Source organism: Zonotrichia leucophrys, chromosome 2, assembly GCF_028769735.1.
Source record: "Zonotrichia leucophrys gambelii isolate GWCS_2022_RI chromosome 2, RI_Zleu_2.0, whole genome shotgun sequence".
Taxonomy (NCBI): domain Eukaryota; kingdom Metazoa; phylum Chordata; class Aves; order Passeriformes; family Passerellidae; genus Zonotrichia; species Zonotrichia leucophrys.
In genome coordinates, this window is record NC_088171.1 from 103,015,570 (window position 1) to 103,159,748 (window position 144,179).

The 144,179-nt window shown below is 39.4% G+C and overlaps 1 protein-coding gene across 1 annotated transcript; it reads right to left on the reverse strand.

The window, feature by feature from the left end:
- Positions 1-2,408: 2,408 nt before the first annotated feature.
- On the reverse strand, positions 2,409-76,162 carry ARHGAP28 (Rho GTPase activating protein 28). Its single transcript, XM_064705882.1, has 15 exons — positions 75,880-76,162; positions 33,624-33,823; positions 28,879-29,096; positions 23,258-23,345; positions 21,174-21,331; positions 17,523-17,688; positions 17,319-17,410; positions 15,971-16,048; positions 12,584-12,746; positions 11,347-11,429; positions 8,257-8,454; positions 7,435-7,578; positions 5,176-5,330; positions 4,449-4,513; positions 2,409-2,593 (listed from the first exon to the last, which is right to left on the reverse strand). The coding sequence occupies exons 1-15, from the start codon at positions 76,008-76,010 to the stop codon at positions 2,502-2,504; spliced, it is 2,031 nt and encodes a 676-aa protein (XP_064561952.1). The 5' UTR covers positions 76,011-76,162; the 3' UTR covers positions 2,409-2,501.
- Positions 76,163-144,179: the final 68,017 nt, after the last annotated feature.

A 144,179-nucleotide genomic window follows, 5' to 3' on the forward strand; every position in this document is an offset into this window, starting at 1 on the left:
ATTTGTCTGAAAGTATTGTAGGAAGTTAGCTCATTTGCTATGACACTTCAAATTACTTTCTTAAAGTTTAGGCTTTCTGTATAATTGCAGAATACCTTTTAGTTGGCTATACATACAACAATGCTTAGCATTTATCAGATTCTCTTTATATTCGAAGCACTTTCCACATACAAAGTCTTTGCTGAGTTTGTTCTTTCCAGATGGATGTTCATTACTCCTGATCTGCTCAGGGAATTGTTTGGCTACATCTGAGAGTAGAATTTAACTCAACTAATTCTCATGTTGCCTTTATATGGTAAGTACAAGTCCTGCTTTACAGCTGACGTTCAAGGGCAGCATAAGCACAAAGAGCTGTCCATTGCCACAGTGGGAACTAAAGGGTATCAGGAGCAAAGCACAAGACAAAACTTTTATGCTTAGGCCTATAAACAAGCCACAGACAGACTATCTCTTGTATACGTAAAATAAATAGTTTTCAAAATAAGGAGTGTATTTTATAATACAATTATCCTGGGTTTTTTTCCTGGTTGCAACTGCATCTCCTTTAGTGTTAAGAAGAAAAAGGAAAAACAAAACAAAAAACCCAAACAAACAAGAACAACAAAAACCTACAAAAAACCCAAAAAAACCCCGACCCCAAACAAAAAAACAAAAAAAAAACAAAAAAAAAATGTGCCAAAACAACCAGAAAGTTTAAAAAGTCACTGTTCTAAAGAAAATGTTGCTAATTTTTCATCAATTTTATCAAGAAGATAAGAAAGAAGACAGGATCTGCCCTCTGTAGACATTATTGTTGGTGGTGAAGTTACTGATTCAATGTTGATTTCTTTCACTGACCACTAGCAATGAAAGTTAACTACTGGAGAACACGATAAACTTGACACATTTTAGAGGGTCTGCTTCTGGTTCAGATACTCATTGCACAGCTTCAGCAGAGCATCACAAGTTACAGGCTTTCTCTGCAGGACAGCAGACTTTATTCACCTCCAGTTCACCTGGAGGACTTGGTTCAGAGTGCTTTTAAGTTGCTATGTAATAAACAGAGCTTCTGCCTCATCCCTGTGTCCAGATCAGGAACAAAAATCATTGCTCAGGCTGGGGGTGGTTTCACTGTGCAACAATGATGGGGACATTGCAGTGCAGTTGAAGGCATTGGTTCCCACTTGGTTCCCGCTTTTTGCATATGACACAAATAAAAAATACTTTCTCTTTTCCAGAGATTTGTGATTTCCTTACTCAACAAACCTCTTTAGTTCAGCACAGCCCTAAGTGGGATGACTGAACACTGCTTGTTCTTGTGACTAGCTCCAAACAAGACAGCCCATCTGACATTCCCAATTCAGTGGCAGCCCACTATTCTCTTGTCAGCCTGTGTGTTTGCTTAGACTGCATGCCAGCTGCAATTTGCTATGCATTTGTAAAACCCCCAGCACAACTGGGCCTAGACTGGCTACAGTTTTAAAGACCTAATGTGTAAATTATTAAATCCCTTTTCTCATTGGAAGCCCTGTTTGTTCTCCATGCTGTATTATACAAGACCTGAACAAAGATCTCTCTTGTTGATGCAGCTGAAGAGTATAAAAATTGCTTACATATTAAAGCTAAAATAAACAAAATAAAATTAGGTTACAAATTGGAAATGATAATGTTTAACAAAAAAAGGTGATGACTGTAAGTGGCACCATTAACACATCTCATACTGTGGCATTACACAGATTTAATTCTGAGAGTATCAAGTAAAAGGCAGGGCTAGGGGCAAGCAAGGGCCCCTCCTCACCCAGCCTTTTTCTCCTGAAACTTGTGTGACAGGGGAAGGGAGGGGAGCGTGGTTTGGGCCATTACAAGTGCACACAGCTGAGGGATTCAGACAGATGATTTTGGAAGACTGGTAGTGAGATACACAGTGGTATGTACACTGAGCAGTACAGCTGTCTGTAGTTCCTCCTCCTGCCTCCCTCTCCCAGCATCAGGTACTCACGAGGAGTGACTGGGAGACACAAGCACCGCAGTAATACACACTGTATGGGTTCACTTCCAGGAGAAAGGTTTGGTTTCCACACAGCTGTCTTGGCATTGCTGCATGCTGAACTCCCACTTTCCATGCCTGACAGACACCTTCCCAGCTCCAAGGTCTGTCATGCTCCTGTGTCATGCTGTGGTCAGTAGTGTTTCATTCATCTGATGCCACTGCATTATTTCCAAAAATTGTTCTAACACCAGGTCAGGAAACGAACACCGTACCTTGGTCTGCCCTCCTCACCTCCTGGGCCAGCTGGCACAAGTGTAATCCATATGGAAGCATAACTAATGTGATATTTTTCCAATGGTTTGGAAGCTGGAATACCAAAAGTCCTATGTGCTGACCATCAGCTGGACAGTACAGTAGGAAGGAATGATGTCCTGTGGATACCATTTTGTTATGTCTCTGCAAGAGCTGCTTAAAATGACAGGCATCACTCTTGTCCATGTGGCTTTTGTCCAGTATACTGCTGCCTTCTGCTTCAGCTGGCTTTTGGTTTTATCACCCATTCTGCCTGAGGATTTGCACGGTAGACATCTAGCATGAACGCATCTGGATCCAAACAGTGCTGACCTGGAAAGGAAATTGTCAGCCATGAATCATAAGACGTTCTGAGCACACAGGGACAGAGCTGTGTTAAAAAGTCCTTGAATGTTTCTCTGACCTGCACACAGCAAGCCCAGTTTGGTGTGTCCATCCAGCTAACATCTTGCCTGGATACAGAGAGGGCCTTTGGTAAATTTGCCAGTGATTTTACTCTCTGACAGTCACGAATTTACTGCCACTTCCAGGCAGGATCTCCTGCATTACACTGAGTAATGGATAAGACATTTAGTCAAACAGTGAATATGGCTCTTCAGAAGCATCAACAACACTGTTAGTGCTGCAGTATGGGGGGTTTTATTTCTTTGGATTTACTGAGCTGCAATTACAACTCTCTGACTTCTACACTATTTTTAAATGATGAAAAAGTAGCTCTGTAAACAATGTGTTTCCATACAGTAGGATCTTGGAGAGAAATACAGGGACTCTTAACAAGGTTTTTGGGAGTTGCCAATTTGCTAGTTAAAAAAAAATCCATTGCACTCTGGCTGTTTCATTAGCTGGTGATTGGGAAGTTGTGGCTGCCTTTGCCTGAATGAGGATTTTGTGCCTCTTAGTTGAGTAATAAGGCAATAAATTCTAGAGTTAGGTTGATTTGTTGGACTATATTGCATTTACATGGGGTAATGAAGTAATTTCACTGGTAAGGTTACTTTGCTGTGACACAGGATTATGGTAAAATTTTTGTACGGTTACTTATGAGGTCACTGGGGTCCCAATGATTTTATTCAAGTGAAAGCAATATAAATGAATTAATGCATAATCAGCGGACTAAGGTACCCTGAAGGATCTAGAACTATAAAAATGATTTTAAATGAAGATGCAAATTAAATGTCCCAATTTTTTGGAAGATCATGGTAGAAATATTTAGGATTGTTTCACAAAGTCTTTAGGATCATTTCTCTGTTTTGGCATCAGTTGGTCATCGTGTTTGGACAGGCAAAACAAATCACTAATCCAATTTAGTTTTTTGTTATCATGAGTAATAAAGGCTGATTCCTGATTGCTGCTGAAGTAAGTCTGTGATGTTTTGTAGTAACTTTACAGTAAGTCTTCAGAACTGAATCTAGAAGAAATAAGGAATGATCTAATCAGGTAATTCACAACTGACTCCAACACAGCATCCAGAACTTTGGCATGAACAGAGAAAGGAGAGAATAAGAAGAGAAAGGATTGTGTAATAATTAAGCAAAATTAATTTGTTTAATTTTAAACAAATTAAAATATGTTTTTTAACCCTTAGGCCAGAAACTTGTAGGCCACTGTTGTTATTGTAAGAGGTGTCACTGCATGGAAGTGAGGACAAAAACTCTATTGCAAGGAATTTGCAATCTAAATAAAGCACACAGATTAATGCGAGTACAGAACACCTATACGTGCAGGGGCTGAATTCACATTTCTGTGAGTCTTTATTTGAGGGAGGTTAACACTTACATACAGTAAGAAAGAAAGAGATCTTGGAAAAATGCTTGACAGCAAGGTGGAATGTGCTTGCAAGAGGAAGACTAAGGATCTCTTAACCATGGAAAAATGCTCAGTTAGGAGAGTGAGAGAGGTAAAAGCAAGAGGTCAGATGAATGTGGCAAGACTGTAAGAAGTGCTGCTGGGATCCAGCCGTCATGTTTGTTCTCTCCTGGGGTACCCCTCCTGTCACTCTGGAGCTGGAGTAAATGATGACATGGATTCTAACCGCTTCTGGGTCAGGCTCCTTTGCTCCAAATGGACTGGAGGGTAGGAGAGACCCAGCTGTGTCAAAACATTGCTGGCCTGAGGTATTTTAGGAGGTTAAGGACATTAAGAATTAGTTTTCAAAATTGAGACCTACCTATATTTCCTCCAATTTCATGTAAACTTTGGATCTGGCCTCTCACATTCTGTGATGATCCACGGCTAGGATAGAAAAAAAACCTTTCAGTTTGTCCTTCTGTTATAACCACTGCCTCATCATCTACCATATATGGTAAACTAAAGTTTGATATTTTTTCCCCTCTGAACTGCCTTATTAAAACCAACAACTTCTACCAAATGGACCACTACAGAATAATGAATCTGCCACAGAGGTAGATTACTGCATCACAATCAACCAAACCTTCTGCATTATTAATTTTATATTATTTATTCAAACAACAGAATTATGTGGTAACATGGGAAGACTTTTCAGAAAAGACTTTCAGACACAATTTACCATTTCCCATAGCTGTTAATAATTATTACCTTACAGAAATAAAAACATTCTAGACTTATGGAGAGATGTAAAACAATCCCTTTGGGTTCTCTATGTGGCAAGTCTATAAAATATACGTTTAATGTACATTTTTATTAGTGGTATAAGGGAGGGCAGATTGACTCTGTATAGGAGCCAGTTATTAAGTAGAATAAAAAGAGTAAGATAAGTGGTTAAAATTTCTTTGATTGACATAACCATAAATTAGCAATTTTAGATTAGAAAAAGAGTTATTGTAACACAATGAATCTTTGAAGAGGGAGGAATCTATTCATTTATAGTTCTGACATTGTTATTCAGGAAAAACAGAATGTTCTGCTTTACCCACCTGTTTTCACAGTGGAATCGAGCCAGGATGTCTTTGGCTTTTGTTTGGCTGTTGAGTTGAATTGCCATAGAGACTTTTGAATGCAGTGGAGCATAAACTCTTATCACCCCCTCGGGTATGTCAGACTGCAAGTATGGAGGGAAAGTGACAGCTCCCTAAAATCAATATTCAATAGAGTAAGTATAAGGCAAATATTGCTCTAGCTCAATTTGGAAGCTGTTCTGCAACCTCATTTGAGGTTGCCTGCAAAATTCACTGTCATGCATTCTCTTGGCTATTCAAAAGACATTTACAGTCATACAAATGCAAATTCGTGGACACAAATCAGATACAACACAAAGCCACAAACTCTTTGGTAAGTAGCACATAAATGCACACAGGGTAAAGCCCTTGAATTGTAACTTTAACTTATTTCTGTTAACAGTGGTCAGTGAACCAGATGCTTATTTAAAAACATAAAAATTATTAAGAATATCTGGTTTTCCTTCTAAAGATGAAATTCTCCTGAGGCATAAAAATTCAGTTCTCTGTTTCTGCTTCCTATAACTTCAATCAGATTGAAGTGTGTGTACAGTAAAACATCAAGTACCATATGGTTTCTGTTAATTTGAAATTTGACCTTGTGTAGGGTTCAAATGATCATCTATGAAGTTTATGCACTCTTCCATGATTAATGGTGGATAAATCAATTAGCAAGGTTTGCATTCCAGTCCTAATCCAGTTAATACCATGCTGACCAGAACACAATAGTCTCTCCAGTCTCTGTCTCTGTGTAATTTAGAACATCTGAGACCTGGGGATTGCGTTAAGTGCTCTCAACATTAAACTCAGTTATCCAAACAGAGTCTGCCTCCAATTTACCCTTCATATTTCAGCTCCTTGCCATGGCTACCCTCATTTTTATTAGATGTAAAGCCAATTACTCTGATCAATGGACTTGTCTTCCCAAAGGTGCAATGACTTCAGTAATGGACTCTCCTCAGAGAAGGAGTCTATCTGTGTTCATCCCACGCTGAAATTAACTTTGCAGCGCAGTAGCCTACACTGCCATTTTAAACAAACATCTCTGTCTCCATCTGGAGCACCAATGTATGTCCTACCCTACCTAAAATACTTCAGTCAGTGCTGGCAAATTCTTGAGAAAGGTGAATTAGAATGTATTCACCATTCATACTTACATTTATCTTTCTACATTTTCCCCCATACATTACCTTCTGCATTTTCTCTCTTGCCTGTAATAGTGGCTCATTCTCTATTTCTCATAACCTTGTGATATCATTCCTTCCTAATTAGTCTTTTCTTTCGTTCTTCAAGACTATTCTTCAACAACTACAGAGTTCTTCACCATTTCCTTGATTACTTCTCTCATAATTCACCAGCCTTCCTTCTGTTAAGGAGTCTTCATGGAAAACTCTAAATACTTCCTCTCCAGGTTATTAGTTACTACATGGAAATACATGTAAGTTGCTATAGGGACTGTGTAGGTTGTGCACAGAGACATGATATGTCTTGTTGCCCAAATTTATGTTGCACTTTATATGTAAGATAGTTTTAGTTGCGTATCAAAGCAGGATACTCCACTTAAGTTTCTAGGCAGTAGATTAAAATTGGTGGCTTTAAGACCTTTAAAGAAAGGTTTTTCTATCAGATTTTCTTTAAGTCCAAACTGCTACTGGAGCCCTGGAAATCCTCAAAAGTGTCCACCTCTCTCCTCTGACTATACAGGGAATAACAATACAATCTACTTCACAGAGCACATTCAGGCACAGTTTAGGTGTCTATGATAGACAGACTGAACTTTCTCTCTGCTGACAAAGTTAGTGCAAGCTGTAAGACTAAATCTTGCAAGAAGAGTATCAAGTGGCCTGTACCAGGACATGGATAAATGCAATTAATCCTAATATGGATCACTCTACTCTATTCATCACTCTATTCATCAACAGATCCATGCATTTGTTGAATATCTACAAATCACTGCTGCCAGGGACAGTCCACATATAACCATTTCTTACGGAACAGGTTGAAAACCAGCTTAGCAGCTTTGGCTGCTGGAAATCATTCTGCCTTCCTTACCTCTTCTCAATCAAGTCCCAAAACTTTGTCTTATTGGAGTGTTAGACTGGGAAGCACACCTTTCAAGACAATTCTCAAATCAGCTTATTTTGTATGGCAAAATTTCCTCCCCACACCTAGAATCTTTCATGAGATAAAGGAAGTAGGCTGTTTAAGCTGCTCTGAAACCTGATCTTTTTATCACACCTCTGGTCTTTCAGGTCTCTCCCGTTCCATGGTCTTTCTCCTCAAAAGTTTTCTCACTCCTTTGTCAAACATCAGCTGTCTCTTGCTGTTGTTCATGGCTGCCTCATTCATTTTTCTCACTTGGGAAATCAGGAAGGATGGGACCTAGGAGGAGGAAACCAGATCTGAGAATATACAGTAATTTTTCCCAATTGTGTTGCATTTTTAGAAGGGCACCGAATTTTAGGCAGCAGAAACTCTGTTTATTCCTAGAAGATACATGCAATCAGTAACTTCCTCTAACAACCTACAGTTATCCTTTGGTGAAACTGCAGATTGTCTTTCATGCCATATGAAACTTTAAAGTGATGTTTGTAGCTGCAGGAGCTTTATTAGGAGGTAGTCTTTGCAACCCCCATTATACTCTCCCTCTGTTATGAGCAAATAAGCTGAGACTGTCAATATCTTTGGGTCAACCTTCAGAAGCCCAAAAAGTTGTACACACTTTTGTCCCATTTTATTGTGGGGTAGACTTTAAACAGACATCTAATCATATTCAAGATTAGATGTATCACCTACACATCCTGATTAAATCATTCTTCTATGCATCACTGTATAAACAATTCCAGAAGGCAACTGATGCTAAAATAGATGTCTTAGATAAGTAAGGTAGTAAGTAATTTTTCAATCCAGAAAAATCTGCCAGGGTGCCTCATTCTAGATATGGAAGACTCCAGTCAGTTTCCAAAGAAACTGCTTCCCCTTGGAAGGTGGGTTTATTCTGATTTCTGCACATGTCCTGCACTGAGATGGGACCATCAAGGGGGAACCAGCAGTACTCACAGTCCACAGGATGTCCTGGTACCGGATCAGAAGCCGCACAATGTGCGCGGTGGTGGCGGCTGCTTGCATTTCCTGTTGGTTTGCGCGTTTCCCTTTGTAGATGAAGAGGTTTGGTGCAACAATCATAGACACGTTCCACAAGCTCATCTTGTTTTTCCCTTCATTAGCAACCACCTTCTTCAGGAACTGAAGAAAGGCCTGGAAGAAAACAGTACTTGTTTAATCTCAGGAAATAATTTACTTTTGAAATGCAGCATTTCAAATGCACATGTCTGGCTGTCATATTTGCACTTGGAAGTGAAATTTAGTGGTTTTTTCACAGTATTTGGATTACTCTGATATTTTTTACAACAACCTGTGTCAAACACAGAGGAATAGTTTATGTTATCAAAACACACATTAATAAATTATCTATCACTTAGACCATAATCCCAAATTTATAAGGCAAATACAGTGTCCACAGTAAGGCTCTGAATCCTATACTAGAGGTAAGATGTACATGTATTGCAAGGGAATAGTTACTTTCTTCATAGATTCTTCATAGACCAAGTGTCCATTTTGATGCATCTAACCAATGCTTTTTATGTCACAGTCACTTGGGGTGATTAGTCTCTCCAAATCTGCACCAGTCCCACATGCAATACAACCTGAAATTTCTGCCAGCAACCCTCAAACTTTTATTCTGGGATAACAAAAGCAAGAAGAGCTAAGTGGTTGTCCACTGATGTTACTTCTGCACATGCCTGGCAGAGTCCAAGGAAATTAATTTCCCCTTTTGGGTCGTTTATTCAGAATTTTGCTTGAATGATTAAATTGCACAGACTGCAGCTGTGGTTAGAGTTGGGGTCTACCAATGAGTCCTTCTGCAATATTGTTCTGGTTTCAGGCTGGGATAGAGTTAATTTTCTTCCTTGTATCTGGTACAGGGCTGTGTTTTGGATTTAGGATAAGAATAATGTTGATAACACACTGATGTTTTAGCTGTTGCTAAGCAGTGTTTACACTTAGTCAAGTGTAATCTTCAGCTTCTCATGCTGTACTGCCAGAAAGGAGGCTGGGGCTGCACAAGGACTTGGGAGGGGACACAGTCTGGCCAGCTGACTCCCAAGGGATATTCCATACTGCATGGCATTGTGCTCAGTATCTAAACTGTGGGGAAAACTGGTCTTGGCCCACTACTCAAGAACTGGCTGGGCATCAGTCAGTGAGTGGTGAAAAATTGCTTTGTGCACCACTTGTTCTGTGTGTTCTAATTAATTAATCATTATTATTTTCCCATTCATTTCTGTCCTATTAAACTGTTATTGTCTCAACCCATTAATTTCACTTTTTTTTCAGATTTTCTCACCCATCCCACTGGGAGGGGGGAGGAAAGAAGGAATGGCTGTGTGTGCTGGCTTTAGATGGAGTAGAGTTAATTTTCACACTGACTGGTATGGGGTTATGTTTGGGACTTTTGCTGAACACAGTGTTTATAATATACATTTTTCTTGTTACTGCTGGTTAGGGCTTCCTTAGAGCCAAGGCTTCTTCTGATTTTCATACTGCCACATTGCTGACATGCACCAGAAATCAGGAGGAAACATGTCCAGGACAGGTGACCATATTCCAAACCATGGGACATCATGCTCGTTGTAAAAAGGTGGGAGGAAGATGACAGAAGGGGAGGACTTTTGGGGTGATGGCCTTTGTCTTCCCAACTGTTACATGAATGAGATCAAGCCCTGCTCCCCTGGTGACAGCTGAACACCTGCCTGCCTATGGGAAGTGGTGAGTTCCTTTGTTTGCTCTGCTTTCATGAACAGCCTTTGTTTTCCTATTAAATTACACTTACCTCAAGTCATTAATTTTCCAGCTTTTACACTTATTCTCTCCTTCATCTTACTGATGAGGGAGGGAGAGAGAAGCTGCATGTGCTTGGTTGCTGGCTAGGGTTAAACCATGACAGATATTAGCTGCCTCTTGGTTAAACCATGAAAAGCATACCATTAAAACACTGTCTTTGTATCCTGACACAGCAATTAAGACATTTTTACAAACCCAAGAATTACAAAACAGAAACTCTGCTGGAGAAGTTTCTAAAACCTCATTAGAGAGTGGAGATTTGCAGAGTTTCATCATCACATATATTTTTGTACAGAAGCATAATTAATAATAGAGTAATAATTAAGGGTACTCCTCTAGCATGTGTTTTACATATGCAGCTCTATACTCAAATGAATTTTGGTAACAGAAACAGCCCCCATTCTTTACAGAGCACTAGCAGACCTCCAGGTACTTTGAAGACATTTGTTGGTCTTGTCCCTTGTTACTGTATAAATAAATTCAGGTAAAGAAGGCAGCTGAACTCACAAGGTTGTATCTAAACTGACTAGTGAAAGGCTTTCAGAGGTGGGAGACCTGCATGGTCCTGATGAGCAGGGGACCTGGTGAAATGTCTGGAGGTTCCCAGGAAGCTTGTTCACTCAGGTTTCCTTGATCTGGAAACGGGCCCAAAGATGCAATCAGTGTCTCTTAGGGTCAGGATACAGCTGCAGTCAGACCTGGGAGCTCCCAAGCATCCAAAATGCTTGTAGCCACTGTGTTTGTATCAGGAAGCAGGACATGGTGGTGGCATGGGTTTGTAAGGCAAGCCAGCTGAGGGTGAGCTCCTGACATCTGTGCTGCAGATGAATGCTTTTACTTTGCACTACATGCTGCAGTCTGGCCCAGTAAGCCCTTCCAGTACCAGGAGTGCACTAGGCAAGCTCCTACAGGGCAGCTTCTCTTTTAAATTCATCCTGGAGAATTTCAGTTATACAGAAAATCCAGAAACTAGACCTCCTCTGTCCAAACTACGTGAGGAATATGCCTCTTTGAAATGAGTGCTCCATAATAATGATGCCTGAGATCCAGCAGGTGGATACCTCCAGCAACTATTTCTTAATTGCTTGTAAAAGAAATGACAGCCAGGAAATTTGAACATCTTTTCAGGGAAATAATCAAAAACACAGATGAATATTTCCTAGTGTAGCATCTGAAAAAAATGAGTCTTTCACTTAAAGGTCAAAAGCACCACAGATGGCAGGTGATTACAAACGAAGAACTTACCTTGGCTGTGTCTCTGTTGGCTTCAGGCATCAGCATGATCAACAGATGCAAAGCTTGTAGCTGTAACTTGATCTTGGAGATTTCTAAGGACATGAATAATTAATGCTTTTGAAAACCCAACTGCAATTGGTTTGTTCTAAAAACCTTGTGTGTCAGCAGTTCTAGACATACCAGCTAGTGCCTGGTCAAGACTAGCATGCTTAGGTGTTGATTAACCATAAAATAAAATATCACCTTAATAAGTGGCTTTTTTCTCATCATCTTGGATCTTTGTTACACGGGGACACAAAGGCGCTATAAAATTCTATCTACGTAGTAACAATCCAGTATTTTTTAGTACTAGCTAGTTTCTTTTGGGTATCTGTGTATTTGTTGTAGGGAATAAGGTCACTTTATTCTGCACAGACATCTCCTGCTCAGTCTTGTCCAAACTGCTGAGCCACTGTAACTGCATGCAGCCTGGGACTCATAAAGAGTCCACACACACTCAGGTATGTGAAGTTTATGGAGAGAGGTCACCTCCTTCTGCCCTTTAAGCTACTCATGGAGACACTGAAAGGGTGACTGTAACCTTATGTAAAGTTTTCTGTACCAATTTGCTAATAAACTCATCATCCTGAGACTTTCAGTCTGTCCTAGCTTGAGTGACTTTACAGGGAAGTCATAGGTATGGCAAGGTACAATTGCATTCTTCCTGGAAGAGAAATGAACAAAATGTACTGAGATTGAGAGGGTGTATGTACACTGGAAACAAAGCCCAGCTGCCTGAACCTTTCTGTGCTCACACATATCTCTGTACCACTGTTCTGACCTCAACATAAACTTTAACAGAAATAAAATAGGTCCAGTAAGTCCAGTAGATAAAGGACAGTGATTTGAGTTTGCCTTGCAGAAATTTTCATTTGTGAAACCTACAGTTAATGTGAATCAGAGTCTATACATGAAAGTCATTACTCAGTTTACTCACAGGTTCCAAATTTTACATTAAACAGTTGTTTTGTTCACATAACAAGCCTGTGCTATTAGCTGAATGCAGACACCTTTCTCATTTGAAAACAAAACTTGGCAGAAAATGAAAACGTTTAGGCAAAGCACTGGGTCTGTTTTTCTCTATTCTTCAGAGGGAGAAAAAAATTACATGACTTTTCGCTATATACTTCAGAGAGAGAAAAAAAAGTAATGTCTACACTTGCATTTTATCATATTATCAGTCCATAATAAATCCATTTCCACATACTTTCCACGAGTGTGATGAATGCAGGCAGATATTCTACTGTGAAGAGTGGGCTGGGGAGTTCTCTTATAAACATTTTTAGCAGTCCTGCTGCATCATTATTTCGCACTTGGTCCCAGTCAAAAGTGTCTTCATAAAACTTTGCCTCAAGTTCTTGATGGAGATTCTGAAAAATAAAAGAAACATTTGGCCTTCAATCATTGCTGCTGATCCAGCAATTTGTGATCACTTCAGAAAGCCCATTACAAGCAGAAGACAGGTTTGTGCAGCACTTGAACTAAAGCAGCCCTAACCCAGTGACAGCCATGTGGAGCTCAGAGCAGGTTAACAAGTCAAGTTCCTGAAGATATTTGGCAACCCAGGCTACATTTAGTTTGCTATAGCTAGACTTCTGCAAATTTGAACCACCTTAAGCAAGGCATTTTGTGCAATGTCTTAGAACTAGAAGCAGTAAACTCAGTTAGCACAGCTAACTGAGTTATTTTGTTTAAAACACTCTCCAGAGGTTTTGACCCTTAAGTCACAAAGGAGTGGTGTTTCTTCCTCAAAGCCAGTGAACTTGCTAGATACTCTGAATACGAGCCTTGAGCAAATGGCTTAAAATTCAGGTCTTCCCATCTTAGAAAGGAAGTTTTATGTTAGGATAATTATAGTTAGATTTGGTCAGACTGTAGAAAAATAAAGATTCAAAACCATTTCTTACTTTCAGAAAAAACCTTAATGCATAAACCCCCTCCCCCCAAACCTCTAAAAACACAGGAGAGGTTTAAGATAGAATTGATGATGATACCATTTTGGGTTCCCATTTAATCCCCTTGTTCCACAATGGCAGCATCCTGCTCCATAACAGAGGTCAGTTAAATTCTGGAGGGTCACTAGCCAGTGTTCAAAACACGTATGTGAAAGGGAAATACTCAGCAAGGCTCCTAGCAGGAACAAGATTTGGCTTCAAACCCAGATCATCATTCAAAAAATTGCAAGCTCCTCAAAAAATTGTTGAGTTAAAAAGATTGAAGGACAGTATTTTAACATAAGGATGTCCATAAATAATGCCGCTTTCACAATTATTACTGGCCAAACACTGTCCTATCCATAGGAAATTTGTTGCTGCTTTTTATGAGACCATTTATGACAAAATATATCTCTAGCAAATATTTGGTTTTGGATCATGATTTTGTCAGTTGTACTTTAATATTATGCAAAAAGTTCAGCCCATTCAGGCAGAAAAGCTTTTAGAAATGAATTCTGCTTGCCACGTCTCACATGAATGGAAGGAAATTACATATCAAGTACAGTCACACATAATGAAGTAGAATGGCTGCACAAACGGAAGTAGGAAGTCGTTCAGGATTTGGCATAAAATGCTACAGTCTCATTTTGACTAGCACATTTTACTGGTTTTAATCTGGGCTATCTCAGCTTCCTCTGTATTCACATCCTTTGCACATAATCAATACAAACACCTAGACTGAATTCTCTCCTGTAGCTGACTGGAAATGTGGAACAGAAATCCTCACCTCATCAAAAGCACAAGAGGACAGAATTCTACTCCACATTTTTCTGCTGAGAACTGGGAAAAAGTCACAAATACAGAATGCAAGATTTTGGAAACATAAACATTTTATATATATATACATATAGTTATATATATATATATATATATATATATATATATATATCTCCACACGGGTAAGGATGTATTTTATACACTCAATTCCCTCCCTCCCCGGCCTTGTATACATGTATCTCTGTTGCATCTAATATTTTTAAAATATGTGCTACAATTTTTTTTTAACATGACTGATCCTTCACTAGACTATCATACAGTTTCGGTTCACTGCAGCTTTTGTTACAGAGGAAAACTTGTATTCACTTCTAGTCTTTGTTTCATAGAAGAGCAACCTTTAATCATTTCCATGTGCCTTTTGTTACTCCAAACAAGACTGAAATAAAGTTGGAATGCCCTTAGGTCCTAATGTCATAATAATGTATGAAGGCTTTTGAAGGATGAAATCTGGATCTCCTTTGAAAAAATCTCTCTCTTGCTCACCGGTTTGTTGGGCATACTCAAATGAAACCAAAACTCAAATAATTTAAAAACTTTTATATGGGCAGTTTAACTTACCACCTAGTATGGAGGAGTTGCATATGAAGTTATAGCTCATAGCAGCTCCCAGGACACAGGTTGTGAAAAAGAAGTGAACCAGACACAGTGCAGTGTATGCAAAGAATATGAAAATAATTGAATTAGAGCACAGCCCTGCTGTGTAATCTCCATGGAAAGACTGGAAAAATTTGAGATTGTGTGAAATAACATTCAATCATTTGTATGAAAAAGTGAGGAAGCTGAAAAGTACAGGGCAAAGTTAGGAGCTCCCTTCTGCAAGATGTGGCACTTTTCAAGGCTTCGGTGACTTTTATCAGTGCATGGAGTCGAAGGAGCTGGGATGCTGCTGCCTAACTTTGGTGTGTTTCATGTAATGCTGCTTCTTCTTATTCAGCCATTTTTTATGATCCTCAGCCCACCCAATTGTTTAGCAATCCCCATCATTTGTGTGGCTGCCACAATCTTGAGACTTCTTGCCTCAAAACACAAAATTAGCTGAAAAAGTGGGAGTAGGATGCACTGTAAAGTGTTGCTTAAACCAGATAAAAAAGAAGCCTAAGGGAAAAGGAAAAAAAAAGAAAAAAAGAAAAAATCTGGGAAAGAGATAGACCCTACTAAGGCCAGAAAAAAGCTCAACCAACCAAAAAAGTTTCTTGTTTTTCTAATTTGCCTCCTCCAGCTCCTGGAATGAAGTTGGTCTGGAGAAACAATTGCAAATATTACTGGCCCAGAGTGTCAGGTTATTGGGTGCCAATTATACTGTGTTCATAGCCCACAAATAGCCTGTGAAAATGCAGTACTTCAGGCTTCCAGCAGTGAACAGAGGCCAAATTTCTCTCACTTGGATCATGAAATTGCGAGATCACAGACGATAAATGGAAAATAAAATGACACAGAGGTTAAAATGACAGAGAATAAGATCTTTATCTGATGTTCACTCAGTTTAGGGACTCTGCATTTCTGAAATAAATTAAAACAGAGATAAGATCACAGCAATTTTGGATGACAGAGATAAACTGAAAGGATGTCTCCAAGTTTTGTGGAGAAAAATCACATTCAACATCCTCTATGCTTTATATAGAACATTAACTAAATCAAAGTAATAGACCAAATGGTCTGTGATTTATTGGTTCCCAGGAACTAACCTGACCTTTCACTGGCAGGAGTAGGAATGCTGAGCTACACAGATCAGTATTTATGTGCAGTCTGAATTTGTGTGTATGCTGTATTATTTTACATAGAGTCTGTGGTCCAGAAGACAGAAAACTGGCTTGAATGTGTACCTTGACTCTGGAGGCAGATCCAGGAACCCGTAGAATTCCTTCAGTTTCCAAACCTGTTTCCTCAAGCTTGAGCAGCAGCTGAAAGAAGAGACAAAAAAATCCAGGAAACTACTCAGAAGTGCTTAAGAATACTCCTGACTTTCTTTTCAACCTAGGTGTCCTTGAAACGAATCTGAAAAATATACATTTCTATGGAACCAGCTAATGAGATCCAGCCAGTTCATATAAATAAATCTGCCTAATTTGTCTCCATAGCCTCGATCCTGAAGTAAGGAGTATGCAGAGTATAGAAAACTGCTAATGCAATAGGCCCCTCTGTCCTTGAGAGTTGGCACTGCTATAGAACAATTAACACATAAATATATTAATAAAACAGCAGATATGCTTAAGCACAATGGTGTTTTGAAGGAAAAATAACCTCTGAGGAATGTTTAAGTGTGGCCCAAGGGGCACAAGGGAAAGGTCTATAGATAACATAGGTTTTTGGAACTGAGAACTCTGATTAGAAAATGATCCCAGGATATTTTATTTTCAAATTTCTGTGAATAGAGGACTAAACTTTCCACTCCAATTGGTTATTAAAAAAAAAAAACAAAAAAACTTTGATTTTATTTAATTTTGAACACTGAGGAAAATAATAAAAATTCCAGCATTTAATCATACAGCTCTGGACTTTCACCACCAGATCTGCTTCCTGCCCTAACCTTGATTCTTCTGATTTCCATAGTTATCTTGACAGGGCAGCAGTGGACCTAATCACAAAGTCATGTAAATGTTCAAGTTGTGTCAGTCTGACACTCCTCAACACTTCTTTTGTCAGTATTTATAATGAAATCTGTTGCCATTTTGAGTCTATGTAAATCTGTGCAACTGCACAGGTAATTGTGTCGGTGTTCCTGCCTCCAAGACATCCCCAGGGTATCCTTGTGCGGCCAAATGTCTCTTTTAAATACCACTGTCTTGTCATAAAAACCTCAATCAGAAGATATCACTTCCATTCTGGAAACAGTAGCTAAGTAATACCTATGGTTTCAATTAATGTGAAATGAAAACTCCTGAAACAACAACTGCCTCTTCTGCACACACATAATTTTGCTTGGCTCTCTATTTTGATGAAAAAGGGAAACAGAAAGACATTTTTTTCCTGTGTGGTATCACATAATTACAAAAATCAAAAAAGAGCAGATTTTCTCTCCTTGTCACAAAGTTTTCAAACCTTAATATTCAGTCAGACAGTCTCTAGACACCTGAAAGTCTAAAACTTCTCTGATCTGATGACTCCTTCGAGTGTCAATGCAAATGGTGGAAAAGCAAATCCTAGTGACCAAGCAGGCCAAGTGATACTCACTTTTTGGAAGATAAGGGGCACTTTTATTCCAGGAACCTTCTTTTGGTCATTCTCCAGCAGCACGGTGAGAGGGACTCCGAAAAGACCATTCTCTTAAAAATAACAACAACAAATGTGAAAAGCAGGAAACAGAGCCTCGGAAGCACCTTCTTCCACAGCTGGTGGACACGAAGGCGGCTGCAGAGGGGATGCCACACACGGTACCTCGTCCCCGCACCCTCTCCACGCGGTTCCTCTTCAGCTCCACACCCAGCGCGTCGTAGAAGGCCGTGAGCTCGATCAGGGAGAGGTAGCGGATCTTCTTCATGTCCTCAGGAGACAGGTCCCCGACCTCCGTCAGCCCAAAGCGGCTCTTCCGAACAATGAATTTCTACAGCAGAGATGGGTCGCATCTTTATTTGCACCAAAGTTACAGGGAGTGAATTTTTGTTTATAAAGAGATGCACGGATGTGACTGGAGGTCATGTTCCGGTAGGTGGGTAACAATAAAGAGATAACTACAGCCCTGTAGATTGGCCTGGCATGGTGACACAGCTGGCATCCACCTGAACATAAAACTCAGCTTCTTGTTCACCATGCACCCTTGCAGCTTGAGTGGGAAGTGCCTGCACTTCAGCTAGGACAGATAAGTTATGTGATCCTTTAAAAGTTTTGCCCAGTTTCTGCAGGATGTAGCATTTTGCTCTGCTCCTGCCTTCCCCAAAACATCTTTGAATGCTGTTGAAGTGGCTGGCATGGTTAATCATGGATATGGTTCTGTATCAGCTGTGTGTGTGCAATGAATCCATGCCTGCTTTGCATAATGCTATTAGCTTATGAGGTCTTACAGGGGAGTTCAAACTGAAGATCTGAGGAAAAGCCCAGAAGCAAAACTGCTTAGTTCAGAAGCCAACCTGCCAACTTAGGGGTATTTTTTATTACTCAAGAAAGCTTAGAAGCAGGACTCCCAGCAGCCAACAAATAATTTATTCAAGTAGACTTAAACTAAATGATACTGAGTAATTTGGGGGCATGTGAAGATGTCTACATATTTTAGAAACTGCAGTGTCAGGGACCAGAGCCAGGAATGTTGGGTCATAACAGATGCATTTGTACAAATGTCAAGAAGAACAAACACCCATCAGTTTCTGACATAACTGTTAGACATAATAAAAAAATTCATAGTAAAAAAACATGGTAAAAAACATGCTTTTCAAAGAACTGTGGATCTTTGGTATTGTACTTTTTTTAAAATTTAAACCAGGCATTGTTAATAAGAGGCATAAATAAACAGTATTACAAAATCATCTTATTCCTTTAGGGAACTGAGTGGAAACCCAGTCTCTAGTAATGTTTTGTTTCTGGAGATTTCAGCTCAGTCCTTCATTTTTTTAAACAAATTTAGACTCAAAAGATTTAACCCATCTTTAATTTAAGCCAGTCAAACTGATTAAGAAAAAGGTAAACAAAAAACCCTAAACTTACGCCAGATTTCAAAAAGAAGAGAGTACAAAGGACACCTAGATCATGTAGCTTAGGACTTCATAAACTACACTGCATATGGTCTTTCAATAGGGGTTAACAATAATTGGGGGAGAAAGAGTGTAGGGAATGGAATAACTTTTTTACTTGCTGCCTGGGGCATTTTTAGCCCAGAATATTCCTCCTTAGAATGCACTGTTAGCTTTTTTTCTGAGACTTAATGTAACAAAAGCTGCATGGGAGTTAGCCTTCTGAAGAAACACAAAATACTAAAGAACATCTACACATTTTGATTCCAGTGATGCAAAAAGCAGTTGAAATGCAATAAATCACCTTGAAAAAAAAGGAAAAAATCCCAGACTGTATACATATATTTTCTGGGGGGAAAGAGAAAAAATTCTAAGCACTGCAAAACTGATTAAAAAGGGTACTACAAAGATTTTCCACAGTGGCTGTTTGACGCCTCGGGTTCACTATGATGTGATGCTGTGGTTAATACAAACTTTGGAGCTGGCTCTCTTTCTCTGTTTTGTGTCACAATTTTCCAGTGGTTTTTCTTACAGTGGTGTAATATGCAGGTTTGAAGGAGGCTGTGCTATCCTGAAATTAGATTACCAATGTTTTGGCTAAGGATTGCGTCTGATGTTTTGCAATGTTGTTTCTGTGCAGTGTACTCAGACTTGTACTTCTGTGGTATCTTCAACTCAGTCACATGGACCATGGTCCCACATTGGAGAAATCACATGCACTCTGGGGAAATCCCTAGGCTCCTGGGGATATTGAGTTGACTCTTGTAGGAGTCAGGGGACTCCCTGCTGCAGGGGACAAGCTATTTTATGATATCCAATATCTGTGCAGCTCTGTACACACCATCAATGAAGCTGGCTATGTTGTCAGGCCCACCCTGGAGAAAGTGTGATGTTCCACTGCCTCCAGTGTAGCCCCACTGTCCTTCTGAGTGTAGGTGACTGGCTGCTCAGGGTAGCAGAGTGAGAGGAGATTTTTCTGCTGAGGCCCATTACAGTCTGAGTCACCATGGGAAAGAACCAAACACCACGAGCAGCAGCAGATGAAGCAGGGGAAAGGCCAACATCAACAGCCATGATTGCCCACTTTTTTCAGAAATGCTCTGCAATGACCTGGCATGTTTCTTGTGTGGCCTTCTGAGCTCATAAAATTATGTCCTGCATGCAGAGCAGTTCAACTCCAGCACAATACTGGCATTTTCTAAGGCTTATCAATTATGAATCCACAGATACATAATTCAATATGGCATCTTCTCTTCCCTTTTTGTCATCAGTTTCCCTGCTCCGTCAACTGGGAATTGTCTGTGCTGTTGCAGAGAATGTATCGTGAGTGTGCATGTTGGTAGTAAAGACCAAAATCATGATGAGTGTAGAGATGCCCTTAGTCACCACCAAGTTATCCCCACCAAAAAAACCCCAAAAATCCAAAAAACCAAAGACAGAAAAAACCACACAGGGATTTCACATAAATTATGTAATCTACAGGGTGTCTTATCATTCAACATAGAAGCTTACTTCTGCATCTCAGCTTCTTCCTTGATGAAATCTGAGATGGACAACAGACTAATTCTCAGATAATTCAATGTCTGTGTGGATTGTAACAATTTCAGATTAGTTTGGGACCTCAGGACATCATAATATCCAGGAAATTTTTCCAAATACTTTACAGCCATTTCATAAATGTCACTGAAAAGGTGGTACTGGAAGCACTAAATTAATGCTCCAGTTTTCAGTGATGGAAGTTGTGAAGGTTGATATGAGTAGAAAATTTACTTCCATGACTTCATGACATAATTCCAGATAATGACACAACTGCTCAGTGCATGTCTGGTTGGATGATACGGCAAACTTTTCTTGAACAATTTGTGTAGATTCTCCTATAGTGTGATTTGCACTCAATACTGACTGGAAACAGCCAGTACTGCTGCAGGAACAAGGTTTGCTTTCCTCCCTTCATCTGCAAAGCAATTTTAAATCCACATGTTAACAAAGGCAGATAATCTGTGGGGAAAAAAAGTAGAAAAGCAGACAGATAACAAAAATGGTTGTTAGTTTTAATGCCAATAAGCAGTTTTTATTTCTGGGTGAAAAAATTGTGGATGATGCAATATTTGAGGACTGAGTTACAAATACTCCTCTGGGTGCACATGTTCATGATGGGTACAAATGAAAACCTGGATTGGATATCTGTATTAACTTTGGGAATCAGTCACAGGCAGCAGGCAGGCACACAGTGAAGTCTCTACAAAGCACACACTGCAAGGGCCAGATCATGTATCTCAACAGACTCCACTGTGCTGGGGATATGAAACAGGAAATTGCTGCGTTAAAGAAAACAATCGAGGAAATATATGGAGAAGAAACTTACTGGCAAAGCCGAGTCTTCCTTTTTGAACCTCTGGTTTTTTGGCCACTCTTGGGTTTTCGGAAGGACTGTAATGGATTCTGAGAAAGAAACATCATAGGAGAGCTCTTCTGTTATGGATGGGCTGCCTTTATCTGTTCCACAGTCTAGACAGCTCTTAGCTGAAAATAAGGGAAATAATATATGAATAATAAATTGCATTTAGTATGGAGACATTAAAAATTTGAACCAAGAGGACAAAATTCTCGAGAAAGTAATAAAGGAAGTGCTTCAAAGAGGAATTTCAGTGCAAACCACAGCATGTTCCTGTTTTGTCTTGAGGAAATAACCCCTTAGAAATAAAATCCCTATTTTCGTTTTAGATTATTTAACTTGTTGCTTTCTGTGAGAAAGACAGTCAAGCTGGAACTTCCTGTTTATCAGGAATTACCAAGTTTTTTTACTCCATCCTTGTCTTCCCAGGCCAGCAAACTGTGGTGGCACTTGTCAAATGAACAATTAAAAATAAAAGGTCTTGACAGAAAAATGCTGTTGACACAGTTTCTCAAGTTACTGATGACTTATATACAATCACAAGATATTGTGCATATATTTTATGTAGTGACATACACATATTTCTCATTTTTGATAGTTTAGGTGTATAGCACCATAAAAGGACAAAACATGCAATTTTCCAGTTTGAAAAACACTGTATCTACTGGCATTTATAGTAGATATTGTGAAATGACTTAATGTTCTTCTCTAAAATTTAGTCACCTCCTTAAATTGCTGGATGTCAGAGGAAAATTTTTGAAATCAGTACAATCAAGTCCAGAAATATGCTATTGTCATGGAGGCCAAAGTGTGAAAACATAAATGAGTTAAAGGGTTGCCAATTTTCCTGATGGATCTCTAGTATCTCAGGAAAATTTTTAGTTTTCCTGTAACGTTCAGCTCCTAAATCCATTTGGGATGGAATAATAAATTTAATTGAAAGTGAAGTAAAATTTCAGCCCCCAGAACTACAGAGAAGAATTTACTAATAGGACACAAGTGTATTCAAAAGTCATGGCAATCAGGAAGTGAATTTAAAAAAATTACATGTCTTATAAACATGTAATTTTTTAAAATTCACTGCCCCATGTTCTCTGAATCATTCCATTTACAGTTACAGGGACTTTTCTGCAACACCACATATTTTACAAGTCTGATATGAGAAAAGTTAAGTGTGTTATTAGGTGGCTTCTGGTTTCTGAACTGTGGCTTTAGTTGTTGTCTAATGTCCAAGCCATTTAAGGTGTTTTCCATCTCTCTTCCCATCTCTCTTGGACATGCCACCACAGGCTGCTCATGGTACCTCTGGGCATTTGGTTCCCATTTGTTTCAGTAAAACTGCTTGCAGAGCAGAAGTATCAGCTCAGCAGCTTTTGCCACCAAGGAAAATGTCTGTGCCCCTGAATCCAGAGGTAAACATCCAAGGGATTAGTTTAGAAATTTGGGCATTAATATCCCTTTAGTTAAGCCCTGAACAATGGTGATGGGAAGAGCTTTCAAACTGAGAGATGAACATTCTCATGGAAGATTGCTGACAATTATCTAGACACTGTGTAGACGGGAGCTATTACTTTCATTAGCACTGCCAATCACTGTCAGGGCAAAGAATTTAAGGGATAACACCATTCCTAGATGAGAATAACAGGGCAGAACTAGGAAAATTATAAATTTCTAATACTACAATTTCTGCAGTACTAGAGAAGAAATGTGGAGGAAATATACTTTGATTTGCAACACGAAAATACACTAATGACATATTTTGGACAAATTCTGCAGGATATTGCTTAGAGATTATTTTTACATTCCCAGCCTTGCAATGATCAGCGTTTTTAGATGCTGATGCCTCAAGGGCAGCAGTCTGTGTCTGTACAACATTGATCTTTAATGGCAAACTTTGGTTCCTGCATGACAATAAGCCGACAATGATTTTGAAGAAATATACATAGCATTGCCCCAACATGAAAGAGGGGACTAACCTCTGAACCAGAAAAGGATCTTTCTGTCTGTCATTTACTAAGAGGAAGTGAACACTAGTTACATGTTGTCATACTCACAGCTAACTGATTTCCAAACTGGCTTCTGCCCAGGAAGCTGGATACCATTAGAAGACACTGGTGACACTGGAACTGTCTCAAATGTGGGCTGATAGGCAAGGAAAAATGATCAGACTGCAGTGAAGGCAAACGTCTACGGACAGAAACTGCTACAGTTCAAGCAAAGTTGTATCATTCTCAGCTTACACTCTCTTGACAAGATTAAACAATCTGTTGTGATTCTTCAGAGTATATTTTTCAAAGCCAAGCCTGAGAATCAATCTTCCCCAGACTGCACAGATTTGGATCGTGTGGAGGTCAGTAATACTGCAGCTTGCTGCACCTAATGAGTCCTGTCCTATAAAATGACTGAAATTAGCTAAGTAAATTGCTGTACAGAATTAGGCTAACTGAAAGGTCCTCCTCAAATTGTAATTCATCCTGGCTTTAATAATTTTGGTCACAAATCTTTTTGAAGACTCTTTGGCACATGTTGAATACCTGCTATTCCCAGGGACCTGGCAGAAATCAGTCAGTCTGCTACCTCTTGTGATTTGGGCACCAGAAAGCTTCTAAAGGATGGATGTCCTCCCACAGGTTATACACTAATACTTTTATCAGTGAATTGCAACAAACAACTTGGGGGAACAAAGAAACATTTTCTATATTCAAATTCATTTCTTTCCACTCCAGAAACCATTCTGCACTGCTGAGAGGTGGCTTGGCAGCCCAGAGGGTGACTTTCAAGCAGCGTCACCTCTTCTTAGCAGCGGAGTTTTGGCCTTGTCCTCAGCAGTTTTGTGGCTCATAAAGACAAATCTGAGTGTTTGTGTTCCATGGGTAATAACAGCTCAACTATTCATTCTTGAGTAAAAAAAAAAACCATACAAAAACAAGATCAGGAATAATAAAACTGCTCTGAAGGTTACTCAGTGAAAGGAACTACAATGTATACATTTTTTCTGCTGTTATTTGTACCCTTGTGGGAAGCACCCAGCCCTTCTCAAACCTGCTGTCTCACACACCCTGAGCCTGATGGAACAGATCCAGTTTTCCAGCTGAACCTGTAGCTGCAGGCCCCCATGAGCCCTTAATAGCAGCTCTTTTAATTGGTCTTTAAATTGCTAAGTCAGCTGTTTATCAACAAGTAGCAATGCTTCAGGGCAAAAATTTTATTTTCCCTAGTTGTAGTCAATGTGTGGGAAAAGTGTTCAGGCTGTCAAAAAATGTCAGATATTTAAATGACAGGCAGCTCTTCTAATTGGAAGCCTTAAATAACGTTTCAGTTGTTTTATCCAGTCTTATCCTTTAGCTATTTGGGTAACAAAGTCAAATGTAACAAGAATAAAATCTCTCCTGAGAAATTCCATTCAATGGCTTGTGAACTTGATAGCAAACAGGATCTGAGTCACATGGGCTTCCTTTGCCAGAAGACTGTAAGGACCATAGATTTTTTAAAAAAGAGTACTGGATACTCAAGATAAAATCCCACAACATTTACACAAAAAGCTTCAGGACATAAAAAAGCCCTATAAATTTCAGATGGGAGTATAGAATTGGAGAGGATTGCTAAACTTGTCTCAGCAATTTGGGAAAATCAACCATAAAAGCAGATATGCTTCTGCTTAAGATCCAGATGGAGAAATTAATGGCAAATATTAGCAACTGGCTCATCTACTTTCAGTGCTCAAAATCTCTGACCCTGTGAACAATACTCAGAATAGATTTATGGTAAATCAAATTTATTAAGAAAAAACCTCTTCCAGCCTTGTTACATGGGTGAAACGAGTCGTGAAGCACCTGCAGTACCCTGGTTCTGATAAGCAGGGCAGAGCTGGCAGACACAGATATGGAAGATGGAGTGGACTGCACACTCTGCCTGGCACCAGCAGGGCTGGCAGCAGGCAGCCCTAGCCTGGGGAACTGCATAATGTGAACTGTGCACAATAACTGGGGTACCTGAAAATCTCATATTCTCAGTCCCATTTCTCAGCCTCCACAGTGAGAGTCTATAATGAAACCAAATCGATGTCTCTTTTGTTAAAATGTCTTCCTTCCTCCCCGCCCTTACTTTTTTTTAATGTTAGAAAGACTGGGAATAAAACCTTTTTAATGCATGAATTTAAAGATCCAGATTATTTCTGCAGGGTAAAAGAAAATTAAAGAACTTTTGAAGACCTTTTCCCAATGAATGTGAAAGACCAAGAGTCAAACTGTGTCCTTAAATAAACTGGGACAGCTTTATTCATTTGCCTGAGGCTTCAGCAAAGGTGAGGCTTCCCATATCCTGATTTTGACTGAAAGTGATTCATTAGACACACTAAAAATGAGCCCACTGTTTACTGCTACAACATACACAGGAATTTCCAATGGGAAGATGAAATCAGAAGAGCAAAGGAGAGGATGGAGATGAGGAAGACAAACAGTTCTTTAGTAGCTACACTCATTGTAGAGATGTAAAACCAAACAACTGAAGCACCAAAGAGACCAAATTTTATTTTCAGCCCTGAAGCTAAAGGAAATAAAGGCAAAGGAGGATAACCTTATAGCTCTGGCCAGGATACAATTTGCCCATGTTTTGAATATATTCACATTTCCAAGCACTGCCACCACAAACACCTTTTCATGCAAATAGCTCTGGGTTAGTAAGGGATTTTTCTTTAACTAGGACATGATTTTGTCATGCATTGATGAAGTAAAATGCTTGTAGAAAGTCTTCAGGAGTTTTAGTTAATTACAATGTACAGGGTTGGGCTGTTAATGAGCACAGTGCTTCATCTCCCCTGTCCAATAACACAATGAATGTATGTGTGTCCCCCATTTGTATGCTGCTGTTGATTTTTCTAAGCTCTGAGCACTAGCAGAGCTGATAGCTTCTGATGGAAGCCGCAGGGTAGCAGCAGAAAGGAAAATCAGGCCACTGTGATTAATAAACTATCCAATTTAAAATTCAGTAGTTTGGCTGTCAGTCGAGTCTGCTGGCTGTGGACCTGTCCGAAGCAGAGCAAAAGCACCTCAGCTGGGACAGGCTGCTCTGCTTGCCAAGGTGTGGCGTTTGTAACCACAGGGGTAGTGTTTTTTGTAACAAGGGGCAACATTTTGCCCCAAGGGATGAATGGCTTCTTTCCAGGACAGGCAACAGAAGAAAATAAACCCCCACACCAAAGCTACCAAAACAAGAAAAGGAATACCTGCATTTCCTTTTATTTCAGTCCATTCTCTGTTGAGGGGACACTCCTGCCATGAGGGCATGGACCTCAAGGCAGGATGGCTGGAAAAGCACCTTTTGTTTCTGTGCTGACCCATGCAGAGCCTGGCCACTAGGCAGTAGTACCAAAACATCTAGTAGGCAGGGTTTTTTCAGAATAGAGAGGAAAAAACTAGGGCAAATCTATCTTCTTCTTCCCCCACTCCAGATGACAACTAATTTATTCCTCTTTAGTGGTCCCCTAAATCTCATCTCAGGTGACCCTAGTGAGCTAATCCCCTTTTCTCTCATCATTAGCCAAGGAAGAGAGTAATCCATCCTGTGACCCATCCCTCTGGGCTCTTGTGATTCTTAGGTTGTTGGGAAGAGGTGTAAATCCATTCTCCTAATGGGGAGGATTATAGAGTTAAGTGAAACAATTAGACCTGATTTGCTATTTGCAGCATGTTCTGTTTACTTCTGCCCTTCCCAACTAAAAGGCAGGATGGGAAAGCAGAACTGCATGTCATTTCAAGCAGCCTCTCTTCCCCAGCTGTGCTGAAAAGATTTGCTTGTACCCATCTCCAGCCACTCTTTTCTTTTGGCTGAGTTGTTTTTAATGTCCTTCTCTTCCCCAAACTGATAAATCTCAGAGATTCTCTGGCAGCTGTAGAGCCATACCCAAAGAGGCAGCAAAGATCCAGGGACTGCTGATACCCCCTTAAAAACCTGGGAAACCTGACCTGGGAAACCCTTAGGTCAGGAACACAAGCCCTCCTGAAGTGTGTTTATCCCTGAAGGGCTGATAATTAGGACAAAGTTTCTAAATCCCATAACAAGCAGCAGAGATAGGAGCACTGGTGAATAGGAAAATTAGAGTGCTGGGGCCTTGTAGGCTTTTAGAACTAAAACGTTTCACAGGCTGCTGGAGGGAGGTGATGGTGTGCTCTGCACTTGTGTTTGGGCATCTGGGTTTAACATCTAGGTCAGCACCTGCAGAACTGCATATTTTTTGTGGGAAGAAGAATTAGAAGACCTAATTACTGATTTGATCTTATCTTTTAGACTTTCACAATGCAGAACTAGTAAGTGAACTGACTTTTGGAGGAGGTAAAACACTGATTTGAAGTGCAGCTGCTCTGAGCATCCAAATTCCTTTCGCAAGTGAGAAACTTTATCAAGTTAGAAGGAGAAAATAAGCAGGCCAAAAATAAATCAATAATATGCCCATCTGAGAGGAAACATACAACTCTTATTTGTCTGACTTAAATTAATTAGGAAACTCAAGCTTTTGTAAAAAAAATTATACACTTTATGGTTTACAGATACTTGAATCAGGAGAAGTGAGCTAATCTAACTAGAAGTACCACAAGCTTTTTAATGTTCATGCAAACGTGCCTGATATCTCTCATTAAAGAATGTCTGCCCACAGGAAAGTACTGGATACTTCTGGATGTACTAGTGGGATATGTGCAAGCGGTTCAAAAGAATCCAGATATTACATTTGGAAACAAAAAGTTTAAATATCTGGACATTGTATCTTTGTAATTTTAACATAACTATGCAGCTACAATTTTTGTTCCCAATTTTTTTTTTAATAATCCAGGATATCAAGCCTTGAAGAGATGGCAGAACACACAGGAAAGGAAAAAGCAATGCCGTAATGAAAAACAGTTTGTGGGAGTTTTATATTGGCAACAATTTTAATAATAATTTCAAAGGTGAGCTTGTGATCTTATTGCTGACTCCCATTTAAGACATCATGAGTGATAAACATAAAATCATGAGTGTTGCTTTGAGCAGTGGACTAAACTCACGCAGCTGACTACATTCACCAGAATCAAAACGTACTGACGGGAACTGGTGCGTTCAGAGCTATCCTCAGGGAAAAGTGGATGAAACCTCCAGAGGTACTGCTGATTTCTGAAGCCATGAAGCAAATGAACAGTAATAGGTTTTTGTTTGCTATGTAAGAGAAATGTAACTGCTAGTGTACAAGTTACAATCGTGCTGGCAGGTGTTTAATTGCTTATGCATATTTGAACCCCAGTTGCTTCATTAGACAAGTTTTACTTCACCGCTGAGACTGCTGAGTAAATAGCAAGTGTCCCCTGAAGCCATCAAAAATTTGAATAGCTGCCAAGAGTAACTCACCAGTTTCCAAAAAATAAAGGAGCAAATGTTAGTCTTGACATGAGGCTGCAGGAGGATGGCTTGCAACAGATACAACTTTATGTTACAGGTTAGTTACAAAACTGTACCACTGCATTTGGTTTTTTCCTTTCCTCTCAAATGTACTGTATACAACATTAAAAGTCTGGTGTTACGGTCAGAAACTGCTAATGACTGTCTGTGCATTGTCAGCAGGTAAGGGTTCCTGTCTGGCACAAACTTTGATGAGCTACTTGCAAATTGCATAAAAGTTAAGATCAAAGGCATGCATGGGGACACTTACAGAAGAGTCACTGGTGCCAAAGATGTCTCGCACATCCCGGACTGTGTGCTTGTTCTTCTTCCTCAGGGTCTGAGTGTAGGTGTTGTACCTCTTCTGTACAGCAGCAGCTTGAGTTCTGGTCAGAGTGGACAGCAGGGCTTGGCCATCCTCCTCTTCAGCTCCTGAGATCAATGTGGATAAACCTACGTCTTGCAGCCATTCCGCCTCCAGCTCCCCTTCTGTGGAGGAAGACAGCATGTTAATAACCCTGACAAGAAGGAAGAGGGGGCTGAGGAAAAGAGTTGGCATGTTGGACTGCTATCACGGTCTTTACCTTGAGAATACTCTAATTCCAACCTTTCTTAGGCCACAAGGGCAAGTTAAGTTAGGTTTGTAAACATATTGTCTTCAAAAAACTTTCAGTTTATCAGTATCTGCACAAGAGAGGCTTATGAGGAAAACAGAAGAGGCATTTTATCAGCATATGCACGTGAAGAAGGCAGCAGAGTAACCAGCCTGACAAAGCAAGGTCCCTGAAAATTAACTTGCAATTCAAAAGCATAAATCTCCTCAGTTCCCATTTATGCCACGCTCGCCATTTGTAGCATGGTGTACTGGAGAATTTATTTCCATTTGGCTGATGGAAATAAAATTGGCATTCCAATCCAAATAAACAGAAATAGTGGAGGTGTGTATGCAACAGAATAATGGATTTGCACTCTAGTGGTGCAATTCCAGAGGGTCTGCTGGTAGCTGGTGAAGAAGCCACACTGAGAGAAGGGTGATGTCCACCTAGTCCAACTGTTTGTTTTGAACAAGATTATTAAGAACCAGAACTGCTCACTAAAGAACAAGGGTCAGGAAGGGCTAAGTGTCTAAGAGGTCGTGTAATGGAGGAAGATGCAGAAATAGCCATCCTGGCAAGCCAGGTATCACTCTAACTTCTAATTATTAAAGACTCATTAGCACTGTACACCCCAGTGTTTTTTGGGATCTCAATGTTAATACTTTCTTTAATCTGTTCAATACCTGCTTCCCAACTGGTTCAATACTGGAATTGGTTCCATAGTGAGGGTATGCATTGTGGGAAGAATTGTTTTCTATCCTGGCTCTGTTGGACATGGCAGATGCTTCTGGCATCTTTTCACAGAGCCATACCTGCAGTCCTCTCACTACCAAAACCTGTCCATGTGAAGACAATAAAGACAATATAGGTTTTCAGCTTGCTACCTGTTACCTGAAATGAATGTGCCTTGTCACTATCTGGCTGTGGAAAGGTCCAAGTCTACCTTCTCTGAATCATTCAGTAATTTTAAACTTTGCTCTTACTGCTTTTTGATTTGTGTTCTTTTAAAAATAAACAGTCATAGTATTTTAAAATCTCTATTCACGTAGGAGATTTTGAGGACCTTCATTTCAGTTTTGTGAGCAATCCTAGCTCAGCAGTAAGCTGCTTGACACAAGACAGTAATTTCATTCCAGCCCTGACTGAAGAAGAGGTACTACAAATAAACATGTCAAACAGGAAATGGATTAATTTGCAGCATGTTCTATAAAACAACTCGTCAATGCACTTATTGTTCTTGTCCCAGCACCAGTCTTAATGGCAGGTTGGTATTTCCACTCTCCCTTTATTGCCTCTTCTTGACATCAGAATGCAGGCTGATTGATGGACACCAGTTTGCTGCACTTTGGCAGTTACATACACAAAAGAGAAAATTACAGGACTGGGCTGTAGGGACAAGCAAAAGCATCTTATGCATGTACCATCACTGACTTCATTGTTAACTGCCCTGCCCCTTTACAAAGCACTACAAAAATAGCTGCTTCTAAACCCCTGCTCTGTGTTAGCCAGGGGTGTGACCAGCCCTGTATCCCATGAAAGAGCTTGTCTCTACTCTTATCCTTTCTGTATCCACAGACAGGATGAAGACTCCCTTTTCCTTCTCTGTAAGCTTTGAACCAGTGATTCTTCTGCCATTTTCACTCTTCTTTCTAAGAAGGTCTCTTCTCTTTCTTGTGCGCTGCTGTTGGAGCCACATGTGTCCATATTTCAGCTTTTAAATAACATTAATTCTGGCTTTTGTCCTGACATATTCTTTCCAAGAATTTACCTTGTAATCAAACTTGCTATGAAAAACATCAGGGCAGACATTAATTTCTGTGTGCTTACGAGTCACCCTGTGATGTGTTTTCTCTGGCTTTTCCCTTTTCCTGTTCCAACTACACACAAACAATAGACTAACACATAATGACAGCAATCAGAAGAGTAAAAGTATTAAAGAGAAGAAATTATTGCATTAAAAAATGCTCAATTTTTTAAGACACATTGGTATCAAATTAAGGTTAACCCCTTCCCCCCACCACCACGTAGTTTAAGAAAGCATTACTTTTATAGTTTTAGCTACTAATAAAGCACGGTCTTGATACTGTGTTTGATTCTGCAGCACCAGAAGACAGATAATTGAGAGAGTAGGTCTCTTTTTCTCATAGAGTTTGCTAGGAAAGACATGTGTCTTGCTTTGAATCTCAGATATAACCTGAAACAGCCCAGAGATATAACCTTAAATAACTCCCAGCATTCAAGCCTTGTAACAGAAGTTGTAAAGCAATTCTGCACAGCTTGGGCATCTTAAATACAGCACGACTTTCGCCTCCCCTACATTTTCATCCCTTGTGTCACTTGTTATGATCTTCTTTCTGTTCCTTTTTGACTGTATTTGCTAACATCAACAGAATAAGTATGCTGTTGTCTGCCCTTTGCACATGATGTCTGGCAAAGCACACTGAGGTTTTGACAGTCATGCCTGCCTGGCTTCTATCACCCTTTGGCCTCCTTCTTAAGGATCTTCATCTCCTCCTCTCAAAGACATCTGAAATTAATATTTGCTTTTATTTCGCCCTGAGGGTTTCCACATTGGTTTTTAGTGTTTTGATCACTGGCAAGGAGTATTATCCTATTAGGACCCTAATAGAACTCACTATTATTTCCAAGATTTATGATCCCAGACTGAATATATTCCTGATGTTAATAACTAGGACAAGCACTGCCTGATTGTGTGTGGGTGTATGCAATACATATATATGCATTTAATATGAAGGTAAATGAAGTGTGGAGATGTATTGCATTTTGACTTGCAGTCTCATTTTTAATTCAGGGCAAAGGGGAAAAAATCAATGTGATTTCATGAGGTGTACTCAGACAAAGGGTAACACGGGACTGCAGCAGGGTTCAGGCAGTTGAGAAGATTTAGTTCAGCCCTGATGAAACTGATGGAGAAGTTTCTGGAAAGTAAGATCTTGTATTGCCTTGTCCTATTAAGTTATCCAACTTGGCAGCTCACAGATTTGTGTCATTCCCCTGACTGTGCAGACGAGTCAGGGACACCTGTTAGTTTGTGCTGACAATTGCATGGAGGTGGCACCAAGAGGCTCATGATCTCCTTAGGGAGTCTCCATGCTGAAGAGTATGACCAGACAGGAGTTTTCCCAATAAGAAACAGAGGAGTGCAGAACAGTGGATTTAGGCTGACTGATCATAACTCTCACAGCAGACCAAGATTTCTGGTGGTCTTCTTTAGCTTCCAGGAGAGCCCAGCTGGAAACTAGTGAATGGGAGGTGTTTCCCATGGAAACAGCACATGGTTGGAGCTAGACACCTCTGCATGGGTTACTTACCATGACTGGTTGCATTTTGATTGCTTAATAAAGCAGTACTTTCCACCATTCTTCCTGGTAGCAGAATTAATGACATCCCATTGCACGTCAAGGTAGGAAAAATACATTATCATTCATGTTAATAATTGTATGGAAAGAGCATGCCATCGTTTCAAAATCGATCCCTACATCAGTAGTTACCAGACCAGGGGCCAGGAGCCACAGAAGGGTAGCAGCAGTTATCAGCAGGTCACGACCTCAGAAGAAATTTGGTTTCATTGTATAGCAACACCTGGTATTTTGTGTTACACAATCTAATACATTCGTGACGGGGGTCCTAACTGGAAAAAAAAAAAATGGGAACCACTGTTCTAGGTGTTATCAAATCATCTAACACAAAGGTGCATTGCAACAAGCTATCACATACTGAATGTTTTTCCGAACACAGTGCCTAACGAGAGGGGAAAACATGGTAACACAATGAGGCAGTAATACCTTCAGGACATGTTGTATAAGTGATGAATTAATTTGGTCAAGTGGAGAGCCTGAACAATGTAGGCATCCCTACACTCAGACTTATCTCTAAACTTTCCTTGAATGATATCTTAATTGGGCAATTTCAGAGAAACAGGCAGATATCAAATTCCTGATAGGAGAATACTACATCTAACCAAAAACTGCTTCAACACTTTAATTATTTCTGAATCATATCCTATGAAAAGCCAGAAAGTTTAAAATTATAGCATACTAAATTAACATTTTGCTACTTTAAATGTTTTGGTTTAATCTATTTAATGCTGTAAATTTAGTTTTCATTGAGTGCCTCTCTTTTCTGAATTACACTGTATCTGTCTTCCCAAAGCACAAATAAAATCAATGCAACAAAACTCACTTCAGAAGTTCATTAGTGGCTCCAGTGCATAAACCAGACAATTCTTGTTTCTTACCAGTGGCTAACTGTGATGTTCATAAGAGGAGCTACAATGATCATAGACCCAGACTAGTACTTCTGCTCAGACTGAGCGATGCGAGGAAGGAGATCAGGACATGGCTCTTTAGGGAGGAGGCAAAGCCAGGGAATGAGGAGTAAGTGGTGTTCATGCGCTCACCATCAGCAGGTTTGAACTCCAAGAGCATTGCTTCTTCAGGTCCATCTTCTCTGCTCTCCTTGATGCTCTCCACCTCACACCAGAAGTCCTCCATGGAAGTGCTGTCCATGGAAGCCTGAGAATTGGAGCGACTGAAGGCAGGAGGCACTGACTCGTTGGAAAGCATCCTGTTAATTCTTCGACAACGAGAGAAGGACTTTCTGAAAAGAGAAAGCCATACAAAGAAAATCATCTTTCTATCACGCTAACTTGTGCCATGCAAATGGAGCAGGCAACCAGTGCTTGACCTGTGGCTGTACCAGGAAGTAGGAACAAGATTTCAGAGGCCAAGTACACAGTCCTGGTAATTGTCATGATCTCCGTTGCTCACAACAATAAAGGCTGGACATGTATTTTGCATCTGATAACTTATCTCTTTAATGTCCTTCAGTATTTCCCAATCTAGAGGGAACTCAGGAAACACAATTTCTATTTCTAATACTGGTATCCATCTAAAGAGACACTGGAAAACTATTTTCACTTCTTTTTGCCTCAGTTTCTCTTTCTATCCCTTCCTGTTTTGCTTACTGGATGAAATGCCTCAGTGAAAACTTCTCTGGGGAAAAATAATGAGAACTGGGAACACTGAAATATGTTACAAACTCGTCTTCACTCCAAAAAGAAAAAAACTTGAAATATTTTAATTTGGAAAAAGAATTACTTTTAATTTGAAAACGCTTAAAAAAAGATTTGGGTTTTTTTCTTAAGTTAAAATAATTTTAAACAAAATTTGACTTTGAATTAAAGTAGTATATTCTAGGTCAAACAGAGGTATTGATCAAGGTTCAAAAAATTATGATTCACCAAAAAACAAGTTTCAAGTTAAGATTCAATACAGGTATTGAATTAAAACTAGGTTTGCTCCTTGCTCTTTTGTTCTTGTCTTTTCCCCACTGTAGGTACATGCTGAAGAGAGTTATACAAATTCATTCGAAATCTCATATAACACCCACCATGAAAATCGCCTGACTTTGTTCTTTCGCATTATTATGGCTGCAATACTGTAAACAGCTTTTGTATGTGTAATTGCAGTAGATACAGCAATCAGTAGTAATAACCACAACAATATTTGTACAAAGGAGTTAGGAGGTAACAATTTTGGCAGAGAGCTAGACCATAGGAATTAATGGAAAATTCTGACCTAAGGTCTTCTGACCTTCACTTATCTGAATTAATTCAAATACAGTTTCCCTTTCTCTTCCTCTTCTGTATGAAATGATCCTGCCAAAACGCCTTTGTTTAAAACCACAGGCATCACTTTTACTCCACTAGAAAAAAAGATATTTCCTTTTCAGTGTTTCCCTCCTTATCAAAGTTTTCCTAATGGATGTATAAACAATGTATTATTTCATAAAGCTGACTGAGCATGCTTCTCCCTCACTGCGCTGCTGCCTCTGCTTCATCCTTCTGTGCCAGTGAAGGGCTGGATGCTTCCCTGGAGCTAGCAGGGCCTCCTCACTTTATCTGGGCAGGTCCTTCTGGGCTAGATCTGAGCTCCAGGCTGGGAAGCTGTAGTGGGAACAACAGAGCACAACAAACCCAGCTTTGGACATGATCAGGCTTTATAAAAGGCAAAGCTCAGGCCTTCGCCTCTTTCTGAACACTCATAGGTGTAATATGGATGATTCATCTGCCAAATCAGAGCCTGTGCTCTTGGAAGCAAAGCTGGGAAGCAAAGCTTTCTGATGGGTGATGACATTGCAGCAGGAGAGAACACGCTATGTGGTGGTGGAGACGTTCTCTGGAAAGAGAATTGCTGTCTTCAGTGTTTCTCTGCATTTCTCCCCTCATAAACAGTTTGTTTGCTTTAGAACACAGTGCTGAAACTGTTATTGTTTTAATTAGAACAAGCCACGGTCACCAAATGCGAGAGGAATTTGTGGCACAAATGTGGTTAAAACGCTTTTGTTGTAGCTCTCCCTCTGGGGAGATGTGAGTTTCAGTCGGCTTTTATTCCCAAAGCCTCACATGGCTGGGGTACCTGATAAATTATAATCACCGGAATTATGCATCTGGACATGTCGGCCTCTAGGGCTTTTGTATGGATTTCTCTTTCTTTTGTGGATTCATCTATGTCTCATCCTCACATTAGCAAGTAAGAAAAATGCAAGGATCACTGGATTTAAATATGATGAGTTAATAGTGTACCAAGCATCCTTGAGCAGAGTTTTAACCAGCAGAAGCAGAACTCCTGAGAAGCAGCCAGAAAACCCCATCTCTTCAGCTGGGAGCTAGGTGGGACGGGGCAAACAGCACCCACCAACCCATTGCTTGTTGCTGTGAAAACCTGAGCTCTTTTGTTGAAAAGGTGATAGTGAACATGAGTAAGGAAAAAGGCAAAGCTGCCTGGAACTCCAGTGGTGTTTGGGGCCTCCATTCACTGGACATTGTGCAAGCAGAGGAGACACCAGGGGCTGTCTGTCCTTCTGCCACAGCTTGTCTCTCACCAGCTCCTCTTCAGCTTGGGGCCTGAGATCCCAACATTTCTGCTCACTGAGAAATTCATGTCCCTGCTTAATATAAACCTTTGTGGAAATCAAGTCCCTATACATGCTATATAGCACAGCCCACAGCTCTCGAGCCAGCAATTACAGGAGGGAACGCTCTCACCATTCTGGAATCAAACACGAGCTGGGATGAGAAGAGGGCACCCCTGATAGCATCACTGGCTCCCATCATTTAGTCATGGTCAGGGAATTTAAACATTTCCTGCCCTCCCAGTGTGAATCTTGACCATGACCTTTGTGCTCTTCAGGCGCCACACCACACTGATCCTTGGGCTTTGGCTCCATCAGCACTTCAGCTGGCTGGGACCAAGGCTTTTTATTTCACCATATTAGGAAGAAAGAGGCTTAGTGGGTTGTTGCTTTTCTCCCCACAGTGAGTGTGCTTATTTTGTAATATTACCATACCAGAAAGCTAACTGCTTAAATAGACCATGTAAAACAGCAACAACTGCTGTGGCAACCAGCTTTGCCAAATACGTCTAAGGTTCCTGTGTAATTAATGTACATTTACAACAATATTACAAGTATGGAGCTTATTTGGAAAATCAGCTGAACAAAGTTCCTGAGAACTTCATATTTGAGGCTTGTTATCCCAACCCAGATTAAATCAAGCTGTGTAAAATCCCGGTAACAAGAAAGGTTAGGCAGAGGTGCTTTATCCTTATTGGTAAACATCTGAAGCTTGCTTCCAGGTGGTCTGGTACAAACCTTCTCCAATTATTCTGAGTCTGCCTAATTAAAGCTCATGTGTTTGAAAGACTTCCAGCTTTTTTCCAGCTGCTGTTTTGACCCATATACCTGTGACTTTTGTCCTGGAGGAAGTGGTCTTGCCTTTATGTGATAATGGCAGTTGTCTCCCATTTCCTCCAGCCAAAACTGCTCAAAACAGTTTCAGGAAAAAAAATCCTACTGAGGAAGCAAAGCATATTCTTCACTGCTTTAATTAATTCTTGAAGGACACTGTAAGAGCACTGACTCAGCAATCTGTCTGTCTCAGAAACAGCTAAAGAAGCCCAGGCTGCCTGTTACCTGGGAACCCTTGCAGCAGACAACCTCTGTTCCTGACACCTTTTTCACCTTCAAGCCGTCCTTTGTTTCAGTCTTTTTTTCTCAGTGTCTCAAGAGAAGTTCAGAACAACAAAAAGTTTTCACTAAGCTGATTCTGCTGCTCCTACAGGAAAGTGGTAAACCAGTCCTGTTAAGCAAGCAGCAGTCACAAAGTTCATGCTAAGTTTCTTTTGTTCCCTCACACACATGGGTAGTAGTGAGCTAATCTGAAATGCTGATTAAATTAAACACAGGAGGGATCTCAGATCCTGGCTTCCTCGATGGAAAAAGCTGGGAGAGGAGTATGAAACTAAAAGCACTGAGCAAAAATTATAGCAACTCCACTGAATGAACTGAAATGTTTTTCAGGATGGAATAAAATAAAAAAGAAAAGCCACACTGAGAAAAAAAAAAGTATATAAAAACTAATGTTATCAAAGAACTTGTCTATTACTGGATACTTGCAGAAGAAAGAGTTAAAGAGTGTCAGGAAGGAGAAATATGACATAATTTAGAAAGCTTTCCATGGAAAAACTATTGCAGGGAAGGAGGGTATTTCCATGGGGCACTAGAGAAAGCTAATTCAACCGTGTTTGACTTTGGTTTTGGCCTGGTGTATATTTATAACACTGATGAAATGCATCAGCTAAACAGGCCTCCTGACCCTGTATTTTATCTCGCCTACGTACTGCAGTAGTGTGTTCAGGATCTGATACAACCTATCGATTTCAGGATAACCAAGCCAGATCAAATAAGCTGTTCCCACCCTATCCTCAAAATAAAGGTTTGTAAAACCACTCAAAGAGCTGGCTCAGTGACACTTAATGATTGCTCACAGGCTCAGTAATGATAAAGCCAAGCTTGTATTTTGAGTTTAATTAAGTAATGGATGGTGAAGAATCCATAAAACAAATTGAAGCAATAAAGCCATCTTGTAGTTAAAAACAGCACTTGATTGTTGTTTACACAGAGGGAGAGGACATCTTATTCTTGTGGGCTGTTATCCTTCATTTCATTCAGTGGGTCCTGAACCTGCTTCAGCACAATTAGTCACTTTTATAAGAATGGGAAAGGTGAAGGAATCAAATTGTCCAGGTCATTGTAGGATGAAGATCCACCTTTTCACACTGCAATAATTCTATCAGGATAACTACCTGTTCAGCTTCTCCCATAGTTAAAAAGGGGGATAGTAGCTTGCACTGACAGGGAAAAAACATTTATTCCTTGTTATTAAGAACTGTTCTGAATTTTTACCAGTCATGTACCAATATATCTCTTTCTTCTAAATAAAATGTAAACAAATTCCAGGCAAAGGAAGAGACCAGCAATGAGAAGTAGTATGTTTGTGCACAGTTCACTCTTGACCCAAATCTCTCATCTTCTGGTTCCTTCCTGGTGACCTTGTTCCTGCACTGTTTGTGGTCTGCTTATTTCCTTCTCCCCATGCTTCATGGCTTCTGATCACAGAAAAGGGAATACATCACAATATCCCCCCAACTCCATCTACACACTTCTGTTTCTGATTATTTTGCAGATGTTAGGCAAATTGTAGACAGTGGATGCTAAAGCTCCCTTGTCCTTTCTCTAGCATGTGGTATAGCAAATATTTAAATAGCATGCTCACTCTTGCTGTCACACTGCCCTGCTTTGTAAAAGAGTATTTGAGTGAGAGGCAGAGGAAGGTTTTATTTCATTACTAATTTTCTCATCCTGTGGCCCAGCAAAACTTCAAAAACATGTGAATCTCATCACTCCTTGTTAACAAAGATGGGTTTGAAAATAAGCTATCACCTTACAGTATTGGTTAGATTTCAAAACACAGGAATTCTGAATTTTGCCTTTGTATTCTGCAAAAGATTCTTCAAAATATGTTTCTGTCAACTTGAATTTTACTCCAGATTCTGCACCTGGGGTGGGTCAACCCTGGAAATATGCACAGATTGAGGAACTAAATACTGGAGAGCAGCACCACAAAAAAGGGTCCTGGGGGTCCTGTTGATGGCAAGCTGAACATGAGTCAGCAGTGTCCTGGCAGCCAGAAGGGCCACTCCTGTCCTGAGGGCATCAGGGACAGCATCACCAGCCCAGCAAGGAGGCGACTGTCCCGCTCTGCTCTGCACTGGGGCAGTTTTGGGAGCCACAGTATAAGATATAAAGCTATTAGAGATCATACAGAGGAAGTCTACAGAGATGGTGAGCTGTCTACAGGAAAAGCTGTATGAGAAGTCACTGAGATCACTTGGTTTTTTCAGCCTGGAAAAGAGAAGACTGAAGGGAAACTTCACAGCAGTCCACAGCTTCCTCATGAGGGAAAGAGCCCAGGCAGGGACTGATCTCCTCTCTGGTGACCAGCAATGGGACACGAGGGAATGGCATGAAGCTGTGTCAGGTGAGGTTTGAGCTGGATATCAGGTAAAGATTTTTTCAACCACAGGGTGGTTGGGCACTGGAAGAGGCTCCCCAGGGAAGTGGTGATAGCACCACCCTGACAGAGTTCAAGAAGAATTTGGACAATGTCCTCAGGCACATGGTATGACTCTTGGGGCTGTCATGCACAGGGCTAGAAGCTGGATTTGATGATCTTTATGGTCCCTTCCAACTCAGGATGTTCAATGCTTCTATGGTTTTTAGGACCAAAAGGGGTTGTCTACTGAATCTTTAGATTTAAAGACTTAAAAAAGATCTGTAATATTTACAGGAATTTAAAGCTTTTTTAATTTAATTATATTTTGTCTGCAATTCATCAAGGTAGTAACAGAAGTTAGGAGATTGAGTTGCAGAATTTGCATGCCAGTGTGTCATGGTTTGACCAGGAAGGAGTGGGAATTCTGGGAAGCTGTGGTCAAACCAATGAAGGTTTTGGGTTTCATACTGACACCTGGTGTAGCCAGGGGGGTTTGGACACACCTCCGAGAATACACAGGGGTTAAAAGCAAGGCACTGCCCTGGCACTTCCTCTTTGGACATCGTCGGGCGAAGAGGTCAGATCTCTTCCCCCGCCCGGCCCGCTGCTGCTGGGCGGGGGAGGGGCCAGCCATGCGGTAGGCCTGGGGCCTGGACAGAGGTGGGGGTTGAGGGGGCTTTCAAGGATGGAAGGGTGGGGGAGCCCCAAGAGACATCGAGACATCGGGCAGCCCCCCCCCCCCTCCCCCCAGGAGAGCAGCCAGCCAGGAGGAGAAGGAGGGAGACTGCCCGGCCGCAGCGGCAGCGTGTGGGCAGCGTGCGTGGGAGTCGCTCCGGGACCGACAGCAGAGACTGAAAACTTTTAACCCTTTCTTGCATGATTGGGGCCTTACAAAAATGCTAATCCTCCTCGAAGCTGAATAAGAAGGGAGATGAGAGATGAGATGACTTGGCCCGGAGATTGTGGAGATGATTGGATGGGGAGAGATGATTTGGAGTGGCCTTTTGGCTGGACTTTTTCTTGTAGCCATGGACTCAGTTGTTCCTGTGACACAGACTGCATTTAGGGGGAGGCAGTGCCTCAAAACCAGGAGGTTCATTTGTGAGGACCCCCCGGCCCCAGGGGGTTGGAAAAATATGGGGGGACAGTTGTCCCAAAAGCAGAGACTGTGCCTTTTTGGAGTGAGACAAGGCATCCTTGAAAGACCACCCTAAAAGCAGCTCTGGCCATGTCTCGGTGGTGAGAGCACTGAGCATGGAAGGAACATGTCACAAGCGGCAAAAGGACTTTTTTTTTTTCCCCGGCGGTGCCGAAGTGACAGGGAAGCACACGAGGTTCTCAGTGTGTCTCCACGAGAAGCCTATGGAACGAGAAGGACTCCTTTCCTCTTCATGAACTGCAGTTTGAGTATACTAAAGTGTCGTGCCGGGCTGGGCAGTTGGTGTTTTTTGAGAGAATGTATTTGATTGGGAAAGTCAGGAGTGGGGAGGAGGAAAAGTGGTTTTTGTAAGGTTTTCAATTTTTTTTTCCTTTTCCTTATAGTCTTTCCCTATTTTTTCCTGTAGTTTTAGGTAATAAAGTGTTCTTTATGTTTAAGTTGGAGCCTGTTTTGCTTATTCCTGGTCACATCTCACAGCAGACACCAGGGTGAGGCATTTTCATGGGGCACTGGCTCTGTGCCAGGCTCAAACCATGACACAGTGTTACCTGCCAACATTTAAAAATGCATTTTACCTTGGATTCTTCAGCTGTCTCTTACGAAACGTCCCTGTAAGTGGCAGGGAAGTTCCCTGCCGTAACAAAGGCCACATTGTGGCCCCTCTTCAGCCAAGCATGGAGATTGCAGAAGAATCTCTCTCTGTTTGTGGGTTCCAGTGTGAGGGCTCTCACAATCAAACCCTTTGAGCTTGGGGAGTTCAGGGAATATACTCTCTAGGTATTGCCTGCTGGCAAGAGTGACCTTTGGGGACATAACCCAGACCTCTCCTCCACTCTGGCAATCACATCACTTCAGTGCTGGCCCAATGCAACAGAGACAGTGCACTACATGGCTGCAACGTGTCTGTCAAAAGCTGAAAGGGACTCTATTTCATCTTCTTTCTCCTAACAAAGCTGTTGCTAAAGGCCAGAAGGGGTTCCCAAATGATTAACAAGAGTATGTTCTGTTAAACATTTTTTTTCAAGTTAATTGGAAGGAATTCTTTTCATATACATTAAGAGGAAGCAGTATGAGCCAGTTTTCAATGCTGATGACTTAAGAACATGAACAGATCATGGCAGAATATGTCACATGTAATTTTCAGTGGGTAAGGGCAAGATAAGAAACATCTGGACATGACCCACAGGAGGCAAAAGCTGGACATGAGCAGCTGGTTCAAACATCTTAAACATTTCCAACATATATTTATTGTTAGAACTGCCAAATTCTTTTGTTGCGTTGATGCTTGCCTAAGACCTGTTTATTTTCTATGAGAAACAAATCCATGTACCCAGGGTAGGACGAAGAAACATAGGAATGTTGGCCACGTACTGTAGGCTTAGAAAACCCTGTGTTTCCAGAAAATGTTTGCTCTATTGTGCCTTTACAGTACAAATGACTTGTGTCTGGGCACTGAACCCACTGAATGTCACACTTTATCATGAAAGGCTCTGAGAGCACCAGGCTCACTGCACATGCACTGTACAATTTATCCACTTCAGTTGAGTAGATGTCTCCATAAATTCCATCTGGCACTCACCTAGAGAGATCCTAGTTAGCTGAGCACTCCGAAATCCAAGGCAAACCCTTCAGATTCCACGTGGACTGACCCTGAAAATAGGTTGTGTGGCAGCCCTGCATTTACTACTAGTCCTTGGCATGAATTACTGAGCGAAGGCACACAAATAGCATGAGGCAGAACTGTTTTGTTCTGCAGTTCAGGGCAAGCAGTGTGTTAACTAAAGTAGAAAGCAAAGATGGTTAAGAGTCACATGAAGGAAAACGAGAGCAGGGGGCACAAACAGATTCTGTCTAAACATTGGTACTGCAGGAAGTGCGATGGTGTTCACCGCACGCACTCAGTCCCTCTTCAGAGAGCTATCTGTAGCAGTGAGGAAAATCTCACAAAAGGCAGAGGAAAAGCTGTCATGCTCTTCTGCTTCCCACTGCTCTGATGGTGTCACCTCTAAGGTAACCAAGAGCCCTGTAAACACTCCCTGGGTACAGCATGGTCTCATGTCAGCTGGAGTACATCAGGACACTGAGCATCCTTTTCCGTGCAACTACAAGTACCAAGGAGTTAGAAGGAGGAGGAAAGTAACATGACTGATCCAGAATATTTTTTCACAATAAAATTGATTAGCCTCTGCCAGCAACTCACATTTAGCCAGATTCATTATTTATAACACAAGAGGATAGTTAAAACTGCAGGAAATGCACAGGTTCAAGAGCTCCAATGGGGCCCAAATCATTCACCGAGCAAAGAAGCAAACTAAGTAAAATCCATGTGAGATGTAAACGTGACAATATTAGGAGAGTTTTGACTCTATAACCACAAAATAGGGTTTTTAAAAAAGATATTAAAATACTGAGCAGACACAATGAAGCACTGAAACATAGGGATCAAACTTTCTACAGCTTTCAATACATCTTCTAACATTGCCTGCATTTATGACAAAAATGTGAAAAGAGGAGTTATCCTTTCAACCAGAATGATTATTATCATTAAGAAACTCAGAGTATTTGTATGATTTTCTGAAACACTTCAAAAGACAAAGTCTGTCATTTTGGTTGACTTAAGGTGACAGCATAAGGAACTGGACTATACTGTCTACTGGAAGGTATCTCATGAAACTGCATATATTGCAAATGTAAGCACTGTAAGGTCCTGATATAAGCAATGAAGGGAGGCAGATACATCTAGAGAGTGAACATGTAAACAGGAGCCTAAAGTCATGCAATATGTGTTTGAAGTTTTCTTTGTGCTTAGTTTTAAGTGAAGTCCAGCCGTTACTTTCTTCCTTCCTATAATTAATGAATGCTTTTAAGTAAATGTCACCACTCCACCCATTACACTTTTTTCAAAGACTTCAGGACCTAAGCAAACAAGCATTACTTGAGTTATTGGTTTTTCCTTTAGATGCTTTTAATGTATATTGAAGGCCATGGCTGAGCTACAATATATGAATAAGTAAACTAATGTATTCATTTACATTTTCATAATGAATGGTATTCATGACAAAATGTTTTGAACATGGAGCTTAATAGTATTCACAGGACCAGGCTGAAGAAATGTAAAGTAACACACTGAATTTTTAAAGCTAAGCAAAACACTACCTTTAAAGTTATTTTATTGAAAAAAATGCATATTCACTGAAGATATTCTTGAATCTTCTGACAGAGTGATGGACAACTTCACATTTTCATGAAAATCCTGGATCAGATTCTCAGATTGCAACAAACTGTTACAACCCCATTGGCTTAATTTATCCCTTATGTTTAAATTCAGAACATCCTTCTTGTGGTACTGCTAATGTTGAAGTTATTACAAAACACAAAAACTTCCTGAGCAAATGCACACCACCTAAATTTTACTTGGCAGTTCTGGGTTGGCTGTCTGGCAATTCTGGACTCTCAGCTTGTATTTTCTGTGCTGTATTGTACTTTGTGCTATACAGAACCAGTCAGAAGGAACGAAAAATTTGCTGGAAATTTCTGTAGCCAAACAAAAATCAAAATATGGGCCTAATTTTATTTTCTGCCACTCAAGTACATTGGGAAAGATTTTATGAGCTACTTTGGAAAGTGTTCCACACTTGTTGAATAGTCTGTTTTTTTGTTAATGAGACTGCTTAAAAAGCAGTGTAGATAAAGAATGTGCAATGAATAAAGAAACACAGGTAGAGAATATCTCAGAGCACTGGCTTTCTATTTTTACCTGAACAAAAATGATTATACATCAGCTGAAAACTGATGGAAAATACCTCAATGTGGAAACTCCTGTCAATGACCTGAATGGTCTGTGACTTCATTGTTGATGACCTGAGGCAATGTGAGGCCTCATCACTAATTTTGTCCCCCTTTCTGTCTGCAGACGTCCCAGAACCCTGCTTCTTTCCTTTCCATTTTCCAGAAACAAGTGCTGCTGGGTGGGTGAGAGGCTCTCTAGGAGTGCAGCAAGCAGAGAAACTGAGAAGGGCTCTCTGTGCAGGGGGAGGTGACACCAACACCAAAACACACAGGGAGGGCATGGGATGGGCATTGCAGCTGGTGGATGTATTCCCACGTCTCTCCAACAGCAATTGACTGTCATATTTCCTTATCAGCAGAAGTCACACACCAGCCCCTCTTTCCACTCAGTTCCAAATATTTGTAAAAAGCTCAGTCAAAGCAATGAGGGCACTTTACATTCTGCAAAAATTAATGAATAAAAAAATCCCAAAGAGCCAGGCAATATTAACAGAAGTAAATCCTCTTGTCTCTGTTGAACCAATAGATGTTTTGCTAATGTGGTGCACATTTCACCTTCAAGAGTTAAGAAGAAAACTGTATCAGAATAGGCTTTTGACCCACATTTTGTGGGGATCACTGAAGGTTGCATTTCTTGCTAATTCACTTGTCTTCTTTTGGTTAAAATTTTAGGCTGTTTTACTCACTTTAAAATTAAATTTCAGTTATTATTTGATAATCTCTCCTATTCAGGACATCAGTAACTATACAAACATAACTGTGTAAGCATAAATCTGATTTTAAATCGAAAACTGGTAAAAGTCTCCTACTGAAGATTGGTCTAGAGAGTTTTCATTTAAAATGTAGGTACAAAATTGTGCTGGCAAGAACCTCCTGAGCTGCCAGATTAGTAGCATTGCCAATACTATGAAAGGTCATGGTGAGATGATGGTAAATGACATCTTAAGAAATGACAGAAAGGAGCTGAAAATGAACGGAGGCTAAATTTCATGGAGACAAACACAACAGACAGTGAACACCAAATAGGTTCTCACAGGCCTCTAAAAAGCAGAAATTCACAGTTTAGGAGGAAACAACGGACCACAAAATCAAATTTAGTTTGTTGTATTCTCAGGTCTTCAATGGAGGAATGAAGAAGTCAAGAGAAAAAAACCAATGCATTTTCTTATACTTGGCCATGCAGTTCCTCTCAGTGGAGTATAAAAGGTTTTCTGTGACCTTAAAGTGATTTTTAGGCTTATAGTAAAGAGATGGAAAGAACATCTTATGAGAGCTGTCAAGTTAACACCCTCTAGGTCTTAAGTGGTAGTTTTCTAATTGTGTCCAAATTTTTGTACTACATGCCTGTGAAAAACATGACCTTTCTATGTAAGCACTCGAATCAGAGGTGCTTCCAAACCACTAGGACTCCAGTGAGAGCAAGAAATACTAGACTAAGACACACTTCTTCACAATACCCATAAAAAAGGCAAATTCCAGAACAAGAAAAATCACCTTTTAAATGGGAAAACTAATGCATGATGCACAACAGCTTTCCAGTTTTCTTTGACTACCACTTTCTCCTGCTTATATGATTTTTGAGGTTTGTCTCAAATATTTCATCCGTGAAGACTCTGAGGAAAGCTATAGCATGCCAAGTATTTCAAACTAGGTTTTCAAATATACTGCAGCTCCTGAAGCTCTTAGAGCTACAGAGGCTATTAATATTACAAAATATGGTGCCTCAGTGATGAGAGTAATTCTGAATCCAACAAGCAGCCCTGTTGAAGTCAGCCAAGAGACTCCTGTGTGTAAGGTTTGGCTTTGTTAACTTTTTTAGTATTGATGCTGGGGGAGTAAGATGTAGCTCTTGGAAATCTCACAGAAAAAAAAGCTTTTGTTGAGAGGAAGAGAAGACATAGAGGCATGGTACCTTAGTTTGAAGTATCTTAACAAAGGCACAAAATGCCCATTCACCTTCTCCTGGGAAGCAGAAACCTTAGATGGCTCAGAACTGCACTAGAAATTTCCTCAGCACCTTTGGTAGACATCACGTATTACAAGAAGGGATAACTCTTGGTTATTTTGACATTTACTGTTTTGTACTGGCTTTTTGTAAGCTCTCTGGGGTTTGCACCAGGTTGTGCTGAGACAACGGAACAGAGGACTTTAGAGAATTGCCTCTTTAAGCTGAGTACTTCCCTGCCAGTCACAGCCCAGAGTGTGAACCCAGATATCAAACCAGCATGCAGTAGATAACAGCAGAATTTGGTGATTATCAAAACACCTCAACCACTCCCTGTAGCACTTCATTAATTATACAGGCAAGAGCTAATTCATCATATCCCAACTCCAAAGACATCAATTAAAAATTATGGAGGCAGGTGAAATGAAATCTCCAAAATGACACAGATGTTCTGTTACAGAAGAGGGCTAAAAATACAAGTGCTATTTTGTGACTTAAAGCTGTGGCATACTGTGAGTAAAAGCACTGCTCCTGTAAGTCCTACAGAGCTTGGCTGAAGTTTCCATCCGAGCTTTGCAATCCTGTACATATTCTTGTATAGATAACCACTAAAAAGTAATTAATATTGCTATGCAAACATAGTATATCATGTCTGGAAGCTCACATACTCCTGTCAAAGGAGTACGACTAAGCTGTTGTTGTGCCCTCTGTCATTGTGGGTTCATGCTCCTCTTCCCACACCTGCCTAGATAAGAGAGCCTTGATCCATGATAGGAGGTGAAGATTCATCGGGCATTCATCCATCTTTTAATGACTGTGTTACATCTTTCACTGTGCAGGCACTTTATGAATGTTGTGAAACTGTAATGCTATCCTTCCCATAAGGACCCCAAATTACTTATCCATGCTTTTGATATAATGCATCTTGGCTGAACTGCTGCAGCTCTCTCTCTCTCTGGATGATCTCCAGTCCAGGGCTATATTTACGTCAGTTACAATTGATTCAAAAGGCTTCCACAGGATCTTGAACAGGCTAACACATCTTTGCAAATTTAATCCAAACCAGATGACACACGGCTTTCCAGTATAACAGGGAATAATGGTGCTCGTACCTTTAGTTCTCTGGTTTGAGTCAGTAGCCTGGGTTGATATTCAGCCTCTGCTTGGACCAGAACAGGTTTTGGACTTTCAGGTGACTACAGATTATCCTTCCAAAAAGGGACTAAGGCAGGCCATCACCTAATTTCTCTTTTCAAGAAAGACTAAGGATTCCAGAGCACAAACCCTATGAACTTAAAGGAAAGTAAATGCTCCTGCTCTCAAAGTCAGTTTTGACTTAGGCCTTAAGTCACAGGAGAGCTTTTGAAAATTTGCCTTCAACTTAACTGTATGTTATTACACTCTTTGTCCTTGCAGTTCTTTTTTATGTGGGCTTAATCTTGCCCAGTTTTCTGGGACTTTGACCATCTAAATTCAAGCCTTATCTTTAAATTTGTCTTTGATTAACACAACTGTTATTTATTCTTTTGCTTGGCAGGATTTTCTGCAAGACTGCCATAAAGTCAGCCTGTTTGTATTGTATTCTATTGTTAATCTCCTTTCCTTTATGACATACATTCACAGTATCCTAAGGGGAAGATTACTATACATTTATATGGATTTGTACTCACATATTAATAAATGTATGAATATACAACAAAGATAGCAACAAAGGGAGGGAACATTTTAGTAATCTCCTAAAAGCCATTAAGCCATTGTGAAAAAAGTCTAGATAATACGTAAAATGGAATGTTTTATGCAACATGAAGCAGAGGATCAACATTAATCAGTTGCTTAATGAAAGCATAAATCAAAATAAGAAAACTTCTTCTTCAAAGAAGTTGGAATCATTTGGGTGGGAGAAAGCTCTGTCAAATTAGGAGGCTGCTGTATCATTATGATAACTTACACACTGCTCACCACCTAAGGTTTTCCAAAATAATGTATTTGAAGAGACTTTCTAGAAGTAATTAAAAAAGTTGAAGAAAAATACAATTTTTGCTTAGAGTTGCTGGGTTAATTTTCATCAGAATCTGATCGTCATCTTAAAACCTCAACAGTGGAGAATTTTTAGCTGTCTAGAAACATCTACATTCTGGTGCTTCACAGAGACTTTTTGAATTAGGAATCACTTTGCAATTTTCCTGTAAAGCCCTGCCTTAAAAAGCCCTAATATCTAAGAGTGAGCTGTCTTTTCGTGGTATATACATGATCACTGGGAGCAAACAAAGGAAAACCCAGTGATGGGAGATCCTTCAGATTTCTTCAACTCATTTAAGAAATGGGTCACAAAATCAGAAAAAGAAGCTTGGATAATAATTTATGCCAGTGAACTCTATCTCCCATACTGACAGAACACTGCTGGGACTTGGAAACTCTACTGGTGCTAGGAGTATAAGTCTCCAGCAGAAATTTCTCAATAATTCCACTGATTAGACTTAACTTTTCCAAACAAATCAATCTAGAATCTAAGGATCAAAAGTAAAACCTCCAGAGATATTAGCTGCCTGGATTTCCTTCCAGTGAGACTTCATATTTGACAAGGGAAGAAGAAAATACTTGCTCTTTCATCCTGATCAAAGTCAATTAAAGTCAATTATGTACTCATCATCTTGACCATGGTCATAATTTTGCACTGCTCTACAGCATCTGATGCAATTTCAGACTTCCCTTTGACCCCCAGTACAGGCCTCATGCTGCCCCTATGGAGGAAATAACAGGGTAAGAAATCCTTGAAAAATTTTCCCCGAGGCAAGGAGTATTATTTCTGCTGATGGTCATGACCCCAGCTCATGATATTTTGCTGCAGGGGGACTTTGGAACCAGAAAGGTTGTGCTGGCCATTTCAGTATGCGAGAAAACTGTCCCAGTGCAAAACCAGCTAAAAGAAACTCTTCAAGCACTCCTGATGTTTACTCTGGAGGTGCAGAGCTGAAAGTGTTATGCCAGGCAGTCAGTAGGAGTGAAATCCCCTGGAATCCTTATGGAACAGAGGAGACAGCCTGTTTGTGAGTGTTGGGTTGATGGTCTATTGTTCCCATTTATTTAGACTACATTAACAAGATCCCAGTTTCCTTAAAACTATGTGGACAAGTCCTAGTTTCCAAGTCTCTTGAATTTCTCCTGTTTTCATTATTAGGTAAACACTGCCACACTGGATTTTTACCTGGTTATCAGATAAAAGCACTTTCAAACTGAAAGTAGCCATTAGAAAGAGACTGTACTATCTGCAAATCCTTGTCTGCCAAATGTACAGAATCAAGCCAAATTTGAGCACAATTTGAAAAATGAGGATTAGGATAATGTATTTGTCAATGTAGAAGCCTTTTAGCTCATTTACCCATGTAATCTCTATGAATGCATCACTTCAATTGTCAGACCTGGCTTTCCTCCCATGGAAGAAATGATAAGTTTCTTCTTTCCTTATGGCTAAGCTTGCACAAAGCTAAGTTAGAGTCTGGCCATGACACTGAGCTGAAATCCACGTAATTGCCATAAACAACCATTTGACCTCAGAAGGCAAAAGTTGAAAAAGGCAAATTTCTGACCTCAAATCAAATGAGAACAAAAATAGGAAAAATTGTGAACAATCCAATTTGAAGTGAAGGTTCTTCTCTCTCTGGAATATTATTCCAGAGGAACATGTTTTATTACAGAGAAAAATAAAATATTATACCAGAGTATAACTTCCTAGATGAACACCATACTAATAAAACCTTGAAAGGGTTTATATTAATAGATTTTGAGACATATTTTCATACAGTTTGAGTTGATCAAACCATGCGTATGCACTTTCTGAAGTTGCTTACACTTGCACTGTGCCCAGTTGTTTTTCTACAGTGGAACATTTTTTTTTGTCCCCCCTTTCCTGCCTGGTAAAGCTGGAAAATTCCACTGGTGATAATTCTGACAGCTCACTCCCCCTCCTGTCGCTCCTTGTTTAAGAAAGCGAGAGGGAGGGAACATGGTCTGAGACGCTGAGAAATCACTGATTTAGTAAATTCTGCAAAGTCTTACCTCAGAGGAGAATAGAGCCTTGCTGTTATCCTTAAAGGAGCAGAGCAGAGTCTTTCTTAAACCCATCTTCTTCATGCTCCTAGTGTCAGTGAATCCCTCCTCAGCCTACAATCACCAAGTTGCATATTCTGGGAGTTATCTGAAAGCCTGTGACAGGATATTCTGCCTCTAGTCACACAAGGGCTGCGGGAACAAAGAGTGGTGGAGCTTCTGGCCCTTCTGGGAAATGGACTGACACTGCTCCATCACTATTTAAAGAGCAGATGCCTTCAGGATAAATCCTCTTAGTATGTTTTCCTGTTTGTGTCAGAACTTAAACCTTTTATCCGTTTCCTAAGAGGAGAAATAAAAAAGTAATCAGCACTAAGCTGCTCTGTAATTCAGGAGAGTCCCTGTGGGGTGGCTCAGAAAAAGACAGAGCCAGCCTATGTGTTTTCTTCTAAAGGGATATGAGACACTGTCATTAGCATAATGCAGAAGCTCCTAAATGGCCAGATGCAAATTAATGAGGAGCTCTTTCTGCATGGAGATGGCTGCTGCACCCAGAGGAGAAGCCTAGTGTGCAAAGCCAGAGAGGAAGGAGAAGGGAGCCAGAGTACAGCTGTTAAGAAATGAAATATTTATGGGGAAGCCTTTCTTCCTTTCCTTACAGTGGGATGATCAGTGGGGGGCCCAGATGAATACTGAAAAAAGCACTCACCAGGTTTATAGGAACAGTGGCCCAGAATTGGGTTGTGGCCACAAGATCAGTAAAGTCGTGAGATTCAGGGGATGGTTTTGAGCTGCAGCTGGGGGATGAGAAAACACTCTGTGCAAAACGCTCCCTGCCACAGGCAGCTGTCAAAGGAGCCTTAAGAAATAACTCCTGAACATGAAAAACATATGAGCTGGTCAAACTTTACTCCCCACCAAACCTTTGTTTATGCACTGAAATGCTTAAAAGGGTCTGTCAAATTTACGGCATTCCTGTCATCATTCCTCCAGCCTGAAATACAGGAGGAAAAGCTAACTTTCTGTTTATAAGCTTTTTGATATCCTACACTTCCTCCAAAGACATGGCTAAAACCTTACAGCAGAATAAAGGGAAAAGAAATCCTGTTATTTAATCAGAGAAAAAAAAAGACTGAAACAAAGGAGAGAGAAGGGAAAGGACTTCCTGCATCAGACACAGATTTCCTAAGAGGCAGAAAAGAGCAAAATCAGAAGTCATTTGGTTTTACTGTTCATCTTGAAGTTAAATTTGCTCTATGTTTTATTTAAACTTAATGTCACTCTTCTTTCTTCTGGGAAAATTTTATGATTGTATAAATCCTTGAAAATTTTGAAAACTTCTAGTCGTTTACCATTGTCTGTAGATCTGTCTGGGGACTACTAGGTCATGCTTTAAAGGACAAACTACAAGGAAGAGAGAACATAGCTCAGGAATTTGGTAGTGGACTGTGGGGTTGTTCATGCTACGAATCCAGCTGATGGTGATCAGAAACTGCATGGAAGCTCCTACTGCATTATAAAATTATGCTAGTCCATATCATCCCAACTAAATACCTCTACAGTGTTACTTTTCTACAGGCATTCAAAGGCTACCTCTAGGCTGAACAGTCATGAGACTGCCCTCTCTGCTTTCTTCAAGGATGTCATCATCTCAGTGAAGTGATATACTGTCCCCACTATTGCTCCCCTTGTGTCATATAAATACAGATTTAGGATTGCCTTTTCCCAAGGTTGCTCTCTGATGAAATTTGTACAATCATCGGTAACACTGACTTAGGTTTTCCCAGGAAAAACCTAGGAAATTTGAAATATGCAATTTTCAACCCCTGTTCCTTGTAGCTACCTGCCCATGGGGTAGAGGAAAATGTTTTTGGGTAGGGAGATGAGGAAATGGAGGTCAGCTTGGAGCAGCAATTTACAATGACTGTATCTTCCCTCTAGCTGCTCTTGGCAATTAAACACTCCCCAGACTCCAAGAAGTCCTGCATCCTGTCGTTTCAGGTTATGTTGAACCAGGATGTGTGAGTTAGGATGCTGCTTGCCACAACCAGCAGAAAGTCACCTCCAAAAAGCAATGCAGCTCACCCTTGGCTGGGAGGTCTCTCTTGCTGCCCATAAAGGGAGAAACAGTGAGGGACTCACCAGAGACCTAATACATGATGCAAAAACTGCTCACTGGGCATTTAAAATTCAGAGAAGTGTGACCCTCTAGCTACACTGTCCTACTTAACATATTTTACCTCCAAAACTACAGTATCTTCTTTAGCTAAATTTTAAACAAACCTTTAGGTTTAAAGTCTTGCCATAGAAGTGTGTAAATATCCCTAAACATAATTTTCTGGCCTCACTCTTTCAGGCCCAGCATAGTGGTGAGCCCTAATCATATCTGTCCTATGAAAAACAAAAAGTGGTGAACACATATACACAGGTGTCCCTCTGAGGATCTGCCTGCCCTGGGATTTTTATTCATATTTGAGTTTTCTGTCCTTTAGAAAAGTAATTTTGTCTTGTAGAAAAGTAATTCTTAACCAATTCCTTATATGGGACATAATGATGGAATATTTCAGCAGATACACTGAATGCCATACATCTAATAAATACTGACACATGGTTTCATGCTATTCTTTTTCTAAATTTAAATGTTATGCCAGTCATAAACAATTAGCTGTGTAAATAACTGATTTTTTTCAGGGCTTTGGCCAAACAAGTAATTGAACAAGGTCTTCATTTAAAGTTATTCTGAAACAAAGCCATTTTCTTTTCCTGTAGAACTTCAGAAGAACAATAAACAGTTTGATCTCAGAGATTTGTTTTACTTTTCTGTTGAAAGTCAAATCCACATAAATCAGAAAGAAAGCAGTTATTTTAGAATATGTTGCAATGAAATGTTTCAGGCTTTCTGATTTTTGCCAATTCTTTTCCTTGGCTCGAAACATGCTCTTATAGATTATTCTGATCAACCCAAGATTTTTTTCCCTTGAAAAAGAAATGTTCCTTGTATTTTGGTTCCACTTCTGAATACATTCTCCTGTTTTAACAGGTCATGGCTGCTGGGGAATAGCTTTAAGGACTTGTCTAACTGATGCCATATGGCAGGCATGAAAATAAAACTACAAGGAAGGAACTGGAATAATTATCATTGGATTAATTATTCCACAGAAATTCAACTGGCATGATTATAACTGTGTGGTGGTTTCTTCTGAAACATGACTGCTCTTTTCAGAGTCTCTATATACTGATCTATTCCAGCTGTAGTGAGTAAAAACCAGAGGTTCTTCTCCAAGCTAGATTTTACATTAACACTGGGATACAATAAGTGCACATGCTCCAAATCTGCCTTTTTTTTTTTTTTGTGGAATAAAAACAGCAATATGCTAAAATTGAATAAGTGATGTATTTGAAAGCAACTGTATAGATAGAAAGAAAACAGTATTTCATGGCCAACCAGTCCAGACTTGCCATCCACTCCTCAGATGCCATGGAAGGTTAAACCTTCACTTAGGAGATCTCTGGAGATCTGCTTCTTCTGTCTGGGCCTTGGCAGAGGATCTGTGAAATGATCCTCTGCCAAGGCCCAGATCATGACCTACACTCATGATCAATTAAGATTTAATTGTGGTCTTACCTGTGCCTAGGAGACCATTAATTTACAGAACAGGGATTTTTTCTAAAGAGAATACTTAACCTCAAGACCACTTAGAGAATAAAAGCAGTCAGACAAGAGGAGATGGTTTACAGAGCATGATAAAAGAACTGCAAAATGTACAGCCTTTGTTGACAAAACCCGCGGAACAGAGAAATCCTTGGAGCACCAGTAGGAAGGGTTTAGTTTGGCGACGCCCCTGAGCCTCCTTGCAGGAGGCCGCCGAGCTGGGTTTCACAAACGCGCTGAGGCGACTTTCCTTATCTGCAGGAGAGCTCCTGCAGGCCGGGAAGGTCACCTTGACAAATGAACTTGCCTGGCAGAAAAAACCTCCTCCACTAGTAAATTAGCAGGAAGGGACTGAGCTTGTTTTGCAGGGCTCACTGCGATAGCCATAAGCCAGGGCCATATATACACTGGAAACAGTGGCTGGAGCTGAGCGACAGGGGAGCTGGGTTTTGTGCTGAATTCACAAACACAGTTTTCCTCAGATGGCTCTTTGATCTTTGGACAAACACTATTTCCTCCCTTCGTCTTCAGACAAATTGTCAAAGATGACTTCTGAAAATATTCTCCTATTAGGATCTTCCAAGAAAAGCCTGTATTGCTTCTTGCGTTAAACAGTACCATAGAAAAGCTTTTATTTATCCTAATTCCAAAAATTTACAGAACAGTTCCCTAAGGAAGCCACTTAGTGTCCCTTAGAGTCATATTTCTTTAAAAGCTGAACCAGGAAGGCCAAAAATAAAAAGACTGAAGTCTGAAAGAAGAGTTACCAATTGAGGAGGACATGAATAACAGACATTCCAAGTCACATGGCAAAAAGAAGAAGAAGAAAATAATTGTTCATATTGCTGATGTTGCTGATGCATTGTTATAAACTCTACCACTGATGATATTGCTGAGGCCATTTCACCTGGAAAGAACAACATGAGACGACTGTCTATAATATTACCATTTTCTATGTTCTCCAGAAACAGTTTCTCCCAACAGCCTGACGACAGAAACATAGAACCATAGAATGTTAAAATACTTTGTGTTGGAAGAGACTTTTAAGATCATTAGTTCCAACCTCCAACCATGTTCCAACCCTTCACTATGAGTCCAACGACACTTACACCCTGAAACAACTGTTGCCTCAAAGAGGCTTTTCTAGGTATAGTTTGGATTACTCCTCAAAAGAAGTGAAATTCTGACCTTTAAAAGCAATCTTTTCTGCTGGTCCTTCCCCATTTTGCTTTTTCTCATCCCAAACCATCTTTCAAACTTGTTTTTCTTTTACTTCTGATTGATGTTGCTCCATGTCTTTGACGCACAGGGAAATGTTAGGGGTAGGGTTCCTGCTGTCTAAAATGATTGCCTGCCTCTCTACTCCAAAACAAGAATATTCATAACATATGATGTGGGCTGAGTGTTCAAAGATTATTATAAAGAGTATAGAAAACCCAGGATGCATGACATGAAGGGCTAAAGGATTACTGCAGCTTGAGAAAAAACAGAGGAACATTGTTTAAACCCAAACAAAGCCAAGCAATGGGTAAAAGCTCTGGCTTACTGATTGCCAAATATAAGACATTTATTCCCCTTCCTGACTTAGATGTTAACCAAGTACTTCTGAACTAACTACAGCTAAACCACTGTAATGTATCAAGATATTTTTATATTAACAGATGTTCTTCAAAAGTATCTGCTCTTTGGAATATAACTTCAAAAGTGACTGCCAGATTCATATTTGGCCAGTAACTTTTATTTTAAGAACTGGGGTGAGTTTCTGATGACCAATTTGTTTCTCCTTAAAGGTGCAGATTTAATTTGGACAAAATACCTTATTAGTTTCACTTATTAGGTAATGTTAATTTAATCAGCAATGTTACTTGAGCGAGACTGTAAATCATGAAATGTGTTCCAGTAAAATGACTTTTAGAAATCCCTAATAGGCATCACATCTGAGAATTCTGTTGGAAAGAAACAGACAAAGGAAAAAAGAAGTTTTTACTTTCTGTACACAATCATGACTTTGAATATGCTCAATCCATCACAAATTGCCCATTCCCAAGGTCCATTCCTTTAAACAGAAACATACATAAGTCCAAGACATATCTAATTACAATGTATAAATATTAGGTTAGTCTAAGATTTTGCTAATTATTTGACATGAAAGCAGAACTGGGACTGGCAGTCAGGCAGAATTTGGGATGCCTGTTTTGTACAATGCAGTGAAATAGAAGACAGGACAAAAAAACTTCTATTATCAAGTTTAAAAGTTTATGTTACCCATTCTGTCACAGACATTTCAACATAAAAAACCAAAAATACATGACATGTGAAAATATTAGTATGAGATTTAAAAAAAAAGTAGAGACAGTACTATCTACCATTGCCATAGGGCATGAACTGTACCTGACACCACAGATCTCTTTTCCTGACTTCAATCCAGAGAAACAGAGCCCACCATGGTCAGCACTTGGTACACCCAGAGCAGCCAAACTCATGTCAGTGCCACCTAAGGAACCAAGACCATCACTAGCACTGCTGAAAGTGGTGTTTTTCCTTTCATTGTGCAGATCTTAATGGCCGAAGGTTATTATTATTATTATTGTCATTGCAGATCTTAATGGCTGAAGGTACTGGAGACTCAGGTTGGCAAAGACAGTGGGAAATGGGCATGCTCCTCGTCAATGTACATGTCTTCAAAAGCCTGAATGGGGTTCCTGTATGCTTTCAAGACCAAGGCTTTCCTCAGCATTGAGAAATCTCTCAGCTCTCTTCAACAGCACTGTCCTGCAAACAAGATATACCTGGACCCATGGTTTTCATGAACAGAGATAGAAGAGCACTTCAGGGTCAGCCTGAACCTGCCCTTCACAGCTTTTGTTTCCCAGTCCCTCTCACACTTGTACAAACCCAGGTGGGAAGCCTGGGGAGGACACCAGCCACATGACAACATCACAGGTTTCATGGAGTCCTGCAAGATGGCTATCTGACAATTATTTCCTCTTGCAACACTGTTGCAGCAAAGCTCTTCAGCTCCCTGTTGTGCATTTAACAGCTGATACTGATCCCAGCTCCAATAGTTTCACTGGCAGTGTTTTTTTGGCATTGGCAAAACAGAAGAAAATTGTTGATTAAAGCTAACAGAAAGCTCAGGATCAGAGAGACAGAAAATTCAAGATATTTGATAAAAGATGATGTTTCAAACAGGCTTTTGTGGCAACATTGCCAAGACTACAGTAACAGTCTCCTTTGCCAGCTGATGCAATTGCAGGTGGTGCTCTTCAGATGTTCCAATGGACAAGTGTTTAACAAGGCTTGATAAGAGCTGAAAACGCAATTTATGTCTTACAGGACTTGAGTTGGTAAGTCAGTGGTGGGTTACAGCTGATGGGAAAAGCATGTGTTGTAAAGGGGAGGCAGTGAAATCTGACAATGTCACCCACACAGGATAATACAAGAACTAACTGATGAAGATGCCCTTTACTCTCTTCCCCACCAACATCTAGTTGGGGGTTTGGGTATAAAAACCTACCAGGAATTCCCATGAGAATCCATTTCCTGACAGGTCTGCAGCCCTGTGTCCAGTGTTCCGGACAAATTCCAGCATACACCCAGCTCTGTTTACAGTGATCATGAAATTTCACTCTGCTGCTTATGCTACCTCTGCTTATGCCACTTGTGTTTCTGTGTGCTGTGAAAATGTTGCTGTGTACTATTATTATTATTATTGTTATTATTACTCACTGGAGGTGTGAGTCAGATACAAAAGCCTCCTGCTTGCTGTCCTTTGTAGCAGCTACCCTGAAAATTACTGTTTACCATCAGCAGCCTGCAGCCCACCTGTGCCCATGCAGAGTGCTGTGATCCCTAGCCATGCTCTGACTGCAGTTCAGGCAGAAAATGTCACTTTATAACCCTAAGATGGCTACATTTCAGTGATGGAATTGCTTCTTTATCACTAATACACTCAGAAAGTTAGGGGTATAAGAAAAGCGTAGCAATAAAAACAAAAAGCCAGAGATTTTCCCATACCCAATTACAAGGCAATTTTAAAGCTGCTGGCTTGGGCCCTAGGAGGCACAGCGCTCTTCTTGTCCAGTGAAGAATGATTTCTAGTCTCAGAGGGTATGGACATACGTGGACTCAATCCAATCAATGATCCAGGACTATACTTTTGTCTTTTTCAGGCCTTAGGCTAATCTTATAACTGAGGAAAAGAGGTACACATTTCCTTTATTTTTGTTTCTCTTTCTGGCTGGTTGTTTAGACACTACATCAGTTATTTGAAGACAGATGGACATTTGCAATGCCGGGAAAACTTTGTTGTAGTGGAAGTGGTGAGGGAACAGGGGGCAGGTGAGCAGAAGTGGTGTTCCTAGCGAGTGTGTTTTTCCACGTGGCTAAAATGTTGAGTGTCTGCACTTGAACAGCACAGCTGATAGACTGCAGGTGATAAACACACCCCTCACAAATACACACATACATACACACATGCATGGATGCATGTGGAGCACAGGCAAGACCACACCACAGTGAGTGTGTACATCTCAAGGATTTTTAAAGCATTAAGGATCAGCTGATAGAGGAATTACACAGCCTGACCCTGAAACTAAAACCTTGAGCAGATTTGTCATGACAGCAAAAAGTGTCTCTACTTGCTTCATCATTCCTTTCTCACCATGGTCTTCAGACTAGTTACAAATCTGGCTATAAGATTTGAAAATTTACTTAGTAATTGTAATTTACAGCAACTCTTCACAAAGATTCACTATTATTGGAAAGAGATGAAAGTCGAGTTCACGGAGGTTGCACATCATCTTGACAGCCACGTTTGGAGTTATCAACTTGAAATATTTAATGTAGTGTGTGCTGTCAGACACACCACGAATTCTGGTTTGGTAGGGATTTCTCTGATTTGATTTAACAGCTTATTGCCCCTTTGGAGTATATGCTGAGTATGCCCGAGAATTTATTACACACTCTCTGCTCTATAGCTGAAGTTTTTCAAAGGCTGAGCAAAAGGAGTTTTGAATAACTCTAGGTAGGACCTCACTCAAGTGAAAATATTGTGCCCTGGAGTTTTCTCAGAGGTCAGATGTCTATTCTGGAGTTTCCACTGTGGGCATTCAGTGGCCTAATCCTGCTTGGAACTGACTATTCAGAATAAAAAATACGGGTGCTGGGGTGGAGTGGAGAAGGAAAAATCTCACTTAGAAGTGCCAGGATTCAGAGCTGGAAAGCGTTTTTTTTACAAACCAGAAAAATTAAGCAAGGTCTGATTCCTTTGAGGTGCTCAGCACACTGGCCATAATCCAGCAAAGCACTTAAACATTAAGTGTGCTCTGGAGAGTGCCAGAGGGAACAGCCTGAGCACTAAGTACCCAGCAGGATCAAGCTCCAAATAGGGACCAGACATAAACCAGATGGCATTATGTCAGCTTTGCCATTTTAATAAGTTATTTACTTTGCATTTTAATCGCTCTCTTCCTTTTTCTCCCTTTTCTCCTTTTTGCTTTGCCTTTTCTATAAAACAATTCATGTGTACTAGCAGAGGAGGGCAATGCACTGAAACTGTTCCTTATCACCTTTTCACAAGTACGGAGTTAAAGCAAGAGCTGGGAAAGCGGCTGCTTGTTTGGTTTTTTTTTTTAAATCAACAGTGCTTGGTAAAGGACCATCAGGAGCTTGGAGCTGCTGAAGGAAAGAAAATGCTGACCTGTCCTCTAATGAGCTCTCCAAACACGTGTTGCGTGTGCTACTGTGCTACTGTACTTGAGAGAATCAATGCCTGCATCAGAGGTTATTTTAATGCCTTGTGTTTTTCTGGGGATGGGGGCAGGTAGGATGGCTGAGCAGGAACAGTGGAAGGCAGCTTTCTGCCTGTTTATAAGCTGGGTTCAAACTGAACTGCAGTGAGAATGCTGCCAGGCAGAGTTCAGCACTCATGCATCCACAGAGGTCACCAGCAGGAAAAAAATCAAATTCTAGCTGCTGCTTTGTTTTTTCAAACAAGCTCATGGCTTTGCCCTTTTTCCTTTCCAGCATGGTTACAACTATCTCCAGAACTTCCTCAGACTTGTGATTTGTGCAGAGGCCAGTTTTTACGTGGATGTTTTTGAAATTGAGCTCTGCTGGACTGGAAGCTGTCCTGGCTGGAGCCACTTTGCTGCAGGGAGGACGTGGGCTCCAGCCGAGGGGGGACACGTGCCTCCTGCTCTGCACTGCTGGCACTGCTGCCTCTCAAGGCAGAGCAGCCTGGGCTCAAGTCCGAGCCTCAGAGCTTGCATTAGGGCACGCCAGCTGGCTGCCAGGCAGGTTTGGGGTATTTCTGCACAGGCTGCAAGTCATCACTTTGCTGGAGCTGTGCATGTGTGTGGGTTGTGCAGTTAAGACAAGAGGAAATTTCTGTGATCATTTCAGCATTCAGGCAACTGGAAAAGGAGCCGATGGAGGCGCCAGACCTTTGCTTTCATGACTGCATTAATCTTCTCCTGGCCTTGGAGAGAAGTTTTAGATGAACTTAACATGTGTCCTCAGAGCTTTCATTCTCAAAGTTATTTATACTGTGGATCCTGAACTGATGAATGATAATGCCAGTGAATTGGCCAAAATAAATTAAACTTCACTGGATAATAACTTTAGTAACAATTCCTGCTGCTGTGTTGTTATGTAAGAAGCTGACAGTTGACTACCATGACCTGGAACTTTTGAGAAACATGGATTTTCCTATCACAAAAGCTGGTGGTGGAGACTGGAGGAAGCAGTAATGCCCCTTTATTTTACATCTATCCAAGAAAAATCTTTTCTTAGGTGTAGTTATGGAGTTCTTGTGGTCCAGGGAAAGGAGTTTCAGATGAATATAATTATAAGAGTTAAGACAAATAGTGTTATTGCTACTGCTGGAAAAGCTCCTAATTAGCAACCGAGCTATATTAACTGCCATGTGAAAGTTTTGTCCATGGCAAATGTGACATAATTAAAAGTAATTCTGTCATGAAAGAAGTAAAAGCCTAGTTAAGTTACTTTTTATTAGCCATGCGCTACGAGCAAGTCCCTAAATGGTTATTATAAAAGCTCCCAGTGTAAGTGGCAGTTTGTTTTGTCATCACAACTTGGTTGTGATTCTGAGCCCCAACAGACTAGAAAAGAATGAAAGTAGGTTGGGGACAGCTGACTACCAGACAGAACCTATGAGTTTGGTGGGAATTTGACAATAACTTTTGATCAAACAAGGAACAAACTGAAACTAAGCCATTTTGCTTTTGTGAACTGCCTAGTCCTCTAGAGCTGTCCCATCAATGCAGTTGTCACAACTGCAGGAGGTACACCAGGGTATGGGCAGGTTTTTCTTTGGTTCTCCTACACTTTTTGTCCATAGATTTGCCGTAGAGCTGCAGGTCTGAAAACTGACAGGGAAAGTTTTCTGCCTTCACTGTAACATTTTAAGGCAATGACATGAGCTGAGGAAATGGTCAGGAGAACCCCAGAGCACGCCCTAGCACAGCCCACAGTCAAGCTTAGAAGTCACCTGAATTTGTCCTTCATGAGCAACTGGACAATGCAATTAATTGCCCTGGGTGCCCATCTGTGAAAAAAGTACAACCCAACAATTTTGTATAGAACATTTCTATATGAAACAGAATATGACTAACAATGTGCAAATCAAGTCCAGCAAACCTTGCAGGAAACGCAGGGCAAGTGCTACCCAGAGTAAGTTTGTGATAAGTTTGTGTCCAATGAAAATTAGACAACCACAGCAACTCAGAGGAGCCACAGAGCTGCTCTCATTATTTATCTTGTCAATGAGATTAAACCAGCCCATCCATCAAAAAATGTTCAAAGTACTTAGAAATACTGTAAATCATCAAAATTTTCTATAGTACAGACAGTACATGTGTCTAAGTCAAGGCTTTCCACTCAAGATATTATCTGATTGCTTTTTTCATGCAAAACAAATTAATTTCATTTTTTCTAGGCAAACATTGGATAGTAGCATGAGGTCAATCTCAGCTAACCAAGAAGCTACGCTCTTATCATAATTTCCAGGGAAGCAGGACTTTCCTATTTACATATTGTACAGGATAGCAGTCAAAACTCAAATACAGTGCAGTAAATCATTTGGCTGTTGGCATTTCAAGGGTTGCATCAAAGAAATGTACAGAATGAGTCAAAAAACTTCTGCCATTACATCTGCTATGAATGTGTACTTTCAAATGCTTTCTTTGTGAAAATGCCCAGTAACATGTGTTTCAGTTACTTGTTCAGACTTCTGAGTAACAATTTTTACAATCCCTATTCAATATTCTAGTCACAAACATTCTTTTCCACATAATCCAATCACAGAACTTTTCAACAGCTTTAATTTCAACAAGTGCATGATTAAATCAGTAATTTAAGTAAAGCACCACATCAAAACAAACCCCTGAATTCAAGAACAAGCCTCAGCTAAAGAATTTTGATGATCTTTCATCTACTTTCATCGTGGTTTTAGTCTATCCTTCACTTTACTACTTAGTAATGGAAAAGTGTATCTACTCAGAAAGATCTCTTCCAATGCTGTCAAATATTAGCCACTTTCAAAGAAAGACTAGCCAAGATTTTGTCAACAACAAGGCAAATGCAAAAAAATCCCGCAACCACCGAGCAAGAGGCACTTGTGGAATTGCCATTCGAGTAGATCTTAGGTATGGTTTTTTTTTTTTACTTATGTACTTCTTATTAAGTAATTGCCACTTTACCCTTAACTTTTGAGTTTTCCCCTAAGTTACTTTAGATTCTATTAATGATTGCAAGTTTTCTTGCTTAAGGTTCAGATGTATACTGCATTATTTTCTTTCACCTTTGCATAAGTGATACATTCTGAATATATAGATAGGATGACACAGATCTTCACCAATCTTCTTATCTTAGGCAAAATTATATACCTAAAATTATAGATCTGTATATTTCTATTAATTTCAATTGATGTCTATAAAAATAATCAATTCAATTATTCATTTTAGAAGATACAACATCACCCACAAAAACCAAAACACATTCCCCATTCTTAAAATCTACAGGACTCATTCCAAAACCACAAGACTAACTCAGCAAAAGCCAAAAGTAATACCAAAAGCACACAGAATAACACAGGTAGAGGAAAAAAAATCCCACAATTAATACTTACAGAATTTCTTAAAATCTAGCTATGTCTTTCAAGCTGCTGGCCAGAGGACAGCTGTGCATGAGGCAGAGACACAAACAGTACATCCTTTGTTACCTGCTCACAAGACTATTTGAAGTCCACTAAAAAGTAAATTTCTGTGACAAAATAAGATGAAGGAAAAACGCATACACGATTTTGCATGAGGTGTTGCTTTCTGCACAGCAATTCGCATGAAGACTGCAATGTAGAAATTTTTTTTGTTAGTATTGCTCACTTTCAGTTTTTATAGCTGCTTCGAGATCTGCATCATTGTATTTGATTTCAGCTAATCAAGCATACAAATGAACAGGAATGCAGACACACAGCACTGTAAAACACACAGAAGGAAGTTTTTTCAAACAAAATCCCTTTACTAGGCAGTGGTTCCAGTGATGCAATCAGAATAGGAAGGAAAGTCTGTGTTGCTTCATTGTTTTGTTTGGATTTTGGGGTCCAGTGCTAACTTGTGATAATATTTCCATTTGTAAGTATATTTCTCTGAGTGCAATCCAAAAAAGTGTCTGTGATGAATCTAAAAGGAAAAAATATCTCATTGAACTTGCTAAGTTTTTCCATCATGAGTGACCATTACAGAATTGCCCCACTCAATTATCTTTCCTGTGTAGCTCAGTAGTTTTTGGCTAAGTTCATTGTTTTCATCAAAGTCCAATAAATGCACAAAATAGATGCAATAGAAATGCAGTTACAGAGAAATTTAATAACTGGTTCATCCCTGTGTGGAATTTAGGAGTTTCTAAATAAGAGAATGGAGTGAATAGGATAAATGACACAAAAGAGAAGAACTGTATTGCATTGAAGATAAAGAGTTTGCAGAATGCTGCCACAAGCCACATAGATCTTCAGAGGCAAGCCCACAGCCTACTGTCACCAGGAGGAGTTCTAGGTCTGACTTGCAGTGTGGTGAGATGTCAATCACATCTGTAATCCAAAGATTCAACTCTGCCTAGCCTCCACAGCTCAGCAGTTAAAACAAACATGTACTCTTCTCCAGAGTGACTTATCTGATCAGCCCACCACAGCACCCAACTCTAAACAGGATTTTCCAGGTGTCATGAACAGAGCACGGTGTTCTCCCTCTGGCTTTAGATATCATGGTTTAAGTGCAAGAAAGGGCAGAAATGTCAGCTCAAGTAAAGAGGAATTTTCTGCATGTCTCGCTAACATAAAATGTGCAACAGCAGTCTTGCAAAGTGAGCAAACTCTTTTCATCAAGTATGAAACTGATATCGAAGATTAAGAGGTTTCCTTCCTTCTGTAAGAACATGTCACTCCTCTCATTGTATATAAGGATGTGTCGTTCATTGCTTATCTCTGAGATCTAGTCATCACTTTCAAGTGATCTTCAGGATTTGGTAAATTTGGTCTGCTATAACCACATTACAGGGCATTACTCATTTTATAGGTACTTAAAAATGATGGAAAAACAGTATAAAGTTTTTAACTAAATACAGACCATAGAAAAGTATAGAAAAATAAACACTGAGCTTAGTATCTTCAGCTATACCAGCTGCTTAAGTCTACTGATGTCAGCGAGTGTTTTAAGACCCTGTGAAGATGGCCAAAGCCATAAATATGTGTTTTCTCTAAAGATACCAGAAGAACTCTTTCCACTGTGTATGACTTTCCTGGTTTTTTCTGGTATCTGGTGCAAAGTGATATACTTAATTTCAAAGATTAATCCCATACTAAGTTTAAATTTATTCAAAGTCTTCAAAGATTGCCTATCACATATTACCATTATGTCCAGTGAATTAACAGGATATGGCTATTTGTGGGCTTTAGGGTAGCCCTGCAGGTGTGTATGTATCATGTCAGAATTTGGGCCATTCCTATTGTTGCACAGCCTGAGGTCCCCTTGGTTTGTATGAAATACAAAATCTATCCCAGTGATGGAAACTCATCACCAATAGTCTCAAAGGAGGTAACTTAATCCAGCCATCCACTCCACTGATATAATTAGGAATGCACTTTGTCAGCCTTTGAGGGTTTAACTACAGCTGGCTGGGTTCAAGGCAGTCTCAGAAACCAATCTGTTCTTAGTAACACCATCTCCTTCACAAAATTACAGACATACTTTCAGCAGATATACCCAGCTGACTGCTGAATGATGTTTTTCCACCCACTTCTGCAGTGGTCAATGTCTTTTTCAGCATAACTGAAGCACTAGATCAATGCCATGAAATGATTCAGAAACCAAAGGCTGAACTGACAGCTCAAGAATAAAGGTTATAAACCTTATTTACAGTGTTTGAATGTGGCTCAATGTAGTTTCTGAACATCTTCATATTTCTGATGTGGCTGATGAAATTTAATTAGAAGGGAGATGTTAATGGATATTCAGATGCTGACTGGCCTCAGTCTTTTTTAAGAAATAAAAGGTTTTCAAGCTCTATTCTTCCAGAAAATCAGAACTCTACTTTTCAATTGGATTACCTAAGTCAAAGGGAAAAAACTCTAACCTAATAAAAATGTAAAATCTTATTTAAATTTATTCATCAGAACTAGTGCTGGATCCCTGCTGTACGCTTGATTGTTCTGCTGGAGTCTACAGGGATTCAGATGATGAATACTTTCATATTGTTGTCAATAAGATTTTCTAAGTGAGTATCACAAGCAGTGCTCCTTTTTCATGTGTTTTTCCCTTGTAGGAATCTGATTTGCACGAAAGAACAAGTTATTCTGCTATGGTTCAAATAAGTTGGGTAAAGCATCCCTTCCAGGCTGCAAAGCATTTGAGAAAAATGCAGTGTAACTTTATACCTGTTTATGTACTTAAACCTGAAAATACCCAACCTAACCTATTAATCAGCAGAATGGCTTGTTCAGAAAAACACATACCCTTTTTTTTTTCCCCCTTATCAGTTCTGAAGCATTAGTTTAAACACTTTGAATTCCAGCCTTCAAGCTCCCTACAGCCGTGTCGGTGGGATGGACACGGCTCCCCAGGGCCAGAAGCCAGCAGCTGAGGTGGTGCATCACCACGGCTGCTTTTTGGCTTGGGCAAAAACTCCATGCTAACATGGCCCTACAGCTCCTGGACACAGGCAGAGGGAGCTCAGATTTGCTTGCAGCCACCCCATGAAAGTATGCTCTGAATTCCTGTGTGCAGTCGTTACGTGGCAATCTTGATATCCACTAAAGCCACGGATTTATTATCTTGCTGTTAAACCATATGATGTCAGGCTGAATTGCTTCGGTTTTATATTTTCTTTTCATTGCTTTATTTGGTTCTTTTTTGCCTGTAATGCAGATTTTCAGCAGAATACAGACATCACAGCTGGGCCTAAATACTAATAGTACACAAATTCCAGTGTTATGTGTGTAAGAGCAAAAAAAACCCTGTGAAATAAAAAACCAATACACATCCTCCTTACTTCAGAAAGTTTCACGTAAGGAGGAGAAGGTTACCTCAGAAAACTACAACTTAACTGTATCTTTTAGAATTCTTGATAGCACTAAGTGTTAAGTACAGACATTCTTGTTATCCAAATGAATACCATACCCTATGTTTGAATCTGGAAAGAGGAAATGAGCCTCCAAGGACATCCTATGACAATAAACTCCGTGTACAAATGCGTGATTACTTAAAACTAGTGATTTATTGTTGCATGACATGTAAGGTAATTAGCTGCAGATTTGCTTGTGTTCAGTGTAGACTGGAGCAAGCTGTTTTGGCTTGCATGATCTTACTGCAATGCTGAGTGTGGTATAGTTAACTTCAGGCCAGGGTTGGCTAAATCTTGTAAAACAAATTTAGTAGTTTAAAAAAAGGCATAAGAGATGGAGTCCATTAAAGATGAAATGCATTTTGACCACACAAAATAGCTGCAGAATCAACGTCTCTCCCAAAAATATGTGGTGTGCTTCCTAAATACAGAACATGGAGGTCCTGTATGATGAAGAAAGCGCTTCAAAAATTAACATAGGTTCTCTTGTTTGTTTATTTTTAATTGCTACGCTTTCTCAGAGTCAACAGATGGTTTGAACAAATATGCTTGAAGAAAATTCCAGTTAATATTTGACTTGTAGGACAAGTAATTCTAATGTCTGCCATATACTCTGTGAATTGTCAGTGACATACGGGTTACCATAAACTTCATGCTCCATATATGGGCTTGCATATATTCTATACATACAGTTAAATTAGAATAAATGAATACTTCCCGAAAATTCAAATTACCAGTAATATTAAAATTCTCATGGGTTAATTGCTTTTGCTAATTGAAAGAAAGAAGGAGGGAAGAAAGCAAGCAAACAAGGCAGCATCAAGGAATTGCAGCAGAGCACAGGGTCTTATAGTGAAATGCATCCTCTGAGTGGAAGATGTAAGAAAGACCTCATATAAGGCAGACACTATTGTTTTCAGCAGGTGACAGAAGATTCCCATGTACTTAAAAGACCTCTTTCCTTTGCTTGGAAGGCTGTTTTGGCTTCCTTCTCCCCACCCCCTTTCCAAAAGTGAGCACTTGCAATTTCAAATCCTGCTGCAGCTTGAGTACCAAGGCTTCCCTTGTTTCTGTTCATCAGGATAAACTCTCTGCTTCCATTCACCTCCTTGCACGTGCATGACATGGGCACCAGCTGGCCCAAAATGGCCAAGGACAGCCGAGCCTGAAAAACTTCTTTGCAGAATGCCCTAGGCCCCCATGCTCTGTGTTTCACCTGTATTTACAGCAAAGATTTTATGATCATCTCTGATACATTCAGATAAATATTTAGAACTCAAGTTTTCAAAATATTTGAGTAACGGAGGGAAGTGCTGCAAAAAGATGACAGGCCTAGTCACTGTTATGTTTTAATTATCTAAGACTTCATATGGATGCCATATTCTGCAAGAATACTGTTAAAGAAGTCAGCCTGACTTGAGATAGGAGATAGCATAATCAAATCATGCCCTGTAAGTAAAATTATTGACAAAAATATGAGCTCAAATGACTTATTCAATTTCTAGTAAATTCAGAGTAATTCCTCTATAACTACACCTAAGTGTTCTTTAATTCAGTCCATATGTACAAAGAAGACTCATATCCAACATGCTGTTTAACTGCCTGATTTATTATTGATGTTTTATTAAATTAGAATTAAAAAAAGGACTAATTCATATTGGATTGAATGCTACAACTATCCAGTTCTTGCTCTTATACCAAGGTTAACCTTAAAAAGGATCTGTCATTCCCACTTCTAAATTCCCTCTTGACCACTAGGTATGATAATCACTGGCCCAGAAAAGATGATTGGATGGTATTTTGTTCTGAGTTTTCATTAGCCAGAAAAAGAGAAACTCATGTTGAAGAGGCTCTCCACTGCCATACCTGTATTTTGCATTGATTAACTCAGAGTCTGGCTATCTGCAGACTCTGCAGGGGCATAGTTAGCAAAGAACCTACTATTCCATGAGTCAAATTCAGGCTTTTATACATTTCTTATGCCCCTCCCAAGTCCGACCATTTGAAAGCTAGGGGCTTTTTTACAACCTCTAGTAAAATATGAAGACTTACAGCTCTAGAGCTTCTTCCATCTCTGGTAGAAAATTTTGAGAGTGACCTGATGTCTGATGTCCTGAGGTTTCATGCACAGGTGTTTAAAACACAGTTCCCTGGCTTGTCTCTTGCTTTAATCTTGCCTTTCATCTGGTTAATGATGTCAACACAGCTGGACTTCTACATCTGATACTTGTTCCCCACATATACTTGTTCTCCTCTGTCTCTCTCTGGTAGGGCTCTTCTACCTTCCACAAAAAGACTTATGGTCATTATCTTGCTCATTATCTGCTCAGAGGACCTTCTGCACCAAGAGATTTTAAAAAAGGCCCACCTTCTGCCTAAGCATCCAACATAAGTCCATCCTAAACTGGATGATTTTACCCATCTGAAAATCCCACAGACCTACAGTAGCTGAGTATTACACAGCATCCTAAATGAGACAGCGTAACTGTATTTAAATGAACAAGCTGATAAAAGGCTCCCTGCTCCAGTGTTTATTCCACACTCCTCATAGACTCTGACAGCGTCTGGAAAGTTGAGATATGGCAGGGGAAAAAATGAATTACAGAAATGAGGGATTCCCTCACAGATCATCAATCTTTTCCTTGCATTAATTACAAGGGATGCCAACTCAAGCACTTCTGCTGATCTCTGCTGAAACAGTCCTTCAGGGTGAGAGAGCACTTTTTCAAACAACCTGTCTTTTAAACCACTTCATGTTTTGATTTCAAACTCACTACTTAAAAATGCTATTCCAAACCCCATGTGTTTGGTGAGACTTGAGGCCCAGCTGTAAATTTCCCCACCACAAAACAAGATTTATGAGTTATTTCTTTTCTGACTCCAGGTCCTTTTATTTGCACACAAGGATGCGAAGCAGGTAACACACCTCGGAATGTGGTCCTTCTTGTGTCCTCCTGTGCTCCCCTCTTCTTCCCACCCCCTTGGATTGTTTTTTGTCTCCCTGTTCTGAGTCCCTAGGACTCAGACAGGACTTGGAAGACCAGGGTGGTGAGTTGATTTTCACTGAGAGAGAAAGTAGGAGGCAGGAAAAGGGGGGCCAAAATGCTAGGTAGGATGTTTTGCCTCAGTCACCACTTTGGGATGGGACTCTGGGTTCTATTCTCTGGGTACCCATCCTGTGCTCTTTGAATGCACCCACCCTGGTGGTACCTGAAGGCTGCAGAAACCATGTTCCTGCCCCTCTGGCAGATGTGCTGCCAGCTGGGCTGGCTCTGCTGCGCTGCCTGGCCAGCTGGAGCTCGGCATCGCAGTGGGCCAAATGGCTGCTCTACTGTGGTTAGCTGAAATCCAGGATGTCAGCTTGGCAGTTTGCTGTGGATACCCCACACTATTTCAGGATGTGATTCTATATTTGTACAGCACTAACCAGATGCTTCTCAGATCCTGCTCTAGCTAAGTACTTTTACTAGTACTCCATAGTCGTGTCTTGTAGTTGCCACCTCTCCACATTTTCCACACATTTGCACTGAATTAATAATATGATCTCCTGTGCAAAAGTAACACTGAGGTTGTGGATTCCTGGCAGTTTGTTATGCCAGTGATGTCAGACTGCCAGATGCAATCTGAACATGGCTGTGTAGGGCACGCAGGGCTCTCAGGTCTTACTGGGTTTTTTTTCAGGCAGCTCCAACACTCATGTAATCAGAGAAAAGTGACTTAGTTAAAAATGAATGGGGCAGCTGGCTAAATGCTCAACCCAACAAAATGATCAAAGGGACAGTGCCAGATGTTTTTCATTAGCTCTACATATGGAGGTACCAGGGAGAGCAGCAGGAGCACCAAACTAAAAAAGAAACCAGAGAAGCCAACTCTAGTTTCAACCATAACATGAGGAGCTGGCTATAAATACTACATTCCTCAGTGTGGCTCCCAGAGGACAAGGATATTTCTAAAACCTACAGGAAAAGCGTGTCTGCTATTGTCTGACTTATTTATATGCATCCTCCTGGTAAATATTTTATTAAGAATTATCATTCTCAGCATCTATAAAAATATACTTTAAAATCATATTTTAGAAAGCTTCTATAAGTTGCAACAAGGGTTATTTTTTCTGTAAAATTTATTTTTTGTGCAGCTGGTGCCAATGCTGTTTTTTCCTAGGCTACTGATTTGTGGGATTTTCTTTACCACATTTAGTACATTTTAAAATTTTAAATTCATAGCTTTGGAGTCCAAGTTACTGCAAAAGGCTCAAGTCATGTCAAGATTTACTGTGGAAAAGGAGCCAGATTTTTACTTTTGTTTTCTGGGTAAGTTTATGATAAGGTGAGATAAACATCCAAAATAGTTAAGGTTGTTTATCCTGCATCACCAAGAAGACATTCTTGACATCACTTGTATACAACTGAGCAGGAGAGCTGCTCAGTCAGCACTGACAGAAATCCAACCCAGATCACCTGGCCCCAGGGCTTACAGACCTTACTTCAGTGTGATAAAATCTCCTTCTGTTGGGATAAGACCTGAGCTGTTCACATAGCTCCTCCTGTCACAAGACAAATTTTGGCGCATAAGGACAGCTCCTGCAGTTGTATTCCTTCCAGGGAATTATTTCATGATGCTTTACCTCACCTTGACATATATCTGTAGCACCTTGAGGCTTGCAAGAAAGAATGAATCCTACAAAACAATCTGGTGTCATACTTGTCCAGTGTAATGACTTGACTGTCAGCTCCAACTCTGCAAGCCTTAGACTTGGAGAGCAGCGATCCTGGAAGTTGCCAGCAGGGAACTCAATCCACACAGTATTTTTCAGCCAATATAGAAAATATTCCCGTTCTTTTTTGACTTTTTGGTTTAGTGATGTCTGCCTGAAAGTCAGACATCCTTCCTGACAGTAGGAGGAGGGAGACATGCTAAATGCAAAGAGATTGGGAAGGCATTTCTCTGAAACAACTGGAAGTACCAGACTTGCAGTTGACTAGGGAAGACAGTAAGAAGGGCTCTTGGCTGTGTTGATCAATAGTGCTGACATCTATTTTGTCCTTTACCTATGCAGCAAGCTCCTAAGTTTAGAGTATATATGCTGCTCTTTGCATGATTATTGATTGAGAAGGTTACTCCATGTGTAAAAAGCTTAATGTGCACTTTAAAAGCTGCTCTCACACCATTCTGCAGGAGCAAACCCTATGAACATGCTTTTTCTTTGCCCTAATTCTTATTTCATGCTCACATAAGTGACAGCCACTCATTGCAGTGAAATGTGATTTGCTGTGCAGGATGAGTTCTGTGCTGGTAGATGTGCTGGTAGAAAGCAGAGGAACACACTAATTATCAAACTGGAGTCAAGGAAAGCTGGAGCATGACTCACTTAGGAATGCTTTGTCTTCCCCTAATTGCATAATTACCTTAGAGAGCTCTCTGGCCATTTGGCATAGAGGTCATGCCTGTTTCCTTTGAGTACAGGAATAACTCCTCCTAGCTACTCCTAACAGGATAAAAAGGGGATGTGAGAAAGACATATGGCCATGGCTTCACTTTTCCTCTATACAACCCAGGAGCAGTGCTTGTGCACAACTACAAAGTCCTTCATTCTCTGAAATGAGAAGCCAAAGTTGACCACTATGTAACATAAATCAGCACTTTCACCTTTGCACTGAGACAGATCTGTATTGACAGGCATAGTGTGATATTCTGGGTTCTTTGGTGCTGGTATTTGTGACATCTATTTTCTAACAAACAGGATTTCAAAAAAGTGATGGAGTTGCCACAAGAACAGGAATCTTTTCCACTATACTTGTATGCTGTAGAGCTAGCCTGACTTCCAAGCAAACAAAACAGAAATCTCCCCAACACCTTGTTCTCACAAGCAATAAATAAAAAAAAATATACACGATTACTATAAATGCTTATAAAATGCACATAAAAGCAGATGGCAAACTAAGGAAAAAGACCTTAATATCTCATGAGAAAATGGAAAATGAACTTGCTAGTTATATTAGCATTAAAGGAAGGTTTGTCTGGAGAATTCTCCTGGAACTCCAGGATATTCAACAGTGCAGTTTTCAGGGCTCACCCCAGCCCATGTACAGAACAGGTTAAATAACTCTTCAAGATGCAACAAACAGGGAGAGATAGAATTGAACTATATGGATAAGTGAAGTCAAGATATTTAAGTCTTTAGTCCCTCTGATGAACTCTTGTTCTGGAGGATGGGTAGCATCTGTGGCCCCTTTCTTAACCACTTTATTGATATTATCCAATGCTACATGTGGAAGTTAGAATTCTCTTTTGCAAACTGGTGATGGCATCATTATGCAGTGAAACTTTCACTCTCCTCTTCATTACTTCTATGAATTTTCCATCCTTCACTGCACACTGATCCATCCTCCATTCAAAGCAATTTAAGCAAATTTTCTCCTTACAGCCCACCACTTACTATCCCCTAACTTATGATGGAGCATATACCCACTGGGCTTAGAATTGGAAATGCTTGCAGCTTCTGTACTTCTTGCTGACCCTGATGCTGGCAGTGTATTTTAGAAATGCACACAGGATGCCAGCCTTTGAGAGCTGGGCATGAATATGAATCCAAGTGGTCTGATGCATCTGTTAGTATAACCTCTCAAATAGATGGGCTACTCAGCTGTGTGTCTGGGTTGTCAAGAGTGTTTAAGATTACTCATTTGTTTAGGGGCTCATAATGGTTACTTGAATCTTTCCTTCTTTTTTTATCAGTGTCTTTTTTAATGGTGAGGAGTGGTGCAGTTAATTGCTGGCTGAGGCTGCATTAGATTCCACTTTTTGTGAGAAAACTCTGATCAGAAGGTTTCCAAAGGGAAAGTTTTTTGCAAGAGAAAACAGCTGGAAGACAACTCCACGCCTGACTCTGGTGAGAGGATCTATTCTAATATAAAGAGTGCATCACTCTAAAGCAAGCAAAGTGTTATGAAAAGACAAAGGAAAATGAAGTATCTTGATTCCTAAGAGGAGAGAGAATTGGTCAGCAGTTTACCAAATCAAAGGCTAATATCCAAGACAGATTGTATTGCAATGGATAAACATCTCAAACACAGAGTGCTTTAGAGCTACATGTAACTTAAGCAGCCGACTTCAGGCTCTGGGTCCCAACAGTTTTTGTTATCAAACAAGAAAAGGGTGACACCTCTGTTCTTTTCCTACTTTTTTGAATTATTTTCCTGAAGAGTTAAGGAGTTAACATGCCATAGTGTGGGTAGCTGCCCTAGGGATCAAGGAACACCAGACAGAACTTATAATAAAAACTCTTGCATTAGGATGGTGGCAGAGGAAACTATACAGAAAATGCAGTCCAGGAAAGAGTTCTTAGAAGATGAAGTAGGGATTAAGCCAGAGCCTATTTTACCATTTGCTAAAACACTCAGTGCATTTGCCTTCATGGGTTCTGCATTCCAGAGGACTTCATGCTGGGTTAATAAAATCACTCTCTTGAACAGGCTTTGGAAGCTCAGACAGCCACTGACTGCCCATATGGCAGAATTTGCCTATTGCTATTAGACAGCTGTGGGAAGTTGAGGACAAGAAAGGGGAGACCAAACTCTTATGGATATGTAGACATGGGGAGAGACACATGGCTTTGGCTCATGGCAGGAGCTTCCAAAATACGTTCCTCATGCAAATGTCAGAATCCGCTTTAGTTATTTTCTTTCAGGAACTGTAATTGGCACTTCTGCTTTTTGTAGGTGATATGCATGTGATTTATGTGTGTGATTTAAACCCCCAGACACTCTGAGCTTAAGTATCAAGTGCATTTCAAAACAAGTAGCACAGCAACATGAAAACCAGCAAAACACCACATTTCTGTTGCTCACAAACTTAAAGGGAGATTGAGTTTAGTACTCTTCTTAAGGGAAGAGCACAGGGAAAAAAACTAAATTTCCCTGTAACTCAATGCCAAACCACTGCTCTCTGTTTTGAGTAGCAAATGCCATTCTTACTGCGTCTAAACGCCCAGACTCCAGTTTCTTTTCTCAACATGTAATTGTGTATTTTGGTACTGCTCTCCTTACCAGAACAAAGGAGTTATCTTTATGGGACAGCCAGGGAAACACACAAAGAACAGGAAGATGCAGCTAATGTAAATAATGACATTGAAAACAAAATAGCTATTGGGCTATAAATAAACAATATGAAGTAAATATCATTATTTTTATTAAGAGAAGACCCAGACTTAATTCATGGAGATAATGTCATCTGCTGGTTCCTTAAACTTCTTATTTTTTCAGTCAAGCCAAAATGCAAGTTTTGCTACTTTCTTCAACTTTTTACAGTATGAACTTTTATATCACTTCTTTTGGAAAAAGTTGCAAAACTCAGCATACGTATATTTAGGATAAAGATCAGATTTTCTAAAACAGTAAAACTGCTCAAACCGCTTGGTTTTGAACTGTGCAAATACATGCATTCTTACAAGGCAGGAAGGTAAACATACACGCGACGGCATTAATTAAGACAATACTTAGTTTCCTGCAGCACAAAGGCATTTTCGTATTTAGACTGAGTCTTTAGCGATGCAGTCCCCCATTGTGCGTGCAAAGCAAAGCAGCAACCTCAGCTTCACAGAGAGAAGCACAAGGGCTGGTTCTGACCCGGCGAGTGAACGGAGAAGGAATTAAATAATCCTCTAAACCAAAGCCAGAATCAACTTTCTGAGCGCCAAGCTCAGCCGGTCCCACCACCTCACTCTTTGGCAGCACAGTCCTAAACTATCTGAGCAGAAGCCTGATTCACGTGCCTTCTTTCCTAGGGATTGTCTTGTTGAGTGTCCTGGGCAGGAAACTGGCCTGATCTGTTGACTTAAAAGATTTAAAACAGGCACTCGTGTTTCCCCTTCCCAAGCCCAACCCGCACCCCTGGGCTGAATCACTGCCCCCGGAGGGACGAGAAATGAGCGAGGTGCTCTCGAGTGTCCGAGCTCTCAGCTGCCACAGAACACACGTCCGAGCCTGGCAAAACACCGGCCCAGGGCCCCGCTCCCCCCGCCCTCGGCCTATACCTGCTGCCGGGCGAGTGGCCGGGGGGCACATCCTGCACAAAGCTCTGCTCCATGCCCGGGATCCTGGCGGGGCTGTGGGGATGGTAGGCTGTCAGCACCACGCTGCCCGAGTCCTTCATCTCCATGGTCATAGGCACATGTCGGCCCCGCTGCTGGCGGCAGAGGCGACCCGAGGGCCGGGCGAGGGACCCTGTCACAAGCGCCAGCCCATGGCCTGGCCCGGCGGCAGCGCCCGCCACTGCCGGCTGTCAGCAGAGCTGTGGCACCGAGACACGGCTCCGCTCCCTGTCAGCCGAGCTGAATTAGCATAAATTCAAAAACACCGCCCACAAAACAACCCTGGGGAAGTTACTACGTTCCTAGGAAACGTGAAACCTGAGATAATTCTGCAGTCCTGCAAACGGGACACTTCCTGCCCGCACACAGCACTTCTTACTTCTTCCCCCAATAGTTCTGTGCTTACTTTTTTTTTTTTGTTTGTTTCCTTTTTTTAACAGCAAATTCGTACTACTCCTGCTGGTCTTGAATTAGTCTAGTCGAAGTGAACCGATCTGGCGGGGAGAGCGCTACTCAAACACAACAAACACATGGTTTGGTGGAGCAGGGAGAGTTACAAGGGACGCAGAAACCGAGCGGGATCTGCTCCGTTTAAATCACCGGGAAAAAGCAGCCGGAGCTGGGATTTCCTACATGCCAGATCATTTCTATAGCGGGGAACTGCATTTGCTGTCTCCTGAAAAGAGATTAAGCTTTCATTTTGCCTGATATGGCTGTGTACATAATTTGAAAGGCACTGGAAAATGAGTGAATTACTTTTACAACAGTGTGTGTTCTTCTGGAGCAATCCTGTAAATAAATACATACCAAGACGCTTGGTAGTTTTTCATTATTTAACTTGATCTCTCTACGGTAATTAAGCGCTTTTCACTCAAAAGGAGACAATCAGGAAGAACAATCAGGTTCTAATTCTGGAATAATACTCAGACAAAACTCTGTAGGACAAAGTGAGGAAATTTGCAAATCCCTTTATTTTCCTCTGCCACTCCTTCAGTGTTGTTTTTTTTTTTTTTGTTTTTAAAGGTTTAAAGGTTTCTGATAAATGCCAATTCCCGAAAACTATGAAATCATGTGAAGGATGCCCCTAATTTTACTCATTGGACCACAGGTCTCTGAGCACCTTGTGAGCACAGGTGTGAAAAACCAACCTCAGTGCAGCTTTGTCACAGCTGCCAGGGCATCCTGAGCTCAGGTTCTCTCCAAAACGCTTGTTGGTCTCCTCTTTTACATCTCTCTTGAGTGATGTTGCTCTCTCCAGCACTGCTATACAGTGCTATATTATGCTGTCAGTCTCTCTGGTGAAGTAGTTCAGGTTTTGAATCACAAAATGATCTTCTCAGCTCTGCCTTCCCCCTGAGCTGGGTACCCTGCCTGGAGGGACACGGTGGTTTCGGTCAAACACGTTGCTGCGACTCATGTAGGCAGTGCCCAAGTTAATTTTAAATTAGCCAGCGTAGGACACTGATAAAGGTACACTTGGCAGCACTTCTTGCCAGACTCACCCAGGAAGCATAAATATTTGAATGTACAGAGCCTCTAAGCCTGCTCTTGCTATACTGTTAAGATATCCTGGATTAAATATTTTCAGGCCAGGTTGCCCGGGATAAAATCACGGCTGCCTACATGGCAGCATGGATACCTTCTAGGAGCTTCCATGCAGCCATGTAGAGACTATAGAAGTGAAGGAGAAGGCTCTGAGCCATCTCTGGAACCAGGACAATAGGCTGTGGTGCCACCAGTGATGGCTGGGGTAAATGCAATTAACAATGTTCTGTGATTACTGGGATATTCAGTCCCATCCAGGTTTTACATTTTCCTTCCTAGACCAGAAGGTGAGAAATCCCCTTCTCTGATGAGGGGGAGTAAATTGTTAATAGAAATTTATTCTTGGCACAAATGCAAATAGATGTTTTGAATATTAATTAGCCAAAATGTATATATCAAACAGGATCTGAGAGAGAAAAAAAAGATAAATATATGCTATAATATATTTGCTGACATCCTTTAAGCACGTTCTTTGGAATTTACTTCAAGAAATTAAACACCTGAAAAAGCATACATAGTGAAAGGAACAAAGAACTATCAAAAAGCGAGTGGGTGTCCTTTAGGAGATCAGGGTGTTGACAAAATATTGGCTTAGCTTCAGGAAAGCCTTTTTTCTCTCCTTTCTATCATAACACTAGTGTTTTGGCAGTACCATCAGCCAAAAAGTGATTATTATGTGCTTTAAGCTATGTATAGATAAAGCCCACAGTAGAAATGCAATATATTTATAGTATTATTTTTATTTTCTCTTTCCATAATAAAACCCCTCAAACACCAAAATGATTTAGAAAGTATACAGATACCATCTCAATAGAAAAATACATATAAATAAAGGAGGCCCACACTTATTAAATGGGATTTTCTCTCTAAGAAAAATAAACATGGAAGATTTTATTTGGAGATTTATAAAGTGCTGATGCACAAACTGGAGGCATATATGGAAATGGCAGACTATTTGGCGCAAGTACAAATAGATATTTTGAAAACTGATCAACCAAAAGACATGTATCAGACCAAGAGCTAAAAATGTTTATATGCCTAATGGCTCTTGGGGTTAGACATCTGCATATTATTGAAATCCCAAAAATATGCTAAATCAAGACACATACATCAGCTTTAAACAGAGTTTTAACTGGGCTGCTGAGCAGCCATAAGAAAAGTGTACAAGACAACATGAGCTGGACTCCAGCTCTAACTGAGCAATTCTGTTCCCAGTCGAGAAGTTTTTTTCCTGGTTTATAAAGAAATGAGTAGGAAAGTATTTTAATCCAAGATGTGTATGTTTCTGCAAGATTCCTTTGAATACAGGATTGTGAAGTACTCAGGACTGTGACTGTTTTTGTTTTTTCAGATAGTTAATAGCTTTCTAGACCTTTCAAATAATATGCAAATGCCATTTCAAAATATTGTGAGGATGCTTTTGGTGGCAAGAAGTAAAGTGAAGGTGCAGCAAGAGAAGAGTCTGTGGGGAGTCTGTGGCCCGTGATCTCATGAGCAACTGTCCTGGGTTTTGTAGGCAAGGGGCTTGTGCATTCAAATTTTATGTCATGCTTCTGTCAAGGGGAGTGCTTTGCACTTTCACACGTTTGGCAAAATAATTAATAAAAAATAATTGTATAAGGATTAGTGGGCCTGAACTTGGAGAACTGGGAGTGAGAAATCTTCACTGATCTGTTACTTCAGAAATATACTGTATACTTGTATGATCAAGCCTTCAGCTCATCTGTTGAAGAGTATCTGTGACAGACACAAGAAATATAAACACACAGAAAGTCACTAGTTCAAGCTTACTGAAATAAAAAAGAAAGCGACACTGTTGTTAATACAAATTTTGTATTTTAATTCAATTAATTAATAATCATTTTGGCAGCAAATTGATGGGCTGTCTTTGCATAGCACATTTAGTACCTATTGCTTCAAAAGGAACTATAATTTTAAACAGATTTTAAGCAGCCTTTTCTGGTCAAGTTCAAGGGGGTGTTATTACTTAAAGGAATGGGATTTGTCATCTAGGGGTTCTCGTCCTGACATGGTGGGACCATCCACCATTATATTATAAGAGGAGACCCACAGAGCCCTGGAAAGTGGAAGATTCCCCTTTGAACTATGAAACACACAAAAATTTCTGAGTATTGAATTTCATTGCTCATTTCCAGCTTAAATTACTCTGGGCAAAGTTAGACAAAATTAGCAAAATCCAGAAGTTCATTTTGGACCAGATTAATTTCAACTTGGGTTAGATTAAGTTTTATAAGGAAGCTGTGTAAAGCACAGCATTTTTCTCTGATTAAATCAAGGGGAAATGAGTAATACATAGAAAAATGTCATCCTAGCTCTGTGTCTAAATTTCAGCATCCCTCTTGCAATAAATTTTGTATCTATCTGTATGAAAGTAACCAAAACCAGAACCACTGTATTTCTTCATCATTTTTGGGGGGATGGTGGGGGGGCGGGGGCCATGGTGGAGGCAAAGGATATCTCCTACTTCTCTCTAATTTTTCATTTGGATGGAAGCATGTTTGAGGGGTGGGGAGCAAAAGCCTCATCCACCAAAGACTTGGTGTCACCAGAAAGCACCTGGACAGTCTGAGAGCAAGCAGTGACACAAACTTGCATAAAAACCAAGGGCAGTGCTGTGTGCATCTTCTACTGCTCAATTCACATGAAAAATGTCTGAGAGGGGGCTGACGTTGTGTCAGGACAATTTTCACTGTGTCTTGAGGTCTGTATCCTTTCAGATAATTTTATGTGTCGTGAAGGATAGTTTTTAATCTTGGTTTAGCCTCTGAACCTTATATTCTGGTGATGTTGGAAGGATTAGAGTCCTTTTTTCTACTATAAAGGAGAGCTGTTCGTGTGCCTTGTTGTGGTCAGGTGGGAATGTGAGGGCATGGGTGAGACCTACTGCTTTTATACCACTGAGAAAGTCATAAATCAAAAAAATTAGAGAAAAATATTTGTTATTCTGATTTGTCTTTTCATACTGAGAACAGAAACAACAAAGAAGACTGTTGCTTGTCCTTTAAAAGCAGGTTAATTAACAAGGCTATTTAAGCAAAGAGAATAGAAATCGGGTATTGTGGCAACTGATGGTTTTGCAAAGGTTTGTAATTAAAGTATGAAACAAAACATTCATCTTTGTTAAATATATCTTCACAAATTGCAGTTCCAGGCTCAATTTAAATATATATCCCATTTTGGTGAATTTTAACATGATCTTTTTAAAATTGATTTACTATGGTTTCTTTTATCCTAGAAAAGATACTAAGTATAGAAACAAAATTCAGGCAACTTTGTGCAGTTTCTTGCTTAACAGTGACCCTCTTTTATTTTCTAGGAGCCCAAAAATGTTGTTTCTCCTTAGCCCAGATGAAACTACCCATATATTATTCCCATGTTAATTATGTTCATAAAAGGAAGCTTCCTTAATCTGTCTGCCACAATAGGGCTTTCTGGAGGTTTACTTTAAGAAAAAGCTCATATCCTTTCATTCATCCATGAGGTTTATGCTCCTTCATGACATGTTGATCTAAGCACTTCAGCTGGGATAGCTGACATCCACAGCTGAATGCTGTGGTCTGTTTTTTTTTTTTTTGTTGTTGTTTTGAGGCAGTAAGTTAAAATTACATGAAGGTGGTAATGTGGTTAAGAAAAGTAGCACTGGGAGGGGCTGGTTCCTTCTTTGAAATGTTCCTCTAAGCACGAGCTGAAAATGGGAATTTGTTTCTGCAGAATGAAAGGGGAGAATGGTTATGGATAGACAGCAATGAGCATTTTCAGTACATATGTCCTGTACCTCTGAAAGAGCAGAATTGGATTAGATATTTGAATTTGGTGCAAGGAAATTGAGTCCTCATATTCAGATTATATTGATTTATAAATATTTATAGATTACACATCATACAAATAGGCTAGTAATGAAAAATGAAATAGGAAGATAGGTTTTTGTATAAAAAGCCAACCAGACAGAGATTTATTACTTGATTCTTTTAAAAAGGACTGTTTTCCAGGGGGCCAGTCAAACTCCTAAGAGGCTGTGTATACATGTATGTATATGTATTTGTATAGGATATGTATATATATTCACATTACACCTTCTTACCCTTCACCTTTAACCACCATTTTAACATTTAAGAAAGGTATTCCTTTTTCTTTTAGGCTACAAACAAAAAATGCAATTTCTGAAGTTAGTAATGATTTGTGAATCTACCTTTGCCCTTACAGGAGCACTTTGGTAGTATATCCAAATACAAGAAAAAGACTGTTGCCTCTTTCTTTTTACACTCATAAATCACTTTACATTCATCATTTTTGTAACATTTTTAACCCTGAAACAACAGCATTTACTAGAGATGGCTTTAGGTAAAATACAGTGGGTATTTCCCCATAACCTTGCCAATGATTTTTCCATTTTGCCATTTCATAGCTGAGGCTGTTTCCCAGGCAGTAGCAGTAGACCACAGCTCTGCTGGTGTATTTGTTCACCAGAGGACTGCTATGTGTTCAGCAGAGGACTGCTCTGTTAATTAAACCATGTTTGAGCTATGGTCTGAGGAAAATGTGAGAAACTTGATGAAGCAAGGTAGAAAGGTGTTAACAGGAACCACTAATGTTCCTCAGGCACATAGCCAGACATGTCAATATCAGCTACCTTGTTATGATTGCATTCTACTCCTTTTTTTAAATCAAGAGCTGCGTTTTTTAAAATTACAGAGTATAATAGCACTATTAACTGGATTTTTCATGTCTGCATACAAGGGGTGAAACCTCAAATTCTCCTTCCTGTCTAGAGAAGAGGGGTGTGTTTCAAAAAGCATAGCTTACATCTTCATCCTGCTTTTGGATTCTATGGCTTGATGACTTGAATTCCTGAAGTTACTAAATTTACTATTGCCTTTGCTATGCAAAAGTGAAGAAAGTTCTCTTCTTATCTGCTAATTTCTTCATAGTACTGCCATATCACCACAGAAATAGTTATAAAGGTTTTCAAAGGAAATCTTATTCTTGTATTGGTCATGCAGGAGTGATATCTCAGAACTTCCCTGCAATACCTGTGTTAGGTAAGTTATTGCACAATGAAGTGAGTTAGATTCAAAAGGGATTTTGCTTTTTTGAGAGAGACATTTTTATAAGTTAGTAACTGCAAATTTAGATCTGCTGCAAAAGTAAATTGATGTATGTTGATTTACAGCAGCTCTAAAGATTTTCAGTAAGAGGAAGCACAAATAAACCCAATTAAAATCTCTGTAAGTAAATTTAATGCTATAATTTACTTGAAAGTTTGTTACAAATTTAAACCCTAATTGTATAATTTATGAACAGTAGGAAGAGGATGTTTTCAAATTTAAAATAAAACAGACTAAATATATCTCAATAAATTTAATATGCAGCAGAAAAGCACTGGATGGCACCATTATTATTATAAATGTATTTTCATTTTGAGATCATATTATCAAAGGTCTGCATTCACTTTATAGCATTACTAATTTAAAGACACCTTTGGGAAAGGCATGTTTCATAAACCCCTCTATGAACACTCTGTGTTTTAGGAATAGAGACATTGAAACACAGCTAGCAGGAAAGAAGACTGACCTGGTGGAGAAGGGAGTTTTTCACAAGAACTCAGGGAAAAAAGGTGCATCATGTTTGGAAAAAGGGGCAGGCGACTCAGGAAATGTTTAAGAATGTCATTAGGTCACACAGAAAGAAAATTAGAGACAAAATCTCAGAACTGAATCTGACCAGTTATGTAAAGGATAACAAAAAATGCTTTTATAAATACAAAAATTAATTTTAAAAAATGGAAGCGCAGCTAAAATCACTATTTTTTTATTGGATGTGGGGGGAATATTGTTACCAAAATTAAGGAAAAAACTGGTGTACTTAAGGCCTTTTTTGCCTCACTGTTCTACAGTAAGACTGGTTGTTCTCAGGGCAGCTGGCCTGCTGAGCTGGTAGACAGGGGTGGGGAGCAGAATGGACCCCCCAAAATCCAGGAGGAGGTAGTTAGTGACCTGCTGTGCCACTTAGATGCTCACAAGTCTATGGGAGCAGGTGGGATCCATGCTAGGGTGGTGGAAGAACTCACTAAACTGCTTTCCATCATTTATCATCAGTCCTGGCTAAATCAGGACGTCCTGGCTGACTGAATGTTTGGCAGTATGACATCCATCCACGAGAAGGGCTGGAAGGAGTTTTCCAACTTCCAAAGAAACTTTCCAACCTCAAGTGTGGCCAGGATGAAAGATTATTATGACTAAATAGGAAAGTCCACTCTCTTGTAGCCCTACAAAGAGCATAGTAGAGTAAGTAGTAGAGTGAACCTCACCAGCAAACTTTGTTGTGCTGTTGCTTTTATATTGAACCTGGTTTTTTGGTAGCTTTTCCAATTATTCTTTAAGTGCTCTTAAACACTCATTAATGACACAAATATCTGAAAGTAGGTTGTAAGCCGAATGGGGATCAACTTCTTCTCCCAGGCAGCTAGGGAAAGGACAAGGACAATAACCTTAAGTTGTGCCAGGGGAGGTTTAGGTTGCACATGAAGAAGAAATTCTTCACAGGAAGGATGATTAGATTTTGGAATGGGCTGTCCAGGGAAGTAATGGGGTCACCATCCACAGGGATGTTCAAGAAAAGACTGAACTCAGCGCATTGGTCCCGTTGACACAGTGGTGTTCAGTCATAAGTTGGACTTGATGATCTCAGAGGTCTTTTCCAGCCTAATTGAGTCTGTGATTCTGTGATGCTGTAGCTGTCTTTTGCAGGAAAATGCTGGGTGCCAGACATAACTATAGAGGGAACTGCCTGACTCACAGTCCTGTGCCCTAATCACATGTGAGGTTGCAGCTCAATTAATCAACAGTTTGGGAAGCACTTTTATAAAGGAATGGGTAAAAAGAATGCATTTAATCAGCCACAGAAACAGAACCCCAACAGGAGATACAGAGAGCATACCATGTGAGCTGCAGAAATGGCACATCTTCCCTGGAAGTGGGCTAGTTAGAGATTTATTCCCTGCAGTTTTGGTGGAGTATCTAGGGAGACTCGAGGGCTTTCCACCTAATGGTTATTAAATCATCCAGATTAGCCCTAAGTGAAAACACATACATGAACACAGCTTTGCTAAATATATGAACAGTCATGTTTCTAGCCTACTTTTATGTCACGGTATTGAACACTGTGAACTTAAACATGTTTTAGAAACACTAGAAATAAATTTTGTCACTTCTGCAAGGAGCTGGTTGCATCACCATAGTGAACTAAATGAGTTATCATAATCAGGGGGTAACAGAAGGGAATTTTGCAATACCAAGGATCTGGGAATTATTGTCTCAGGAGATTGCAAAGAACATTTTAGATTCTTTTGCTTAACAAGGTCAGCACGAGCTTTTCCCTCTCTGATACTGGCACAAGGAATTTTGTTTCATAGCTGAAAGTTCTATCAGAGTTTAAGAACATGGAAATTTCCCATTAAATTTTGTCATTGCACATTGTTCACGGAAAAATAAGCATTCCCAGGGTTCTTGTGTCAATTTTGTTAGTGTAAATTGCTAGTCTTCTCAACACAACAGAAAAAATTACAGTTCTTCCAAAGGCATTTCTGCTAGAGGAAAAAAAATAGCATGCAGCCATTACTTATTTATTTCATTTGTTTTGGGTTTTTTTATTCATATGTTTTTTATCTGTGGCCTCAGTGGGCTACAATCCATGGTATGCAACTCTATCAAAACAAAACAAAGTCCCACCAGGGATGAAATAGATACATTTTCTCCAGATTAATTTAATAGATAAATGTTTCACACAATAAGGGAGCCAAGACTGCAGATGACTTGTTTTTGGTTTGGAACTTCAGGGAACAGATGGGAAAGTGGCAGCATTAATGTACCTTAATGGATCCACAGGACCCTGTTTATTATTTGGCTTCAGTTCAGAATTTATTTTTTCTTTTTTTTTTCCTCTCTCTCTCTTTTTTCTCTCTCTTTTTTTTTTTTTTTTTTTTTTTTTAGTGGCTGTGCTCTGCTGAATCGCTTCAGAATCTTTTCAGAATCTTCTTCATTTTTCTACCGCACTTTCCCCCACTTTTGTTCCTACCTTTGTTGCTGGGATTACAGGTTTCAGGCTCAAGAAGCGTGGAGAGTCTGTTTTTCCAAAGTGAGTACATGTGGGGGTATGCTGAAGGGGATAGACAGAAAGGTGCCTCCTTGGCCTCTGCTCCGGGAACTGGGAGTATTGGGGAGTACACAGAGAAGAGCCTGCAGGGCTCAGCTCATGTGCTCTTCCTAACCAGCATCTCCTCTTGCTGCTGTTGGAGACAGAGGAGTGAGCCAGATGGACCACAGACCTGACCTTCTGACTTTACAGGGACTTTCTTGTGGTCTTCAGCTCACAGAATGAGTTTTTATTAACTTACTTATTATTTGAAGTACTCTTACTATTTACCCTCGTCTGCTGTCTGTCCACATGGTGCACAGTAAGGCTTGGCTTACTTTTAAACACAACATCAAAAATCTCTGGGCTGCTCCTGAAAGTGCTGTCTTTTTGTGTATGTCTTCTGCATGGTATTTACAACATAGCTTTCTTCTATTTCTTGCAAACAGCACTTTCCTTATTTCTCTCCAGTTGTTTTGCTCTCTGACATTTTGTTCTTTCCAAACTATACCTTTGACTGAACTGGAAAACAAAACAAAAAAGTAGGTGAAACTTTGAAAGAAAGAGAGAAAGTCATAATTTATTAAATATGGTTCAGCATGAACCAAATAAGGACAAGAAGAACATAAAAAAATAAGGACAAAGAAGCACATAAAAAAATACAGGTACTGGTAAATTGGGAGTGGTTTGTCCTCCTCAAACTCTTATCATTTGATGAATGAGATACTCCAGGTCTTTAAATACACAAAACCACATTTCTTTTATAATCATGCCAAGCATGCATGTCTCAGCAAAGATTTAATGATGAAGATATGTGGATTAATCTGAATTACAGAAAACACAGAGTTTTGCTTAGTCATTTAAGTCTTTACTCAGCAATCAAACTGGCATGTCAAATCTGGCATTTGCTTGCATAAAAGAGATAAATAAAATGCTGAATAAACCTCATTTTCCTGGGAAATTACTGGTATTGCAACAAACAAAAAAGTCTTTCACACACAGAATGCAAGGCCATGCGTTTTCCTGGGTGATGCATTGTACCCAAAGTGTGTCTCACTCTTTCTCAAAACAAGAACTATAAATAGGCAGGCACTTTGTGCCATTTTAATGCTGAGTATTACACATTCCAGCAACTTCAGTTTTTCAGCTGGTTATTTTTATTTTCCTTTGTTGTGACTGAGCAAGTGAACCCAGCCTACTGAAATGCCACCCACTCCTTGAAAGAAAAATCTAGGAATAACCTGAAAGGTCAGGAAAGGGCTCTACCTAGAAATATGCTTGAAACAAGGAGGAGAGTGCAGAAAACTGAATGAGAAGGTTGATCTGGATAGAGTGAGTATTTTGTTTGAAAACAGCAATGATCTTTTGTCTGAAAACCACTGACTTAATTACAAATCCCAGTCCCTAGCAAGGAATATCAGTAGGGTTGAAGAGGTTTCTGTAGCAAGTCAGAAGGCTGTCTGAAAAATGTTACTTTTTTTTAATTTTCATTTTTTATTTTAATGTGGCCCCCCATTGTTTCTATACCCTGGGATCTGGCACTCAGATAGCCAGTCGTTTCCTCTGAACACTATTAGAGAACACCAGGAATGATATGGAACAATAATGTTCCTTAAAAAGAGTTTCACTTCATGGGAGAATTACTGCAATATGAGGACTTGTTTATAACACACTACAGTGACTTCCTCACCCTATTATCATTAGCAATACAGCCCTTAAAGCTGCAATTACCATCCTGCTAGTGAAAAATTCCCAAATCTGCATTCATGTCAGCTATGGTCTCCTGGGTGCCCTCTGTGTTAGCAGACCTTGGTGCAATGCAAAGCTTTTAGCATTCTCCTGACTGCTGAAACCTGTGCTGGACCTGAGCTCTGGTGTCCACCTGGGCCTTGTGTTACCCATTTAGGCAGCCTGGAATCTGTCTGCTTGGGAATCCCTCATCCCCTGATGGCAGTCCATGACAAAGGGCTGTTCCTGTTTTGGAGAAAAACACCAGCAGAGCCATCAGCTTAATCTTAGGTTCTTTGTTAAAGGTAGATGTACAGAAACAGAAAGTCAGAAAAGCTGCATCATGCTGGGGCAGTTGTGAATACAACCATGAAACTCTGTGTTTTTGGAGGGTGCACATGATGTTTTCATGGGTTATTTACCAGCTGTTTTGTCCAGCCTGGTCTGTGAGAGTATTCTAGAGGATAAACACTCAGCAAAGCTGACCTTGAGCTAACAATAAATAGAATGGATTTACTGTCACTCTTCTGAGGATTTGAAAGTTCAGTAATGAATTATAGAAAACTCCTGTTCTTGGGAAACATTGTCTATGTGGGATCATAACTATTCCATAAACTGGCAGACTGTGATCCTTGTGGTCTCATAGTATTGTCACTGCAGTTTTGTTCTGGGCTAAAATTCTCTGACGAAAATAGAAGTGCTCCTTATTTATGCCACTGCAAACAATGTTAGCACAAATGGTTGATCAAAGCAACTGCTCCAGCTTGTAATGGCTGGGTTAGGACGAGTGCTAGGAGCTGTGACTCTGAGGTTCTGCACTGCTCAGGAAAAGGCTTGTTTCCAGAAAACTTTATTATCCTAAACTTCTGCTGCAGTTTTGGCCCTTCATTTGACCACCCTCCTAGCCCCCTGGCCCTCTGCCATCTCTCCAGACAAGGTTGCAGATTGGTTCTATCATTTCAGTTCTTAATTTTCTCTCTGGGCTGAATATTGTTTAGGATGGTTCTCTTTGGGCAAATAGGAAAAAGTCAGCTTGAGGACCCCCAAAGAACATCAAAGTGGTGGTGCATATACAGCAAACAATACAGGACACTGAACATGTGGGCTTAAACAGAGGAAAAGGCTTGAACATGACTGTGTTTCCTGTGCCGCAGCCTGTGCTCCTAGTAACGGCTGTCCATGGGAGCCAATTTTTCCTTCATAAGCTGATGAAAACGGGTATTTGTGTTTGCAGCAGCTAGGAGGGCAACCATCCAAATGTGCTCTGCTCTGTAACACACACAGGGCTGCCTCTGCACTGGCAGCAACCCTTGGTGCTGCAGATACTTTGATAATTTGCCCTTAACTAATCAACCTAACTCCTGTTCCCACTGTTTGTCTGAGAACTGTATCCTCATTTAGACTGCAAAATTCTTGCAGCCTGTGTATGCTGAAAATAAGTTGAAAATTATATTCTTTATCTTAAGGGTGAAGAATGTAATTTAAAAAATATTTTTGTGATCCTGAATAGCTACCTAGATCTTCTTACTTTGCAATTACTACACCAGCCAAGAGAGATTGTCTCCATCAAATCACTCAATAAAATGACTTTCTGTCAGAGAAACCTGCTCACCTGACTTTGTAGAGAGGATCAAAGGGATTTCTTACTGCAAATGGTGTGCTGGTTCTATTGGAATACAGTGTAATTATAATACATATGTGCCATTTTAAGTTGCAAGTAATCCCCTAAAGGACTTTATAGTATTCTGCTTCACTGTGCAACAAAGGTGCAAAGAGGGAGGCACAGTCCCCAAAATTGGTATATAGTCCCCAGCTTTGGCTCTCTGACTACTGTGAATGATGAATTTTGTGTTACTGTTTTCTAGACCGATACTACTAACATACTTTTTAGGAAAGTAACAATTATCATATTTATGAAAACCACCACAAGTTTTGGAACTTCGCTCCAAGAGCAAAGCATGCCCTTTCACCTGGACTGTACAGCTAGGAAACAGAGAAGGCAGCATAAGAAATGTTCAGCACAAGGACAGGAAAAGCCTGTCCGACTCAATATGCCCAGTATTTTCTTTCTGCCCTTGTTTATCTGAAACTCACTTCCCTTCTTTTTTCCCTCTGCTCCTCTAACTCATTCTCAACTTGTCTTTAATTTCCAGCACTTTTTCCATTAGCACTACATAAAGTCTTGGCATGAAGTAGTTGTGATGGCAACATTTCCCACTTTCTCCTGTTTTGAACTTGGGGAAGCTCTAATCTCCTTGCCTGTGGTTTTAAAGGCCAGTGCAGACAGTGAGCGCGCAGCTTTGGTCTGATAGCTGTGTATGCTTTACAACTTTGCTGAGTTTTAAAATTCTTGTGCCAATTTAGATTAGCATGAAAACTGCTCTTATAAACTTTGAGATAACCACAGTTACCACGCTTTTTGACTAGTTTGGCATGAAGACGTCACATCAGTCTTTCTTTTCCTATTTAATCATTGTCAGGACAAGGGAATATTGGAAGAAATCTGTAAGTTCCCCAAGTCTATTAGTTTTTAATCAACTTGGAAAAATCTCTCATATTGCATGTGGCAGGTAAATTTGTGGTAGTTGTGAGGGACAAAGCTAATATACTGCTTCAGAAACTGTCCCCATTGATTTATAAAAGTCCCATTCAAACTACACATGCCTCAAAAATTTCAGAATGTTTGAAGCTTATGCTTCAAGTAACCCTACCAATCTCTTTTCTTCCTTAAAAATAGCTATACATCATTTTCTTTTGTTCTTTGAAAAACAATTTTTGTTCCACTCTAGCTCTTAGTCTTTGTTCTATACCTTTTATCCAGTAATCTTTGATGTAGAGCAGTGCTAAGTATCCTCTCAAAATCTAATTAAATTGGAATTCCCTTTATCTATCATGGCAGTAACATCTTCAAAGAATTCTAACAAGTTAGTTAAGGTTGAATATTTTTGCTTCAATATAGTGCAAGTATTTTGAGATGTTATCCCCCTAACAGAGAGGTCTTTTAAATAGCTTTCAATAAATTCTTAAAACAGTCTTCAAAAGTTACTGGATCCTCATTTCATCCTATCTATCCCATGTAACATTTTTGATAATTGACCTTAAATTATGTATCTTTGTTGTATTATACAAGGATCCCCATAAGATACTGAACTTTGCATAAAACATAAAGTAAAATTTATGTTCAAAGGTTCTCATTCTCTTTCTCCTCTTTGCTACATGGACATTGTTTTGATTAAATGAAACTATACCAACAAATTACATTATATACCTAACAGAATATATTCTTTCCTCTGGCTTTGAAGAATGACTGCTAGTGAGAACAGTTTGTTTTGCCTTTCCTGTACAAAGAACGGAACCATGATATAGACTTAATAATTCTGTTGTATTTAACCCATATTAACTTTTCACTTTTCAAAATTCCAATCAATATGTAATGATAGATAGATAGATAGAGAGAGAGAGAGAGATAGAAAGAACAAGAGCATTTGGATTCACAGAAGGTGTTAGTATTGAAAGTTATCCTATCACTTATGATGGATTAGCTTTAATGTAATCTTAAAAATATAATGTGATCTTAACAATAATTTCCAGGGTTTGGTTTTATTTTTTTTTCCCTTAATGTTCTGGTAGTGCCAGTTTGCCAACACCTGTTCTGCTTGCAGAGTTATAAGTGTACCTTAAGCTTACACTGCAATAATTTAATTTTTCTTAAATTTTCTTTAATTTTTCACTGGTGCTTGCAAAGTACCAGTTACCTTCCCAACACTTGTCTCTCCTGAGCTGAAGGGCTGCCTGGGCTGATTCCATTCCTGTTGCTGCCAGGTCCCTCCCACCAGGTAGTGAGTGACCTTTCAGTTCCTTTCCCATAGCTTCCACGCACACAGAAAGGCTCTGGGCCTCCACCAGCTCTGAGTTAACCAGATGCTTTTGCAGCCTTGCAAATCATGGCTAAGGAGCCCAGCTTAAACAGCAGTGCCCAAGGAGGGGGAACTCCTCACCAGCATCCCCATTTGAGGGCTTGAAGCAGCCCTGTTCCCTCCTCTGCTGTGCCAAGCTGCAGATTGGATGGGTTTGCAGTGGTCTCTGTGTCTGGTGGTGTCAGTGGTACAAGCATTTCTGTTTAAACAGAGGGACTTTAGTGGGGCTCTGGTTTACTTTAACAGTGCTTTCTAGGTATTTGCATGAACTAAACAAAAGTTATGAAAAATCGGGTATATTGAACTGGAACCCCACTTTTTTCTGTTTTGTTTAGGTGGGATATCCTTTTTGGCAGGTTTACAAGCATGTGTCAGACAACTGTTTTACAACAAAAACATTTTGCTACAGTCATGGGTTGATAGAATGACTGATTGTCATTTAAGAGGCCCTTTGTTCTGACTCCTCATATGTTTCCTCATGTGCTTACAGTCTGAGATTCATTTCTCTCCAAAATTGAATTCATATGTTCTGGAGAAAAAAACCCCATCCCCTCATTCTTGAACTATGAGGTCTTTTTCTTTCCCCCCATGACTGATTTTCATAGTCCTGTAACTGATTGTCATAGTCTGAAATGATAATTTTTATAACTGCAGTGAGCATGGAAGAAGTGAAGCTCAGCCCCAGGAAGCCGATAAGTGCTTGGACAACCTGTGGAGAGCTGTGCTGAGACACCCGTGTCAACTCTGAGCGAGGAGCCTTGGGCACAGAAAGATCCCTGTTGCTGCTTCACAGAGAGCAGCATCTCCCTGCTCCCTGCTCCCATCCCTCTTAACACAGACCTCAGGCACAGACATTAATTAATAGCAGCCTGCTGAGGCAGTGAAATGCTATACCTATAAGAATTGCCTGCAGTCACAAGCTGAAACAGAGCCAGGAGCTCAAGCCAGCCTGGAGTTCCAGTCTAGTGCCTTTTACCACTTCCTTCTCTCACATGACTATTTACGTTACTGACCTTTGGAAGAAAACAGCAACCCCCAGCTAGATATTTATATATGCTCATATTTCAACACAGGATTCCTGCTTTTGAAACATCTTTAATACCTCTGCAGTCCAAAGGTCTCAGCAAAGCCCAGTCTATCTGAGGGAAGGCACATACTGAAATTGAAATATGAAATCTCCTAACATTTATATAGAGATATAACCAGCCTGGTAAATCCTGTTTCACCACATTATTTCCCTTTGGCACAGAATAAAGGAATCTAGGGATAGTTGCTGGGTTGCTTCTAGGAAAGGTGAAGTAGCAAAGTGTCAAGGTAACAACAATGGTTTAGCTCTTACAGGGATTTCAGGGGTGTGGTCTAGATTGCTCTCTACTGCAGACTTCAGGCTACTCATCCTTGAGAGGAGAGCATTTCCAAAGCTGAGCAGTGGTCTCAGCTGCCTCAGTTTCAGATAAGCATATGGTGAGCAAAACATCTCTTTACTTTGTGGAAGTAAAAACTCTATCTCTTGGTTGTCCTCTTCCCACAAGTTTATTAAATTTTGCATTTTTTTGCTTTATTTGCTTAAAATTGAAAATTTTAACTCACTTTGACTGATTGCAGAGCCCCTCTGGATATCAAAGTGTGTGATGTGGTTCAACTGGACTCTGCCATCAGGGCATGTGCCCAGCTCTCTGTGGAGAGCATGCTGTCCCCTTTGCTGAGCAAATGCTACCTGAGCCCAGTCCTAGGTCACCAGCCTCCACCACCAAACACATGATTTTGGCATGGAGAGGGCACCACAGATGCAGTGAGCAAATGCAGCATAGCAGTCCCTCAGTTTCTAGATAGCCTTGGGGTCATTAGAAGTCACTGTAATTCAAATCAACCCTTATGTCCTTCTAAAAAGTGAAACTACTGTAGAAACAGAAGATTGACATGCAAACCTCAAATTAAAAATAAGCAAGGATAAGAATGACTCATCTCTTTAGGTTTTTAGAGCTAATTCATCTACAAGTGTCATTTCATCATATCAATATGATGTGTCACCCTTTTACAGTATCTAGCGTAAATTAAACTGGGAAAAAGTCAACTTAATCTGAAATTAGGGGACTATTTGAGTTACCTGCCTCGAAAAAGCTTTTTAAGGGAATTCCTTACATGTCTGTGTTATCAGTTAGCATGCAACATGAACTGATACAAGAATATATGTAAAATACAAATATTGTACTTTGAGGTTCCTGCTTTCTAATGAATGGTACTGTAGTCTGGAAATAAAAAGAGATTTTTTTTAATGTTTTAAAGAAGTCCAAATGCACCAATGATCTTTGTGTTCATACACAGGCAGCAAAGTCAAAACACAGCTGTGAGGTCTAATTTTAGGGGCCAATAACCTTGATCATGCTCTTTTAATAATCCTCCTATTTGGGAATTCAAAGATTTGAGGAGGGTGTAACCTTGAGGCTTTTAACCAGTCCTTGAAACCAGTATTCACAATGTGTCATCTGATTTTAGAAACAATATTATCAGAATGCGCTGGTAGATTGTGGCTTGACCATAGGATGCCCTGGAAGCTGAAATGCCATTTTAAATATAAACAACACAGAGGGTTCCACAAGAATGTTTCAGCTAAAAGAGATGTGCGAGAAGTCTAGTATCACATTCCTGTGTCAATCATAATATGGACAATGCACAGAAATAAGTCATTCACTCTTTAAATCTTACACCAAACTACCTCTCATAACAACTCTGAAGAGGAACTTTGTCAGGGTTTTCTGGTAAATACATGGGGAATTACTGAAAAGTCCTGAAATGAACCTTATTCTTGAATCTTCTTTTGTCTATTTTTTCTTTCAGCATTCCAGGTTGAGTCTTAGCAAACTAAAGTTTTTTTACATTTTGGAGCCCTGCTGGTTTTGCAAAGCTGAAGAATTTGCTACTTCCAAATGTATTATTCATTTGAAGACTTCTTGCATGACAGCTGACTTTCAGTAAGCAGAAAAAGTATGTAAACAGTGAGTATTAATGTAATTTTATTCCGTTAGAGAAAGCTGTGATTTCTAAAAGGAATGAAGTAAAACAAGACTGTGCATCTATGAAAACATAAAGACTATGGGAGATTTTACTCCTGTCCTGCAGTGACAGAGTGGCTCAACAGCAGCATTTGAATGATGCCCTGCACAACTGATCTGACAGTGCCAGAAGGACAATCCCAGTGTACAAAAAGGAGTAGAACTAAGCTGAGCCTGGGTGAGTTAAAACTGTGCCCATCATGTGCAGTGTTCTCTGTCGCTGTTAAGAATCCATTGCCTGAGCATTTTCGGCAGCTTTTAGGTTTGCTTGTGATGGCACAGACGAATGATATTCCCAAATGGATTAAAGGAAAGTTCCAGAGCATAATCTACTCCCTATCATTCTTCTGCCTTATGACCACAATGCTGTACAGTCCCTCCCACATAACTACTCAGTAGTATTTCAAAATCAGACTGATTCCCTACATTCCTGGTTAGCACATTCAGAGGTTAAACATAAACCAGAAACCAACACTGATTATCATTAAGCATTCCTGTGCCAAATACCTTGGTGAAGTAAAATGATAAAAGTTCAGCACGTAATTCTTGGCAGGTATGGCTGATAATTTTTTTTTATGCTTCTATTAATATTCTTGATTTACTATGGTCTGACAATTACTTTTATTTGTCTATAAAATTCCACTTTGTTTGGTCTTGTGAGCTATTATTTCTGATTCAGTACAATACCACACACCAAAACCAGGCTGCAGGAGTTCATAGCTCAGTATTATATATTGTAATGAGCTACTGTGGAGCTGAGGTGGTACCGTGTGAACTGGCAAAGTGCTATGAGAAATCTAAAACACTAAAAAGGCAGCTGTGGGAAATGGGGACCTATTTGCTCACAGCTTTTTCACACTTAACCTGAATGTGCACAGGGTCTGTGGGATGGACTCTGGTTTCTATATCCTGCCTAGTCCTATATTTATTAGTGCAGACTGTTCCCCTCCAATTGTCAAAGATTTTTTCACTGATCATGTTCTTCAGCATGTAGTAATGCTTTTTCCTTGCTACTCTTTTCCAGGGGCTCTAGGCAATCTAGAAAAGGGTGAAAAGAAAAGAGCAATTCACAGGCTCCAGTCTGTGCATCTACAGGCCATGGAATGAGCAGGCTTTCAATTGGTTCATCCCTGATACAGTATTTTAAACCCTGTCATTATCAAAAAGCACTTGTTCCTGATAGTGCAAGTTCATGAGGTTTTCTGAACTTAGTTGAAAATGGCATCAGAAATAAAGCCACAAACCTAAAAAAACATTAACTAAAGTCTGTGGAAATATTTGAGACACGTATGCAATTATATACAATCAATCTTATGTGTTATATCCTGCTGTTTCTGGTCTTCTCCATATTCTGATGAGTTCATAGAGATTACAGGCTTGATGATGGGAAGGTGTATCAGTCTCTAGAACACTTACAGATTTGATTACACTCCTCCAGAATTCAGAAGTGACATACATTACCAGGATCTATCCAAACCCTTGCACGAATTTTTGATAAAAAAATTCTTGCACGAAATTTGATAAAAATGAAAATAGTGTCAGCACATAAAGTACTTGGCAGTGCAATTGAACTTATTTTTCTTGTTTGATGATTACAGTGTTACCATAGATTCATAACACAATGGGTTCTGCTTGTGCAATAAAACTCACCACCTTATCCTACCACTTTAAGTCCAGCAAGAGTTGGCAGATATAACTTCCAAGAAAGGCTGCCAGACACAGGCAGAGCAAGTCATGGAAAAAAAGGAATTTCTGGGGTTTTTTCCCTTCGAGGGGGAGAATTCAGATAATTGGGATTGCCTTTGTTTACTGGCATTGGAATAGCTTTTTATACAGGCCACTTAAAATAGTAAGAGGGTAAACATTAAAAAAATGCAAGACATCATGAAGTAAATAAAGTTATGGGATTCACTTGAATATCGGAAATAGCTTTAAAAATTTGACTAGAATCCCTCAAATCTGATTGTCTCCAAAAGGGGATCATTCAGATCCTTTTAAAAGATAAAAATACTGTGATAAAAATCTGACTTGCTTAGCCTTTTCTGGATTAGGTCAAAAAGACTGCAAAGGTGTGAAAGACTGGCAAACAAAAGTGTTTTTGTACATATATTTCCTTTAAAACACCTTCAAAACCTCTGATTTTTAAGGTCCTTATAAAAATAGCCAGCCTAAAAAGAGAAAATTAAACTGTGCCTGGATATTTCTTTTATAAGCAAGAGGTAATGCATCATAGCATAATAGGTATTTATCATGTCATCTTTCTAACCAAAATAAGTGTAGTTGAGAACTAAACTGAAACCTTAAAAAGCAAAGATGATCTCTCATTCCTAAGAGCTTTCTTTTCTTTCTCTTCTTCCAACTTGAGACACTCCCTTTATCTCCCCATAAGATAAAAAAAATATTATCAAAATTAAAAATACTTCTTCTCCAAAGATTTTGTGTTCTTCTTGGTCATGTTTTTAAACATCCCAATAAAAGCAGAATTTCCTTGCCACAGAGAAATCCCCCAAAACACCACTGTAGAAGTCTATAACAGAGACAAAAAACTTCCTTTTAAGGATTTTGGGATTTTTGCTAAACTCTCCTCTAGGTCAGAAAGCAGTTCACTCTGCTCCTAGGAGGTATTTCAGCATTTCTTGTTTCTTTCGTCAACTATTTTTCCCCTAGAAAAGGGAACATCCTTTTTTACTTGGCTCTTTCCCACATGTGTTTTGCTGTGAGTGTCTTCAGTTCCCATCAATCTTATCAGATTTTGTCATGGAGCTTGAGTAGGTTAGAATTTGTTTCTTGGAGAAATAATTGGAGAAATAATGATAAAAAATACTTCATAATCTGAACTTCTTAGTTTATGCATTCCTCCTACATATCTAAAACATTTTGAGACTACTAGCACTAATTTTGGAAGATTTTCTGACTACATTTAAAGAACAAAATTATGGGAAAAACATTTGGCCATGGGCCAAAGCATTTTGCTATGTTCAGGAATGTATTCTGTCCTTGTCTGCTTGTTCATTGCTTGCTGCAGTGTGAAAAATTAATCTTTAAACCTTTGGACTATAAAAATGACTGTTTATGGGCTGCCAATGTTTATTATTCTTCCTACCAAAATCCCTATTCAGAACAAGAATGAAGAAATATGTTTTGACCTCTATTTAATGAAATATAAATTTACTTAACTATTTAAATCCTGATCTCATTTAGCCATGAGTTTAGCCAGAATAACTTAGTTCATGCATCATGCAGTGCGACAGATCAGCTACATGATGCATGAAAATAATGCTGAGGAATTTCATCAAGAGAAGGTGCTTTAGCCCAGAAAGTTGTTGAGTTTCAAATGCAGCTACTGGGACTGAAGAGGAGTAGCAGATGTGTCTCTAATACTGATTTTGTCTGGGAGGAGCAGCTATTAGGCTGTCATTAGACACCAGCCTCTTCCTGTGATTCAGGCTTGGATTTTCCACAAAACACCTGTCTGGCTACTGCTGGCTGTGGGCCGAAATACCTGTGACAAATACAAGCATCTGCTTATGAGCTGCTGCTAATCCTCTGTCACATAGAATTGATAGGAGATGTGAATGGAAGAAACTAATCTTGTAACAGAAAATTCCAACATTAGAAGACAGCTTATCGAGCATAGAGTATGTTCTTAAACTTTTCTTATTACTACTTAGAAAAATAAATTTAATTTATTGCTAAAAAATTCTAATTATTTTTCTTCAAATAAAACATGATGTTGATTACCTTTTTCTGGAATTCACAATTCCTTTATTTAATGTTTTTTTCCTTGTTCTGAATGACCTTATTAAGACCATGCAATTTAACCTAGTTAAATGAAGTTCTGATTTAATCTAGTTCAGATCACAAGAGCAGAAATCCATCTGTTCACCTACTTTACATGTGAAACCATTATATAACCTAGTTTTGCATGAAATATTAAGCTTAACATGCTATTCAACATCCCTGGGGTAAAAAGAAAGTGGAGCTTCTAGTAAAACCAGAAAATAGTTCATCTGAACATAATGAATCCTGAAGTTCGATATGTTTTGTAGAGGACAGAAGTAGACATGTATGGTTTAAGGACATCATGAAAGCATAATGTTTTCCATTTTTAATAGTAACAAATGGTCAATTTCTGCTGTCCTGCTGCTTATAACAATGTGGGCAGATGGCTCTCAGTGTAGGAGAGATCAATCAAACGATGTCAAACTCAACAAAAGTTGTGATATGAATAATCTATAAAATGAAGCCAGTTAAATATAGTGCCTATAATGAAAATGTAAATTGATGTAACAATATTACTGTTTTGTACTAAGAGATCTGGTATTTACCAGGAGCCATATTTTGAACTTAGCTTACCCATCTTATTAAAAAAATAGAAATGACAAGCCTTTTCAGCTGTTATTCTTTCCTGCTGTAATTAATCTTATTTTATAATTGTCAGGCCATTCTGAAAGAATTGAGTCAGGTTGCTCTGGGACCAGAAGTGATTTGAATTCCTAATATGCATGAAATTATCCTTGTTGGTTTTAAGAGTAGTTTTCTGAATGGATCTCCATCAAATATAGCTTTTTACCAAATTTTGGTGAATGAGGTAACAGAATGACGACCTGTTCCAAATGTGGTGGAAAGACCAAAGGCCATAGCAAAGCCAGATATGCTAAATGAGAAACGCTTCACACTGAGAAGGGAAAATTCAAATGTAAACCATTTCAATTCTTTAACCCATATTGCTATTTTAAGTATTGGTATCTCTGGAGTAGACAAGGTCATTTTAGAAAGGGAACAGCAGCTGCTAATTTGAGAGTTAGAAAGACAACCAAAGGTATTTATGGTAGTTGTAATAGTATGAGGAATGACCTCCACAAAATCTCAGGAATCTGCAGGGAAGCACTTCAGTAAAATTACTCTAATTATTAACAAAGCTTCAATTACACCCCACAACACATGCCAACAGTTGTCTGTGGTTACCATACTAAAGATACTCAGTGATCCTACATGGATGTAGCATAATTCTCATTCTCTGTATCCCAGTTGTCTGAACTTATTTATTGTTCATGTTTATGGTACCACTATAAGTATTTCAAACATAAAAGCTTTTTTTTTTTTGCAATATCAGTGAGGATATGTCTATTTGATCAGATCAGAAATATACTGAGATGTCCAGGAAAACAGAGGCAAGTGTTTTGGTGAACTTAATGTGAGAACTTCCAACTGCAAGTTGAATTCATTGTTTTAACCTGCACTTGCTTCCCTGGCATCTATTGTCCCCTAAATGCCTCTATATCCATATATAGAACTCACTTCTGAAAAAATATCTTGCTTTGTTCTCAGGCTGAATATTGTAATAATAGATCACATTTTAATTTGTGGTTACAATATCCTGCAAATCAGCTAGACCTATCCTACAGAAACCAGAGTGGCTAGTTAGTCTGTCATGGCTACTGAGGGTACTAACATTGTGGACAGAAGCCAAAAGCTATTTTGGATTTGAATAAGGTTTCACAAGAAGTAAGCCTCATGCAGACATGGAAAACTTTGGACAGGAGGAGAGGGGAAGCAAATAGACCAGCTTTCATGAAAGAAGAGGTCCAGATGACAACATGTGTCTTCTTGAATATAGTTGCCATAATCCCAAAGGTTCCCTTAAAGAAAGGTAAGATACCATTTACTTTCAGATGGTGGTTGGTTTTATATGAAAAAAAAGGTGCCAGAGATTTGGGAATGCCATGTGTGTGAAGCAGAAATACTCAAAACTGCATGAAGATCCTGAGAAGGGTGGGTGAAGGATCCTTCTGGGAAGCCTGTGCTGGACTCAGTGTCAGGTGTCTGTCTCAAGTGCCCACTTGTCAGAGGAGGTGGTTGGCAAGGTTCCACAATCAAAGAAAAAGAAGGCGCACAAAAAAGGAAATCCTGATGCTCGATGGTTTAATGTGGAGATTTTCACTGAATGAATTTTGATAAGAAATGAACCTAGGCCAACTCTAGTGTCAATTTTAAATGGATGTCACATTAAATGGATGACATGATGTCTGCCTACATTCACTTCTGTGTTCTGTTCATGTACACTTTGCACTTCTATAGATTTTTCAAATGCTGTAAAGCCTTTTTCTAGCAAAAGTGAATGACCTCTTTATAACCTGTAATGTAAGCATTTTATCCCTATTTTATGGGAATCTGGTGCACTGACTGATTAGTTGAGTGACCTGGTAAGACACCCTACAGAGCTGTGACAGAACTGGAAGCAGAACATTGATCTTTTCTATGGCTTATTACCCTGTGCCTTCTTATGACAGAAAGTCAAACTATTTGCATCAGTTCATGTCCTTTGTACGTATACCTTAGCCTCAGAAATCTGCCTCAATACCTTCAGATCAATCCTCTTGCATCTTTTATGTGAATTCTCAGAATTTCTCAGCAGTTTTAGCTGCCCTCCCATTGTGGACTGGGAGGTATGTGCCATAATTTGGCCAGCAGCTTATGCACCATCTGGCACATCAACAGACAAAACATGAAAGATAATGAGTTAACTTTTGTACAGAAAATCCGCTAACTGGGTTTTTCTTCTCTAAGCCTGTGACATTTTTTCTGAAACTCATATGAATTTAAGTGTCTGTAAAATTTTCATTCTTCCATCACACCTCTTTATATAGCCCGAATCAAATTGATTAGGGGGTGCAGGCTTGACATAAAAGACATGATTGCAACATACCTTGCCTCTAAAGAAACTAGTTAAAATCAAGCTTAATCTAAATCAAATATAAACTCCATATTGAAGAATAAATTGCACTGAAAAAGTAGAAATTAACTTATGTGGGGTTATTCCTAGAACAACTTACTACGGAACTTTTTCATGTTCCTTTGGAGCTTCTTGTAATTGTGAATATCTGAGGTGAGGAATGAGACTGCAAAGTTAAGGCATCAATCTCCTCCAGTCACAGGAGAAACTGCAGGGAGGAACTATTCTGTATGGCAACTTATCTATGAAGCTGAGCTAGATCATTCAGTCTTTCACCCCTAATTGTTTTATGGATCCATTACATATAAGGATTTGTCCTAGCCAATATTTGGTGAAGGAAAAGGCCCCTGCTTGACAAACGGCCTTTTGGTTCCTGTTCTGTCTGGGCCTCCTGGTCCCCCTTTGTTTCCCTGTCTGGCATTAGCCTTCTGTTTGGCTGAGTTACAGGTGGGTAGTGTTATTACACCAGGAGTGCTTGGCTTGTGTAACTACATTTATGTCAGTATTTATCATAACAAACACTTATTCCCTTTCAGTGGATTCCTAATTAGAGTCTGAAAGCTGTTTCAAGGCTGTCTTAACATATCAAGGCCCCAGTTCTTCTTTCAAATACATAAAAGTAAGACCAGGGCAGCTAATAGAATTATTCTGTATATTTAGGCCAGTGAGATAAAAGTCTATTTGGGAAAAATAAATAACTTGATGTATTTGTTGTGTTAATAGCTTGATGAGAAAACGACAGTTTCCTTGATGAAGATGATTCTCTTTATTCTTTATTGCCGTGGAGAATGTGTGGTTGTGATGAGCTCCTGCTGGTGAGAAGGCTGCAGGCAGATCCAACGTAGCTGTCTGTGGCCAGTATGGGTTAAATAACCTTTGAAGAGCTACAGCAAAGGAAAACAGTGAGGACAGGCTCACTCTACAGCTGATGACAGGATTGTCCAGAGGCACAAGGTATTTTAGGGCTCTATTGCCCCTTGTGCAGATAATGTCAAGTAGAGAAGATTGATAAGGACATTTCTCACAGGAATGTGGTGTCTCCTATCTCAGGAACAGAGAGCTAAACTGAAGATCTATTCACACTTGAGCAAGCACGCTGGAGTGAGCACGCTAGCACTCAGGGAATTGCTGTAGCAGAACATAAAGCCAAAAAATCACCACCAAGACTCACTCCAAAGGGAATCTGGCATACAAATAATGTAGGTGAGGGAGTATTTTTTTTTTACTAGGGGACACTTCTTATTTCCAAATTCACCCTGAATGAATATGCTGAGGGTTGGAGATGTTCACATAATCTGCTATAAACAGCATAAATGAGGAGCTTAGTCCTTTCAGTCTGACTAGGAGACACAGGCTTGTCCAGCATTATCATGCTCATTCTTATAGTCTCAGATGGTTTTCTTTAACAAAATTGATTCAGAACAATCATAGGGGATTTTGATTATTTTCAGTTAAAAATGAAGGATTCATACTCTCTCTATCATGCTAACAATCATAAGGACTTTGCCTGGCAAAATCTTATAGGGAAATAAGTCCTGAGGATGACATTTCCTTTTCCTTAGATCAATGTGAATGGAGCTCTTAATTCCCAAACCTTTGCTATTTTTCTGTTGCTTAATTCAATCCTTCAGTTATAATTCCCAATATGGTTTGAACGTGACAGTTTATTTTCGTTACAGGATGTCTGAAGTTCATAGTAGTTTGGTCATTGAATTCAACATGCAAATGTGGAATTAGGCCAGTAGAGCAGGAAGGAGATGCCCTACAGTTTACTGCCAAACTAAGGCATAACTCTGTTAAATCTCTTTTTGATTTTATTTTTCCTGGGTCTGTTGTCTGACCAAAAGGATCAGATTTAGCCCAGTGCTGTGTTTGTTCTAACTTTTGATGTCTAGAAAGATCATAACAGAGGCATCACTTGTTGATAAAGGATGAGAAGGCAGAAAAACAACTAATACTAATATGTTTACAGACTGGGGTTTTTTTGTTTTTTTTTTTTTTTTTTTTTTTTTCTTTTTGAGAAACCTATGAAATAAGATGTTACTTCATAGAGGGTGGGTATTTTAAGTTCCAGAACTCCAGAGCTAATTAATGTGTGTGTGTCACTCTGGTTGGTACCTCTCTTTACCACCTTAGAGCAATTACAATTACTTATGCCAGCTGTAGAAAAGCATACTGTCATGTGGAATCTTACAGCTGCATCTGTCTGTATCAATTAAATTTGGATAAAACATTTGCAAACCCAGGCACATGAAAAACACAGAATGTTAAGATTTCCAAACCACTGTACTGTTTTCCAGGACTGTATCCTGATTAAGTGATTCATGACCTCATTTACAGGAACCAATTGATCCCAGAGTAGAATATGCTGAACAGCACATTCCTGAAAGGAATTTGCTGATGTATTAAAAAGTGGTGATCCTAAGCTGTCCTGCTTTAAATTTGATCAAGCACTGGATATCCTAGCAACATTTAAAAGGGAGGCTGAGTCCTGAGAAGAAAATGAGTGTAATCATTTGTGGAACAGCAGTGGCATTTTTATGAAGAAAGCCATCTGATGTGACAGGGTGTTTTCAAAACTTTTCTTGCAGACAGATGTTCAATTGAAAAAGCTCTGATTTTTCTGCAAACTTGCAAGAGGAGCCAGAGGCACTTTGGGAAGTAGATTTGTTCACAAAATCACTTCTTTTTGATGTATCCTTCACACATGGATAACAAACAAGATAATCAAGCCAGTGATCACAGCTGTTAGAAAACAACTGTGTCAGGAAGAAAAGCATGTGCTAGGAATTTCCCACAGAGATGCTTTGAATAATAGAGTTACATTGCTGTCCATCATGTAGATGCCTTTTCACTCCCACCAAAATTCTACACACAGTATAAAGTATATTCCACATACAGTATAAAGCTATTCCATATAAAATCTACACATAAAAACCAGTTTTAGATTATTTAAGGAAAATTAGACAAAATTCAGCACCTTTCCATCACAGAAGTGGTAACAGAAAGGTAGCTTTAATAAGATTTTACAAGCTACAAGCTTTCTACAAAAAAGTAGAGATTCTTAACTAACAAAGTGCTAGTCGGATATCTGAGACTAAAATATATAGATGTGCATTAATTTTAAGCTGCCAGGACAAAAAATTTCCAGAGATCAAAACCTGAGAATGGATTTCCATAAGTGTTTTGCCCATATGACTCAGTTGAATACTCAGCTTTGATTAACTGTTGTTGATTGCAGAAAATTTCAGCTAAGGTTCATTCATCATTAGATTACAAATCAGAGAGTTTCTATTTCCTTTCCCTGTTTTTCTGTGTTTATGGTTTCAGTCACTTTGGAAATTGGTTTTCAGTGTTCCTCTACACAGAAGTATAAAATGGATTTTAGCATAGTTTTTGAGATGCATTGGAAAACAGGTGAAGTATCAACTAATTTCCTTTCAACATGAGTGCAAACAGAAATCTTGATAAGTTTCAGAAAGTGATGGCCATATGAAACGCTCTGATAATCTAATGGAAATAAAATTTTACAAGAAATGTCTGGTTTCTGGTAATGAATTGATTGCTGTCCATAACAAATTCTAATTTGTATTGATTTTGTATTTCAAATCAATTCAATCTGGTTCCTCAGTTTTTCTAGTAAGTTTCTATCCTGGATTTAGATTTTCGTACTGCTCAGAATTTTTTGGACATGGTAAACCTCAAGTCTTATTTGAACTTTCAAGAAATTAACTTTCTTAGTACTCTGCCTAAGGGGAAAAATATCCTCCTGATTTTCGTAGGTCAAATATTTATATTCTTTTAATTAGCTTTGTCAAGCTGATTTGATATTTTTAAAGTCATTGCATTCATGTAGGTAATTACAGTGCACATAATGCTGTGGTGTGTTCTTAAGTTTGTTAGTTTGCTCCCCCCATTTTCTGTATTAAATGGTTTCTTTCTTTCTCAGGACCCTGTCAGTTAGGTTGCTATGGAAATGAAACTGCTCTTCTCCTGGTTTCTCTTATAAAGTGAAAGTTGTTTCTTCCTTGGGCTCAGTCAATCACCCCTTTTCTCCTCTCAGGTTTCGAGAATTTTCTTTTCTCTGGGAGTTATGGTTGGCTGTAGCCCCGGAGCCCCTCCTATGATTTATAACAGTTGGTTACTTTGGTATATCAGTTATGTTTCGTACCTCCAAATATGTATTTCTATTGGATAGCCGGGTTTCCCTGCCTTCTTCCCCCCTTTTCCCTTAAAACCCTCTCCTGCCCCCTGTTCGGGGCCATTTGCTGGGTGTTTCCCCTCCTTGTTGGTTCTTCTGTAATAAACCGACAGTTTACCCCCAGCAAGCGGTCGCCTCCTAATTCGTCTCTCACCGTGCTGCTCCGAGCTATCCCCCAGCTCAGCCCCAGGCCAAGACGCCGAGGGGGGCTGTTTTCTGATGCGCAGGGGCCCTGGCCTTCGCCCCTCACCAGATAGCCGGATTCCAGAGCCGTAGATGCCCCCGCGCAACATAACATAATAGTTTAGTCAGGTAAATAGTTCACTTCTTCAGTGAGGAAATGACTGATCCTCTTTCAGTAAAACAATGTTGGATATATTTCAAAATACTTTTTCACTGTGATGGAGCTAGATCCAGACAAAGGGAGCCAAATAGAGCTAAAGGAAGAAGAAAAACTCTACAGTTGCAAGTTGTTTTCTGCTCCAGAGCTAATGAGGATGGAATTCTTGACACTAAACTTTCTGTAGATTGCAGCTGTTTCTGGCCACCCAATATATTTAGTTCACGTTTCCTTGCAGCCATTTGGTGGAATTTAGTTTAAATTTTATCTTTAACATCACAATGCTCCCAGACACACATCTGGGAGTGTCTCAGGGGTTCATCCCTGCCTGGATGTTTGGATGGCTGAATTTGGGCAGGGTGAGACCCTACTCCTTTCCAACCTAGGGGAGATGGACACACATACAGGATCCATATGGTCATGGAAGCAGGACTGCATATTTTCTGTAGAGTATACCTACTTGTGCAGTGCAAACACAATTTCTGGGACTTCATTCCTTGAAACAAGTACACCTTCAGTTATAAGACCACTTATATTTAGAATAGGGCTTTTAAAACTTTTTTTAAAATACAGATAAAAACAAAGAGTAACATAAATAAAGGGTCTGTGTGATATTTATGGCATTAAACATTAAATCACTTGGGATAGCTACCTTCTTTGAAGCAAAGGAGTATTCAGTGAGAAAAACTATGCTAAGAGAAATGCACACATTTGTTAAATTTTGGAGCTGAAGCTGCACAGACACTCAGACCAGTGCTGAATAGGGATGCATATTAAAAATATGATCTGTCTCAGATAAGAGTAGAGGTAATGAAATCCTGAAACAAATTATATATCATGTTTATAATGAAACACAACATTATTAATGATGTATTAGGTAATTGTGCAACTCTTCCAATATAGAAGATATTTACAATGAGATGAAAAATAGCAATCTTTTTGCCAAAGTTGTTTCCCATTTTCTCCTTTGCAAAAGGAGAAAGGATTAAGCCAGGTTTGTTTACAGAGTTTGATTAGACTCAGTGGAGTGCTGTTAAAGGGAAACTTGCTTAACTCAAGCCCATGGAATCAGCAGAAATAGGAAACCATCATTTGAAAACAAAATCTATGCAATGCTGCCTGTGTTTTCCACATGGAAGATATTAGTATTTATGCTGTCTTATTTTGGCACTCTAAACCAACATGTCTTTTTTAAGCTAGTTGTCCATGTTGTCCGTTTCTCCAAGTCAATGATGAGAAAAGTACAGCCAAAAGGGCAAATATTCCTACCTGAAACAAAAATCTATAAATTCACAAAATTTTGTTTGGATGGGTCAAGAAATGAGCTACAAAATCACCTGGCATTTTTCAGATGGGCAAAAGATAAAATTTTCCAGACATTTGTTCTTACAATTAATGCTGAAGAAATGGTACAGTTATGATTCTGAGTGAAATAAAAAATATTAATTGCTGAACTATGGGATTTAAAATGATTTTAAAAGTGCAGTGCAATCGGATTCTGAGAAAATTATCTTTTTACTATGGAGAAAATAGGGGAACTGAAAATGAAATTTATAACATGTTCCAGGTGTAAAAGCATTAAGATTACATGTAACTACTCAAATATACATTAAACAGGAAATGCAGTTACATTCCTTCTCTTTAGCTGTTCTGGTAAGATAGTTAAAACAGTTTACTGTAAGTGCCAAAAAACCATGTTCATTATGCAGAGATTTTATTTTACATATTTTGTTATTTTCTAAATTCTAAAATGTAATTTATTCCAGTAATCTTTTCCAACCAAAAAGCAATAAATCCTCCAGTATCATCAGCATAAAGGCAAATTGTGATAAAAGGTGAGAGCAAAGAACTATATGAATGAGAAGACAGGAGAACCTGCATCTTGAGTTAGTTGCTGATTGCATTTGCAAAGAGGAGTCTGAGTGATGCACACAGATTATAATAGTACTTATCAGTTTTAAAATTATCTCAGATTTCCTGTGGCAGTATGTACCTTCCAGAGAGACAATTCTCTTCAGTAAATCTAAGCATAGTGTGAGATCTGCGTTGAAAAAGACACAGAATGTGAAAAACATTCTTGTTTGTTTCATATATTATCTAAGTATTTTCCATTTTAAAAAGTTCACTTGGTGGCATTATTATTATTATTACTATTATTATTATTACTACTATTATTATTATTATTATTAATAATAATAATAATAATCTACATAAAATACACTAAAAAGCAAACATACAGACCTTGAAGTTTTCACACAATGAAGTTAGCAGATAACATAGTTATTACAAGGAAGGTACAACATGCATTAGAAACTGTACAGACAGACAGAAGCATCAAGACAGATTTTCAATAAGAAAGAGAAAAGCAATAAGCTAAAAATCAGTCTAACAAATCAGTCTACCATATTCTTATCTTTTAGAGACATATTTTGAGCAATGAGGGCTTAAGTGGAGATAAAAGTAGAAGCAATAGGTGATATGGCTGAGAATTCTCAGGCAGCTGCTGATGGAAGCAGAAAAGGTAAAACTGCAGTTCTGCAAGGCACAGATAAGGCAATAAGAGAATGCAGTCCCTGCCAGGAAAATCACTGCAGGCACCAGCACTGCCATGACCCTTGGGCACAGAATTATTCAGGACACCAAAATCACCAGTATTGCCAAGGCTGTGTAAGGACGATGGGAGCTAAATTCTTATCAACTCAATTAGTACGATAAGAAATGCGTTGGCATATCTTTAATCAGACAAGTGAGTTTAGGTAAACATCTATAAAATTAGCTGTCTTTGATACAAATAAACTATGTGTTTCCAGAAATTTGAGCTTAGTCTCTACTGACTGATCCAATTTTAGTTTTTGAACAGTTCGTAAAAGTGACAGAGCACCACCACTGACAAATCTGATTACTAAGTGCCTGCCTCCCGATTCCCAAGGGCTCATTGAATGTGACATGTGCTACATGTAAAAATATTTTGCCACATTTAGTATAGCACAGACAGACTTCAAAAAGCATGGTATGTTGTATTTGTTAGTTGTCTGACATTGGCCAGACAGATTTTCCAGTAGGACACAAAATAGTTCCTATGTTCAAAAAAAATACCAATAGTAGTAGTTACAGATCTAAAAGGAATTTTGATCACCTAGTTCATCCCTTTGCTGTGGTATTTAACCTGAGACCTCTCTTATGCAAGAGAAAGCATAGATTACTAAGTCTTGTAAAGAATAATATATTTTCTAGATCCTGGTTTGGTCTTTCCCACTCCTGTTTTTCTTTCAAGAATATAACACAGTTTATCTCTGTTCAGTTTGTGTGTCATGTGAGCCACAGGGCCTTTTTTACCTTGAATTCCTTTCTGTGTCTCTGTTTGTGTAACTAAACAGACCTTTTGCAATGTTATTTCCTTACTGAAAATCGCAATAATAACATTTTGAACTCATATTTTTTCTTCTAACTTTCTTGGATCCAATACAGGCTTAATTTGAAAAACATCTTTCTCTACTGTCCAGACTATTAAGTTAAATGTTTAATGCCAAATCCATGACAAATTACTGTATCTTTTTGGTTGCTATGGTATTTATCTTAATTTGTACATGATTATCCTTTTTTGTATATTAATCATAAGGTCTCAAAAAAAAGGAAGTTGGTCACAGAATAGCATGGTACAGTTTGAGAACCTTAAGAATAAACCCCTTTCACTATAAAAATAAATCCTCATCTATCTGTGACTAAAACTGGACCGTGTAAGGGGTCATTTAAATTAAAAGAGAGACACCCAGAGGATGAAAATAACGAGTGGACCTTGCTGAACTGTCAAACAAAACCAAATGTGTTCCAAGTGCTGGTAAAATTCTAGGGTTTTTTTAGTGGCCTTTTTTTTGTTGGGGATTTTTTTTCTAATGTACACTAACTTTGCTCCATTTTACAATTCAAAAGTTTTTTTATAATTCCACTCTATTTTACATAAAAACCTCAATGTGAAATTTTGTTTTGATGAGCTTAGCTGGTGTGAGAAAGCTTAGAAGACAACCAGTCTCTGAAGAGTGCAGCAATAGTATGCTAAATTGTATGAATAAGGATTAAAAAACAAATTTGGAAGAATTCCTAGTGAATGCATACGCCAACTTCTTCATTAAGGAGTCTTGCTCTTTGAACAGGCTCTTCCATAAATTTTCCACTGCAGAATTCAGAATAAGAAACCTCTAATCCAAACTAACACAGAATGTATGACAACAGGGTCCTGAGGTTGTCAGCACTGCCCTTGGGGTAACTAAAAAGACATTTTAAAAAATCAATAAACCTTGTTCTTTATACCTGTTGGCCCAACCTGGCCAAGCTGAATGGGGCTCGGAGCAATCTGGTCTAGTGGAAGGTGCCCATGGCAGAGGGTTGGAACTAGATGATCTTTAAGGTCCTTTTCAACCCAAACCATTCTCTGATTCTCTGATTCTGTGATCAGATGGAATGCTAGTAGAGTGTGGAAAAACAAATGACATATATTTGGGTATAATCCAAATAAAAATTTAACAAAAAGTTGATTTCTAAAGCTGATGCATCTGCTGTTCCTTCTGGCTTTGCAAGCTTCTGGTTAAAGCATCCCTTTTAGTAATTGCTGCTGATACACATCTGCAACACAAATCAAAATATTTAATCTCATGAAGTGATATTGCCAGATAGACAGATGAGAACCCTGTTACAGTCTTATCTCTGCAAGTAAGTAATGACAGTATAAAGCTTTATTTGTAATAACTCCAAGTTTCAAGAATAAGCTTTTCCATGTAACCACATAGAGTGTGTAGTGTTTTGTGTAATTAAAGACTTAAGAAATAAAAGAAGTTGTATTTAGTGTTCACATGTAGAGGAATCCAACCTGGTGTTTAGTTATCCTGGGAAAAAGTCTAGCACTTACTATGCAATGTAAGAAAACATTCAGGATTTATTTATGACAACAACATTATTCTCAATATGACACTAATAATTCAGATAATACCAAAAAACTGATAAAATAGCATCTCTTTACATAGAGTTTCTGAATGTTTTCAGAGAGCAGCAGCATCAAATCTTCTGTTCTATCCATTATTAGAAGCCAAGAATATATGTATTTTGAAAAAAAATGTATTTTTCTAAGGTGGCTCTACTCATTAATTGTAATGAAATAGCTTTGAAAATTTTCGTTCACCAGTTTTGCAAAATTACAAGTATAGATATGTTTATTATTGATGTTTTCTAGTTATTTTCAAGGAATGTATCAATAGTTATCTACACAACTTACTTTTTTCCTGACTCATACCTCTCAGGCTGAGTTTTATTTTCAACGCAACGATGTACTTCATGCTTCCAAGTATCTCTAAAACTCAGATGTAGCTACTCAGAAGATGCACTGCATCTGGACCATGGGTGCATTTTTCCCCTTAAACCTAATGAAGGAAAAGAGGCACTGACACTATTTATGCCCTGAAATTTGGCAAATTGGATGTGATGTGATGATATCCTGTGGATCCTAATTTGACATGCCATGCAGAAAAGGTAGTAAGTGTGGACCAAAATCATGGGGCCAACACAATTTCAAAGTTCTCTTATGAAGTGCTATTGTGCTGAAAGAGGTTAAGGACATGGTTATGCCTCTATGAAGTCAGAGTGGCTGTTGAACAGCTGAATTATCTCCTGGTCTCATGTATGAGGGCTGGGAAAGTCAAGTCCTGGTGCTCCCTGTTGGAGAAACAAGCAGAAAATTGTGCTTTGTTAGGCAGGGTTGTATGGTTGACAAAACTGAAAGACAACCACGACATTCACTAACGCATTAGGGACTGAGCAATTATTTATATTCTCAATATTTGTCTCAACAGGCTGATCCTACTTAATCCCTTCCAGTGTTATTCTTGGTTTAGAATAGAGGATAGAGTAATTTAAGAAGAATAAGGATGCCAACAGTAAAGTAAGTAGCAGCAATCAAAGGATAGACTTTTTTTTCCCCTAAGTCATCTGTTAATCTAAATTCTTCCTCAAAGAAAAAAAGATACACACAATATTAAAATGAATAATTACTTACAGAGCTAGTTGTCAGTTTGATAATTCAATAATATTCTTCAACATAGGAAGGAAAAACTGCCTAAAAAGAAAAAAATTGGAAATGCTACATTGTCTAAACTTCTGTTGATAAAAACAGTATTTAATGCTATGATTCTTAACATAGTATTTATTTACTGTAAAGTTTCTAGAACCAATGATTTTTCATTCCTTATAAGGATTTTGAAGAAGGCTGACTTTGGAATCTATAAATTATTTCTATTTTTATTGGTCAAATTTATCTTGCTTCATATAAGTGAACCTAAACTTCAGAGGTCTGCAAAAGAGATTAACCATAACGAGCACATTAAGGGGTCTACAGCAGGTTTTTCAGATGTCTGCAAATATAAGTTCTCTCAGATGAATAATATTAAAAAACATAAATCTGTCTGTCTAGCTGTCTTCAACAGGCATATCTGCAGAAAACTCACCATAACTAGCACAACAGAGTATCTGTCTTTATACCTGCTCACATCCTTTGGCACTGAACCTGTCACATTTCTTCACATTAGGGTCCTGTTCAGATGATAGCTGATGCAGATATGATCATATTCTAAAAACTACTGCTGCAAGTTTGTGATGTGGCTGCTATTTAACAGCTTACGCTTGATGAGGCAAATAAGCCAACTTCCCTGCTTTCCTTAGACAAGTCACTGAAGTTGTCTGCAGCAGAAGTTCTTTGTTTAAATCCCCTGGTAACTGCTTTGGAGCAGAAGAATAATGGGACAAAACTAAACCTCTTTACATCTTTATGCAAACCCCATGGATTGTGCAGTAGTGGATTATACAAGTGCAACATAGGAGAATCATTTATAAGTGTCTTATCTTTGCTTTCAGCAAAACCATTTTCCAATTCCATTACTGTAAACTTTCTTCTAGTGATCAAAAACAATGATCCAGTTCACTTTACCATCTAATGAAATGAGTCCCTTTCATTAGAAAAAGCATTAGCATTCCTAATTCTAATACAGTTTGTAGTTTTAATGTGCAGCTTTCTGGTAGTTCCCCACACTTATTAATTTTGCATCTTGTGGTTCTACTCTTAAGGCTGGAGTTTTAACTCACAAATAATTGCACACCATTCCTTGGACTCAGAGTGAAGAAGTTTTGAACTTTTATTATCTTGAGATGGCTTTGGATTCCCTTTGGAATCTGCATGGTTATTTTATGAAGATCCTTAATGCTTAACAAGCACTACAGGAAATTTCAGTTGAATGAAGTTATGCTGGTGAAGGATAACAGAAGGACAAAACAAAGCTGTTTTAGCAGCTTGTGTTTTATGAGAAACAGAGGTAAGGGAGAAACCACCCACGCGTTCCAGGGTGACAGAAACAGTAAGAGAGAGTGTTCCCTTTGAGCTTTCCAGTGCTATGATAATCAACAGAGCTAATAAAATGCAGCAGTTCCTGGGCTTTTGGCAGCATGAGCCTTCAGAAGGACATAAAATTATTGCCAAAAAAGAATCTTAAAACCTTGGTTTTAAAACACATATCCTGCCTGCTTTCTCTAGCAGCACTAAATTGTTCCTGAGGTTGTTTGTGTAATCTGCCTATCTCCCTTTATCTGGATTAGATAAAGGAAATGAGGTTATTGTATCATTGATCAAAACAGTGTATTAATGGACTCCTTCTGGATTGGGCCAAAGACACTGTCTACATTTGATTTACTCAAGTTGAGAGAAAGCCTGCAGTGTTTGTGAACCCTGGGTCAGTATGCTGGGTACGAGTGTGTGACACAGAGACAGCAGCAACATGCAGACTGCTGCAAATGACAGATGGTAATATTCAGTGTGAGTTGGTAAGATTAGTCAGTCCAGCACAGCAGCCAAAATCCTTGCCAAGGTTGTCTCTCTCTCTGAATGTACTCCTACCCATTGAGAAAATGCGCACACACACAGATTGCTATAAATTTATTAGAACCCTCAATGCAAAATCTTTACTCTTTCTTGCTTTCCCTCCCAGAGAACTGCTGTATTATTACCTGGACTGAATCTACTCCCCACAGACTGAGCAGGCAACTAACTTTGCCAAAACAAATGTTTATACAGGGCTTCTCTAAACTGTGGCATTCAGCTATTGTTAGGCATGCACAGAGTTTATTTGGGTTTAAAATCCCACACTTTGGAGAGTGGAAAGATATAAAAAATAAAATTCCTTGCACTTACTTAAAGTAAGCAATAACTTACTAGGTTACTTACTTTACTTACCTACTCTAAAGTACTTAAAGTACTTTAAAGAAAATGCTTGTGTTTACCAATTGACAAGACCAATAGATATGAAAAAGGCATCTTAATAGTAAGTGTCATGGTATTATTGAGCTTTCAGAACAGGCATCAATAAATCTTCACAGGTCCCTGTACACCTCAATATTTTGACTGTTTGTAAGGGGCAAGTCTTGTAAAGTGGCTGTAGAAACCATATGAGAAATTCCTCTCTTTTTTTCCTTCCCACATTTCAAGAACCATCTACCTGGCTCTCCTCCTGATGTATCTGTCAGATACTGAGGTCTGATCACAAAATCACAGAATATGCTGAGTTGGAAGGGGCCTTAGAGCAGATCTGTTCTGCTGCAGGTTCTTTCTGCTCCCTTTTATTGCTGGAGCTTGACCCAGGTAACACCTATGAAGAAGAAAGGGATTTGGGCCACAAAGTATGGCCAGCTCTATCCCTGGCCCATGCACAGAGACTAACACAATAGGATTCAAGGCTGAAATGTTGAATCATAGTTAGAGAATTTCCAGAAGGCTGCTTCTGAAAAGAGAGCTTAAAACAAACTAGAAACAAAACATTTTATTTATCAGCAAAACAGATCCTAGTTATGAATGCTTTCAAGTTATTTCCTCTTGGCCAGACTAGTTCAGCTGGAGGGCTGCTGCAGACTGGAGGCACCACAACCGTAGCAGCTCACTTCAGCTGAATGCTTCAGGGAAGCAGAAACACAGGATAGTTATTCTGCATTCTTAAAGCCAAAGTAGTTAAACTGTGAGGTGGAATTGTAACAGCTCTAGTCAGATTTCCTGGATAAAAGTGAAAAATACCCTACCAAAAGCTGTGACCTAGAGTTGCATTTCCTCTATAAACTTTTGTTTAAAATTGTCAGATAAGCATGAAATTTGGCTGTGTAAAAGAAGGAACAATAAGTAAGTAAGCAAAAGTATAATGGCAGATTGATCAGAGAGGAATTAGACTGGTACAAATGTTGGGTCATAGCATGAACTTTCCATGTTTTAAAGTAATGCACTGCCAATTTTCCCTGCAAGTACTTTCTGGCAGGAAACCACTGAGTACAGAGAGGTAATGAAAAGAACATGTGCATGACCTGTGCAACCTATACAGATTCAGGTGATCTCAATGAAATGAGACTCTTTAAGTTTAATTAGAACGATAAGGTGTGGAGAAAAGGGTGAAGAATTTCTTAACACAAGAAATTGGAAAGGCTCTTACAGCAGGCCCATCTTGAGACTGAGGTTTCTCAACACAAGTGAAACTGGGACAGCTCTGCTTGTGATGGCCAGGAGAGGAAGAGAATGATCAGAAGAGAAAGAAAAGGGAGAGAGAAGGCAATGCCATTCCAAAGCTAGCCTGGCAGCCTTCAGAGTGGAATTTTTCTGTTAACAATTATAACTAGACTGGCATGAATGCATACCAGTTTATCCAGGACTGAAGAAGTTTCTGGATCGGGAAGGTAATCATCCCTCTGCATCTTTTCCATTCTCCTTTTCTTCTGGCATTAAGGATATCAGAGAATCACAGAATATTTGATGTGGAAATGGACCTTTGAAGGCCAATTGGTCCAACCTCTCCTGCTCAAGCACAGCTGGCCAGAGCCAGTTGCCCAGAGGGGTTTTGTATATCTCTGGGGATGGAGATTCCACAACACCTCTGAGAAACCTGTGCCAGTGCTCAGTCACTCTCCCAGTAAAGAGGTGTTTCCTGACTTTCAGAGGGACCCTCCTGTGTTTCAGGTTGTGCCCATTGCCTCTGGTTCTGTCACTGGACACCACTGAAGAGTTTGGTTCTGTCCTCTTTGCACCCTGTTCCTGAGATATTTGTACATATCAATAAGGTCCCCTTGAACCTTCTCCTACCTAGGCTGAAGGGTCCCTGCTCTCTCAGCCTTTCCTCATAAAAGAGGTGCTGGAGACCCGAAATTACCTTTGTGGCCCTTTGCTGGACTATGTCCACAGGTATCACACACTGAGGAGCCCAGACCTGGACACAGCGCTCTAGGAAGGGACCTCAGCTGTTCTGAGCAGAGGGAAAGGATCACCTCCCCCAAGCTACTGGCAGCACTTTATCCAATGCAGCCCAGGATGAACTTCTTTCTAGCAAGGACACGTTGCTGGCTCATGGGCAACTGAGTGTCCAAGTCCAGCGCCTTTTCTGCAAAGCTGCTTCTCAGCAGAATGGCACCCAGCATCTCCTGCTGCCTCAGGTTGTTCTGTCCCAGATGAAGGACTTGGCATTTCCCCTTATTGAACTTCATGAGGGTATACCCTGGGACAGAAAAGAATGTGATCTATTATTTGGAATTGGAAACTTTTCTAAAAGCATTGAAAAATATTATTCCATTAAAATATACAAATGTATTAAAAAGTATACTATATTTTATGGGGATTTTTTCCTAACTCTTAGATACCAAAAAGATGTTCAAATTCATTTTGTTTATATCTATTTTCTTCTGTTGTGGGGACAACCAATGCAAACAAGATGTGTAGTTCTAGTATGTATGAAAGTTGATCAATGACTTGGTAAATATTCACCTTTACTGAAGCCATACTAACTTTTCCCAGGCAGGCTGTATTTCTCAAGGAATCGACTAATTCTACACTTGGTTTGTACTAGTAGTAATTTCCTCAGTAAAGAAGGCAGACTTAGAGGTTTCTTGATCCCAAAGGAGCTTTTAAAAATATAGCACATCTGTGATACCACAGATGCTACACTCCAGTCCTAAGGTGCCATGGGAGCCTTAAAGCAGAAGTTAGATGGTGCTGTTAGTAATTTAGCTATTTCATCCTTGAGATCTCTCAGAGCTCTTGGGGGCACATGATCTAGGTCTGGTGATGTTTTAGTGTGTGTTTCATTGCTTTGTTCCTTCTCCCTCCTGCAACCACTTCAGTATCAGACAGGACCTTCAACCACTTCAGTATCAGACAGGACCTTTGCAGAGTGCACTACAAGAAGGTTAAAGAAGGGGAATTTGTCTTACTTCTACAGCGAATGTAAAGGCAAAATAATTGTGTAGCATTATATCCTGATGATCAGCTGTCCCTGCCTAAAGTCTGTGGTTTTCTTCTGATATGTGTGAAGGACTTAGTACTAGTTTTCATTTTATGTTCTTAGCATTAGCTTCAAATTCTGGTTTAGTCTGCACTGGTTTTAATTTCATTTGATATGCCTGAATTTTTATTAACACCTTTGTTATGTTAATTAGAATATGCATGATTTCAGCAATTTGAAAGATGGTTTTTTGTTTCTAGCAAAAAATCTTTCCTTCCCATTCTGTCTTGTTTTCATCCTTATTTAAGCCTTTCCTACTGCAATACAATATGTAAATAATCTGTAAGTATTTAACTTTGTCAGCTCCTTTTTTCAAACTCTGTTTTCACAGGCTTTTTACTTTTACATCACTCTGTTCCTTCAGGACTCATGAAAAAGTACATGAACTGGAAGAATTGTTTTGCTTGTGGAACCATTCTCTTTGGTAGTAGGTTGTATGAGGCTACAAATTGTGTTCCTTTAGCACCAATGTTAGAACCACCATAACTCAACAGAAATGGACTGGATGATTTCTTGAGTGGTATTTGGATCAGTTGTGATGGAGAATGATGGTGTAGATATGATCTCCAGATCAGGAAGTCACTACCTAATTGCTGAAAACAGAGATGGAGTACCAGGGGAAATATTATCCTTTATGCATTCTCCATCTCATATATACCTCCCTAAGCATACCAATCACTGTCTAAGACAGGATATTGAGGCAAATGGCGTTTTTGGTCTAACTCCATAAGCTAGTTTTTATAAAAAGTAAATCTGTTAGGAAGAAAATGCTTCTGGAGGGAGGTTAATTTCCCCAGAACTTGATTTCAGAGGAAAACAGCAGGAAAAGCTCTGATGTTATTATATCTCTTTCTAGGGAACCAGTCTGCTTGATTGTCTTTCTGAAGTGCCTGTACACAAATGCACGCAGCATGGGGAATAAACAAGAAGAACTGAAAGCCTATGTGCTATCACAGGGCCATGATCCCATTGCAATTACAGAGACAGGGTGGGACTGCTCCCATGACTGGAATATTGTCATGGATGACTATGTACTTACAGAAATGACAGGACAGAGAGGTGAGGTGGTGGAGTAGCTGTTTATGTGAAAGGGCAGCTGGAATATATCGAGATCTACCCTGGGAGAGACACATGATTTGAGAGTTTATGGGTGAGAATTAAGGGAGAGGCTAATACGCGTGATGCTTGTGGATGTTTATTAGAGGCCACCTGTAGTAACCATGAGATGGTGGAACTCAGGATCCTGCACAGAGGAAGCAAATCAATAGGCAGGACTAGAATCCTAAACTTCCAGAGAGCTAACTTTGGCCTCTTCAAGGACCTGCTAGAAATCCCATGGGTTATGGCTCTAGAAGAGAAGTGTGTCCAAGAGACAGGGTCAAGATTTAAGGACTACTTTCTCTAAGGTCAAGACCAGTTTATCTTCATGATAAAGCAACTGGGCAAAAGAAGTGGGAGACCTGCATGGATGAACAGAGAGCTTCTAGTGTATCTCAGACGCAAGAAAGAAATCTATGGGCTGTGGAAAAAAGGACAGGCCATGCAGGAAGACTGTGGGAACATTGTCAAAATATGCAGGAGTGCAATGAGGAGGGCCAAGATCCACCTGGAACCACAAATGGCAAAGTACCTCAAGGACAACAAGAAGGGATTCCACAAGTATGTCAGCAGCAAAAGGAAGATTAGGAATAATGTTGAGGTGCTGCAGAATCAGATGGGTATCCTGATAATGGAAGAGAAGGTGGAATTACTGAACACCTTATTTGCCTTAGTCTTTACTTCTGAGGATGGCCCTCAGCAGTTCCAGACCTCAGAGGTAAAAGAAGAATGCTGGAGAAAGAAAGACTTCCCCTTGGTCATAGAGGGCTGGGTTAGAGGTCAACTAGCAGACTTAACACCAGTAAATCTGTGGGCTCTGATGGGATGCACCCATGGGTGCTGATGGAGCTGTAGATGTTGTTGCTCTGCTGCTCTCCATCATCTTTGAAAAATTACAGAGAACAGGGGAGGTGTCTGAGGACTAGAGGAAGGCCAGTGTTTCTCCCATCTTCAAGAAGACCTAAAAGGAGAACAAGGGAAACTACTGGCCAGTCAGCCTCAACTCCAGCCCTGGAAAGGCTGGAGCAGTTGACTGGAGATCATTGCCAAGCATTTAGAAGAAGGCAATTAGGTGTAGTCAGCATGGATTCACTAAGGGGAAGTGATGCTTGACCAATCTGATAGCCTTCTATGATGACATGGCAGGATGGGACAATGAAGGAAGGGCAGTGGATGTTGTCTGCCTTGACTTCTGCAGGGCTTTTGACACTGTCTCCCAGAACATGCTCATAGGTAAGCTCAGGAAATGAATAGACAAGGTTTTGATCAGAGTTGAGCAGAATCGAGTTGGAGGTCTGCAGTCAGTGGCATTCCCCACAGATCGGTATGGGCTCCATCTTGTTCAACTGGTTTATGAGTGACCTGGACAAAGGGATTGAATGCACCCTTAGCAAGGTTGCAGATGATACAAAACTGGGGGCAGTGGCTGATACACCTGAAGGCTCTGATGCCCTTCAGTGGGACCTTGATAGGCTGGAGGGTTGGGCAGAGAAAAACATAAGGTTCAAAAACAGCAAGTGCAGAGTCCTGCATCTGGGGAGGAATCACTCCAAGCACATGTTGGGGGTTGATCAACCTGAAGTTTCTCGTGTTTCAGAAGTATTTTTCATCCAATCTCTTCCTTTCAGAAATATTTCACTATGGTCAGCATCAGTCCTTTCAGAGCATCACAGATCTTGCAATCTTGAAAAGCTTTCACAAGTCAAAACATTTGAAGCCTTGAAAATACAGTCTCAAGAATACACAAAATATGAAGTCCTTCCTGGAATATAAGAAGAAAATTTGTTATATTGAAACAAAAGGCTACTGTCCATTGTTTTCTTGCAGTTTCTACTATAAAAAGCATCAGGGCAAAACCAGATGAAAAAAATGCCAATTTAAAAGTAAGTTACAACCAGGATGCAATTTGAAATGCCTTTGTCCTCTATTCCAGACTTCCCACTCACACTTCACTGAGTTTGATCACAGCTCGATTTCACCTTTGAGCCTAAATTATCGTTTTTCCGTTGAAGGAGCCTGGTTAGCTTACTCAGATTTCATCCTGTTAACAACGGATAGAAATAATGCTTTTCTTTGTTTGGAAAGGTATTTGATTATAAACATCAAATGACTTTGAGGGTATCTGATGGTCATCAGTTTGAAGGAACACACACAGTTTGTTGTGATTGTGATATGTTTCTGAAGATCTGCCCATACAACCTGCTAGGATACTAGGCATTCCAGTGAATTTGGGATGTCCTGTTTGTTTGACCTATTGTGGAATGTAAAAATTCTTAATTACACAGTAAATTTTAACAATTATCTGTGACATGTTTATCAATGTTTATCCCTAACTGCTTCAGAAGGTTTCTTGTTCTCCTTGCTGTTTTATAAGCCACAATGTTGTACCAACTTTAATAAATGTAAGTAAATAACATAATTTCATTAAATGATTTTATATTGTTCAACATACGTATGGAAATCCTCATGAAGAGGAGCAGAAATTTGATTATTGTTAAACAGCACTATCTGACTTGGAACAGGTTAGCATAACTAAGAGGAAAAGTGTGTTTAAATTAAAATGCAACACTTTAAAATTAAACTTTGAAAGTGAAAGAACTTTATTATGTCCTTTGAGCACTTACATTGCAGGAAAGGTTACTTTTACCAAAAGGGCTCTCATCTTAAACTCCCAAGAAAAAAGTAATCACTCATATTATTGCTTGGCCTGTATTGCTTGAGCATATTCCTGATAGGAAACTCACTGTGTATATTAAGTTTGTATGGGACTTTCCCCAGAAGAGGAAGGATAATGTAACTTATTTTAAAACCAGCCCTGTAGTAATAATTTGGATGCAGGTATCCAAAATGAGATGTGTGTTTCAGAATCCATGGTGCTGTTTCCCTCCTGCTGTCCAGCCTTACCTACAAGGAAAGCTTTTTTCAAAGAAATCAATTTACTTTGGTAAAAATTGTCAGATATACTGGATTTTCCTGTGCTTTTGTCAGCATGTGAATTTTGCCTTTACAGCTTTCCATATTTTCTGTGAAGCCATGAGCCAGCTCCTCCGGTCTGGTTATAAAGCTGTTACCCAGCTGTCAGCTTGTACAGTGATACTTTTAATAGCTCCAGTATCTCAGGCTAAGTCTGTTTAGGCTTCCAGGAAAGATGTGTTCTGCCTTGGATGCGCTCAAGTGCACATCAGGTTATTCCCTTCTAGCTATCAACATATCCATTCACTTGATGGTTTCCCTTCTAGTCACAAAAGAAGAAAGTGCCACACTTCGAGTATCACCTCCATTTATTGGCTCCTAAAGTCTTGCATCCTGCCTAATGCTTAATTCTTATACCTTCTCTCTTTTTATTTCCTCTGGGTCTGTCTCCTTCCTCCGCCCTTGCTGAAGCACATACATTGCAGTACAGGAGGCCTTGCTGCTACCTCCATAGCATGCTCCCAAAGAAACAAAGGATATTCTTCTTGTCTCCCTCGGTTTTGGAATTGAAATTAGTTCTTCCAAGACTTTCCCTCTCATAGTGAGGAATGAATCACAGCTTTTAAAAAAAACCACAAACCACCAAAAATGCTCTCTTTCTCACATAACTGCAGTAACAAAGGATTTTAAATAAGACATATAAAAAAAAAAGGCATAGCAGAATACTCATGTAAAAATGGAAACACAGCTGCAATATATCATTAGTGGTTTTCATGATGTAAGGAAAAAAGTCTTTTTTGAGAAAATATAGAAAAATATCATTAAATTTGGACAATTTTTAAAAAGAAAAGTCTGTTACAATATAATGGCCCTTTACAACTGGATGACTCTTTAAATCTTCTTTGCCTCTAGTTTTTTATTCCTTCTTCTACATTAGGGCAAGTTGGCTTATGTCCCCAAAATACAATAATTTCTAATTGTGATAATTTTAACATGTACATAAACCCTTAAGAGACATTGACCAAATGTGTACATGAGTCCAATTTAATATCAAATTTAGATGTAGAATATGAGTCAGCTGGCTCATTAAGTACATAGTTTGCTTGAAGTCAGGGATAACTTCATTGACCTTAGCAATCCTATTAGCAGGTTTACCTTAATTTTAAACCCACCAATGTCTCATTAAAATAAATGACACTGACTACAAAGACTTTTAACTCCAGCCTGGGCAGATATTAATGATTAATCTTTAGTGGGTCAAGACCACAATATTCACTATCTGAAAACTTTATCACTTACGTGCAATAAGATACACAATTAAGCATGACTGAAGTTTCTCATGTCTGGACCTGCTCAAAAAAGTATATATTCCTGCTTTGGAAGAGTAATGAAATAATCTTTTTAGCTTGTACAAAGAATATATTTTCTTTTCTCATGCTGCACAAAATCTTCCGTTCTTCAGACACTGACCAGGATTCCTCTCTCCTACATCCTTTCTTGGAGATTAACAGATCTTTTATAGTTGCAACATCTATGAAAGAAAAGTACTATAATGATTTTAGAGGAAATGTACATTTCTTTCAGAACTTCCAGAACATATATTTCATACCTTACAGTGTGAGTGCATTCACAGCTTTGAAATGTACAGCCTTTTAATGACTCTTTCTAGTCACTTATTGCAGTCATAAATTTTGTAACATTGAGTGGAGCATTTCTAGGTGGGTTGTTGAATAGGAACTCGATAGTTTAATGTGCTGTGCTCTTTACATAATGCACTGTGTTAACAATCAGATAGAGTTTCCTAATTAAATGTGGTACAAGTTGTATAATGCAGGCATTAGTAAATCTGTGTTACTGACGCAGGAGCAAGGCACGCTAAATTATAAATGATGATCACCGGAAATTGAAACATAGCATGTGCAAGTTTAACAATCAAGAAACAGTCAATTAAATGTAGGCTTAATTTCCCTTCTAACTCAGAGAATATATGCAGGTAAGAAGGGTAGTATTTTTTTAGCATAATATATGCTTTTTAATCTGATACCTCCCAGCTGAGCTTAGTCATTGTGAAGGTCTTTAACCATGGACAGGATTAAGTTTTTGCAGTACCTGCGAGGGGGAGGAGCCTAGAACAGTGTGGGTGTGGCCAAGACCCAAATATTATTCAATGTTATTTCACATCATTGCTAGGGCATTCCTTTCCAGTGGAGCAAGCCTGGCAGATGGAGGGTGAGGTAATGCTGGTCCCAGCCAGAGGGAGCAGTCTGAGTGGCATGGCTGGGGGTGGGTTGAGTTCCACGCTCTGTCTTTTGTATGCTTTTGTTATTATTATTGTAGCTGTTACTGTGCCTTTTCTTATTGCTGTTTCCAGTAAACTGTTCATATCACAACTGGTCATCTTTGCCTTTTGTGCCTCCAGTTCTCCTCTCTGGCCACCCATGGGCAGAAGAGAGGAGGAGGGGAAGCAAGCGGGAGGCACTGTGGTTTTGGAGTCCTGGTGGAGAGGGCACTAAATACCATTCCTAAACCACAACAGTCAGGAAAAACCCCAATAAAGCTCCTATTACAGGTGCTGTGAAGGAAATGCAGTCCACAGCTCAGGAGGATACAGACCAGAGGGAGCCATTAGCTGCTCTGTGTGACAGACAGGTGCCTCTGGTTGCTACCCAGCTCTTGATCATTACCTTCCCAAGCAGCTCCCAGAAGCAACCACGTAGGAAATTCCTGAGTATCCAAGCTATAAGAGAGATGGTTATCTGGCTTGGAAGTAGTCAAGTAAGTAACAAGAGAGCTGATAGTTCTTAGTTCTTATTGATAACTTGTAGACAATTATCATTAATACCATGTAAAAATTCAATGGATTATTACAGTATTGAAAGCATGCACATTTTAAATGGTATTCAAGTCAAATGATATCCAAAAGATTGCATAACAAAGCACAGGACCCCTATGTTTTTGCAATGCAACGTAAAATTTAATCTGATGTAACTGAAAGTTAGGATTCCTCCTGGATGGGACAAATGTGCCCTGCAGGAGGTGATGCTAATGGAAATGCTTATATTAATTTTTCAATCAATGTGCATTGATATTATGAATTAGAGTGTGAATTTTAGAGTGAACGTATATGAAGCAATATGAATATAGGTAACACAAATCTATTCGTAAGAGCTTAGATTTGATGGCTCTAACAACAAGACTTACAAAACCCTTTTTTTCTGCAGAAATCAGAGGTGTTTATAGTGTCATGGAAAGAAGCAAATCAGGAGAATGTTCTTCTGATGCATTAATTACTCATTTTCTCATCATTTTATTACAAGAATGTTCAATAGCTCATCAAGAAATTAGGTGATTAACTTGGGCTGTCTTTACTTATTTGGTGATTACATTTCACTCAGGCTTGCATGACAACAATCCTGTTGTATACCAAAGCACTGAGGATGCAGTAATGATTTGTGTATGACTTTATATATGTTTATCTGTGTGCTCAGGTCTGTTGGCTGATCTTTAAGTGCCTTGCACTATCTGAAAAGAAATATTTGAAAAGTAAGTGTTTACTGAAGAAGCTTTAATGCAGAAAAACTTTTACTCACAGATGGATAAACATTACATAAATGCTATCAGTGGCAAGTATTAACTGAATTTTTTAACTTGATCTATTAACAAAAAAAATTGCTAATATAACTAAGTATTTGGAATGTTCTAAGATGACTTCCAAAGACTCTGATGAGCTTTAGGTCAGGTATACAAAAAGATGAAATTTCATTGATCCTTCCATTCATGGCATTTTTATGCTATCCTATTGGAAAAAGCTATGGACAGTTTGCAGTACTAGGCTCTTTCAGTAATCTTTTCATTGTTTATGTATGTATCTGTGTATGCATCTTTAAAAATTCAAGATGCTTATAATTAATTATTAAAGATTAAGGTGCATTATTTTAGACTATAATGATGTGGTGAAGATACATTAGTAGCTGAGATATCATCTGGTAACTGTTACTAAATGCCCATTCCTATCTAACAAGTTATGGGTGCAGTTGGCAGTATTTTATTTTCCAGACTGAAACACCTTAATTTCTTAAGGCAGACCTCTGTACTGATGTACTGTTGCTTTTTAAATATCTACATAAGGCTAAAATTGCTGTTATTCAACAGCTAAGTAGGCAGACAGGATAAGCTTTAAAGAATAGCTACTGCTCTTAGCATGCTGACAGTGTTGCACTGTTTATTGTGTGGAATAATCTGCCATTTTTAAACATCAGCACAGAAGAAATGAAAATACAAGACAGCTGTCCTTCACAAAGGGAAATATTTATTTTCTACTCCTAACGTGTATAATTATTCTTAATGAAGGAATGTAAAATAAAGAGTAATTAAGAATTAGTGTCATGAAATAAAATACTGCATAACAATTCATGGCATAATGAACATATCCATAATTAAATATTTAAGTTTTAATGTGATAAGTCATAGGAAAGAATATTAATTATAACACAATCATTGGCCATGTACTGTGAAAAACTAACATTCTGAAAGACCATGAAAATGATTATTACTAATCTATTTGCAAATGCAAACATGAAGTGTCCCCAGATTTCTTTTCACACAAGGATCCTTTATATTCTGTTGAAAAAATAGGTGTGAAGGCTAAATGCTAAGTGAGTGTTTTGCGTGTGTGATGCCAGTAGTAGGTGATAATCCCTACTTCTGTTAGCTGAAGGTACAGATAAAGATAGATGAATATGCTGTCTTTATTCTGTACCAGCCATGATAACACAAATCTTTTTGTGCTTCCATCAGTCTCACTGCTTTGTTTGGTCAAAAAATTGTTTTTAAGCAACATTACTTAAATGCTTGTCTCCTGTTCAGTGACACAATCTCATGAGTCTCAAGAGTTTAATATGCAGTCAATGAACAAGGAGAGGAGCTGCATGAATCAGGACTTCTTCTGGATCCCAGGTGTTTCAAAAGAGGTTAAATGCACCTTCTTAATGCAGACTCTGCCTTTGAAATCTTGAGTGCTGCTGGCTGGAAGCTGCAAGTACTCAGGCCTTGCTATGTGTGCCTTGCATTTTTACAATTTTCAAACTGTACACTCCAGATGGCACTTTGCTCTCATTCAGCTCAGTATTTCTTCGGATTTTTAGTATTTGCATAGTCATCTGAATGCAGGTAAGACTCATAACAAGGGGGCAAGATTTCTGAAACCAACAGCACGGCTACACAACAGGAATTGACGTCAAATAAGTTTTCCCCAGGCAGCTTTGTCAGTGCTTTCTATGCTCAGACCCTATATGAGAATCATAGAAACATGCGCATTTTTATCCAAACAGCTAAGGATAGATTCCCTTCATCTAAAAAAATGGAATGGCAAAATTATTGGATGGTACCAGGGGAGGTTTCTTGATCAAGTTATAACCAGAAAGCCTTGTAGGGCCCTGCATTTTTTTTTTTTTTTTTTTTTTTGCTAAAATGTCCCATGAGGAAAATGACCAACTTGAGTCTGTCCTGGAAGGAAATCCTGGATAAGGTGGAGCTGGAGCAACACAAAAAATCCAGCTGTTTTTGCAGTCTAGTGTTTCCAAGGGGGTGACAACTGCTGATGCCACTTGTTAATGTAGTAACACAAAATAGTCTCTACAATCACAGTAAGAGCCAGAAGTCTTTGACTGTGAGTTGTTGGCAAATAGCATTGAGCAGTGGGAAGATAATGAAGGGAAAATATTAAGGAAGACTTGATAAATCATGCAACTTGATTATTTCAGTCTTTCATTCATCAAAATAAAAAAAAGAGGCTTAATTTGTAGAAACTGATTTTTGTAATTAAAACATTGAAAACTAATTACAGAACAGTCCTATAAAGAATTTACTAGCTTTTGCTAATAGCAGAAATTTTATCCTGTGTTCAGGGCAAAACACTGTTACACTGCAAAGACCTCTGAAGAACAGATTGTGAAATGAAAGCTAAAACTAACATTTGTAGCCCAAAAAACTTACAGAATTTGTACTGTTGCCTCATAATTGCATGAAAGGTATGTATATTGGTTTGCTGGGAAATACTGGGACAATATTCTACATATCCTTTTACAGGATAATATTTCTACCAAGCTACTCATTACCAAAATATGATCCATCTTGCAATTCATTATTTTAATTATATGCAGATACATGGTCATTTCATGTACACTAGTTTCAACAGCAAGCCGTTCTTTAGCTCAGAAGCATTTCACACTCTGCATTTAACAGCAAGCTCTTTGAGGATGCATAAAGTTGCCCTCTTAGGGAGACTGGTCTATATGTAAGGTTTAATTTCTTTTCAACACAGTTCTGTAACATCCCAATTCTTGTTTCCAAGGCTCAGACACAACATGAGACAGTCCTGCTCTCTCTCAGGGTGAAACTGCAGATTTCCTTCCTGGTTTAATTTCAGAAGTTACACGCAGCAACCTTGGCCTCCCGAGTGCTGCTGAACTCGCTGTACCTAATTTGTAACTTGAGCAACGTTTTAGATGTTTGAATGTTATATTGAAAAACAAAGATCATTATTCTTAGATTATTCAAAAACCATTATACAACAGACATAGTTCAAGCAAAAGAACTTTTAAGAAATGGCATTCAGATACTTGCATCGCAACCTATTTATTCTACCAAGTATAAACTTTAGCAGAAGTTAGTGGTTTTGTTTTGGATTCAACAAAGATTTTGCAGAGGGTTTTCAGGCTGGGAGTGAGGAAAGCAGCACTGTTCTGGGACAGCTTCCACAAGAGACCTAATGAGACCTGCATCCTGACACTTTTTAAGAAAGAATTTTCTTTTGTTTTTCTTGCTCCCTTGAACTTCAGGAAGTAGAATATAGAGGCACTTGATTCTGCAGGGGAGCTCTTGGATCTGTTTAATAAAATTAGTATAAGCCCATGTTCTGCACAGGCTGCAGAAGTAATTCTGAATGCCTCACTACTTTCCAGGAGAATGTCCTAATAGGGGTTATGTCATCTACTATCAGAGCTCGAACAAAATCTGTGTCTGTCAAAAATCATTGCTTGCTTATGGCTGTGCTCCTCTCTCTTCCATCACCTGTAAATTGTGGGTACACAGGCCCTGTAAATATGAGCTGTGAGAAATAACAGTGTTGAAGGGGTGCTTTGGGTCCCAGAGAGGCAGAGGCTCAGGTTTGTTCTAATCTGTGAGCAGCTGTCTAACTCAGCTCTCTTATTAGTGAATCAGTTCACACTGGCCAAATGAAGTCTGACCTCTCACCTTCCTTCTCCCCTTGGCCTTGGGTGATGTGACATGTGCTCCCTCCTCAACAAATTACCCATGGCTGCAGGACCAGTGGGGCCAGCCTGCCTTCAGACCTTGTAACTAACTCTTCTATTATTGACACTGCTTGTCCTGGCCACACCATGGGTTTTGCCTGGAGAATTTGTAAGGACTTCCTTGAATGCACTAAGCTGAGTGAGAATTTAAGATTTTGATGGTCTAACTGGTGGACACAAACCAGTGAGCTGAAGTAATATACTTGCAAAAGTATATTATGTGTAGACATAACCAATGTGAACCTTGTAGAAATAAGCAGAAGAACACCAAAATAAATGTGTGTAGGTAAAATATTTTGTTATTAATACTGTAAGATTAAAACCAGTCCAGGCCTAAACCCTCCTCCTTCCTAAAATCAACTCTTTCCTTGCTGCCAGCACAGTTAATGGCCCATATGTTTCATGCCTTAGACAAAACCTCAATGCCTTCCTCACCTGCCTTCCTGCCAGCCTCCCTTGCTCTCAGCCCCTTGGTGCTGCAGCTGCTGTGAGGGTTCTCTGTGTCCAAGGCCTCCAGCACTCACTGGAATCAAGTAGGGAAAAAGAAAAGGGTGAGAAACTCTCTGAACCTTGTTAAAGAAAAGTTAGGGTGTAATTTGGGTTGGGCTACACAAGCAGACATTATAAAATAGCCCTGCTTTTTTTATCTCAGACTAATATGAATTTGTCCTGCAAAATGTCCTTTTGCTGCTCTTTACAGAAGAGCATGTGTGCATGAGCTTAGGGTCTTAGAGCAGCATGTTAACAGACACTTAATGCTCAGTATAAGTACCTATATTTTGAAAACTTATGACCTTTAATATGATGCTTCATTTTCTTCTTGCTTTTATTAAGGATCTTTCATGATGTTACAGTTAATTGAACACAAGATGATTTCAATCACTGCTTTATTAACAAGAGAAATCACAAAAAGTCGGCCAGAGTTTTCAGTGAGCAGCAAAGAATTTCCTGATTTAGCTTGCCATGCACTATTTTATGGTGAAACTGATTGACATCCTTCTGGTTACTATTTACTTAAATACTAGCTTTCTATCAGAGACTAAACAAAGCATAATCCCTACAGAAACCTGAGCTGCTTATATTAAAGTCAGATGGGATGTAAAATGGAGAGTTTCTGTTATTTTTGGCTCAGTAATATGCAGTTATGGTAATTTCCACCAGCATACTCAGTGCCTTGTGCTTTTGTGACAAAACAGAAGAGGCCATTGCTTAGCTGTTTCTTTTCCATTAGTGACAGGATGACTTAAAATGTTAATGCAGCCTAGAGACTTTGTGTCTCAAAGATAGCTTTGCTTGCACTTGAGAGATAGAGGAAATGTGTGGAGGGTTTTTTTATGCCAAGTTCTTTATTATGCACAGGGGCACATAGGTGCGTGTACATGGAGGTTCTTATTTCTCCCCAGTGGCCAACATCTTCCTCAGTTTAATGGCTAACTCCAAGAAAGAGGTTGCTAAAACCTTGCTAGGAGCTGCAGGTTTAGCTAAGTTCAGCTGTTTCTTAATAGAGGCTCAGAAAGCACTGGAAACAGCAACACAGAGAGCAGCAGGGAGCCAGGGCTGCTTTGTCCCCTACTTCATTAAACATTCCTATAAATGTCAGGTATGGGTGAAAGAGAGATAAAATCTTATACCAGAATCTCCAAAACTCTCCTAAGAAGAACAATGGTTTCAAAAGTAAATAAAAAAGATAATTTTTAATTGTAAAAATAAGTAACTTCTTTGTTACTTATTTTTTTGTTTTTTTGTTTTGTTTTTTTGTTACAGGTATGTGACTTGATCTGCTGAAAAAATGTTATATGATGAAAGTTAAGGGATTTTTAAGAAATATATTTCTATCCTTTACAATCAGCGTGGCAGGGACAGTGAATGAGAAAGAAATAAATAAACTTGCTTTGCATGCTGGTGGAGAGGATGTTGGATTTCTTCCACTCATGCTACCAAGGTGTGAAGTAAGAAATGGTATACCATGTTTGCAGGAAGAAAACAGGTCTTGTGATTTCTATTTCCACTTAGCATAGAAAGTGAGAGAAAAAAAGATTAGAACAGAATTAAGCATTTTTTCCTTCGCCTAAAGGAAACAATATGAAGGGGAGTAGTGTAATTTCTTTTCCAGACATGAGATTCTTATTAGATTTGTCAGAGCCATCTAAGTAATAATATTTTTTCTGTTATTGTATGTGCCAATAAAGAGAAAAACTAAAGTTTGCCTCTAATACACATTTCCTGAGTCATAATTGCCATTATCTTGAATTGTAACTCTTCAAATCTCAGAACCTTCATTCATTTGAACTGTTGGTATTTGCTAGCACCTACTAATGATTTGCACATAAATATTGTAGAAATATGTTGTTCTTTCCTTTAAACAATTGACAATCAAAATTGAATATTTAATATTCAATCATTATTGAACATTAAATTGAATCAAATTCATATTTATTAAGCAACTTAAATCTATTTCAGAAGAGTATAATTAGCTTATAATCAAGTATTTTACAACATTAATATGCTGTTCAGATGAGGGAATAGTAAATTCTGTGCTTCCCAAACCAGCTGGTCACCCACACCGAGATAGAATATACAAGGTTCAAGATGAACTGCTTGGTGTGTCTTAATATTAACTTCCCTTAGGAACTTGAAATATTTTCAAGTTTATGAAAATGATGTGATGGGTCATGCATTGACAAGCTGGCATCTGGGCTTTGCAAACTGCCCAACCTTTGCTCTTGAGTAGGGCAATTACATAGACAGGGTAAAACCTTGTCTGCATTTCCTCTGTACAGTTTGCAGACAATACAAGTACTACATAATTGCTTTGTGAACTTTGAAGAGCAGTGTCATTGCTGCATTCTGTACCTTGGCTTTGTCACTCTGTAGAGTTGAATGCAAACACAGAGCAACTTAAAGTAAAAAAGAGCTAACTTAATTCTATTTCCCTTCACCAAGCACTGCTCTCTCAGAAAGCCTCCTTTTCACAGGGGATGTTTCTGACCATGACTCATCAGCTGGCTGAATAAAATCTAAACAGATAAAATAAAAAAAAATCTTTTATAAAACTTAAGGGCTATGAGAACCCGCTAATTCTGCTGCATATTATTGCAAAGTTGTATAATACCTCTGTTATTAGGTTGATTCAGCTCAGAGGGATGTGATATTTTACTTTTATGACTCTGTATAATCCTTTGCCCTGAAGTTGAAAATACATTGTCCCCTGACTCACAATAAGTGATGAATTACAAGGTAGTGCTGCCAATTTTCCAATACACACAAGATGAGAGATATAAACAATCATTTCCTCATAACAGCAATATAAACTAAACCGGGTTCAACAAAACCGAAGGAAAACCTGCAAAACAGCAAAACTAATTTTTCCCACAGACTGTGATTCAGTACCTCCTTTGGGTCTCATATTTGAAATATTTGTTATAAAAAATGCAGTATTCATTTCAATAAGGAGTCCACCAGTCAAGACAAATTCAGAATAGCATTAATCTGTGAACATGCACACTTATGTACTTACATGCATGAACATACATGCATTAGTTGTCAGTTTTATTAATATTCAACATGGTATGACAATTCAGAGCCATAATTTCTTAAGCACTCATGTACCTCCTCACGGTGATTTCTTTCCTTAATTGTAGGTGGAATATTCAACATCTTTAATTTTAAACCAGAAAGATTTCTGTCTTTTACTCCAAGTTCAGTTTTTGCTAAAAATGCCAAGAAGCCTTAGAAATATTTCCCTTTCCCCCAGAACCTTAATCCTGTATTGTATTCCCAATGCTGCTACGACAAAACTACAACGTGTTTATTGCATGTCTTAGAGCTTTGTTTTAATTAGATTGGTAGTAAGTGGCTTCAGGGTTGAAAAATCTTACGTCTTCACCACTCTTGCCTTTGTAGTTTGTAGAAGTAAAAACTCAAACAACCCTGTAAACTGAGACACATGGAGAAAAAAGATACCTTGTAGGTCAGTAGGGGAGGAGGCAGAGACCTCTACAGATACAGCCATATGCAAAAATGCAGTACCTGCAAACTCAAACCTTGGGAAAATTCCACCCCACCTTTTTCTCTGCCTTCACTGTGTTTTTTCTGGAGTAGAAAATGTCATAATTTTTCACTATGTTTGACCCTTTATTTTTTCTGTATATATGAAAGGATGTAACCTTCCTTCATTAGTACCCATAGGGGCCACTATATTATCCACAGCTTCTTTGCTTAACAAGAATTGAATTCTCCATCAAGAGCAGAATTTATCATGAGAAGAAGAGGAAGAGAAAAGGGATTTGCAAGTCAGAGTGAAGGGGAACTTTGAAAGAGAGCTAAAAACCAAGACTAAAACTAGTAATGGAATTGGAAGAACAAGACATACAACAGCAGGTAAATAGGAAGAGAAGATTTTTGACTAAGATGCTATGATTGGTCTAAAAAGGAGACTGCAAAATAACAAACTGAAAGAAGATGTTAGAACAGGGAGGAGAAATAACTACCCAGGAGAAAGTGGTGACAAAAACAGTGGGATTTACAGGATTTACTGAAAAGGGCCTTTTCCTCCTTTTGGAGGATATGAAGAGGGAAGGGTTAGAAAAAAAATCCATAAAAGCAGGTTATCCAGTATCAAAAACCTAATAATAGAAAAGCAGATAAATAAAAGGAGGGAAAGGAGATAATTATTTAAGCCACCTTTCATTTTTAATGGGCCAAGATGATAAAATCTGCCAAAACCCTTGCAAAATGCAACATTGATTCAAACGGGGAATTTGGAAGTAGTCAATTCCCTTCTCACTTATAAGAAATAAGAAACATCATGCAGAGCAAAGATATGTAGGCAATTTTGGAAAAGACTACCCAGGGCAAAAAGCAGCATGAGTGCCATATGTCTTCTGCCATGCATCACAGATGTGGATAAGCAGCAGGAAATTCGTACTCCGGTGCATGGAGGAGGGTCTTATGGAAATTTTTTTTACTAGGTCACTGTGAATGTGATTATATAATGTTGTGTGCAAAAATAAGGAGGAGACAAGATACTGCAGGTGCCAGTGACTTACTGAGGAAATGCTAAAAGGAAGTTGGGATTTAAACGTTTGCCTTCTGCACACACAGATTGTCATAGCACCAAGAGCTGTCTGGATCATCACCTCTTGTAGCAATTCTCATTATCAGGCTAGGTTTTGTAAGGCAACCATTTTTGGCTGGGATTTTAATGTTAGGTTGAAAAGAAGAGGGAAAATAAGGAGCTGAAAGAAGTGAGCTGAGGGATGAAAAGAATACTGACAGGATATTTGTGTTTCAAAGGCATCCCCTTCAAGCAAAGTTGTTTTACCTAATCTTGTTTGCAAGCTCTCTGTTAGCTCAAACTGAGACTTAAGTGCTGTTATCCATGGCAGAGAGGCAATCTAGAAAATTCTCTGCCGTTCAGGAATTCTGGATGTGCAAGACATGTAACGACAACAGAGCACTGAGAGTAGATACTATCACTATACCTTTTAAGATCCAGTACTGGTAAGGTAAGCTGGACCAAAGCAGGGACACAAGCATCTGTACATGCAAGTATCTGCATCATTGAAGCTAAAGTAAGAGGCAGTATTGTGCATAGCTTTGTAGATGTTCTCAAATTTTAACCAGAAGAAGTTTATAAGCTTTGTGTTTAACTGCAACACAATTAAATTTTTTTTTCCAGTAAATAGCATCTGTAAAATCTTCCAGGTAAAAATGATCAAGCTAGAAATACTATTTTCATTCACATACAGTCACTTTCTTCATCTCAGATAAGAAGCCAGAGAAAAGAGCCTTTCTTTATAGTCACCAATGATGTTTGAGCTGATTATAACTACCTTTACCTGCTTTGTTTTTTCGTCCAAACTTCCACAGATGCAAGGAAATTTTGCCTAAGTAGAAAAAGAGCATTTTTCTGAGAATCTGTGGTCCATAACTACTTCCACCCATGACTTGAACATAGCACTACCAACAAACAATGTCGTAATCAGCCAGAGCTGTCCCTCAATTCCCTGCAAAAACACTGCCATGTTTGTTTACATGTTCAGATGGTTTCTGTGTATGTCTTCTTTTACTGGCAGTTCTGGAAAGGGCACATTCTCTAGTGATGACGCACTCTTGGATTCTGCCCCAAAAATGCATCAGACTGCACAGGATGTGTTGTTATCTGCTCTGTAACACATAGACAGTAAATTAACTCCTATCAGACAGATGACAGACAGCTAAATTGAATGTTTGCATATACTTTTCTTTAATTTGCTGTGTTTCTTGATAGCTGTCTTTCATGATATTGCTCTCATATCAGATTTGAGTAGATTAAGTCTGTCAGAATAATGGAGAAAATTATTATAGATAGCAAAGTTACAGCCCTCCATCAGTGGCAGGCACTTTTCAAACTAATGACTTGTAGTGTGTATTACACATACTCAAAACCCCTTGTTTCATTGTTCCGTAAGTGTGTTGTATCCTATTAAAAAAAAAAACAAAAAAAGAAAGAGAGAGAGAAAGATTCAAAGTTTTCTCAAATACGCCAGCAATTTCTCTGAGTCCTCAAGGGGCCTAAAAAAATTATATCCAAAAGTTTGATATTTTTATGGATGTAAAAATTTTTTAGATTGCTATGACTTTTTAATTTAGTGCAATCAGATTCCTTATGCAAAATAAATTTCAGCATGAACCTGAAAATTGTAAAAGCAGAGAGTATAATTTGGGAAAACTATCCTTTCAATCAAAACTAGTAAGTAAGGAAATCCAATAGTCAGAAAAATGGCAAATTCCGTCACTCTGTGAATACTAGATGACACTTTCAGTACATGTTTCTCAGTTATTAGCTTACAGAAAAAAATCGTATTCTTCTGTAATACGCGCCAGTCTTTTATATAGAAATCTGTCTAAGAATTAAAAAAAATCACTGAAATTTCTTGTTACTATGTCACCTGTCATGGAAAGTATAATGCTGCAGAATCCCATGACATGAATGCATGTTAATATGGAAAAGTCTCTGTCCTCCTTTTTCAGGAGATGGCCAAATCAGGTTTTATAGCCATACTGTTGTGCATCTACATGGCTAAAAGAAAATAAAACCCCTGTGATTTGTTACTTCATCATAAATGTGATCTGCTGCACAGCGCAAGTAAACAGAGATGTTATGGTAAATAATTACACTAAGGAGGCCTGTTAGTAGCAATTATTTCTGGCTGAAAAAGAGTTTCTTGAATTGCCATGTATGATGGTAGTTTGTGCTTTGTTCACAAAGATGACTTATTTGAAGGATAGGCAACAAGAATTTATTGTAGAAAATAACAGTACTGTGCACATGATTGCACCTCATGCAATATGTTTTTATGTTGCCTGAAATATTCTCAAGAATCCCACAGAGTTCTGGAGGGGCCAGTCCTTGTAACAATGAAAGTGGACAGGAAAGCATTGCAGAGGCTAAGGCAAGCATTCCACAGACCAGAAAGTTGCATTTTTACAAAAAAATACATATCAAAAAATGAATACTTAATACAGCTTTATAGAGGGTCCTTTAACATATTGTATTTTAGATCAAATGTATGCAGACTTGCTATGTTGTAATCTGCATCTTTTATTAAAACTCATTTTCATATTTCTGCACCCTCTGTGCCCTTCATGGCCAAGTGTATATATATATATATGTAGTATACATCTATATATATATGCCTTATCAATAGGTGAGTTTTGACTTTCCTTCTTTCTCCCATGTCCTCCTTGCATTGACATTTGGACCTCCAGTCTGCATTTCTATTGACTTTTGTGGGGAGACAAAAAGTTCTCTTTCCTTGCATGTCCACTAAATTATGAATTATTGAACCACTCTACTTAAATATATTGTCTGTGTTTTTAATTCACAGTGCATGAAATGCTTCTAGTGACATCAATCTATTTTATTATACTGTCCTCAGATCCCTCAATGAGCCAGATTTCAGCTACACAGACCTGCAACAACCTTGAGTATGCCATTTCTGTACAGTAACACAAAAGATGATGGCAAATTAATTTTTTGTAGAAGTTATCAACAATCATACAGAGTAACAATTTAATAAAAAGATCATAAGAGAGATTTGTGCTTTGATGTAAAAATCCCTTGTGCCTATATACTGATCATCATTAGCCTTGAAAAATTCATTGGGCTTCATTAGATAACCTCATTAACCAACCACAGTTTATCTCAAGTCGCAGATGCATTTTCAAGGTTAAAAATGATAATCACTTTTGGTTTTAAGATTGAGGTTGAGAAAAAAGGTTCTTAATTTTCCATGGATCAAAAGTGGAGGATTTCTTGTGTTTTATAATGTTTTTGCTTTGTTCTTCTGGAAGTAAAAATCAAAAGTTTGGCAAGAAACGTGGGAATTTAAAATTAATAATGTCTCTTCTTCTCAAAATATTTCTCTTGATTTTGTAGCCATGTACTTGATAACTCATAAAAACAATAATAGTTCCAATGCCAAAGTACAAATAAGAGAAAACAGCCTGAGGCAGAGGTTTTTCAAAGATAGAGATAATACAGAAACTGAGAAAAGGGCAAAAAAAGGACTGTTTTTGTCATGTGAGGGCACATGGAGGGCAATGATTAAATGCTGAAAGAGAGGGGCAGATGTCAGGCACTCACCAGTATGCAACACAAGTGAACTTTTAAAAACCCAAGATGCTTTTGTTGCCCTAGGATAGCTCATCTCTCAAGCAAATGTGGTAAATATGAACAAATCAGCAGTTATCTTCAAAATGTCTTCAGTGATGGATAGCACAGTTTTTTAGGTCACTCTTTTTAGCAATTCTGTTGATTTTTTTGAAAGCAAATAAAAATCATCTGAATGCAATCTCTCATATTTGAATGGCACAGTGGGATGAGAAAAGAATCTTATTCATGCAGATATCTTTGTGATTTCTTTTAATATTCCTTGGTACATATTCATTACTTAGACTTAATTGGCCGAATTGTGAAAGTATCCTCATGGATCCACTGCAAGTTTCTCCATGTAATATTGCTTTCTGCATTTGTCCATTAATTCTTAAGTGTCTTGGGGTAGAAGCTGAAGTCACATCCGTGCCATGATAAATGTCCGTGAGTTTATGGGTGCTTTGTACACCGGTCTGGGAGGGAGCTTCACTTTCATACTGAGATAAAGAGGTTTATTTTTTGCAATGAGGTTTGTTTCCAGTGTGCTGAAGTCTGCTAACAAGAATTTATATGCAAGAGACATAGGAGTGACTGTTGCTTTTTTATTCATGTGTAATGAGTGTTTCATCAGTCTGTCTTATAAAAGGTGAAATGTTCACAGTCCTGTTTGGATTTGGTAAGATAAATAGTTTTCTAAGATATTGGAGGACTTAACCAAAGCTTTAATTCTAGCGCTTGTATGTTCAGTGGGAGAAGACTGAGTTCAGGACAAATATGAGACAAATTGAGTAAAAAATACCCATGCTTATGGTGATGTAAGGGAACACAACTGGTAATCTCTGCTGGTGAACATTTAGAGTGGTCCTTGGCATGGAGACCAGCACCAGCCATTCACAGCACAACTAAGGGATTTGTGTGGGCCAGGGTACCAACCCCAAAACACAGTTTGGGTGCTAACAGTCACTTCTGAAGTGTGAAAGAGTTTAAAATACATATAGACTGCTGATCTGATTACACCTATAAATAGACTGATACATGCTGCAAGACACCAGAGGAATGACTTGGCTGAAATATTGCTCAATGCCTTCTAAAAGGCCTGCAATTGAGTTAATCTCTCTGGCTGTGAACAAAAAAATTACAGTAAATAAAATCACTTTCTAAAAAGACTTGTGATCCACTGCTAACAGGCAAACTATGAAATTTGCCTCTTTTTGAGCACACTCCTCCTCCCCTCCCCCCCAGGGCTTAATACTTCTGCAGTTAAAGAAAAGAGCATTTAGCGCAGTGCTTTTTTTTCCACATATTCCGTGGGTTTTTGTGTCAGGCAAGGATCAAGCTTCACACATGATCCAACAAGTAACATAGACCTGGAAATCCAGAAATAAAAGCACATGTCATGTAACACCTGCTGATTACTGACAGGCTTCACAGTAGAGCTGTAAGGAGTCACACTGAGACCTCACAAAATCTGACTTGTCTTCCTCTCATGTCTCTCCCACCTCATTTGCAGACTTAGGCAAGTTTTGCCACCAGGAGTCATCTGCCCTCAGTGTTACATCCATCCAATTTATCCACTCATCCCATGTGCTGGTAATCTGTAGTAAATTTAGCTTTTGTTATTGGCAGAATTTATGAGCTGGAATAAGTCTATCTTTGTAATAAAGACTCAGTAGATATTTCTATGGCAGTATGCCACAAACAGTTTTCTGAGGGAATAAAGCCCTAAAAGTTAGCCCAGCCATTCTGGAAAAGGAGATCAAGATTCCTTGGAAAAAAATCCCATACAACTATTGAAACTAATACTAGTTTTAGGGTGTGATTTTGTAAAGATATTTGAGTAATGCATTACAAGCCTTTGTGTATTTTATGTCCATTTTTGGGCTTGAATTTGGAAGTAAAGGTGAAAGCCTTGGGTTTACCTGGCAAGGTTTTGGTAGGAAAAGGGGATCTATAGGAATGGCTTCTGTTAGAAGCTGCCAGAAGCTTCCACAATGTCCAGCAGAGCCAACACCAGTCAGCTCCAAGACGGACCCGCAACTGGCCAGGGCCAAGCCTACCACCAATAGTGGTAGTATCTCTGGGATGACATACGTAAGAAGGAGGAAACAAGTAAAAAAACCAAAATGGCAATGAGAGCTAGGAAGAGGAGTGAGAATACACAAGATAAACAGCCCTGCAGGCACTGAGATTGAAGAAGGAGAGGGAGGATCTGCTCCAGGCACCAGAGCAGAGATTCCCCTGCAGCCTGTGGGGCAGACCATAGTGAGGCAGCCGTGCCCCTGCAGCCCATGGGGGTCCACAGAGGGGCAGAGATCCACCCACAGCCAGAGCACTCCAGGATGAAGCAGGTGAGACCTGAAGGAGGCTGTCCCTACATGGGAAGCCCACAGTGGAGCTGGGTCCCTGCAGGACCTGTGGGCCCATGAAGAGAAGAGCCCATGCTGGAGCAGATTTGCTGAAAGGGCTTGTGATTCTGGGGGGACCCACACCATTTGAGCGTGAAGAACGAGCCATTTGTGCGTGAAGAACTGCAACCCATGAGAAGGGCGACACTGTTGAAGCTGGTAAAGGACTGTCTCCCATGGGAGGGACCCATGCTGAAGCAGGGGTAGACTGAGGAGACCTCATCCTAAGGATGAAGGAGAAGCAGAGACAGTGTGTGATGGAGGGGAAAAGGGGGAGAAACCTGAGAACGAAGTTGAGCCTGGGCAGGAGGAGAGGAGAAGATTTAGGGTTTTTTTCTCATTACCCTATCTGATTTGATTAGTAATAGATTAAATTAATTTCCCCAATAGAGTCTGTTTTGCCTGTGATGGTAATTGGTAAAAGACACCTTGTCCTTATCTTGACCCACTATTCTTTCATTGTATTTTCTCTCCCTTGTCCAGCTGAAGAGGGAAATGATAAAGTGGCATTGGTGGGCACTGGGCATCCAGCCAGGGTCAACTTGCCACAAAACCACAAAAGAAATCTGATGGTGCCAGAAACTTGGGGCCTTGAGCAGGGAAATGGGCGATGAAGTTCTTGCAAACAGAAAAGTGACCTGAACTCGAATCTCTCCTATTACAGGAAGGTGCTCTGATTTCCTTACAGTTTACAGGATACAGGTGTTTATCTGCTCTGCCTTCAGACTCCTAAGTCCCAAGTTTTCTTTAGAACCAAACTGGTAAGTGTGGTCTGAGAAAGACAAACCAGTTTGGGTCCTGCAGGTCTTTTTCTTTTTTAAGTACCTTGCCCCTTAGCATTATCAAAGTTTCAGTACTGTGGGTTGGAAAGGACCTAAAAGTTCATCTATATACAATGACCCTGGATGGACAGGAAACTTTAAACTAGGTCAGGTTACTCAGAGCCCCATCCAGGTTGTCTTGAGCAATTCCAGAGATGGGGAGTCCACAACCTCTCTCAAGCAATCTGTTTCAGTGCATCACTGCCCTTATAATAGAGTTTCTTCTGTATATTCAATATTAACCCACCTTCCTTCAGTTTAAGGCCATTCCCACTTGTCTTACCACTGCATGCCCTTTTGAAAAGCCCCTCTCCAGCTCTCCTGTACTGGAAGGGAGATGTCCTTGTAGGCTTCTCTTTTGCAGACTGAACAGCCCCACCTCTCTCAGCATGTCTTTATAGGAGAGGTATTCTTGCCCTGTGATCAACTTAGTGGCCCTCCTCTAAACTTGTTCTAGGAGGTTCTTGTCTTTCTAATGTTGGGAGCCCAGACCTTGAAGCAGAACTCCACGTGGGGTCTCATGAGGGCAGAGTAGAGGAAAAGCATCACCTCTCTTGACTTGCTGGTCACAACCCTTTTGAAGCAGCTCAGGATACAGCTGGCTTTCCAGACTGGGAGTGCACATTGCTAAATTATATTGAACTTTTTGTCCACATATATCCCCAAGTCCTTTTCCCCAGGCAAAGTCTCAATCCATTCTCTGCCCATTCTATATATTCCTTGGGATTGCCTCAATCCAGATATAGGACCTTGCACTTGGCTTTGTTGAACTTCATGAGATTCATGAAAACTCACCCTCTCAAGCCTGTCAAGGTTCCTCTGGATGGCATCTTCCCTCCAGCGTGTCAGCCACACTAGGTGCCTGATTAGGTGCTTCTTCCATGGATGCTAATTTGTTGAGCTTTGTTCAACTTGATCAACTGTCTGCCCACAAATTGTGTGGTCCAACAGATCCAGCATGCACATTTGAATGCTCAGATTATTAAACCCATAGAAATTTGGATCTTCAGCAACTTCAGTGCTAAACATTTTGATCCCTAAATTACAGAAACACTCATACTAGATATTGTGAAGAAAATTGACTACCCCAGCCAAAGGAATTCTGGCAGAGCTTTGTGAGATGCAGCCTTGGAGGTGCTGAGTAGTCATGTTTTCCCTTTTGTGAGCCCGGTCCTTTGTCTCATTTAATGTCAGAGAACTTCATCTTTTTTCTGACCAAGCAATGACTAAATGTAAGTCTGGATTGTCTAAATATCTTCAAGCTTGTATTATTAGAATAACTCAGAATCATGCTTGCTCTCAAAAACCTGGTCGCAGAACAGATAGATAATTTCTTCTCATGGCTGAAAAGGAGAGTCCTGGGGAAGAGGGTTCAGAAAAAGCTTCAGAAGCGAGAAGCTTTTGAATTCATGGTGGAATGTGGAAGAGAAGACTTCCTTAGCAGGAAGTTCCTGAAGGCTCTGCCTCCTAGCTCTTAGTCTCATTTTCCAAGCCAACACAGACCTTACCACATTTCCTTTCTCCAGAGCTTCCCCCTCTCCTGACAGCTCTGAGTGGAGCAGAACACAAGTAAATTCCTCTGCCCTGGCCACAGCTCTCCTTCTTTGTTCTGTGCTGTGCACAGTTGCACCTTGTCATCAACACTTCCCCTGGCTGACCATTCAGACTCAGTCCTGTCTGGTGTCCCCAAGGCTGGTGACAAAGCACATCCCAGCACACAGAGAAAGAAAAGAGAAAGCACGGAGGCTTGACAGGACCACGGGTGGTAGATTGAGTTGTGCCATATGCACCTGTGTGTGGACATTTGGCATGCTCAGGCCTTCAGAAGTGAAGGTCCAAACATCATTCTGAACACGAGTGCCATTCTGATATGCTGCCCAGCTGGTCCATGCTGTCTCCAGCTCCAAGAGAGGAAGGAAACCTCTGCAGGGTAGAGCAGGGATCTGAAATTCAGATGATATGGGGAATATTTGTGTCCAATGAGTCATATATACACCATAACCCCATATAGGAAGGCCTTTCTTCACAATGGGTGTCCTCTCAGGCTAGGAAGAAAAAAGGCAAAATTCCCTTTACCATTACCCTACACCAAGGTGTATTTGATTGATCAGCTACCAAAAATGACACCAGGAATGGTGCAGACAGCAGACACTCTTAAATAATTGACACAGAATGAGCAAAAACAGAAAAAACTTCTTGCTTCACATCAGAGCTCATACAGAAGACAGCAGTAAGGCCTGATACATGCCTCCAGAATGACAGTGGGACAGATGGGAAAGACTGGGACTAAATCCCCAGACTAGAGGCTTCTTGCCAAATGGGAGGGAGAGGAGTCTCCTCAAGCTCATGAAAAGTAATTCTTTAGGGATTGAAGCAGGTGATTGTAAAAATCCAAGGTAGAGTAAGACAAGCCAGAACAGGAGTTCTTGAGGTTATTGACACCAAAACAACACAACTCCAACAACCTGCAGCTGCTGACAAAGTCCATTGCATGCTGGATTTTGTTGTAAATTGACAATCTCAGAGGTTTCACCCAAACTCTGCAGGTGGTGGCAGAGGTTGAATTGCATCAAAGGAAAATTTTCTCTGACATCCATCTTTGAAACGTATCCATCTCAGCAATGATGCAGTTTGACAATGAATGCCAATGTTAATATGTGAGATAGATAGATAGTTAGATAGATAGATAGACAGATAATAGAATGATGGGATGGATAATATACACATGAAGAAAAGTGAAGAACAATGACTATGAGAGCTTTTAATATTAAATTTGTCACTAGGATGAGCTTTAATTGTGGTAAAGCTGAAGTTTCTAAGTTTGGATGCTGAATCAATGCCATCTAGTGGTAGTAGGGTTGGGGTTTTAGTGGGTTTTTTGTTTGATTTGTTTTAGTTTTTTGTTATTATTAATTTTTGGTTTTGTTTTATGGTCATGAAGATCACAGCCAGTTTAACATCATCAAAAATTCCACCTAATAATTATCTTTCACACCTTTGTGAAAATTGTCCAAATATTTCTCCGAGTTCAGCAACTGAAAGCCACAGAAATGTAACGATCAAAATATGAGCAAATTCAAAAATATTTACATTTCCATTTGTTCAAATAACTGTATCCATCACAGACTAAGACTCTTTTCTAATGAAGCATTGCATTACAGCTTATCCAACACTCCCACTTTGAAAGAACATCTTTGCTTCACTATAACCTAGGGAGATGGGAACGTCACACTGACCAGTACTCTCAACCTTATGCCAGTTTGTCTAACAGAAGGTATTTCCTCTAACGATAGGCCTTACAATGAGCAGCATTTTCTTAGCTTTTAATTATGAAGATCATCAAGTTACCAGGTGTTTGTCATCACACCTGGCTCCTTAGCAATAAATTCTTTTATGTCAACAAGCACTGACAAGACTGAACAAGCAGGATTCATTTCAAAGCTTTGTAGATAAACAGAGAAGTTCTGAGCCCCCCTGCAGTCGTATATTGTAGAAAGAGCTACTTTGGTGGTCTGTTACTTACAGAGTGCTGGCAGAAGTAAAATGTTAGAAACTAATGTAGTGTCTTGTCATTGCCCCTTAGAGCTTGACTGTGGTACTGAGGGTAAATTAGAGCACACACACAGTTGTGAGTGTGGTACTTTATACTCATAAGTCTGGTGTGCTTAAAGTGTATCTACTGATCGTTTCCTAGACTGTATTCCTCATGTCAGGATTTGTAGCAGAGTAGACACATTCATAAATGTTTGGTATTCTCTTCAGTGGTATGCACCTCTCAGATAATAAATTGCTTCAATTTGTTCCTAATGTCAGTGCTGATCTACAGTTCATCTGGCAGCAGGAACAAAGGAGATGAGGGTTGTACTAAAATGTGAAAAGGTGGTGCTGGGTACCAAAATTCTGCAAAGACTGATTATCTGACACACAGGTAAAGGAAGCGAAAGTGAGGACTCTCTGGGCAGGACCTTATAGCAGCCCTTGGAAAATTGAGGTGAGAGGACTCTTTACTCTGTGTTTATTATATTGGGGTTTTTTTGTTTCCTTG

Bases quoted from the DNA above. Each gene is read 5' to 3' on its own strand.
- ARHGAP28 (XM_064705882.1), bottom strand. From the start codon at position 76,010: ATGACCATGGAGATGAAGGACTCGGGCAGCGTGGTGCTGACAGCCTAC. The intron at 12,747-15,970 runs GTACACATTCAA...TTTATTTTTCAG, and splicing joins GATCTGCCTCCAGAGTCAAG to AATCTCCATCAAGAACTTGA. The intron at 2,594-4,448 runs GTAGGTCTCAAT...TTTCCTTTCCAG, and splicing joins TGAAATTGGAGGAAATATAG to GTCAGCACTGTTTGGATCCA.